This window comes from Molossus molossus, unplaced genomic scaffold, assembly GCF_014108415.1.
Source record: "Molossus molossus isolate mMolMol1 unplaced genomic scaffold, mMolMol1.p scaffold_m16_p_2, whole genome shotgun sequence".
Classification (NCBI taxonomy): domain Eukaryota; kingdom Metazoa; phylum Chordata; class Mammalia; order Chiroptera; family Molossidae; genus Molossus; species Molossus molossus.
The window spans coordinates 21,093,757-21,237,935 of record NW_023425355.1 but is presented as its reverse complement, the minus strand read 5'-3'; the positions used below and the strand labels follow the sequence as shown (position 1 = coordinate 21,237,935).

Below are 144,179 nucleotides of genomic sequence, written 5' to 3'. Positions count from 1 at the left end.
CTCTCTCTCTCTCTCTCTCTCTCTCTCTCTCTCTCTCTCTCTCTCTGTCTTTCTCTCTCTGTTTCTTCTTCTTCCAACAGTCCCTTCAGCATTTCTTGCAGTGCTGGTTTGGTGGTGGTAAATTTCTTTAGTTTTTTTTTTTTTTTTTTTCTTTTTTATCTGTGAAGCTCTCTATTTCTCCTTCAATTTTGAATGATAGCCTTGTTGGATAGAGTAGTCTTGGATTCAGACCCTTGCCTTGCATTACTTTGTACACTTCATGCCACTCCCTTCTGGCCTGCATTGTTTCTATTGAGAAATCATCTGACAGTCTAATGGTAGCTCCCTTGTAGGTAACTTTCTGTCTCTCTCTTGTCCTTTAAGATTCTTTCTTTGTCTTTAATGTTTGCCATTTTTATTATGATGTGTCTAGTTGTAGGTCTTCTAGGGTTCATCTTGCTTGGGACTCTCTGTGTTTCCTGGACTTGTGTGACTTTTTCCTTCCCCAGTTTAGGGAAGTTTTCTGTCATCATTTCTTCAAACAGGTTCTCCATTCCTTTCTCTGATTCTTCTCCTTCTGGTATCCCTATTATGCGAATGTTGTTATGTTTTGTATTGTCCCACAGCTTCCTTAAACTCTCTTCCTGCTTTTTATAATTTTTTTCCCCGTTTGCTGCTCTATTTGACTGTTTTTCTCTACCTTGCCTTCTAAGTCACTAATATGGTCTTCAGCTTCTTCTAATCTACTATTGAATCCTTCTAAAGTATTTTTCATAACAGCTATGCCATTCTTTATTTCCTCTTGATTTTTATGCACAGCTTCTACCTCTTTTTTTTTAAAGCTGAAGTAGTTCCCAGTGAGATCTTCATAATTCTTATTAAGTTGCTTGTAGTTCTCACCAAATTGTTTGAGCACTCTTAAAATCATTGCTTTGAATTCTTTATCTGACAGGTTGTTTTCTTCCATTTCCTGTAGTTCCTTTTCTAGTGATTCCTCTTTTTCTTTCCTTTGGGTGTTGATTCATTGTCTCCCCATTTTAGCCAGCTGGTAGCTCTACAGCCAGTGATGGATGTTTGGATGTGTAGGCAGCTCACTGTGTATCAAATAAGGCTACTGTGCCTCCCAGACTGTTTTGTTGCATGTCACCTCTTGCCTCCTGTGTATCCTGGAGGATTGACTACTGGGGGCTGGTATTGGTGTGTCCTGGTAAGTGCTGCTGCTGGATTGCATGGGCCCCTCTGAAGCTGTGTTCCCCACTTGTCACTGGTGCCACCTGTTGCACCTTGGATGGCTGGGTCACATAGGCCTGTCTGGGGCCCTGGCTCCACATCCAGCTCTTGTGGGCCGCTGTGTTGCACAGGCCCCAATGGAACCCCAGGTCCCACCGCTGGTGGCTGGGGAGTGCTGCTGCCCAGTGGGGCTTAGTTCCTGCTCAGTCTTTGCTGTAGTTTTTGAGGATGGTTCTCTGCTGCTGGTCTGTGCTTCTGTTGCCTGGGGATGGATGTCTGTTCTCCAGCCTCTGTTGCTGGGGGTATATATTGACTCTGATCGGGCTGCTACTGTGGGGGATGGTGCTGGGCTCCCGGCTGTTCGCGGCTTCCACAACCAGCACCTTGACAGCTTTGCTACTGTGCACTTGTCTGTGTTGACACAGGGTGTCCACTGGTCTGATGGTGCCAGGTTCACTGGTGGTCTCAGGTTTCTGGGCCCTAGCTGCTCCCACTGCCTCCTCCCAGGGAAGACCCAGAATCTTCCAAAATGGTGGGACCTCCCCGTGGTGCAGGGAGAAGCGCCCTGCAGGGCCACTTACTGCGGTAGCTGGCTGATCCTGTCCATAGCACAGGAACTTTCTGCTCCAAAGCTCTGCACTACTCGGGTTTGGTCATCCACCTTCACGTCCACTCACACTATCTCACACACTAGCTCACTCTCTCACACACTCACCCTCCCTCTGGTCCTGCCCGCTGCCATCTTTTGCCTCTTTTTTTTAATTTTTAAATTTATTTTTATTACAGATGTTTCTCCTTCCCCCCCCCCTTGACACCCTCCTATTGACTCCCCCCCCCAGTATTGTTGTCTATGTCCATTGGTTATGCTTATACACATAAGTTCTTTGTTTTATCTCTTCCCTTCCCCACATGCCCTCCTCTGAGGTTTGTCAGTCTGAGCCCTACTTCCATGTCTCTGGGTCTATTTTGTTCATCAACTTGTTTTGATAGTAGTAAAGATCAAGGTTACCACTTAAATCCCTCTTCCATAGTGTCTCTGGGTGCCTTAATTCAGCTCCCACCCATTTCCTGTAAGCCCTCAAAACTTATAATTTTTATAGGGCAGAAAAGTTTATTTGATCTTCTGGTTTATTATATATGTCATCTTTCCCTGTACCACCTATTAAAATTTGATCAAAAGATACAAACTTTCAGTTATAAAATAAATAAGAGATGCACAACATGAGGACTATAAGTAACACTGAAGAATGGTATATTTGAAAGTTGCTAGGAGAGTATATCCTAAAAGATTTTAACACAAGAAAAGGAAACGTTTTTTGTATCTGTATGATGTGATGAATATTACCCCAAATTATTTTGGTAATCATTTTGCAATATATGTAAATCAAGTCATTATACCATGCATCTTAAAGTTATACAGTGCTATATGTCAATTACATATCAATAAAACTGAAGAAAAATTCCAAAAATAAAATAAAATTTGCTATCTGTTGGTGATTTTGATTACTTGAACAATGTCAGTATCTTTCAGCAGACCACAAGAATCCATGATAACAGGAAACATGTCTGCTTTTATTTACCATTGCACATGTGGTATATGACACGGAGCTTTTTCTGCATTAGTAGTTCAATTGGTGTTTTTAAATAAATATACTTATAGCGATGTAAACTCCTTTTTAAAAATATTTATTTTTCTTATTGATTTTAGAGAGAGAGAGGGAGTGACAGGGATAGAAACATTGATGAGAGAACATCGATTGTCACCTCCTGCATGCCCCCCACTGGGGATCGGGCCCACAACCTGGGCATGTGCCCTGATTGAGAATCAAACCGGCGACCTCTTGGTGATACTCAACCACTGAGCCACACTGGCTGGACATAAACCCCTTTTTGAAAAGTGCGTCCTTTTAGCATTCATACTTCATAGAAATTACAACTGTAAGTTTTACCAATTCTACCTGTATCAGATTGACTTATTTTTGGAATCATATCAATCAAGTATCATAAAATAACGTTATCAAACTGGAAGTAACTTTAGATACAAACTAGTAGAGTGGTTTTCAAACTTTATGGACCTACCTCGGGAACTACTGGAAGGAGTTGTGAGGAACTCATATGCGAAATCTAATGGACTCACAAGTAACATAGTGAGAGACTCAGAGAGAGCAGGGTGACTGATGTTAGAGGTGGGGGCTGTGTGTGTGTGGGGGTGGAAGAATTAAGCAACACAGAAGATTAAAGGAGAGAAAACTCACGGATTGGACAACAGTATGTTGATGCCGGGGGAGGGATGTGGAGGGAAGTGGAGGAGAACATAGAGGGATCAATGGTGATGGACGGAGACTTGGCTTGGGGTGATGAACACACAATACAGTGCACAGATGATGTGTTGTGGAATTATGCCCCTGAAACCCATATAATTTTCTTAGCCACTGTCATCCCAATAAATTCAATAAGAACAAACAAACAAAAAACTCTGATAAAGCGGAGCTTTGGAGCTCCAGCCATGGAAACCAACAAGTCTTCTTTCATCTATTTTATATATTGGAATTTCATGTATTTTATTTATTTATTTATTTATTTATTTATTTATTTATTTATTTTTAATCCTCACCTGAGGATATTTTTTCATTTATCTTCAGATAGAGTGGGAGGGAGAGAAAAGAGAGAGAGAGAGAGCGAGAGCGCGAGAAACATCGATATGAGAGAGACACATTGATTGCTTGCCTCCTGCACAACCCTGACCAGGGCCAGGGACAGAACCACAACCGAGGCACGTGCCCTTGACCAGAATCAAACCTTCGACTCTTCGGTCTGAGGTCCGACACTCCACCTGCTGAGCCAAACTGGCCAGGGTGGAATTTCATGTACTATTAATTTAAAAAATAATTTTCTATTGTTAAAGTTTTTTTTAATGCTAATCTATTTCAACTCTCTTTGTGTTAATTATTATCATTTTTTTTATCCTCACCCGAGGACATTTTTCCATTTTTTGTTCAGATAGAGTGGGAGGGAGAAAGAGGAAGAGAGAGAAGGATCGATGTGAAAGGGACACATCGAGTGGCTGCCACCTGCACGACCCATCCAGGGCCGGGACAAACTGTAACCGAGGCACGCACCTCTAGCAGGAACTGAACCCGGGTCTCTCTGGACTGCAGGCTGATGCTCCAACCGCTGAGCCATACCGGCCAGGGCTCAACTCCCTTTATGTTAAATGTAAGAATACTGACTCTTAGTGAGGCAAAAGTACTTTAACAAGGAAACCTAACTAGTCAGTGCCAGAACTAGAACTAAAACAGATAATCAGACTCTCAGCTACTTCACCCAGCACTGAATTAATATTTCATTCTTAGGTCATTCTAATTTCAGTTCCCGAGTTAAGACAATAAGTTAGGCCCTGTCTGGTGTGGTTCAGGTGTTTGGGCATCATCCTGAGCACCAAAAGGTTGCTGGTTTGATTCCTAGTCAGGGCACATGCCCGGGTTGCAGTCTTGATCCCTTGAGGGGTGGGGAGTGGAGTGCAGGAGGCAGCCGATTGATGTTTCACTCTCACATCAATGTTTCTCTCTCTAAAAATCAATACAAATATTTTTAAGACAAAGATAAATTAGGTTGCGTGTCAACATACCTTGAATGAACTAATCATGGCTCCTCACATTTTCAACCAGCCAACAAGATCTACACATTTATGTGTTTGGGATGCATGCTAGTAAAGCAAAAGAAACTCTTTTGTCTCCAGCATATCTAGGTTGGTGTGAGTCTCACTTCTACCACTTAATAGGTGTATAATTTAAGCACAATAGTTGATTTTTTGGGCTTCATTTTACTCATCTGGAAAATGAGAATAAATATCATCTTCCAAATGGGGTTGCTTAGAGAATTAAATAAAACATACAGAAGTACCTAACAGTGTCTGGTATGGATTTGTTTTTCTATATATAAATATAAATATATCTATACTTATCAAATACATCTATACTTAAATATATCTATACTTATCAAATACATCTATACTTATAAATATGTCCATATTTATCAAACTTAAATATGTGTTTTTCTATATACAAGCAATTCAGATCCATTAATACATGCATATAAGTTCTTTGGTTTATCTCATCCTTCCCCCCCTGCTCCCCTCCTCTGAGGTTTGTCAGTCTGAACCGTACTCCTTTCTATGTCTCTGGGTCTATTTTCCTCATCAGTTCACCTTGTTCATTATATTCCACAAATAAGTGAGATCATGTGATACTTGTCTTTCTCTGATTGGCTTGATTCGCTTAGCAGAATACTCTCCAGGTTCCTCCATGTCATCTCAAAGGATAAGTGTAAAAATACGCAAGGAAGTCCATAAGGTAATTTTGGTTGTTAATGTTTCATGTGTCATAGTCAAGGCTTAGACTAATTACTATTTCTCATTTACAACACCCAGAATTATTTTAAGCTAACAAATAAATATTCTTTCTTTTTTGTTGTTGTTAATCCTCACCTGAAGATATTTTTCCCTTGATTTTTTTTTTTTTTTAGAGAGAGTGGAAAGGAAGGAGGGAGGGAGAGAGAGAGAGAGAGAGAGAGAACACGGTGTGAAAGAGACACATCAATTGGTTGCCTCCTGCAAGATCGGGGCAGGAATCAAACCCTCAACCCTTCAGTCCAGGGGCCGACACCCTAACCACAAAGCCAAACCGGCCAGGGCACATATAAATATTCTTCATAATACAAATACGACTAGACTTCTACTTTGTGTGTTTGATCATTAGACTACATGTCTTGCTAGTGTTGCCCACTATTCGGTTTTATTTTGGTGCTATAATTTTGTGTGAAAATAACTTAAAAATAAAGAAAACTTGAAGGGAAAGACTATTTTTTATAACCAGATTTTTTCAGCTTATTCTGAATCCTTGTTCTGCTTCTATTACTTCTGCTTGTGCAGCACAAATAATCCCAATTTTAAAATAAACTATGTATATAATACTTCTTACAGATTTTCTTAATTCTCCATTCTTATGCTCAACGATCAGCAGGTATTATGTATCATTTAATAACTAGCATATAATAAGCAACTGCCCAGTTTCCATGCTTAAAAACAGTTTGCAATTCTTACCCTCTGGTGTCATCTATTGGTTAGATGTTAAAATTACAGTTACTCTTTTATATGAATATTCTCAAAAGTACCTGCCTTTCATTTTTACTTTCCTATGGTAATACTATTTAATTATATTGTTTTAAATTAGGGCTTTTTAACTTACTTATTTTTTAATATTAATAAGCTGTCCAAATCTCTAACTTACTGATGATAATATTATTCATAAATTGTCTGTTGGAAGGAGAAATTGTATTAGAATTTTGAACTTACTGAAAACTGTCAGACATTACACAGACTTCTGATGTTGTAAAATATCATCCAAATAAAGCAATGTATCTTGTATTTGGTGGTTATATAAAAGTCCTTACTTTGAATTTCTGTAACAGTATCATTTCGTGTGTTAAAATATCTCTGATTTCTGCATCCCTCACTTTAAATCAAAAGAAACTACCTTAAGTCATAATGAGGCCAAAACTGATTTAAAAAAGAGACTCACCTATTACACATGTAAAAATTATTGATTACACATATTTCAATATGTTAATAGTTTTCCAGTACTGGAACAACTCATCAGAATAACAATTATTTGCTGAAATGCTTTTGAAGAGATTGAGTATGCATGGTAGATCTGTTTATCATACTATTTTATATTCTTTTTTAGGGATTCAAAGAAAAGCTACAGTTCATGGAAATGAAAAATTGTTGTTATAGATGATGTATTTCAGAAAAACCCAATTAGTTATCCTGAAATAAAATTCCATTTTATCCAGTATTTATAGTACACTGCTTTATACTTCTGTATTCAGTATTTAGAAACCTTAAGGCTTTCAAAATATATCAATGGTTCAACAGACGAATTCGTTAAATAGTAAGCTCTAGGTGAAAGTGAATTTAGATTCCTTAATCTTGTTCTCTTATATTATTCTACTGGTATTATATAATTTTGCAGCTGGTCTAAATAAAACTGAAAAATACAGTGGAGATTTTCCTTTGCACAAAATTTATTAGTCATTTTATTGTCATTCATTCCCTTTATTTCAGAGTCAATTATTGCTTATTCCATTTATTTCACTTGGTTGAAAGAGAACATGTCTTGTTATCAGGTCTAAGAAACTGGTTTTGTTACCACTGGTCACTCAACAAATTAATATATAAACAAGATTCTGTTAAACAACAGGTATCTTGTAAGGAAACAATCATTAAACGGTGGATAAGCTCACAAAGGGACTAGTTCTTATGCCTATTTCTATTCAAATACAGGGGTAACTCTTTCAATTCAACTCTCTTTACTTTTTTCTGTCCCTATTGGTTAGTGCTTTAGTTACTGTTCATTTAATATCTTACTCTAGAGTCCTATTTACGTGAGGTCTTTGATTACAGGTTTTCAAATGTAATTCTGACACTAGGTCAAATCCACAGGTTAAACTCACAGCCCTCCACAAAACTCCTCTCAACCAACCACAAGCTCCAGGGTTTCCTGAACTGCCAACTGACTACAAATTTGAGAGTTCCCACTCTTCTTCTAATTTTTTATTATTTATTTATTTATTTATTTTTACAAGAGAGCGGAGGACTTATTTATTTCGTTTTTTGAATTAATGTTTGAAGGTTTCCATTCAATATTATTCTGTTTTAGTTTCTTATGTACAGCGAAGTGGCTCGAAAGTCACGTACTTTACAGAGTGGTCCATCCACTGCGTCAGGAACCCACATGACCCCATATGTATTTAGCTCGATATTATTGACTATATTCCCTAGGCCGTAATTTACATCTTTGTGGCTATTCTGTAACTACCAGTAGGTACTGTTAATCCCTTCGCCTTTTTCACCCAGCCCTCCCAACTCCCCTTCCTTCTGACAGCTGTCAGTCTATTCTCGGTATCTGTGAGTCTGTTTCTATTTTGTTTATTTATTTGATAATTTGTTAGACTGAATCACAGAACTCAGGAAAGCACTGTAACTGGTACTGCAATCTTATTATAAAGAATAAAAATCAGGCCCGGCCGGTGAGTGTCCTTCCATGGACTGAGAGGCCCCGGTTGCGTTCCCAGTCAGGGCACATGCCAGGCTAGGGGGCGTGCAGGAGGTGACCAATCTGTTTCTCGTGTTGATGTTGCTATCTCTCCCTTCCCCCCTCTCAAAAATCAATAAAAACATACATTTTTTAAATAAAGGACAGCCATATATCAACTGTTACAGAACTAAAATAAGATGTAAAATTTCAAAAAACTGTTTAACTATTTTCTTAAAAAGAATTCCTCCACTGCCAGATGTCTTGAATAGCCTCCTGGTCAGCCAGTTCTTCACATAATTCATGAACTTGGCTTCCACTTTGGGAAGAGAACCACCCTTTTCTATACTGGCTTGCATTTTTTGCTTTAATGTCTTCTACAAATCTAGGTTCTTTTGGTGTTTTATGAGGTTTTTTTCCTGGTTTTTTTTTTTAAAGAATTCTTGACTTTTTGATCTTGGTGTTGATGGTTTTGAGTCTTTTTCATTCTGGTTTGACTTTTGGGCATTTTTGGCTGGAGGAGAAGGGAGAGAGAGACAGAAACATCATGTGAGAGAAACATCGATCAGCCGCCTCTTGCACTACCCCACCCCCCCATGCTGGGGATGGAGCCTGCAACCCAGGCATGTGCCTTGACTGGGAATTGAACTGGGACCTCTCAGCCCATGGAATGATGCTCAATCCACTGAGCCACACTAGCCAGGCTCCTACAGATTTTTTTACTGGAGCTTTTTCTTCAGTTTCCTCATCGTCAAAATCATCATCTTCAACAGCAAGTTTTACCTTTTTTCAGAGTAAACTTGTTACTATTCCAGGGGTAGAACACTTTCCAGATATACTTAGGAGTTTCCCATCCTCCTCTTCATCTTCTGACTCTGCATCTTCTTCCACAGCTCCTAAGTGCTGTCCACTAATCTCATGGAGCCATGCTTTAGCTGTAAGACCACGGGTGTTATTTCAAAGCTACTCAGGGAAACCATTGGCCTGGGTGACATTTTAAAAGTTGCCAGTGTTACTGTAATTGGACCACCTTCATAATTCATTGCCACTCCTTCAACAATGCTCAATTCATCCTTTGCACCAGCCCCCAAAATGAGCCGGTGGAGCTCAGTGGTTGAACGTCGACCCATGCACCAAGAAGTCACTGGTTAGATTCCTAGTTAGGGTACGTGCCCAGGTTGTGGGCCAACCCCCCTGGGGGGGACATGCAGGAGGCAGCCAATTGTTCTCTCTCATCGATGTTTCTCTCTCTCTCCCCCTTCATCTCTAAAAATCAATAAAGAAAAATAAAATAAAATAAAATAAAGTAAATGAAATCAGGGAGTGTGATACTTCCAACTTTGTACTTCTTTCTCCAGACTGCATTGGTTCTTTCGGGACTTTTGTAGTTCCATACATATTTTAGAAGTCTTTGTTCTAGTTCTGTTAAATATACCATTGTTATTTTGGTGGACATTGCATTGAATCTGCAGATTGCTTTGGGTAGCATAGACATTTTAACAATTTAATTCTTTCAATCCTTGAACATTGTATATCTCTCTATTCATTTGTGTTGTCTTCAATTTCTTTCCTCAGTGTCTTATAGTTTTCAGATTACAGATCTTTTATCTCCTTGGTTAAATTTATTCCTAGGTATTTTATTCTTTTTGATGAAGTTAGTTATAAATGAGATTGTTCTCTTAATTTCTCATTCTGATAGCTTATTATTATTATTATTATTATGGAAAAGCAACTGATATCTGTATATTAATTTTGTATCCTGCAATTTTACTGAATTCATTCATTAGATCTAATGGATTTTTATTTTTAATTTTTATTTTTTTGCATTTTTATCTTCAGATAGAGCGGGGGGGGGAGAGGGAGGGAGAGAGAGAGAGAAACATCAATGTGAGAGAGGCACATTGACTGGTGGTTGGGGCTGGGGACAAACTGCAACCGAGGTACGTGCCCCTAGTGGGAACCAAACCCGGGACTCTGGTCCGCAGGCCGGTGCTCTAACCACTGAGCAAACTGGCCAGGGCTCTAATGGATTTTTTAAAATGTATATGTTTTATTGATTTTTTAGAGAGTGAGGAAGGGAGAGAGAGATGGAAACATCGATGTGAGAGAGAAACATCCATTGGCTGCCTCCTGCAAACCCCCTACTGGGGTTGGAATCTACAATTTGGGCATGTGCCCTGCTCAGAACTCAAACCTGGACCTTTCAGTCCATGGGGTGACACTCAATCCACCGAGCTACACTGGCTGAGCAGTTCTCATAGATTTTTTTGTTAGGTTTTTCTTGTTTTCTATATATATGTTACCATGTTATCTGCAAATAGTGACAATTTTATTTGTTCCTTTCCAATTTGGATGCCTTTAAATTTTTTTATTGCATAATTGCTGTGTCTATAACTTCCCATACTCTGTTAAAAGTGACAAGAGTGGGCATCTTTGTCTTGTTCCTGATCTTAGAAGTAAAACTTACACTTTTTTCACTGTTAAGTGTGATATCAGCTATAGGTCTGTCATATATGGTCTTTATTATGTTAAGGTATGTTTTTTCTATACCTACTTTGTTGAGATTTTTTATAACAAATGAATGTTACATTTTGTCAAATTTTTTTCTCTGCGTCTATTTGAATAATTATATGATTTTTATTGCTTGTTTCATTAGTGAGGTATATCATGTTGAATGACTTGCAGATGTTGAATCATTCTTGCATCCCTGGAATAAATCTCACTTGATCATGGCATACAATTCTTTTACTGCATTATTACATTTTATTTGCTAATATATTTTTTATTTTTTTCTTTATTGATTTTAGAGAGAGAGGAAGTGAGAGGGAGAGAGAAAGAGAAACATTGATGAGAGAGAACATTGATTGGCCGCCTCCTGCATGCCCCCCACTGGGGATCGGTCCCACAACCTGGGCATGTACCCTGACTAGGGATTAAACCAGCGACCTCTTGTTGTATGGGTTAACATTCAACCACTGAGCCACACCAGCCAGGCTTATTTGCTAATATTTTATTGAGAATTATTGCATCTATATTTATCAGCATTATTGGCTTATAATTTTAAGGGGGCAGTGTCTTTGTCTGGTTTTGGTATCAGGGTAATGCTGGCCTAGTAAAATAGGTTTGGAAGCATTCCTTCCTTTTCAGTTTTTTCCCCCCAAATATTTGAGAATAGGTATTAGCTCTTCTTTAAATATTTGGTATAGTTTACATTTGAAGCCATCTGGTATAATCTTTTATACCTGATAACATGTTCTCATAAACTTCATTTCATGTGATTATTTCCAAAATCCTATGGGACATAAATATCTTTTAAAATTATATTAAACTGTATTATGATTGTCTTTGCTTGACACACAAGGCATTCAAGAAATAGTTATGGAATATGTTCATGATTAGCAAAGTAATGCTTATCCATGAGCTGCCCAAGGACAGAGTCAAACAGCTAAGAATTAGTGGAGCTAGGACTAGAAACCAGGTCTCCCTCAGCCAAACCAAGATTAAACCAAGCTTCTGCTTTTGCAACTTTCTTTGGATTTTTTCAGTTTTGTGTTATATCTGCTAGATTATATTGCAAGCAACAAAAAACAGCTCTGACTGATTTAGAAAAAAGAAAGTGAATAAAAGGATGGGGCTGTTCACAGAAGAGCTAAAATACCTTAACCAAAAACCAAGAAAGCATCAAGAATCTGGGCAGGAAAAAATAAAGGTATGCTCCTGGGATCCATTGTCAGGATGCTCAATGTGTACTTCAAAATGGGTCACACTTGGATGCCGCGGTCGCCATTCAGAGTCCCAGGAAAGAATCTGATGGGCATATGACTTAGCTGGGTCAACTCTTGGTCAGGGATGTTGCCTGGTCATGGGTCTCTTAATTGATATTCACAAAAGAAAGCATGGAACAAAGACAAATAATTTCTCAAATAAAATCAGTACCAAAAGAAGAGGAGGTGAGATATTACTAAGCAAAAAGGAGCAGATGGATAAGGGAACTATATTCTTCTAATTGAATATTGGGGTATTTGGTCTGAATATTTTCTAGAATAGTTAACAAAAAGGTGGAAAGGCAACTAAAGCCTTGTACAACATCGGGGGCTTTCATTCATGTATTCTGCACCATTCTCCTAGTGCCTGTGAATGGCGCTTGCTCAGATTGCACAGATCAAGAGCCAGCCTGGCCATCCCCCAAATCCAGGATGTAGAGTTGTGGCCTGTTAAGAGGTCATTCAGATTTCAATCTTAGGTGGCAGATCTTATGCTTAAGTACCATAGTAGATGTCAGCAGAGATGGGAATTGTATTTCCTGATGAATCCATATGGACATACTCTTGATGTATCTATCACGGAAAGGTCAGATACTAAACTCATTCATGCTAAACTGGCAGATTTTATAGGACATTCCCCTGACTGAACACTTTGTAGCCCTAAATAGCACAATCAATTGTTTTCCATAATGCAAATATTTCCATGTGTGTTTAGTGTTGATTAAGCTTTATGTAACTTCAATCTGAGGATTTAGTTGGGCAACCTATAACCTATGTCTTAAAAAAAAATTTATTGTAGTATGTTACACATACAATAGATGTACCCCCTTTACATGTATAGTTCTGTAAGTTTTGACAAAGGAATATGCTCATGTAATTACCACTACAAACAAGATATAAAACATTCTGTCATGCTCCCCCAATTTTTATTCCCATTGCAATCAACCTCCCTCATCAAAGTAAACAGTGATATAACTTTTATCACTTTAGATTAGTTTTACTACTTTTAAAAATTAATATTAAATAGAATCCTACTGTATGTTGACTTTTCTGTCTTACTTTTTTAACTCAACATAAGGTTTTTGAGATTCATCCATGTTGTTTTATGTATCAACAGTTTGTATTACCTAGAAGCTTCTTATTGTATAATTATACCCTACTTTGTTTATTCATTAACCTGTTGATGAAAATTTACACTGTTTTTGGTTTTAAACTACTACGAATAAAGCTGCTGTAAAATTTGTGTACCAGTGAGGAGAAAAAATATTTTTTATTGTCTATGCCTTTTTTTTCTTTTTTTTAATCCTCACTGGAGGACATTTTTGCATTCATCTTCAGATAGAGCAGGAGAGAGAGAAACATTGATGTGAGAGAGACACTTCAGGTGGCTGCCACCCACATGACCCCAACCGGGGCCGGGGACAAACTGCAACCAAGGTATATGCCCTTAGCAGGAACCGAACCCAGGTCTCTCTGGTCTGTGGGCTGATGCTCTAACAGCTGAGCCAAACCGGCCAGGGCTATTGTCTATGCCGTTGAATTCAAATTATTGTATTTTGCTGATATACAAGTAACTTTACTGTTCTATAAGCTGTTTTACTATTCTATAAACTGGCTCTGTGAGACTTGGTATACCCAATACTCTCAACTTCAAATAAGAGAATTGACATTATCCAACATGTTATGTAAATTATTAGCTCAAATTCTTCTTGCTTTATAAAACTTTCCCTAATCATGCTTCTCACAACTAATACATTTCTTCTTCGCTTTACAAAGTTCTTTATTTGTAGCACTGATATAATTAATACACATGAAAAATTACCTACAATTAAATTAATTACATGAACATATATTTTCCTTTACCAATTTATGAAATTTGAGTAGCTCATACTCCCAGTATGTAGCACAAAATCAGGAAAATAATACATGATCAAATAGAAAAACTTGTCAAAAAGATAGAAATCATATAAAAGAAAGAAATTCTGGAGCTTAAGAATCCAATCATTTAAATGAAAAATGCAATAGAGAGTATCAACATTAAAGTAGACCAATTAAAAGAATCAGTGAGATAGAAACTTTGAAATAACCAAATATGAAGAGAAAAAGACAAAATAATAAAAAAGTGTGAAGGAAACCTACATAATATATAGTACACTATTAAAAAACAAACAAAAAACCCACACCAATATCTGAAATGTTGGAGCTATAGAAGAAGAGCAAAAGAAGGGGGCAGAAATCTTACTTAAAGAAATAATGCCTGAGAACATCCCAAAGCTGGGGACAGATTTGGAAATCCAAGTTCATGTAGTTAATACATAAAATCCCATTATTTCAATCCAAAAATCTTCTTTAAGACACATTATAATGAAACTGCCAAAAAATGAAGACAGAGTCCTAAAGGCAGCAAGAAAAAATGAAGAGTGTAACTTACCAGGGAACCCCCATTAGGCTCAGTAGATTTTTCAGAAGAAACAGTATGGGTAAAGAGAGATTGAGATAATATATTCAAAATGCTAAAAGAAAAAAAAAAAAGCCAGCTGAAGATCATCTATCTGGAACAGTCATCCTTCAGAAATAAAGGAGAAATAATGAATTTACTAGACAAACAAAAGCTAAGGAAAATCATCAACACTGTATGAGCCTTACAAAAAAGGCAACCAACCGAATAGAAGATATTTTCAAGTAACCTCTGATAATGGGCAAATATCCAAAATATATAAAGGAATAATAAAAATCAGCAATAAAATAAACAATCCAATTAGAAAAGAGAAAGAGGTCCTGAAGACACACTTTTCCTCACCCGAGGATATTTTTCCGTTTTTTGTACAGATAGCGTGGGAGGGAGAGAGAGGAAGGGAGAGAGAGAGAGAAACATCGATGTGAAGGGACACATAGAGTGGCTGCCACCCGAACGACCAACCAGGGCCGGGGACAAACTGCAACCGAAGTACGTGCCCTTAGCGGGAACCGAACCCGGGTCTCTCCAGACCACAGGCCGACGCTCTACACACTGAGCCAAACTGGCCAGGGCAAGACACACTTTTCTCTAGAAGACATACAAATGGCCAACAGATACATAAACGGATGGGATGTTCAACTTGACTAGCTATAAGGGAAATGCAAATCAAAACCACAATGAGATATCACTTCACACCTTAGAATGGCTATTATCACCAGGATAAGGAATAACAAGTATTGGAGAGATTGTGGAGAAAAGGAAACCCTCACACACTGCTGGTGGAAATGTGAATTGGTACAGCCAGTATGAAAAACAGTATGGAGGTTTTTCCATAAATTAAGAATAGAACTGTCGTATGACCCAGCAATCCCTCTTCTTGGTATCTGCCTGAAAATTTTGAAAATATTTATTCATATAGATATATGTGCCCTATTTTCATTGCAGCACTATTCGCAGTGGCCAAGATATGGAAACAACCCATTTGTTCTTCGATGTATGATTGGCTAAAGATGTAGTACATATATACAATGGAATACTACTCAGGCATAAGAAAAGATGAAATGCTGCCATTTGCAACAACAAGCAATGGATCTTGAGAGGATCATGCTAAGCAAAATAAGTCAGAAAGAAAAGGGTAAAAACCACACGATTCAACTCATATGTGGGATATTAAATAGAAAATAATTAACAAACAAAACAAACTAAAATAAGAACTCATTGACACAGACAACAGTATGGTTGGTGGTTACTGGAGGGAAAGGAGAGTGAGGGGAGGTTGAAGAGGGTAAAGGGATCAAATGTATGTTGATGGTAGGAGACTAACTTTGGATGGCGGACACAAAATGCAATATACAGATGATGTATTATAGAATTGTACACTTGAAATGTATACAATCTTATTAACTAATATCACTCCAATACATTTAATTGAAAAATGCTGAAAGAAAGAATGCTAATTAGGAACATGAAAACATATAAAACTATACAGCACATTGATAAAGGCAAATTCAGAAAACTCTATATTGTAATATGATAACATGTTAACCACTTAACTATAGTATAAAGGTTTAAGGACAAGAGTTTCAAAAATATCTATAGCTACTAGAATTTACTAATGAATACACAATATAAAAAGATAAATTGTGACATCAAAAATAAGAGAGGGTAAAAAGGAGAGTTATTATTTATGCAGTAGAAGTTACTGGCATAAAACAGACCGTTACATCTATTTATAAGATGTTATGTATAAGTCTCATGCTAATCACAAAACAAAGCCATAGTTGACTCACAAAACATAAAGGACAAGGGAATCAGAATATACCACTACCACACACACACAAAATCATCAATCACAAAGAAATATAGCAAGAAAGTAAAAGAAAAACAAAAGAACTATAAAATAACCAGTCAACAATTAGTAACATTGAAGTAGTAAGTCTTTACATATCAATAAATACTTCAAATGTAAATGGATTGAATTTCTCTATCAAAAGTTAAAAAGTAGCTGGATGGAAAAAAAGCAACAACAACAAATAACAATTTCAGTCATGCACCACATAACATTTTAATCAACAACAGATTGTTTATGGTGCTCCCATAAGATTATAATGGAGCTCAGAAATTCCAATAACTGCCCTGGCCCCTTTGGCTCAGTGGTTAGACGGTCAGCCCGTGGACCAGAGAGTCCCAGGTTCAGTTCCCACTAAGGGCATGTACCTTGGTTGCAGTTTGTCCCTGGCCCCGGTTGGGACCATGTGGGTGGCAACCAGTCAGTGTGTCTCTCTCACATCGATGTTTCTCTCTCTCTCTTCCTCCCCCTCTCCCTCCCCCTCTATCTGAAAATAAATGGAAAAAAAAAAAAAAGTCCTCGGGTGAGGATAAAAACAAAGTTCCAATAACCAGGTGACACATTTGTGGTGATGTTGGTACAAACAAACCTATTGCATTTCCAGTTGAATAAAAGTATAAAATACACAGTTATGTACAATACAAAATATTTGATGATATTAATATAAATGACTATGTTACTGTTTTATGTGTTTACTATACTATACTTTTTGTCATTTTTGACTGTGCTCTTTCTACTTGTAAAAAAGTTTGCTGTAAAACAGTATGCTCTGGTATGCTGGTGGCAGCCTCATGCATCTTTTGTTTACTGCATTTCTTTTTTTTTTTTTATCCTCACTCCAGGACATTTTTTTTTTTCTTTTCTTTTCAGATAGAGCAGGAGGGAGAGGAGGAGGAAGAGAGAGAGAAACATCCATGTGAGAGAGACACATCGAGTAGTTGCCACCCACACGACCCCAACCGGGCCGGGGACAAACTACAACCGAGGTACATGCCCTTAGTGGGAACTGAACCCAGGACTCTCTGGTCCCCAGGCTGACGCTCTAACCGCTGAGCCAGACCAGCCAGGGCTGTTTACTGCATTTCTTGATGACATAATTTTCTCTTGTGTTTGATTTAATCTTGTGTTGTTTAGTCATCATGGCTCCTAAACATACAAAAGTCAATGCTTATGTTGCCAGTAAGTGGCACATCATGTGATCGACCTGCAAAGAAAAGAAAAAAGTGATTAAGGACTACAAAGATGGAAAATCCATCATGGTCACTGGTCGCCAGTTTGGCAGGTCCCATTCTAACGCAGCTACAGTCTTGAAGAACAAAGACAAAGTGACAGAAGCTGATAAAAGATCTGCTTTATTGAAGGCAATAAGACTAACAGAAATTTGAGAAGGGCCTGTATCAGGCTTGGAGAAACTTCCAATGACCTGGACTGAAGACCAGGCATTGAAGTGGTTCCTGCTCAGCACAATGGCGATCACAGCTAAAGCAAAATAGTTTTTTGTGTTCTTTTTTTTTTTTTTTTTTTTCATTTCTGCTAAGCTAAAAGAAAAGGTTGGACATGACTATGATGTTGAATTTACTGCTAGCTCTGAGTGGTTTCAATCATTTAAGTATCATCATTCATGACATAAAATGAAAGTGAGTGGTGAGTCTGTGAGTGCTGATGTGAAGGCAGCTGAAACATTTTTTTGAAACTCTAGATAAGCTGATTATAGTGGAAAATTACTTGCTAGAGCAAATATTCAATATGGATGAAACCTCCATATCCTGGAGATAGATGTCTGAAAGGATTTTCATCCATAAGGAAGACAAGTCAGTGACAGGTGTCAAGGCTTTTAAGCACAGGAGAGCAGCCTTGCCTAAGGGCAGTGTTACAGGCTATAAATTGAAATTCTTTGTGATTTGGCACAGTGAGAACCCTGGAGCCTTCAAGCATATCAATAAGCACACACTGCCATTGTAGAGCAGCAGCAATAACAAGTCATGGATGACCCAGTTCCTCTTCCAAGATACCCTCCTGAATCGCTATGCCAGGAGAATAACATATGTTTTAAGATTTTTCTTATCATCAGTAACATCCTCAGACATTTTCCTTTTATTGGTGATGTTCATCTCAATACCAACCTGTTGTTTCTTCCTCCAAACACCACCTCTTTGATCTGACCAATGGATCAAGGAGTTATAGCGGTTTTTAAGGACTATTACCCAAGGAGAAGACACCCATGCAACTCTAGAAGGATCGCAACATGTATGACTGAATCCAGCACCTTACTTGGACTAGTGGTGATTTCACCAAGAAGTGTATGAATGCTGATAACTCCTATTGCATAGTAAACTCTCCCCTTTACCCTCTCTTTTGTTTTTGATGTCACAATTTTTCTTTTTTTTATATTTTGTGTTCATTAATAAATTCTAGTACCTACAGATATTTTTGATACTCTTGTTCTTAAACCTTTACTCTATAATTAAGTACTTAACACATCATCATATTAAAATATAGCATTTTTCTGAATTTAACTGTATTTGCCTTTATTAAAATGTTTATAAAAATTTATTGGGTGATCTTTGCTGTGTTTTCTGTATCTAAACTGCTTTGATATGTAATGGTGTTTTTATTAGAAGACAATTGTGAAAATATTTTTCTATCAATTCTATTTGATTCTTTCTTATAGTTTTCATCTCTCTTTTGCAATTATCTATGTGATCTTCTCTATTAGATATTTTTACATATTTATCACAGTTATTATAAATTTCTTGTACAGTAGTTCAATATCTGTGCTATATGTCTAACTCTGATACTATGATACTTTGTTTTATCACAATGTGTTTTTTCTTACCTTTTTATATGATTTCCAAAATTTTTGTTGTCATTGAAAGTGTGATGTGTTATTCAGGACATAAATATTGAAGTAAATAATTTTTATGGTTTAAGATGAGCCTGCCTTCCTTCTACTAGGGCTTTAGTATTTGATTTTGTAAATCTAGTTAGTAGTTGGGCTGGGTATGAAATTAATTGTTGCTATAGTTGTCGTCAGTTCAGCAGAAGCCTCAAATTCCTTTTGTGATGGTTTGTGGTAAGAGTGTGGGTAAGCCCAACCAGTGTGACTCAATGGACTGAGCATCATCCCATGGACTGAGAGGTCCCAGTTCAGTTCCTAGTCATGGCACATGCCCGGGTTGCAGCCTTGATCCCCAGTAGCAGGCATGCAGAGGCAGCCAATTGATATTTCTCTCTCTCCTCGATGTTTCTATCTTTCTCCCCCTTCCTTTCTCTCTAAAAAATCAATAAAAAAACATATTAAAAAGGCTCTGGCCTGTTTGACTCAGCGGTTAGAGCATCGGCCCATGGGCCAGGTCCCACGTTCGGTTCCCACTGAGGGCACGTACCTCAGTTTTGGTTTGTCCCCCTTCCCCCCGTGGGGTACCACTCGATGTGTCTCTTTCACATCGATGTTTCTCTCTCTGTCTCCCTTCCTCTCTCCCTCCCACTCTATCTGAAGATAAATGCAACAATGTCCTCAGGTGAGGATAAAAAAACAACAACACAATATAAATAGTTTAAAAAAAATTTAAAAAAGAGAAGAGTGTGGGTAATATGTCAGTGGATTTTTCTCAGTGTCTGCTCCCACCTTGTTTTTGGTTCTCTCATTGATGTTTCTATCTCTCTCTCCATCTCCCTTTTCTCAAAAATCAATACAGAAAAATAAAAAAAATAAACAAACAAAAAACATCTTGAAAGCCTACAAAGAAAAACAGACAAAAAATATGACAGTGAAAATATGTGTCTAGCAATGACTAAAGACTAAAATACTATCTGATCCTTTACAGAAAAAGGATAAATTTTCTGTACAGAAAAATTTGTGTGTGTGTCTCACATGTGAAGTTTTACCCTTCACCTGAGGTTGAAATAAAGCAGCTCCAAATAAAATAGTGATCACAGAGTTGAAAATTTCATAGTATGCTAGTGCCATTTGAAAAAGACTACAGTGATACCTCGGTTCTCGAACATAATTCGTTCCAGGAGGACGGTCGAGAACCAAATTGTTCGAGAACCGAAGCAATGAAACCCAATAGGAAATAATGGAAACTGGATTAATTCGTTCCAAGCCCCAGAAAATGCCTATTTACTGGCCTAATTTGTATATGATATGTAGAAAAACATAAGTCTCAACAAGAAATAAAAGTGTACAGTATGTCTAAGGGTTAAATTCAGTGTAAAGCGTGACTCTCTCCACAAAGCGTGACTCTCTCTCTGCACTCACACTGATGCCGCGAGCAAGGCGCGCTGGGCCGAATGAACGCCATTCGGCTCAACTCGGCTCATCTCGGAAGTTCGAGTTCCAAATATTTGTTCGGATTCCAAGACAAAAGTTTCTCGAATCTCCTGGTCGAATACCGATTTGGTCGAAATCCGAGGCGTTCGAGAACCGAGGTATCACTGTATACAATTATAATTAAAAACCAATGAAAATAAAGACATCAGCAAGATGGGGAAAAAGGAGGTCCCTGACTTATATCCCCCCACAGCAACAATAATTTGGCAGCCATCCATGGACAAAAGTGCCTTTGTAGGAGCTTCAGGATCCAGGTAGAAAACTTTAAAACCCCAGTGATGTCCAAGAATGAAGAAGTCAGATTTCAGTCATATCAAAATAGAGCTGGGGCTATCATTCCAGAGGAACTACTTCCCATGTTTTGCTTCTTGAACATTTGGAATGTTTGAACTGGGCAAAATAACCTTTGGACCGGGTCAAACCATCATTGTATTTTAAACAACTGCAAAACTAACAGAAAAGCAGACATTTGGGGTACTGGACTGATAATTAAAGACAGTTTTTAGAATTAGCACTACCTTGCATAGCTAAAGAATAACTTAGTATATTTGCACATATAGAACTTCCTTCCTTGTATTCATGCAATGACTTTCTTGCCCTTTCTCATAACATCCCTTTGCCTTATAATCAGAACACTATTTGGGTTTTTGCCAAAATCAGTGCTTTCTGAATAGCTATTCTTTGTGATCTTAAATAAATACTTTGTTAAATTTCATTTTGGCTTATTATTTTTAGGTCAACAGGTATTTAAACATGGATTCTATTTTATTAACTTAAGATATTACATATATGAATATATATATTTTGTCTTGACAACTGAGAGTAGTAGGTTTTCTGAAATTAAGAAAACATAAGAAAACTATATTATAAATAGTAAATTTATTTATTCATGTCCAGTTTCTTCTAACAAAAATTTCTAGATGAATCATAAATAGTGGAAACCAATGATAGAAAATACTCGAATGCAAAGTGTAGACCATTTTTACATCATTTACAAGAAATAGAGGCATAAAAATTCTCATTATGAAGTGTCATTAAAATTTATTCCATTTATTAGTGGAATACATTATATCATCACTAGATCATGAAGATTTGTTTTGACAGTGGAACATAATATCAGAACAATGAAGACTGGATGGATGAAAAACAAGAAAAAATAAGCTATCTTTAAAGGTAACTTAAAGGTGTCAGACAGCATGGTTATTTCATAAGCCAATTTTTTAATCATCAGGCTTTTCATTAATTATTCTAAAATGTTTTTAATTAGAATAATCAACAAAATTTTAAATTAACATGATATGCAATAAAAATAATATCCTAATGAATTTTTCATAGCTATCTAAATCATTTCCACATGACATAATAATCAAAATACTTTAAATATTTTAAAAATAAAACATATATATGTTATATAACATATATATATATATATGTTTTTTGTGGTACATGCCCCTAGCGGGAACCAAACCTGGGACTCTCTGGTCCGCAGGCCAACACTCAACCACTGAGCCAAACTGGCCAGGGCTTAGATATATTTTTGTAAATATATTTTATTATTGCTTTCATATTCAATATTTTAAAAATCATGCATGCTTGCTTTTTGCCCATTATGAGATCTGTAACTAATTAATAACTTTGTGATTTTGTTCTGAATAAATGATATATCAAAAAAGCATTATTAAATTTAAGAGATATATAAATTATAAAATATAATAATAAAAATTTAGGAATATTCTACTAGATTCCAGATATTTTTAGGCATTTGGGCAGAGGGGTATATTAACAAAACATAAAAGCAATGAGTTTCCATAGATCAAAATCTTATACTGCTTTAAGCATTTTAAACATATTAACTTTTTTGAACCTCAACACATCTTAGTCAAGCTGGCTTTGGACTAGTTTCTTAACTTTCTGAGCCTCAATAGCTTTACCTACACAATATGTACAACATTAAATTATTTATTGATTGCAAGGATTTCCTTTAAAAAGTTCACATTCTTAACTCAACTTCCTGAAATCAGAATTTGCAATAAAGATTTTGATTTATTTTCTCACACTAAATTTGGGACATATTTTGACTATCAAACCTAGAACTCACAATTACATCATCTCAAACACATTTCTGTCTGAGAGGAAGAAGTACTGAGAAAGGAAATCTTTTCCTCATGGTCAGAGATGAGACATTTACATCAGGGCAAACTCTACATCGAAATAAATAAATACACACACACACACACACACACACACACACACACACACATATAATCTTCTTCAATTGGTGTAGTCAACATAAGCAGAATCTTTGACCAAATTTATTTTCTGTTTGTTAAAATATCCATCCTTTGGACCCTCCACAACTACCCTTATTTCTTCTGTTATCCAGATCCTACATAATTTTGTAAATCTTTCTTTCCCATATTTCTAAACATCTACAGCATTTGTCAGATCCTGTTTAGACTCTCTAAGTATGTGCTTAAAGAAAGAAGTTTTGCCACAAGGGATATCAATTTTTAATAAGATCTCTCTCTAACCTCTTCTTCTATCCTTCTTTCCTGTCTCCCTTTCTTCTTTCTCTTCACAGATATCAGACTTATGTATGATATACAGAAATAGGTTTCAGATTATTTAAATTTTACATGACCTGAAATCTATTTTCATGATGCTAAAAAATGAGAAGGATTATGTATGATTGGCTCAGAATACAGTAGAATCTCAGATATAATCAACTAAAGATTGAGTACTTCTTTAAATCACATAATGTGCAGAAAACAAATAGAAATTTACCCATAATATTGCTTCTGGTGTGTACTTCTAATTGCTATGAACATGCGTTTTTGAGAATTAGAAGCAGTAGTATTTTTGGTCTCTGTATAAAATACCACACTCAAATTATATATCTGTTTTCCTTTATATACGGGAACATGATAGGGGAGCTGAAGAGAAGAGAGTAAATTTCCACCATTTGCCACATTTAAAAAGGCAAAAATAGCCCTGGTCAGTTTGGCTCAACGGTTAGAGCTTCGGCCTGCGGACCAGAAAGTCCCAGGTTCGGTTCCCGCTAAGGGCATGTACCTTGGTTGCAGTTTGTCCCCGGCCCTGGTTGGGGTCGTGTGGATGGTAATCACTCTGTGTCTCTCTCACATCGATGTTTCTCTCTCCCACTTCCTCCTTCTCTCCCTCCCTCTCTATCTGAAGATGAATGCAAAAATGTCCTCAGGTGAGGGGGGGAAAAAAAGGCAAAAATAATAAGTTATTGGAACATTCCTTCTGAAAGTCTACATTTTGAAATTGTACTTTTCTTCCATTTGTTACTACAAAAATGAATTTAATTTTAATAATCTGAGATGTGGTGATTTTTTTTTTTTTATCCTCACCCGAGGACATTTTTTGTTGTTGTTGTTCAGATAGAGTGGGAGGGAGAGAGAGGAAGAGAGAGAGAGAGAAACATCGACGTGAAGGGACACATCGAGTGGCTGCCACCCGCACGACCAACCAGGGCCAGGGACAAACTGCAACCGAGGTACATGCCCTTAGCGGGAACCGAACCCGGGTCTCTCTGGACCGCAGGCCGACGCTCTAACCGCTGAGCAAAACCGGCCAGGGCGAGATGTGGTGATTTTTTAAAATGAAAAGTACATAACTAGATGTTGAAAAACCTGAGGTAAAGGGTGATTTGGCAGGATGATTAATAGACACTGTCAAGCAAATCTCTCAGCTATACTTTTTCCTACTGTGCTATTGTCTTGTGCCTCTATTATTTATGAGGTTATCATTTACTTGGTTTTAATTTGGATGCCAGGATTCTGACACATCATACTTATTGCTCCTCTATTTCTAATAAAATTCTATTATACTTTTTACATAAACAGAAAATTTATTGCATGGCTTATTACCAGGTTAGCACTTCAACTCTAGGCTGAATGTATACATAAAGTTTTAAAATAAGATGGGACAATCTTTACAAAATGAATTATTTTCTATTTATGATCTAGAGACTCATTTTTCTTAATTATTTTTTATGTTTTTTTTTCCATTACAGCTGCACTTTACATTTTCAGAGAACCAAAATTATTAACTGGCTTCTTTTAAAATGGATGTAAATTCTGAAAGATGACTTCCCTGTAATTATTTCTGTCACCTGGAAAAAGAGGTATGTTGTTCAGAATGTCACAAATCATTAAGAAAAATAGTGTATGCAGAGTCAATGCTACCAGGAGAAATGCGTCTTTTATGAATAACTCCTTGCAGATCTTGAGTAAATCTCATTGTTAAATTTTAAGGTCTAAATTGGCAGTAGCAGGCTTGCATGCCATGTGCAGAGGGCAAACACAAAGAAAAGCAAACTTTTTGAAATAATGACATATTGAATTGAAATTTAAATCTACTGAGATGTCATAATGCCAGCTGGGCAAATTTGACACAAATTGAATTTAAGGAGAGGGATAATGGGAAGAAGTATTTTGTAATTGTTGTCTTAGTTTTACTGTGTGTGTTTTTTTTTTTTAAATATATATATATATTTTATCTAGGTCAACAAAGTGAAAAGGGCAAAATGACACTTAAAAGGATGTGACACAAATCAATAAAGGATCATTTACTAGACTTCTTAGAGGTGTTCTATTTGTAAGTTATCTACATTCACATTATAGGTAGTTGACCAGATAGCTGTAGATTATATTTTAGGAAGTAATTTTTAAACTATTCTATCTGAAATGGAACTTTATGGGATGATAAAAAATGTTCTATACTTTGATTACAGTATGGTTAAATGATACATTTGTTAAAACATATAGAACTGCAGGCTTAAAATGGTGACTTTTACGTTATATAAATTATACTTCAGTAAAGCTGATGAAAATTTAAGAAAAGTAGAGAACTCATTGAATAAAATAACAAAACCAGTGACAATATTTTTTTAATACTGCCGTGTGCCAGGAACTACACTAGTTTTTTCAGTGATTTGTTCCTTTCAATTTTTAAAACAGTTCTGTTATTATTCCAAATTAGAAATGAGAACTATAGACTCAGAAACCAAATTTACTTTCTGAAGGTCATGCTGGTCTTTGTGAAGTCAGATTTTCAATGAAGATAATCTTCCTCCAGAGCTGTAGTCTTAATGACCACATTAAAATGTGTTTAATTTTAGGATAGGGCATTTAAAATGCTTATATAAATAAAAAAGAATACATGTAAAGGCTTAATATTAGAAAGATGTTGTTTCTTATAAATAATTTATAAATGTGAAACAATAGCAAGCAAAATCTCAAAGACATTTTTAGCACATGAAAAAATGACTTTATGCATTATTTGAAATAAATTTGTAAAAAGATAAAAAGTGTATTTAAGTAAACTGATATCTAAGTGTAAAAAATATGCAAAACACAGCATAGATTATGTGTATATTACTCTTTAAATCATTGCAAAATGAATGTATCCATATAACCACCACCAGAGTCAAGAAATAAAATATTGCTAGCACTCTAGAAGTAACTTTCATACCTTTTCCAGGCACTACCTATTTTCTCCTAAATAAAAGGATTATAATAAATTACAGAATAATAAAACCTACTAACAATGATCTCCTATATTTTAAAAAATGCTCTTTATTGTATAAAACTGATTTAATCTCTGTGTCAAAACCCATTTATTGAAAATCAACACCTACCACAGATTGAGTACAATGCTATAATCCCATTCTGCTTTAATAAATATAAACTCCTTAGGAAACTCAGTCAGTTTCTTCTTGGAGGACTTAAGAGCCTGCTTGTCTTCTATTGTTCTGTCTCCATCCTTCTGATACTTTCTCAGACTGTTTGTGGTTATGTTTCAGAGGGAGATAGATATGGCTTTTGTGACCCTCAGAGCATGGAAGGGGATTTGGATTCCTTGCACGTCTATGGATCCATTTGGATCCCACTGGTCTCCCTGTACTCTCAGTAGTTAGTCTGTGTTTCTCCTAGGATGGTGATTGTTGAAGTGACACTGGTCTATTTGCCTTCTCAGGAGTAATGTATTCATCTACTTGTAAAACTCATGTTCTTAGAAATTGGCCTTCTGATCTTGAAGTTCTAATCTATAGTTGTCTTTATTGCAATCCTAAGTTTCTGATAGGTCAAAAGTGTCTATCATCTGGCCGGTGTGGCTCAGTGGTTGAGCATCGACCCATGCACCAAGAGGTCGCTGGTTTGATTCCTGGTCAGGGCACATGACCAGGTTGTGGGCCCGATCCCCAGTGGGGGGCATGCAGGAGGCTGCCAATCCATGTTCACTCTCATTGATGTTTCTATCTCTCTCTTCCTCTCACTTCTTCTCTCTCTAAAAAATCAATGAAGAAAAAAATTAAAAATAAACAAACATGAAACCATACAAAAGTGCTCTATCAACTCCCAAATGCATCCTCACCGAGGAACACTGGAACACTTAGACCCCCATTGTTTAGGTCCCCAGGAATTGGGGATACTGCCTCAGGATTATCAAACTACCTGCCTACTTTATATGCCAATTTGATAACTTCAATATTGTCTTGAAACTATAGGCACCCTGTATACATTTTTTGGGACACCCTGTATGTATACACACACAGCATACACACATGCTTATGTATTCATAATAATCTGAGGAAACATTCATGATAATTACAGTCACATTTTTGTAACTGGCCCTTCGTCAGAGCTGTGTTTTTTTTTTTTAATTTTTTTCTTTATTGATTTTTAGAGAGAGAGGAAAGGAGAGGGAGAGACAGAGACAGAAACATCGATGAGAGAGAACATCGATTGGCTGCCTCCTCCATGGCCCTTACTGGGGATTTGGCCCACAACCTGGGCATGTACCCTGACTGGGAATCAAACCAGCGACCGCTTGGTGCATGGGTCGACGCTCAACCACTGAGCCACACTGGCCGGGAAGAGCTGGTATTTATAATTCTTTTCTTCTACTACCCATTCTGTTTCCTCTGCTGCGAGCAAGCACCTCCGATGGTTATGGTTCTTTACTTAGTGGGGTAATCCAAATCTTTATTCATGAGGGGTCTGCTTGGATTGTATGATGGTAGTTTTCCATTGACCTTAATCACAGGACATAGTAATACTAAGAGATGCCATAGGCATTGTCTGAATTTCAGACATACTCTTCTCTAATTTCATTCTAGAACAGTAGTACAATTTTCTCTTGATAGAATCAATTACTCCAGCCAGTGCAGTAATTTCCTTCTTTGTCTGTTGATTTAGAGGCATGAGATGCCCAAAGTGGCCAGAAAGCAGTTTTACCTTCCAGTTCTATGGAATGATTGTTGTATCTCCTAGTGGAAGCATTCCTCACTCTGGAACTAAGATCTCTTGACCAGCAAAGCATAAAGTCACTAGAACAGATGTAAAAAATTGGGGTCACTCTGGGTAATAAGTGTTACTCCTATTTCCATATTTTCCATGTTGGATTTGGGAATCCTCATTATGGGAGAAACCGAACTATATATTGGATGCTGATTTAGAGTATATGGAGCCCTCTAAAGAACCTTACCCAACTCTGCAAAGTATAAGCTCCCTAGCTGGAGCTGTAATTAAGTCTTATAAAGGCCAGTCCATCATTTTATCAAGCCAGATGCTTCAGGATGTTGAAGAACGTGGTAAGATCAGTGAATTCCATATGCATGGATGCATCACCACAATTCTTTTACTGTGATTTAAGTTCCTTGATCAGAAATAATGCTTCATGGAATACCATGTTGATGGATAAGGCAGTCTGTTAAGTCCATGGGCAGCAGTTTTGGCAGGATTGTATGTATGGAAGAGTGTCTATTTTAGTAAAGAAAATATGTTTCATTATGGAAATGTTTCAAAAGAATCAATCAGACACGAGGGAGTTGGCTAGTCACCCCAGAAAACTTTGCCATATTGGGTTTTCAGTTTTGGAACCTACTGTTGGCAGATTAGGCACACAACTATGGCTATAGCCAGCTTAGCTTTAGTGAATGGAAATCTATGTGGTTGAGCCCATATATAACGTCTATCTGTACCATCATGGACACTTATGGCATGAGCCTTTTGGAGAATGATAAGGGTGGTTGGTGAAAGAAACTGACCACAGAATGCGTCATTTTACCCACTTTAATTATTAAAACTTTCCTCTTCTGAGGTCATTCTTCAGTGAGCATTACATGGGATTCAAAAATATTTGTTTTTGCCAATTCAAAGAGGGCTATACATATAGCTTTTCCCAAAATTTCATTGTCATCAATTTTTCAATCATATTACTTCCAAGTCACTGGCCAACCTGCCAAACAATTTGCTACATGAATTAGTATATGATTACACATATGGCCATTAATTTTTTCCAAGCAAGATTAATAACTAGATTCACTGTTAGAATTTCTACACACTGGGAGGATTTCCCTTCACCACTGCCTGCGAGGGATGACCCAGAAAGGAGCTGTAGTCCTGAAGCTGTCCACTTTCAGTGGTGTCTACATAGTGTGAAGAACCGTCTGTAAACCAGGCCCAATTGTTATTTTCCTCTGTCAACTGATCATGGTGAACTCCACGGATGCAGAAAAAGAAGGAAGCGTAGCAAGAATATTGACCCTGGGAATTTGGGCCTCTTCATGTAACTCACTTGTGTGTTCAGGGTCTGCTTGAGCCTGATCATGTATGTATTCCTTCTACGTGATAATGAAGTATTGCTGTGCATGCTCAACTTTATGGCTCGATGGGTCAGATAATGCCTAGTTCATGATGAGCAGTTTAGGTGTATGGTAAGTTGGTGGTCCATGGTTAAGCATTCAATCTCTGCTAAGGCCTAGTAATAGGTTAAGAGATGTTTCTCCCAAGAGTGTAGTTATCTGCAGAGGATGACAGTGCTGTCCTCTTAACTTCTAAGGGCCTCTGTTGTAATTCACCTGTATGGGCCTGTCAAAGGCTCCGAGAAGCTTCCTTATCTGCCACTAACTATTTAAGCATGATGAGACCATTTACATAATGTTGTCTAAGTGGCAGAAAAACTTGCACAGCAGCCCAGACTTTTCTTGTTCTGGCTCCATTCAAAACTGGCAGCTTTTGGGGTCACTTCAAAAATGGGCTGGATTAATACTTCCCATTGAGGAATATGTTAGAATATGTTGTCTCCAAAAACCAAAGAGGCCCACTAGATATTGTGCCTCTTTTGATTGTAAAAGGGTCTAGATACTACAGCTTATCCAACACCTTAAAGCAATATCTTGATATACCACTGGACCCCTAGAAATATCACTGAAATAGAAAGTCTTGATTTTTAGTTAAACTTATTTTAATCCTCTGACATGGAAATTTTACCAGTAAGTCTAGAATAGTAACTACTTCTTGCCCACTAGGTTCCATCAGCATAATATCATCAATGTAACAGACCAGGGAGACATCTTGCCAACTAAATTATAACATCAGGCTTTTGAGTTGATATACTTCTTTGGTAGGACAGTAAAATTATATTGCTATTCTTGCCAGTTGAAACCAAAATGCTCTTTACTAATCGGTATTTTGGAAAAATTAATTGTCAGATCAATAGCTGCATATCAGGTACCAGGGAATGTGTTAATTTGCCTAAACAATGAAACCACATCTAGTATACCAGCTTCAATTGGAGTTACCACCTGGTTAAACTTACCACAACCCACTGTCATTCTCCAAGATCTGTCTTCTACACAGGTCAAATAGGCAAGCTGGATGGGAATGAGGTGGGAATGATCACAACTGCATCTGAGTCCTTGATGGTGAAACGAATCTCTATAGTAGTATTCATTTTGGTTTACTATTACTCTAGGTATAGGCAGTTCTGGTGGCTTCTCCTTGACCTTTCCCATCACATGGCCCTCACTCCACAGGTCAGAAAGACAATGTGGGTATTCTGTCAGCTGCTGAATATATCTATTTTAATGATGCATTCTGAAAAGTGGGGAAATAACCATAGGATTTATTTGGGACCCTGTTGGTCCCAATGAGATGGATCTGAGATAAAACTCCATTGATTACTAAACCTCTGTAAGCCCCTATTGTTACAGGTGGAGCATAATAACTTTTGGGGGCTCCTGGAATTAATTTCAGTTCAGAGCCACTGAGCAGTAGTCTCTGAAATGTCTGGTTATTTATTTTTCTAATGCAAATTTATCCTGGTAAAAAAACTAGAGATACTTTTGGGGAACACTAGAAGAAATATTACTAGTACACATTTTTACTGATATACCAGAGTCCTTTCTCAAAGGCACTGAGCCTCCTCTTCAACATATTATGGCTAAAGTTTGGGAATTAATTAAGATGTCATAATTCTGTTTTTATGATTCAGGTTATACTGTTGTCTACTTGAGTGAGAAATTTTTTCTTTATACAGAAAAAGTAGGGATTTAATAGGCTTCTTTTTTATTTCATGTCCAGGAACATTATATTCAACTAGGTTTGCACAGATCAGACTTTTCTGATTGCTGTTTTGACGTTGCTGTCCATTAAGGTAACCCCATTTGCCTTGCTTTTTGTGATTGAATGCCACCACTTGGCCCCTACCACTTCAGGATTCAATTATTCCCATTGTATTTAGGTATCACAATTCAGTGACTGCAGTTCCCACTGTAAATTCTGGCCAACAGGAAAGAGCAATCACAGAGTTCATCAAGGATTCTGAAGCTCCCTTCACAGATGTATTTCTCACAATATTTATAAAAAGTAGGTCTCCTGATTCTTCTGAGTGTGGGTGATTAGGTCTTAAATATTTTCAAGGATGTAGTGTAGAAGATTAAAATATCTGTGAAATGTCCAGAAATTCTGCAGATCCATATCATATTCACAAACATATCAACAATAAGAAGAGCTCATATTACTTTAGAAAAATCATGTATTTAATCCTGCTGATGTATAAATTCTTAGAGTGTTCGTCTCTCCAAACCTAGACGATTTACTTCTGAGCAATTTTCTTCTCCACTAAATTCAAGTGCTATATTCTTTTCATTGGTTCCACTGTTTTCCTTACTCCATTACCTGTTTTGCCTCTTTTTTCGTCTACTGCCTATTTTGACTCCATGTTCTTTATCATCTCTAGTGGCTGCACTGCTCCACTTGCTGTACTTCCTCTATGGTTCAACTGGTCCTATCACTTTCATAGCCTCTGCAGGTTCCTTCTTTTCCATTACTTTTGTCTTTACCATCTTATTTGCACCTTCCACTTTTCCACCTCTGCCTGAGAACAAGCTCCAATTATTGAATGAAAACAAGCAAACAAAAACAGATTTGAAATTCAAGAAATAAAACACAATTAAGACTTATCTAATGCATTTACCATGTCTAATTTTTCTCCTGAAAAATTAGGCAAGAAAATAAAATAAAGGCACCCAAACTTTTAAAGGAGTAAATTATCTCATATAGGTGACATGATCATATATGTAGAAAACCCTGAAGATTCCACATACAAAAATATCCAAAGACTATTAGAAGTAATAAATAAATTTCACTAAGTGGCAGGATATAATATCATACAATATCAACACTAAATATCAGTTGTGCTTTTACACACTAACTATAAATAATCAAAAAAGAACTTTAAGAAAAGAATTACACTTACAACAATACCAAAATGAGTAAGATACTTTGGGATACATTTAACCCAAGAGGCAAAAGATTTGACACTGAAAACGACAAATTGTTGTTGAAAGAAATTAAAGAAAACATTAGTGAATGAAAAGACATCCCGTGTTAATGGATCAGAATAATTAATATTATTAACCTGACAATAATTTCTGAACTGATCTAAAGATTCAATGCAATCCCTGTAAAAATCTCAACAATGTTTTTAGCAGAAACAGAAAAACCCATCTTAAAATTTATAGGGAAACTCAATGGACCCTGAATAGTCTAAATAATCTTAATAAAAAAGAATAAAGTTGAAAGACTCACACTCTCTGATTCCAAAACTTACTATAAAGCTACAATAATCAAAACAGCATGGTACTGACATAAAAAAAGAGAGAGCGTTCCAGTTCAAGATGGTGATGTAAGAAGATCCTGAATTTACTTCCTCTCATGGACACAACAAATCTACAGCTATATATGAAATAATTTCTTCTGGAAAAGAAGAAAAGCAAAAAAATATTGGCGAAAAAACACTTCACATTGAGCAAATGAGAGGGGAAACCACATCAAACAGGTAGAAAAGGCTGAGACAGAGTCTTCTAAAAATTCTACCCACAACATGAAAATGCACAATCAGGAGGGAACCCAAAACCCAAAGCTTCTCCTTGAGGAGTGAAGGGCTCTCACTGTACACTGGGCACCCCAACTATGAAGACTGGCATCTGAGAGATGACCCTTCAAAACATCTGGCTTTGGACACCAATGAAACTCATGCCCATAAGTCCCATGGTCTTGTGGTCAACTAAGAAGCAACACTTAAAGGGTTAATACACAGTCACCCACCCAAGGGCCCAGCACAAAAGCAGCATCTTGGAAGGGCTCTGATTTTATGTGAATAGCATTCATTTGTTAATTCTAGAACATTGGTCTAAGGGGCATGGGCCTGCTGGGATATGCACTAGGGACAGAGGCTGGTGGGTGCCATCTTCCTGCTTTATGTTTGCCTTGTTAATATCAGCAGGTCCCATTTTTTTTCTTTTTCTTATTCTTATTATCCCCTTTTTTCAGAGAGTGCCATCTTTGAACTCCTTTTCTGCCTTGCTCCAGCCAGTACGCACCATCTTTGCTCTCTCCCTCTGCTGTACCCCAAAGCACCAGTTTCTTCCAGAGCAGAGCTTTTATACATATCTAGTGCCCTGTTTTTTATGTCTGGTGACCTTGTTTTTATAGCTTCTTCCCAGAGGACACCTCTTGATCTTCTGGCTCTGGAAGCCATGGGGGCATGCGTCCTGGGTCCTGTTGAAATGTAACAATCAGAGAGCTAGTTGGGAGACTACCACTCACAGAGCACTGTACAGATAGCATACTGAAACTAACCCCTAAACTTTATGTGAATGTTGTCCATTTACTTATCTTGGAGCTTTAGCCTTAGAGACAGGCTTCGGGTTTGGCACACATCTAGAGTCTACAAGGTGCTCTCAGGGAATGTAGGCCAGAGGATTGTGATCTCTCACTGCCTCACTAATGCTCACTGTTATCTCCCAGAAAGAAGCTTATGCACTTACCTAAAGACTTGATTTTAGTGACTGCCACCTAGGGGACACCTATAGATCATTTAGCTTTGGTGGTAAGCAGGAATTATACATGTAGTCCCACTGGAATATATATATTCCAGTTCTGGCTTCCAATCAGCCTGAATCTAGGTGCTGACTGAGATCCTGTCCTTTGGGACATTGACTGATCTTGACAAGCCCTCAACTATTGGAAGCTATTAAAAATAAAATGGGCCGCCTGGCCAGTGTGGCTCAGTGGTTGAGCATGGAGCCATGCACCAAGAGGTCACTGGTTCAATTCCAAGTTAGGGCACTTGCCCAGGTTGTGGGCCCGATCCCCAGTAGAGGACATTCAGGAGGTAACCAATCAATGTTCTCTCTCATTGATGTTTCTATTTCTCCCTTCCTCTCTCTTTAAAATCATTAAATAAAAATAAATAAATACATAAAATGAGCTGTTTGCAAAATCACACAAGTTTGAAAGACAACCCAAAGCTAGAGAAAACTTGAACAATATGTTTAATCTACAAAAGGCCAATCTTTCAAAACTGGAGAAATAGCTGTTTTATCTCATGCATAGAAACCAACAGAGATTCAAGCAAAATGAGGAGACAGAAGAATATATTATAGGAGAAAAAAACAAGAAGAAGATAAAACCTTAGATATAAATAAAATTAAGATGAGTTATTTACCTGAAAAATAGTTTAAAGTGAAGGTTATAAAGAGCTCACCAAACTCAGAAGTTAAATGGATGGATACAGTGAGAACTTCAGCAAATAGATAGAAAATATTTTTAAAAATCAGACAGAAGTTACAGAAGTAAAGAATACAATAACTAAACTTAATACATCAGAAGGGTTAAAAACAGACTTAATGAAGGTGCAGAAAGAATTAGTGAACTTGAAGACAGGGAAGAGGAACTCACCTAATCAGAATAGCAAAAGAAAAAAAAGAGTAAAGATAACTTAAAGAACTTATGGGGCAACATCAAGCAGACCAGCATTTGCATTATAGCAGTGCCAAAAGGAGAAGAGTGAGAGAAGAGAGCAAACTTTATTTGAAGAAGTAATGGCTAAAAACTTCCCTAACCTGTGGAAGAATATACACATCCAGACCCAGGAAGCCCAGAATGTTTTAAAAAATGAACCCAAAGAGAGCCACACCAAGACACATTGCAATTAAAAGATCTCAAGTAATATGAAAGGAGAGGATCTTAAATACAACAAAAGAAAAACAAGTTCTTATGTACAAGAAAATTTTTTAGCAGAAAGTTTGCAAGCTGGAAGAAAATCATATAATATATTCAAAGTGCTAAAAGTAAACACTTCCAACCAAGTGTACTATACCAGCCTAATTATTCAGAATTGAAGAAATGATAATTTTCTGGACAAGCAAAAGCCAAAGGAGTTTATCACCATTAATTGGCCTTATAAGAAATGTTAAAGGGACTTTTTTAAACTGAAAAGAAAGTGGACTAATTAACAAGAAAACATGTGAAGGTATAAATCTCACTGCAAAAGGAAACAGTAGTAGATTAATCACTTATAAAACTAGTATGATGTTTACAAAACCAAAATAGTAAAAATAACTGCAGGTACATACATTATTTGATGGATAAACGTGATAAAAAAAGAAGTAAAATGTGATATCAAAAATATAAGATGTGGAGGGGGCATAAAAATGTAGAGTTCCCTGGCTAGTGTGGCTCAGTTGGTTGGAGCATCATTCTGTATACCAAGGGGTGGTGGTGGGTTCAATTCCCGGTCAGGGTACACGCTCAGGTTGTGGGTTTGATCCTTGGTTGGGTGTGTGCAGGAGGCAGCTGATTGATGTTTCTCTTCACAGTGATGTTTCTCTCTCTTTCTCTCTCTCTCTCTCTCTCTCTCTCTCTGTCTCCCTTCCTTTCTCTAAAATCAATTCAAAAATTGAAAATGTAGAGCTTTAGAAAGTGTTCAAACTTAAGTTGCTATGAACTTAAAATAGACAGTTATACATATCAGTTTTTATATGTAAGCCTTATGGTAACCACAAAGCAAAAATATGCATTAGATATAAAAAGAATCTAAGCATACTACTAAAGAAACTCATCAAATCACAAAGAAAGAGAGGAAAAGAAGGATAAAGAAACAGAGGAATTACAAAACTGCCAGAAAACAAATTTTAAAATGGCAATAAGTATATATCTGCCAATAATCGCTTTACATGTGAATTGACTAAAAAATCCAATCAGACAATAATGAGTGTCTGAACTGATAAAACAAGAAACAATACCCATCTATAGACTGCCTATAAGAGAGTAATGTCAGAAACAAGAGAGCATGCAGACTGAAAGGGAAGGGGTGAAAAAAGATATTCCATGCAATATGAAACCAAAAAAATCAAACAAGTGGTGGTGAGGGTGTGGAGAAAAGGGGACTCTAGTACACTGCTGGTGGGAATGCAGACTGGTGCAGCCACTATGGAAAACACTATGATGTTTCCTCAAAAAATTAAAAATTTATCTGCCATTTGGCCCAGTGATCCCACTTCTAGTAATACACCCTAAGAAGCCTGAAACACCAATCAGAAAGAGTATATGTACCTCCATGTTCATAGCAGCACTATTTACAATAGCTAAGATCTGGAAACAGCCCAAGTGTCCATCAATAGATGAATGGATAAAAAGCAGTGGTACATATACACAATAGAATACCATGCAGCTGTAAGAAAGAAATATCTCTTATCCTTTGAGACAACATGGAGGGACCTCAAGAGTATTATGCTAAGTGAAATAAGCCAATCAGAGAAAGAGAAATATTACATGATCCCACTTATTTTTCGGATATATAATGAACAGAAAAAGCTGATGGACAAAATAGACCCAGAGACATAGAAAGGAGTATGGTTCAGATTGACAAACCTCAGAGTAGGGAGACAGGGGGGATGGATAAGATGAACCAAAGAACTTATATGCATGTATGCCTAACCAATGGACATAGACAATGCTATGTGTGTGTGTGTGTGGGGGGGGGTTGGGATGGGGAGGAGGGTGTCTAAGGGGGAAAAGGAGAAACATTTGTAACAAAAATAAATTAATAAAAATTGGAAAAAAAATTGAATAAATAAAATGTCATTTGCAGAGCCCTGGCCAGTTTTGATCAGTGGTTAGAGCGTCGGCGTGTGGTCCAGAGAGACCTGGGTTCGGTTCCCACTAAGGGCACGTACCTCGGTTGCAGTTTGTCCCCGGCCCTGGTTGGTCGTGCGGGCGGCAGCCACTTGATGTGTCCCTTTCGTGTCGATGTTTCTCTCTCTCTCTCTCTTCCTCTCTCTCCCTCCCACTCTATCTGAACAAAAAAATGGAAAAATGTCCTCAGGTGAGGATAAAAAAATAACATAAAATAAATGTCATTTGCAGATAAAAAAAAAATAAACCAAAAAAGTCAAGGTAACTATACTTACATCAGACAAAATAGACTTTAATACAAAGACTGTAATAAGAGATAAAAAAGATGATCACATAATGATAAAAGGGTCAATCCCACAAGATGATATAACATTTACATTTATGTCCTTAATATAGGATCACCTAAATATTTAAGAAAAGTATTAAAAAATGTAAAAGAACAAGTGTACAGTATACAATAATAAAGAGACTTTAATACTCCAATAACATCAATGGGTAGATCATCCAGACAGATCAATAAGAAAAAAAAAATCAACCTTAAATGACACGCTAGACTACATGAACCTAATAGATATACATAGAAAGCAAAAGTAACAGAATACATATTCTTCTTCAGTGCATAAGGAACACTCTCCACGATAGATATGTTAACCATAACATAAGCATTATAAATTTAAAAAGATGCAAATCATATCAAGCATCTTCTCTGACCCAATGATATGAAACTAGAACTCAATTACCAAAGATAATTGGAAAATGCACAAATATGTTGATATTAAACAATGTGCTACTGAACAACCAATATGTCAAAGAAGAAATCAAGAGAAATAAAAAAAAAAAATGCTTTAAGATAAATGAAAATGGAAATACAACATACTAAATCTTGTGGAATGCAGCAAAAGCAGTTCTAAGGGGAAAATTCATACCAATAAATGCATGTATAAAAAAAAAGAAAAAATCTCAAATAAATAACCTAATGTTATACCTCAAAGAACTAAAAAATTGAAACAAATGAAGACCAAAATTAGTAGAAGAGTAAAGAAAGATCAGAGCAGAAGTAAATAAAATAGAGACTAAAGAGACAATAGAAAAGAACAATGAAACAAAGAATTGGTTCTTTGAAAGCATAAACAAATTGACAAACCTTTAGGTAGGCTCACCAGGAAAATAAAAAGAGGATTAAAATAAATAAAATCAGAAATGTAAGAGGAGATGTTACAGATGATATACCACAGTAATGTAATAGATTATAACGGTCTACTATGAACAATTATATATCAACAAATTATTCAATTAAAGTGGGCAAATGATTTGAACAAATATTTCCTAAAAGAAGATATACAAATGGCCAATAAGTAGATGAAAGGATGCTCAACATCACTAGGCATTGAGAAAATGGAAATGCAAATCACGAGTTACTAATTCACACACATTAAGATGGCTATTATAAAAACACATAAAATTATACATATTTTCAAGAATTCTTGTGGGGTTTCAGGTTGAAATGCAGAATGTGATAAAACACTCTAACTACATCATAAATTGTATGAAACATTCTCATGGAATTGGGAACAAAAACTGTGCTGACTTTAGTAACTTTGGAAACGAATTGGGTCTTTAAGGCTACAGGGAAAAGAAAGTACATATAGATGATAAATTTTAGTTGATAAAATTGTTTTCTACTGAGGTATAAGGTTAACAATTCTGATATTCCTCCCCTTGCGGATATGTAACCTCCCACTGCAACAGTAAGAAAACTAACTCCTAACTTCTGTCATCTATGTAATTGTTCAATTCCAATATAGATAACTTTTCCCCCTGTTATCCTGTTCAGGGATTGTCCCAGCTGCACAAAGCCTCATGCATAGCACCCTCTATCTCAGAGTCTGCTTCCAATAGAATCAAAACCGTCATAAATTTTCACCCCTGAAATGATCAGTCTTGTGAATTTAAAATAATTTCTTCTTATCTGTGTGCATCTCTTCCTACTATTACTTAAAAATGATTCTTCTTATTTCTGATTCAGGCTTCAGTATTGGCAAAATTATCCCATTAAACTCTGAGGTGCAAGCTATATACCTTGCCTGTTGCCACATTTTAAAATGGGATTTCTGCTGAAGCAAATCAAAACCAGTGGACATATTGATTATTGTGTATTTCTACACTCATTGTTAAAGAAAAAAAAAGTAAATAACCCTTGCTAAATCATGGCAAGAAAGATTTCATTCAAGGAGTAGAGGACTGTTGTGATGGGTAGTATAAGGATCACTGCGATGGAATTTTGCAGTGCAGGAGAGAGATGGGCTCAACTCTGAAGGAATACAGTGTGAACAAGTGGGCATTGTTTATTTTTTTTTATTTTTATCCTCACCCAAGAACATCTTTTTTTTTTTTTTTTTTGCATTTATCTTGAGATAGAACAGGAGGGAGAGAGGGAGGGAGAGAGGGAGAGAAACATCGATGTGAGAGGGACACATTGAGTAGTTGATACCCACATGACCCCAACTGGGGCCGGGGACAAACTGTAACGGAGGTACGTGCCCTTAGCGGAACCGAACCCGGGACTGTCTGGTCAGTGGGCCGATGCTCTAATAGCTAAGCCAAACCGGCCAGGGCGCAAGTGGGGATTTATAGTTACAGAGCAGGGTGGGGGGTCAGTGGATGGAAATTACTGAAAAGTACACCATAGGTAACAGAGTACTCTGGCTAAACTGACCTATAGGATGGTTGCTGAGGGCAGGCCAGGGTGATCCACAACACCAAGAAGACAGTGAAAGTTGAGGAATCCGATTAGATCTCAAGGGTGATCAGATATGAAGAATGGGGTATTATGATTACGGTGACTTATCAGGAGTTTTGATAAAATTGGGCAATGCAGAAAGGAACACAGAAGGCCAGATGCTAGACAAGTTGAAGAAGAGTTTAAGGGAGCTCGAGGAGAATTTGAACAATGACACAATCTTTGTCAATATCCAGCTGTAGGGATGGCAGTCGAACATTAGGAAGTATCCCAGTGGTTTAACTCAACTAAGAGGCCGACTGAAACTACTCTGCCCAGCAGCCTTCGTATCATCATGTGTGTTTCTACTGTGAGGACATTCTCTTGCTTGTATTAAAAAATGTATCAACATCATGTGCTTTTCACCTTAGATCACATCAGCTAAGTGTTGAGACTGATCTGATTAACCAACTACAAAGTAATGGGTCATTTTAAAATCAGGAATTCTACCTATTCTTTCACACATAACCTGGTTACATTGAAGATCTCAAGACCACCTTTCTTTTTATTATTTTGAAAAAATTTGCCACTAGTTCTATTACACATTACAGAAGCGGGTATCAGACAAAATGAATACAAAATAATGAAATTAATTGAAATATATCTTAATTATATTTCATTTCACTGAGTTTCTGCAACAGAAAGTCATCATTCACCTTTTATCTTTTAAGGTAAAGATTAGATATTGGATTAATCTAAAAACTTACAGAATCAAACAATAATAAACTATATTTTTTACATATATATATATATTTTTTTTAAATCCTCACCCGAGGATATTTTTTCATCTATCTTCAGATAGAGTGGGAGAGAAGGAAGGAGAAAGAGAGAGAGAAAAACATTGATGCAAGAGGGACACATCCATTGGCTGCCTCCTGCACGACCTCGACCAGGGCCGGGGACCAAACCACAACCGAGGTAGGTGTGCTTGACCAGAATCGAACTCGCAACTCTTTGCTTCATGGGCTGACGCTCTAACCGCTGAACCAAACCGGCCAGGGTGCCTTTTATTTTTTTTATTTATTTATTTTTTTCTTTATTGATTTGAGAGAGGAAGATGGGAGAGGGAGAGAGAGATGGAAACACCGATGAAAGAGAACATCAATTGGCCACCTCCTGCATGCCCCCCACTGGGGATCGGGCCCACACCCTGGGCATGTGCCCTGACTGGGAATCGAACCAGCGACCTCTTGGTGCATGGGTCGGCGCTCAACCACTGATCCACACTGGCCGGGCAAGACTGGGTCTAAATTTTGTAAGCAGGTATATATGGAGGGAGCATTCCAGGCAGAACAGTACACTAGCAAGGAGTCACAGGTAAGCGATGATTTTTAGGGAAACTACATGTAGTTTAATTTTGCTTGTGAGTAGAGTGTAAGTGATGGAGGAGAAGAAAACAAGGTTGGTTATGGTTTTGCTGGCAGAGAACAGAAGAGTTATATATATCATGCTAGGGAAATCTTGTCTTTGTTTAATTGGAAGTCTTGGAAGACATTAAAGCAATAAAGTTGCAACATCGAGTTTATCTCAGATAACTATAGCTTCAGGTTTCAAATTGTCACTTGACAGAATCTCAAGACAGTAGCAGAGATGGGCATAGGCACAAAGTTGGATGTTTAAGTAGAAAATACATAAGACCAGCAATTGTGGCTTTGCCTATGCCTTTCTTCAGCCAGGACCAAAACAAAATAAGATGGTATGAATTTTGAACACCAGGCATTTTAGTAGTCTTATCTGAATTAATCTGTTTATCACTAAATCTCTGGTCTTATCACTTTGTGTTCAAATTATTGTGGTCTACTTAATTACTAACTGACAGTGAATAGCTATGTTATATACCTTAGTAACTGATTACTTACACAGTCACTTACAAAATGGCTCACCAAATCGCCTCTAAAGTCCTGATCTAAATTTTGTAAATTTTCACCACATGGTATATCAATAACAGATACAGTATTTGTAGTTTGTTATATAGAAATAAGTCTTTGTTGAGTGTAGAATAAAATTATACATAATATTCTCACCCTAAACAAGTTTATAAGTTTTTAAAAATGGAGGGATTCATATTATTTTTTGTTGTTGTTGTTAATCTTCACTGGAAGATATTTTTCCATTGATTTTTAGATAGAGTGGAAGGGAGCGAGGCGGGGGGTGGGGGTGGGCATCAATGTGAAAGAGACACATCAACTGGTTGCCTCCTGCAAGACCCCAACCAGGGTTGGGGATCAAGCCTGCAACCCAAGTACGTGCCCTTGACTGGGAATCGAACCTGAGATCTTTTGGTCCCTGAGGCCAATGCTCTAACTGCTGAGCCAAACCGGTCAGGGCAGGTTTAATATTCTTGAAAGTATGCTTATGTGTATAAGCACAGTGCTCTCAATCTTAATCCACAAAAGGACAGTGGATGTATGGTGCTATATAACATTTTAGATTTGCTCCTATTTGAAATAATTTTCAAAACATTAATGTTTAATACAAATTTCATAAAGATATTATCCCAGAGAACAATAAAATTGGTCATTTTTTTTTCTTACGTTGCCTTCTATTTATAAAAGCTTTGCTTGAAAAACACTAGAATCTGTTATTGTAAGTTATATATATGTTTCTCTGATGCAATGTTATCTCACATTATCGTTATTACCTCCTAAGAATTTATGGGCACTTACTGTGGGAATAAATCAGTTCTAAGTATAATTAGCAAGCAAAAATACTTAAAAATCAATTGATGTTTCTCTCGCTTCTCTCTCTCCCTCTCCCTACCCCTCTTTCTTTTTTTTTCTTTTCCTCACCTGAGGACATTTTCCTATTTTTTGTTCTGGTAGAGTGGGGAGGGAGGGAGAGAGAGAGAGAGAGAGAGAGAGAGAGAGAGAGAGAGAGAGAGAAACATCGATGTGAAAGGGTGGCTGACACCCACATGAGCCAACAAGGGCTGGGGACAAACTGCAACCGAGGTACGTATGTGCCCTTAGCAGGCACCGAACCCCGGTCTCTCTGGACCGCAGGCCGATGCTCTACCGCTGAGCCAAACTGGCCAGGGCCCTACCTCCTTTCTAAAAGCAATAAAAACATATTTTAAAATACTTCAAAATCATTTTGGGTTGAAGGGAAATGATTTCAAAAACTAGTGCTCAATGTCTTCTGGTTAAGTGTCTCTGGTATTCAAATTAAACATACCACAGGTGGTTCTTTCTGAATGAAAAATTGTAAGAGTTATGCTATTCACTTAAAGATTCATGAAAATTTATGTGGAAAACATTTTATATTTAAAAGAAAATAAACCTGGCCAGTGTAGCTCAGTGGATTGAGTACTGTCCCATGGACTGAGAGGTCCTGGTTTGATTTCTGGTCAGAGCACATGCCCAAGTTGTGGGCTGATTCCCAGTAGGGGGCGTGCAGGAGGCAGCTGATCAATATTTCTCCCCCAATGATATTCTCTCTCTCCCATCAATGTTCTCTCTCTCTCCCTTCCTCTCTCTCTAAAAAAATCAATAAAGACATTAAAAAGAAAAGTTGCTAATGTGTTCAGAGAACTAATTACTTAACTTTATAAAAATAATGTCTATTTTCTTGATCACAAAACATTTAAGAAATACATAAAGCACTAAATGGAAAATTAATATTATCCATAAGATCACCACTTACAGACAACTTATATGTAATTGTCTACTTTTTTCCTATAGATATATGTTTTAAAAATCAGGTTATAGCCCTGGCCAGTTTGGCTCAGTGGTTAGAGCGTCGGCCTGCGGTCTGGAGAGACCCGGGTTCAGTTCCCGCTAAGGGCGCGTACCTCGGTTGCAGTTTGTCCCCGGCCCTGGTTGGTCGTGCGGGTGGCAGCCACTCAATGTGTCCCTTTCACATCGATGTTTCCCTCTCTCTCTCTTCCTCTCTCTCCCTCCCTCTCTGTCTGTACAAAAAATGGAAAAATGTCCTCGGATGAGGATAAAAAAAAAAATCAGGTTATAATACATACCATTTGTAAAAGTGTTTGCTTAATGTCACCTGTATATTTTCACATATATTTAATATTCTATCTCACTCTTCTGAATGCCTATATGGTAGTCCATTGCATGGTTGTAACCAATTTTAATCATTTTGCCTTGCATATTTAAATTTATTCTAAGTGGATTTAAAAATTAGTATTATAAATGACACTGCAATAAATATCCTTGAAGATAGATTCACGATGAATCCAATTTAATCAGTTCTTAAAGTTGGGCTGCTCAGCCAAGGAGGAGTATATGCCTTTAAAATACACACACACACACACACACACACACAGTAGCCAAATTTCCAAATTTCCAGGGAGGCTTTCAGACTTTACACTCTGTTCAGAAGATGAAAATATTTAATTTCTCATATCTTTTATATAGACAGGGTTTAGTATTCTCATTAATCTTTTTCAATCTCATATTTTAAAAATTTCAATAAATAACTTTTTTTGGTTACTTGTGAATTGGCCATTTTATATACCGATTTGCCATTTTTATTTATCTTTTTGTGAATTAAGAGTTAACATCTTTTGCCTGTCTTTCTGTTGGCATATTTATAAATTCTTTTTCATTCAAATGTTAAATTTAGAGTTTATTTTTGTGTATGACACATTAAAGAAATTTGTTTTTTCTCAAATTTCTGACTCATAAATTTTAATATTCATCTATGAGGTTTGCCTTAGTACAGGAGGAACAAAAGATGCCTTGTTCATAGGGCTATTTAAAAGACATAAAATATGAAAGGTAGGGTATACTGAAATGTCATTTAAGTGACTCTACAGTAAAACCCATATTTTCCACCATTTTAAAAATATTTTCCTAGAATATCTCATTAGCATTTTTATTTATTTATTTATTATCCTCACCCGAGGACATTTTTTTATTTTTTGATCACCTAGAGCGGGAGGGAGAGAGAGGAAGAGAGAGAAAAACATCGACGTAAAAGGAACACATCCAGTGGTTGCCACCCGCAAGACCCAACCAGGGCCGGGGACAAACTGCAACCGAGGTATATGCCCTTAGCAGGAACCGAACCCGGGTCTCTTTGGACTGCAGGCCGACGCTCTAACTGCTGAGCCAAACCGGCTAGGGTGGCACTTTTATTTTTTTTACCCTTACCCGAGGACATTTTTGCATTTATCTTCAGATAGAGCAGGAGGGAGAGAGGGGGGAAGAGAGAGAGAGAAACATCGATGTGAGAGAGACACATCGAGTGGTTGCCACCCGCATGACCCCAGCTGGGGCTGGGGACAAACTGCAACTGAGGTACGTGCCCTTAGAGGGAACTGAACCCGGGACTCTGGTCTGTGGGCCGATGCTCTAACCGCTGAGCCAAACTGGCCAGGGCCCATTAGTACTTTTAAATGATTGACATCAATTTACTTTGCAGTTGACTTAAACTTCTCTGGTTCAAGCAGGAATTTAAAATGTTTTCTGCCACAGAACTTTCTAATAAGGCTTTTGCTACTATTGCGCAATTAAGCTTAGAATTTGTTTTACTTTGTTCCTCTAAGAATCATCTTTATGGCTTCATTAAGAATTCTGTAATCATTCTGCCAAACCAACAAAAAGAAAGAGGAAGTTTTAATTTCAGAAGAGTTCCATTGAAATGTAGGCGTTTCATCTTAATGAAGTAACTGGCGTCTCTTTGATAATGTTTATTTACAAAAACGAACAAAAACTCCCAGTAACTTAAATGGTACGGAAATTTGTGAAAAAATTTTTACGTGTTTAGTACATTTCATGGTGTAGAGTAGGTTAGGTTTTTAGCAAGTATTGTTGAATTATTGGATAAGTGGAGTCGCTTTTATTTCCATATGGCTGATCCTCTAACTGTATACAGCACAGTCTTTCTGCAAAACCAGAAGGAGGAAGTTCATCAAGTAATAGTACTTCCTTTTGAGATAATACTAAAACAATGTTAAAAAAAAAAAATGAACAAACCAAAAAGACCCTAGAACCAAGGAGGCACTTCAACAGTTAATGGTGCTAAGAATAAGCTTAAAATGGATAAAAGACTTAAATGTAACTCATGAATCCATAAAAATCCTAGAAGAAAATGTAGGCAACAAAATTTCAGACATTATACGCAGCAGAAATTTCACTGATACATCACCTAAGGCAACAGAAACACAGGAGAAAATGAACACATGGGACTACATCCAACTCAAGAGCTTTTGCACAGCAAAAGAAACAACCACCAAAATGGAAAGGCAACTCATTCTGTGGGAGAGCATCATTGCCAATGATACATCAGATAAGGGGTTAATTTCCAATATATAGAGAGTGTTCATACAGTCCAACAAAAGGAAGACAAAGAACCCAATTAAAAAATAGGCAGAGGAACTAAATAGACACCTCTCCTAACAGGACATACAAATGGCTACGAGACATATGAAGAAATGCTCAACATCACTAATCATCAGAGAGATGCAAATTAAAACACAATGAGGTATCACCTCAAACCTGTCAGAATGGTCGCCATCAACAAATCCTCAAAGAACAAGTGTTGGCGAGGGTGTGAAGAAAAGGGGACTCTAGTACACTGCTGGTGGGAATGCAGACTGGTGCAGACACTGTGCAAAACAATATGGTGTTACCTCAAAAAATTAAAAATTGAACTTCCATTTGACCCAGTGATCCCTCTTCTAGGAATATACCCTAAGAAGCCTGAAACACCAATCAGAAAGAATATATGTACCCCCATGTTTGTAGCAGCACTATTTACAATAGCTAAGATCTGGAAACAGCCCAAATGTCAATCAGTAGAAGAATGGATTAAAAAGATGTGGTACATATACACAATGGAGTACTATGCAGCTGTAAGAAAGAAAGATCTTTTATCCTTTGAGATGGCATGGAGGGACTTGGAAAGTATCATCCTAAGCAAAACAAGCCAAACAGGGAAAGACAAGTATCATATGATCTCACTTATTTGTGGAATATAATGAACATAACAGTCTGAGGAATGGGGCAGACGTGGATGTGGGGTACAGACTGACAATCCCCAGAAGAGGGAGTGGTGGGGGAGAGATAAACCACAGAACTTATATGCATGTGTGCATGACCAATGGACGTGGACAACAAAGCTGGGGACAGGGTGGGGAGGGAGAGGGAGGGGGGAATCAATGGGGGAAAAAGGAGAAACATCTGTAAGAAAAATAAATTAATTAATTAAATAAAAAATAATAATAAAAAATAAAATAAAAAAAGCTTTGGTACATATACAAAATGGAGTGCTACGCAGCTGTAAAAATGAAAGATCCCTTATCCTTTGAGACGACATGGAGGGACCTGGAAATTATCGTCCTAAGCAAAATAAGCCAAACAGAGAAAAACAAGTATCATATGATCTCACTTATTTATGGAATATAATGAACATAACAGTCTAAGAAATGGGGTAGTCCCTGAGACATGGAAGTGGGGTACAGATTGACAATCCCCAGAAGAGGGAGTGGTGGGGGAGAGATAAACCACAGAACTTATATGCATGTATGCATGTACAAAGGTCATGGACAACAAAGCTGGGGACAGGGCTGGGAGGGAGGGGGAAAGGGGGATCAGTGGGGGGGAAAAAGGAGAAACATCTGTAACAAAAGTAAATTAATTAACTAAAAGAAAATATACAAAAAAAAAAAGAGTCAATGGTGCTGATATTTCCAATATACAGTTTGTATAAGACAGCAAGAATCATTCTCAGGGTTCTAATTAACAAATTAATGGCCTATGGCAGCGGTTCTCAACCTGTGGGTAGCGACCTCTTTGGGGATCAAACCACCCTTTCACAGGGGTCGCCTAAGACATAACAGTAGCAAAATTACAGTCATGAGGTAGCAATGAAAATAATTTTATGGTTGGGGTCACCACAACATGAAGAACTGTATTAAAGGGTCGTGGCATTAGCAAGGTTGAGAACTAATGGCTATGGTTTCTTCCCAAGGAATAGATTCTAAGATTATAAGACTATTGGAGGGTAAAAGTCATTATTTTAATCAACTAATTAATAAAAGAGTAATGGTGACTCTGTAAGACAGGTGACATTCTCTTTTCCAGTCAGCCACGTGTCCTATATGCTCAATGCTAAAATGCAGCTGCCTTGAAAGCTTAGAGGTGGGTCATGCCTCCACATAAAATCAACTGAATTCTCTTGGCCCGTGTGGCTCAGTGAATTGTGCATTGTTCCATGGACTGAGAGGTCCTGGTTCGATTCTCGATCAGGGCACATGCCCAGGTTGTGGGCCCAATCCCCAGTGGGGGGCACGCAGGAGGCAGCCAATCAATGTTCTCTCTCTAATATCAATAAAGAAAAAACTTTTTAAATTAAAAAAAATGAAAAAGCCCTGGCCAGCTTGGCTCAGCGGCTGGAGCTTCGGCCTGTGGACCAGAGAGTCCCCGGTTTGTTCCTGCTAGGGGAACGTACCAAAAAAAAAAAAAAAGAAAGAAAGAAAAAGCAAGATGCCATGAATTTTACAACTGATAGAAAATAGATGTCCTAACAATCTGAGGAAACTTGAAAGCTGGTCTTTATGCAGTTGAGTCTCTTATGAGAACCCTGCTCTGACTGACAGCTTGAACGCAGCCATGTGAGACCAACTGTAAGAAGATGGTCCAGCTAAGTCATATCTGAACTACCAGCTAGTACAAAAAGTGAGGAGAACCTCCGAGGGAAGGGAAAGGGGGAACTTATATACATATGTAAGTTCTTATATGCATATATATATTCTTTTATAAAATATTTATTTATTTATTATATTTAATTGATTTATTTTTGTTACAGATGTTTCTCCTTTTCCCCCCACTGATTCCCCCTCCCTCCACGCCCTGTCCCCAGCTTTGTTGTCCGTGTCCATTGGTCATGCACACATGCATATAAGTTCTGTGGTTTATCTCCCCCCCACACTCTCTTCTGGGGATTGTCAGCCTGTACCCCACATCTATGTCTCTGGGACTACTCCATTCCTCAGACTGTTATGTTCATTATATATATTCCACAAATAAGTGAGATCATATGATATTTGTCTTTCTCTGTTTGGCTTGTTTCGCTTAGGATGATACTTTGCAGGTCCCTACATATCATCTCAAAGGATAAGAGATCTTTCGTTCTTACAACTGCATAGTACTCCATTTAACTTCCATTTGACCCAGTGATCCATATACACAATGGAGTACCACAGCTTTTTTATCCATTTGTCTACTGCTGGGCATTTGAGCTGTTTCTAGAACTTAGTTATTGTAATACAAAGAACTTATATGCATATGTGCATAACCAATGGACACAGACAATAGTATGGTAGAAAAAATAGTCATGTAAATAAATGTGTATTATGTAAGCCTTTAAGTTTAAGGTAATTTGTTATGCAGCATAGAAAATTAATGCTGTGAGTCTGGTTCTTATAAGCAAACATATATTAAAAAATGCAGAAGACCTTGCCAAAATATAGAACACTTTTATTTATTTATTTATTTATTTTTTATCCTCACCCGAGAACATTGTTTGCATTTATCTTCAGACAGAGCAGGAGAGAGAGAGGGAGGAATAGAGAGAGAGAAACATGGATGTGAGAGAGACACATCGAGTGGCTGCCACCCATATGATCCCAACCGGGGCCAGGGACAAACTGCAACCGAGGTACGTGCCCTTAGCGGGAACTGAACCCAGGACTCTCTGGTCCACTGGCTGATGCTCTAACCTCTGAGCCAAACCTACCAGGGTAAAATATAGAACATTTTAAAGAATAAAGGTATTGTAGCTGAGGACACTTTCTAAAAGGAATAGTGCTCCTATGACAAATTATTATTTTTCTGCTTGATATCCTACATTTTTCACTTGACAGAAGTCCTTGATTGTCTTGTAGAAGAGCAGGAAAATAATATTTTAGCACCTTTGTGAAGAATAATTTAAACTCCTGAAACTTAATTTCTAATAAATGTTATCTTTCAGAGATCATTATACCCCCACAGAATATTTGAAATGATTCTTCTTAACACTTTAATAAAAACTTTATTGAATTCTTCCAAAAATCACACAGCATTCTAAATTACAAAGCTTATATATATTGTTAAATTATAAATTTTAATTAAAATATAAATTATGTATAATTATATATGATAAGTATATAATATGAAGTGTAAAACTCATCTGTATTTTCAAGACTACATGGAAGTGAGTTTTTAGGATTTCCAAGTCTGATGATTCACACATTAAAAAACAAATACTCTGCAGAATAAAAACAATGAGTTGACTCACAATACCTTCAATTTTTTGTTGTTAAAAGTATTACAGATATCCCCCTTTTTTCCCCATTAACCCCCTCCTTCCCATTCCTCCCTCCCTCCTGCCTTCCCCAGCCTAATGTCCCTGTAGATTGGTTGTGCATATATACATATAAGTTCTTTGGTTTATTTCTTTCTTCCCCTCCCACTCCCCATCCCTCTGAGGTTTGTCAGTCTGTTCCCTGCTTCCATGATTCTGAAGACTGACAATTGACTTTGAAAAGCACAGCAAACATTCAATTACATGTTGTTAAAATTAAGAGATACTTTCAGAGGCAAAATATAAGCCACATAGAAAATACACTCTTAGTAGTTGACTTATTTTTATTCACAAAAGGTGTTATGTGGCTTAATTATCTACCTTCTCCACCTAATATTCATGACACTGTAAATATTTTAAAAATCATATATAATTTTGAAAGGGAAAAAATCTCTCATAGTTAAAAACATGGGGTATGGTGTTTAGAGACAATTGCTAAGGAGAGCTTCCTTAAATATAGTCAATATCATCAAAATGGCTATATCAATAAAATACATAAATTAGGTGTTTCAACTTTACATCTTCACATTTTTTTTTCTTTATTGATTTTAGAGAGAGAGGAAGGGAGAGGGAGAGAGAGATAGAAACATTGATGAGAGAGAACATCGATCGGCCGCCTCCTGCATGCCCCCCACTGGGGATCGGGCCCACAACCTGGGCATGTGCCCTGACTGGGAATCAAACCGGCAGCCTCTTGGTGCATGGGTCGATGCTCAACCACTGAGCCACACTGGCCAGGGTAAGTGTTTCAACTTTAAACTTATAGTTTACCAAGTTGTTCGTAATTTTATCTCACTTAATCTTTTAGAATCTTATGAAGTATTTTCTGGTATTATCCCCAATCCATACATGAGGAAATTAACTGAGAGTGATCACATGATGTTCCTGAAGTTTCAGTGCAGTAAAACAGTACAATGATTTAGCAATTTGGTAAATATAACTTTGTAAGCAAGTTTGAAAAATTTGTATTCTTCTCTGTACTTAATTCCCTCCAGTGTTTGGAAACTATTAATGAATGAGTATTAGTGTTTTCATGACAATACAGTTATTTATATAAATTCAGTAAGAATCTGTTATCTTTATAACAGGACACAATTGTAAACTGGTTTTATTCCCAAGGCTTTGACTGCAATGTCATGTTTGAGACAGACATGCATAAAATCGGAGATGACCAGACAGCCTAAGGAACTAGATTGCCTTTGAAGTCAATGAAAGTCCCTTGGAAAAACAGCCTGGTACTTTGTTTAGATGCTTCGCAGGCAGCTTTCTGGGAGAAAAACAAAAGTTGCTTCCTAGGAAACGCTAAAGAAAAACCTACACACATTTGGGATACCTTGAGAGGACACAAATTCATCCACATCTACAGGATCTCTTAAATATATGGCTGCAACTCTCCAAACTAATATTTTATTTCTCTCCCATCACTTAACTCGGAATTATTGAGACCTAAAATGGTTTTTCTTTGATCCTTGAAATTACACGCTATAGATAGATGACATCATATAAACCAGAGAAATTGCCACAACAGCTCATGATTAAACAATCTGAGTGACGGATGCTGTGCGAGCCACGCAAAATTTATCTGAGCACCTGATGGCACCATCAGAGACGTTTCAAACTGTAAAAGATGCTGCCGGCCTCACATCTGGAAATTTTGACTGAGAGCTTTATAGATTCCAAAACTGGTTTATAGTTTGTTCCGATCATTAACCTTTGTTTTGTTTTGTTTGTTTTCATGGACACACCTCTTACTAAATACCAGATTGCTTACTTACACAATCTAGGCCTCACTTTGGGAGCCCTTTAGCATTATTGCCTCCTAAAATAAGACTCATGACTTTAACTGAACTGACCTATTCTCAGGACCAAATGATTGGATCAATAAAAAATGGAGCAATCTACCAACTTGGCTTCTGGAATGTGCAACTTTTATTTAAACTTTCAGTGACAAAACTAAAGGGGACTGGTTTGGGGATATTGATTTTCAAGCTAGTTATTAAGAAACAAAAGGCTCAGAAAGAAACATTGACCATCCCTCCCTTTTCTTCCTAAGAGATTCAGAGGGAAAACCCTGCTTCAGGAAAGGAATCTTACCGTAATCACCTAAGCATTAGACAAGAAGACTCCAAAGCAGAGTCTGTTTACTGGATTACTTCCACATCTTATTGTTTCTGGGTTTCCTAGCAAAAATGTACCTGCCGTGTATGTTCTGCTCTTTCTAAACTACCTGTAAATTTCCTGTTTCCTTTGAAATCTCAGACCCCATCCCACTTTTCTCCTTTGTCCAAAGTGACATATGTACTCAATTGTTCCTCATTGTCTTTGGAATTTTCCTGCTGATATGAATTGCCAATGAGCATGTATTAAAATGTGATTTGATTTCGTAACTTTGTTTCTGTTCATTTGATTATTAGCCCAGCTAGAGACACGTAGAAGTTGGGAGGAACGGTATTTTTTTTAACCTCCACAGGAGGTTCTGGGATCGAGGGACGGAACAGGGGGTCTTTACAGACACATTTCTGTTCTTGTAAAGACTTGATTTGTAGAAAAAGCTTTTAATTTCTCAAAGACTTGGGTTGCAACTTGATTGATAGCCAGAGACTGACACACCCATCCAACAAAATCATTTTCCACTTGCTTATTTATATCAAGGAGAGAATCTTCAATTAAGACGGAAAACAAAAGACTCTTTTGTTCTAGATTTAGAGCTGAGGGTCTTTGGAATGTTTCAGTAAATCCTTCCACAACTGCTTCAGAATGGCTTTCTTCCCTTCTGGGTGCATAGTTTCATTTTAGCTTGCAATGTGGGTAACTTTCAAACAGCTTGTCATGTTTCCACAGGGATGCACAAGACATATTCCTGGCAGGATTAAACAACCTTCATGGATGCAAAAGGTATACCCAAGTGGGTGCAAAAGCAACTACCAATTTCAAGATCCAGAGCCATTCCCAAAGATAATGAAAAGAAATCAAGTCTTAGAACATTCCTTTTGAGAGATGGAAATAGTTGATAGGACGCTAGCTGCAAATGGATTGCAACTCACACTTCTGTTCATCCATATCTACCCACAAATGGGGTGCAACCCACATGTTTGTCCAGTCATAATTTTGGGGTCTCCAACCTGGTGATTGCTAAGTCACATTCTCATCACACAAAATGAAACAGACGAGACGACTACGACTGTCTCTGGGAAAGAAAAAAAATTAGAACTAATGGGTACCAAAAAGCAAATTCATGAGTCATAGTTCAAAGCTCTAATTCTACCAAATATTTTTTTTTCCCTGTCAATCTGAATTTGGAAAGGAAATGACAAGATGAAATTTGATCTTCCCAATCAGGCACCACAGAGAGAGATCTAAATAACTGACTTTGGTAAGAATTCTCACCCTTTGCTGGCTTCTGCCAGTTTTCCCAAGATCTTGTCTGTAGGCTCTGGAGTGAGTGGGCTGTTCCAGCAGGTCTCATGCTGATCACCAGAAACTATAGAAGAGGAAAAAGAATTTTTTCTCTACCATTTACAGTAATTGCTTGCCTGAGACCCCTTTTCCTCTAAGGTACCCTGGAAATAGCTAAGCTTATCTAAGTTGAAAATCTTCCACTGTGGCCACTGTAATTCAAAATTATCTAAGGATGATCTGCTTGTTCAGCCTTAAAAGAAAAATTTTTCACCTGAGGCCTCACACTGGACCTGGTCCAGTTTAAGTCAGACCCAGTCAAATTCAAGACCTAGTCTAGTTTCTTTTTTTTTATCCTCACCCGAGGATATTTTTCCATTTTTTGTAAAGATAGAGTGGGAGGGAGAGAGAGGAAGGGAGAGAGAGAGAGAAACATCGACGTGAAGGGACACATTGAGTAGCTGCCACCCGCACGACCAACCGGGGCCGGGGACAAACTGCAACTTAAGTACGTGCCCTTAGCGGGAACCGAACCCGGGACTCTCCGGACCGCTCCGGACCGCAGGCGGACGCTCTAACCGCTGAGCCAAACTGGCCAGGGCAAGACCTAGTCTAGTTTCTAAGTTAGAGCCAGTCCAGCTCTGGCTAGATCTGGACCCAGTTTGGAAGAAGAAATTCTCAAGTAATGTTTGACAACTCATCACACAAAAGGTACAGAGCTAGGATCCAAAGGGATTTACTCATGACACCCAAAAGCAGCTAGAAAGCAGTCAGCTGAAGGGGCTCAGCAGTTACCTTTCTTTGGTTGCTCATTGCTCCTGGGGCTAAAAAGTCTGAACCAGTGGGAGATCACATCCACAACGCAAGGCCAATGTAGAGCAAAACGATTTTATTGTGTGTGCCTGGGAGCAGGCGGGCTGAGCCCGAAAAAGGGGTCAGCCTCAAATAACAGTTGGGGTGTAGGTTATATACTCTGCTTCTAGCTTCCGGCAGTTCCTGCTGACGTACTCTGCCTGGCCCGTTGTCCACTTTGCAGTTGGACTGGTCTGGTATCTCGTCCTGCATCTGCTGGGTGATTTACTGTCTTGTGGATAATCCGATAATCTGAGCCAAGGTCATGCAAGCAACACATTTTTCAGTTTCTGCCTTTTGCAAGCTTTTACTGCTACCTTTTGAAACGTTACTAACCCTTTCAGGGGTGATAGGTACCTTGTCCTCCAGGTTTCTTTTCTTATCAAAAGTCCCTCTTCTCACCAGAACTATTAAAAGAGAAATGGAAGCATATTAAACATTGTACGAGTTTATTGGAGTAAAAATAAATTTGAATTGAGAAGCATCAAACTGGAAATTGTTAGATGTGCTCCCCCAACAGGAGCTTGGGCAGAGGCCTTTATAGAAAAGAAGGTAGGAGCAGAGTAAGAAAATTATTGTTTGGTTATATTATACTAGTTTGAAATCTCAATGGATTTTTGTGATTTGTTGCCTGTAAGTTTTCATTTGTTAAACCTTGAGCCATTCATTTATAGACTTAGATTTTGATTTGCTTATGGAGGCTGCCATGGTGGTAGGGCCACCTGAGTTTCAAGTCCTCCCTGTTTAACAATTAAATTTTTTTTTTTTATCCTCACCAGAGGACATTTTTCCATTTTTTTGTTCAGATAGAGCGGGAGGGAGAGAGAGGAAGAGAGAGAGAGAGAAACATCAATGTGAAGGGACACATCGAGTGGCTGCCACCCGCACGACCAACCAGGGCCGGGGACAAACTGCAACCGAGGTACGTGCCCTTAGCGGGAACCGAACCCGGGTCTCTCTGGACCGCAGGCCGATGCTCCAACCGCTGAGCCAAATCGGCCAGGGCTAAAATTATTTTCTTGATTGATTTTTTTTTTTTTTTTTTTACAGAGAGAGAGATAGAAACATCGATGAGAGAGAACATCGATTGGCCGCCTCCTGCATGCCCCGCACTGGGGATCAGGCCCACAACCTGGGCATGTGCCCTGACTGGGAATCGAGCCAGCGACCTCTTGATGCATGGGTCGATGCTCAACCAGTGAACCACACCAGCTGGGCTGTTTAACTATTTTAAAGACATACCTCATTTTATTGTGCTTTACTTCATTTACTTCATACTGCAGGGTCTAAAAAAATAATGCTTTTTCTCTCACCTTCTAAACTCTTCTGGCTAGGCTAATAATCACATTAACGGAGACAGAGTAACAGGAGAAAACCGAAATTTTAAAGTGTGCATACAGAGAATTCACTTAAGCATGAACATTCCAAAGACAGTGAGGCAAAGCTGGACACATATGAAATTTTGGACAAAGGATAAAGGAAGGGAACAGGGTCTTAGATTTCAAGAGTGTAAAGAGCACACAGGGCAGATACATTTTTGCTAAGCAACACAGAACACAATGGGACTCAGAGGAAGGGGGATCTAGTCATCAGGCTTGTAGACCTATCGGATGCTACTGCTAACTTGATTATGTTACAGTTTCCTGAAGCAGGTATTTCCATCTGAATCTCTTAGGGGGAACAGAAGGGAAGGTCAAAGTTTTTTTCTGAGTCATTTTTTTTTTCTTTATTGCTTTATACAGAGAGAAGCAGGGAGAGGGAGAGAGATAGAAACATCGATGAGAGAGAACATCGACTGGCCGCCTCCTGCATGCCCCCCGCTGAGGATCAGGCCCACAACCTGGGCATGTGCCCTGACCGGGAATCGAACTGGTGACCTCTTGGTGCATGAGTCGATGCTCAACCACTGAGCCACACTGGCCGGACGTGAGTCCTTTTTTTAAAATAACCAGTGTAAAATCCGCATCCCCAAAGGCAGCTTCAGGTTGGTAAAAACTTCGGTCCCCTGCAGCACATATTGCATTTTATAGAAATTAAAGGTAAGCCCCTCCCCAAGAAAAGAAATTACAGCTTGCTGTGGGATCAAAGATGGTTTGCATTTTTTAGCAATAAAGTATTTTTTAGATTTACCTTTATTTTTGAACGGATTACAGATGTCCTTCCTTTCCCTCCCCATTGAGTCTCTCCTCCCCACTCCTGCCCCCCTTTACCGAACTGCTGTGTGTCCATTGGTTCTGCATATATGCATATAGGCAATAAAGCATTTCTTAATTAAGGTGTGTACACTGTTTTTTTTAGACATAATGCGATTTCACACTTAATAGACTGCAGTCTAGTGTACACATAAGTTTTATATGCACTGGGAAACCAAAAAATTAACTTGATTATGGTATTTGCTCTACAGCAGTGGTTTGGAACCAATCCTGAAATATTTCTGAGGTTTACCATGAATACAAACACACACACACACACACACACACACACACACAGGAATATATATATTCCTGTGTGTTTATGCATATATATGTGTGTGTACTGTTCAAATATATATGCTAAATAGAGTTTTATATTAAAGGTAAATGAGTTTTTGTTTCTACCAGGAAAATCATTTTTACAATAGCTTTTTTAAAACTTGGAAATGAAAAGAATGATATGATTCAAATGGCCATTAGATGGAGCTGTTTCTCCTTAGAAATCATTACACAGACACATATTTTATTTGGCTGATCAGAAAAATAAGAATAGCTTAAATAATGCCATAAAGTAGTAATAGATTTTTGAAACATTAATTCTGAGTACAGCGAAAAGAGAAAATAATAAAAACTCACTTCAAACGTGCTTAAGTTCTCACTAGACTCTAAGGAAACAATCTAAATTGAAACCAACTCACAGTGCTGTTTGGTACATGACAAGTCAGTTTCAGAGTCATATTATTTTGAAGGTTTTATTGAGAAAACAAAGTGTTTATAAGAGTGCCATAGTTACCATTGGAAAGTTAATAAAGTTATCTGTTCTAATTTTTAGTTTGAAAGAGCGTTCGCCAGAAAATGCCCTAATTTTAAAGAGACAAAAACACATTCTTGAGTGATCAAATTTTAAAGGCATAAGCATACATTTGGGACATAACACAATCTCTGGCAAACTGATTATTAGATGAAGCAGACAAAATTGTAACTAAATGAGGGAGAAAAGTGTTAGAAAAAAAATCGGTGCCAATTATGAGCACTTATCTAAAGGTTTAAGGTTGATTATATATTAATTATCTCGAGGCTCTTGAAACGATTGACATTCTGGAAGAGGCTACATTAGAAACAATACTGTGAATATATTCTTAGTTTGATTTCCTATTGTACAAGGGCAGAAAGAAGCACTTAAATTGCAGCTTTGTGCTTGAGATTTTTTTTTCTGAGAAGAATCAAAGTGTTTTGCAAGTAAAGCCTGAAAAAATTCCTAAAAATATTCAATCTTTTTCTTTCTGCAATATATAAAATCAGCACGCATGCCTGTGCATATATAGAGAGAGCTATTGAATATTTTTGCACAATGCGACCTGAGTGTTGTTTTAGAAAAAAACTCTTGTAGATTGATTGGAATGAGGAAAAACTATGAAAAGCAAGAGCACTTAAGACACTGTTCTGTAGTCTAAATGAGAGATCATGAATGTCTGATTTAGCGAATAATAGTGAGTAAGAATAAAACAGAAGAGATAAGAGGCATTATTGAGGTAAAAATTGTTATTAATATACGGAGCTGGTAGGAGATCATCTGCAAGTAGAATTTGTATTGACATAAGATAAGTCATTTATTATTGTTTGAGATGAGTAATGCATCCAAGAAAAATACATTACAGAAAAATAAATTTTAAGGAAAATGGATTCATATTAATAATCTAAAGGACTGAAAGCAAACAAAATAGACAGTGTTATATTGTGCTGTTTATTATGGGTTTCTATCACAACTGAATAAAGCTAGAACCAATCAAAGTGGTTCTGAGGTATTCACAGTTCAAGCCCAAACAAGAAGCATTTGAATGTAACTTGAAAAAGATTTCCTATTTAAAGAAGCCTAGGTACTTTAACTAAAAGGAAATTCACAAAGTTCAGGTAATATCTTACAATTTCTATATTTATCATATCTCTTCAGCAAACCGTCCCTTTAGATATGCTCACGTGTGGGATGGTGAAATCACTTGATTCTAATGGATTTTGAACTTTATATGCTAATAATTTCTCAGTTTCAATGTTCTTTTTGCTTTCTCTTTCCAAATCTGCTTTAAATATAAAAATAAAAGATAAAATAATAAAGATCCATCATTGTTGATTCTTTCAGCCCCGAATAAATTTAATTATTGACAGCTCAATCAAAATATATTTATATGGTGATTATCTTATATTACCAAACAATACTTCATGATAAAAGAATCACCTTTATTTTAAACAATACCAAGTCATTTGTTCTGTTGAATTTATATTTTAAAATATACACATTTTATAAACTGAAGATTTCTTCATACTAATTTTAGTCTCTCGTCATATAATATAAATTATCCAGATAATGGGAAAAATAAAAACCAGTGATCTGTATATAATATCTACATCTTGCCAGCTGTGCAAATTTAGTGTGATGTTGTGAGAGTATGAAGGTGTAATTACAGTCATGTAAAAGTATGTGCACAAATCATCCTGCTTCTCTGGGAGATTTCTCAACATAGATACAGAAATGCAGCATATAACCAATGAGAAATGAGGTACATTTTCATTCTTATCTAGGGTAATCTCCAGTACCACCCTTCATCCAAAGAGTGCAGTTTAGGTTTTTTTCAAATCCTCACCCGAGGACATTTTTGCATTTATCTTCAGATAGAGCCGGAGGGAGCGAGGGGGGGAGAGAGAGAGAGAGAGAAATATCGATGTGAGAGACACATTGACTGGCTGCCACCCAAACGACCCCAACTGGGCCGGGGACAAACTGCAACCGAGGTACGTGCCCTTAGTGGGAATCGAACATGGGACTCTCTGGTCCACAGGCCGACGCTCTAACCGCTGAGCCAAACCAGCCAGGGCATAGGTTTAAGATTGCAGTAAGAAGTTTATTCTATGTACTTAAAGTGTAAATCTAAAGCTTGGATTCTTGCAATCTTCTGGTGAGACATATTATGTAGGAACACAGAAAACAAAGGTGAACATGCTTAGGCATATGGGGGGGTTAGAGAGAGAGAGAGGGAGAGAGGGGGGAGAGAGAGGAGGGGAGAGAGAGAGAGAGAGAGACAGAGAGAGAGAGAGAGAAGTAGATTGATTGATTACAAATCCTGCCTGAGTTTGTTTGAATACAATGCCTCTGCCCATTTGTAAACACATTCCAATAATGATGCAATCAGATGTGTGTTCTTTTTCTTTTAAGGATAAACAGAAACTTTCCTTTTCCTCTCAACAAACATCTGCAAAAATACACTTAGAGCATCTGGGTTTTTAACTGAATATTAGCAACTTTCATCCAGATGTTTTAGTAGTTTCAAAAGAAAGGCAGAAAAGCTAAAAGCTATATCAGCAGCTTCAGAATAACATAAGTCTGTGGGGATGGAAGAGAAGAAGGGACCAGTTATAACAGAGCCTGCGTTTTGGGAAAAGAAATGTCAAGCAATTACTGACTAGTGAAAATAATTCAATTTCACTTATAAATAAATTTCAAAGAAATAGAGATTATACATGTCAAGAAAGCCCAACTTTCATTAGTTAGTAATTTCAGCTAAAACATAATTGAGGTTATGTGAAGAAAACTCTCAAAAATTTTTAAGTTAGCATAGTAATACTGATTTCGGAAAGTTGTTGGGTTCCGTAATTTTTACTGTAGTAAAACTGTTTATTTTCTTTCATTTTGGTTGAGACAAATAAAAGTTGTAAGTTATGGGAGCATATACAGTTGTCCTAGGTGGTAGATTATTCATCACTTTAATACTCATGATGGCAAGGAAACATGATTCTTTCTTTCTATGTGAATTGAGTAGATTTGTTACCATTGCAGGAAATAATTTGCATTTCAATAAAAAAGGACCTGCCCTTTGATACTGAGATCCAAGATGAAAATTTGAAACATGGACATATATATAAATTGTCCATATTTCTTTCATGTAGTCTCTAGCCCTAACTTTTCATGAATTTAATTTAACCTTCAAAACTAAGGGTTTTACCACAACCTGAAGACCTTTTTCTTTTATTTTTATTACATAAAATAAATGCATTGCCTTTCAAGAAGTAACCGATACAGTTCCAGGGTTTTATCTGATTTAATCCATCTGCTTAAAATTGCCAATTTTTAATTAGTTGCAATTTATAACCCAACATACACACAATACCCATTGTTCTCAACCACGTGAGGACATTATTAATAATAGGACACTGTCTAAGTAAATTATGATACATTTATGTAAAGGAATAATATCCAGCTAATAAGTAAGCTACTAGAAAGTATAATTCTCCGAGAAGTCATTAAGTAATGAAAAATATAGCCTGTTATAATAAAAAGTATATAAGGACTTGCAGGAAAAATACTAAAAAATGATACATGTTCACATTTTACCAGTGAATTTCTTTGAGTCACAGAATTTGAGTGTTTGTTGTATTTTCTTCCTTATAAATATAGACATTTTCTAATCTTTCTATTTTTAATTTTTTCCCTTTTATTAATTTTCATTTTATTTTAGAGAGAGAGAAAGTGAGAGAGAGAGAGAAACATCGATGAGAGAGAACATCGATTGGCTGCCTCCTGCATGCCCCCCACTGGGGATCGGGCCTACAACCTGGGCATGTGCCCTGACCGGGAATCGAACCAGTGATCTCTTGGTGCCTGGGTCGACACTCAACCACTGAGCCACACCAGGTGACTAATCTTTCTATATTAAATACACCGTTTTTTCTGTAATTAAAAAACAGATACTTGATTAGAAACCTTCTAGTGTATCTTTAACAATATATATTTCAAGAGGAGCTGGTCCAAAGCAGTAGAAATATATGACTGGGTAAAATGCCTCTATATGTGATTTCTATTTGAAAAGAGAAAATTGACATTTGAATAGGACTTTTAATCTGTTTACATCTCTTGTCATTGCTTAGAAAAGAGAGACATTCTTATTTTAGAAAAAATGACCAAAGCAGTCCAGTAACATTATATTTTCCTATTTTTGGTAAACTTTGTATATGATCCTACATATGTTAATACCTACAGAGTGCTGCTTTCACCCAAATTTGAGTAAATTAAAAAAAAAAAATTCTTTTCTTTATTGATTTTGGAGAGAGAGGAAGGGAGAGGGAGAGAGAGAGAGATAGAAACATTGATGAGAGAGAACATGGATTGGCCACGTCCTGCATGCCCCCCACTGGGGATCGGGCCCACACCCTGGGCCTGTGCCCTGACCGGGAATCGAACCAGCAACCTCTTGGTGCATGGGTCAACGCTCAACCACTGAGCCACACCAGACGGGTGAGTAAATATTTTAAACAACTAATACAATGGAGGGCTGAAAGCCTCTCCCCACCTCAGATAGCAGCAAACATCCTATATGATGGGCAATAAATATCCAAGATCTTTTTTGAAAGTTTTATTAATAATATACATTTTGTATGAGAGACGTGATTGGTACAGGGTTCATATTTTAATCAAGGATCAAAATCATGTTAATTTGCAGGACTTTTTTCTTTAAATTTACAATAAGGAGTCATTTTGGAAGCTACATTTTAAACTTTGGAATCAAATTGTTTCTTATTTGGAAGGATAATGTATATACAATGGTAGGTTAAATAATCAAACTGTTCTAATTTGGCAACAGACAGAAAGAAAAACCCGGATATTTGGCTGAATAAAAATTTTAATAGTGTGAAAATTTATAGTTTATTGAATTTCTTGATTCATTCTGAGAGTGGCATAATGGTACTGTTTACCAATTAATCTCACAAAGTCTAATTGTATCAGATCATCTGCTGAGTTCGAAGATAAATGTGGTAAGCTGCAAATAAGCTCTATGTAGGCAAAATTAGCCTCACTAATAGTGAACTACTAATGAAATATACTTTAAGAATTAAACATTTCACATACACACACATTTTCAATAAACAAAGAAAATTATCTTTTCACCCAACATTTTCAGTCTGCTGTTTCAAACAAAAAGGGTTTAATTGGAAATCTCTCTAAAATGTAAATGAGTGTCCGGCCAGTGCAGCTCAGTGCATTGAACGTCGTCCCATGGACTGAGAGGCCTTGGTTCGATTCCTGGTCAGGGCACATGCCTGGGTTGCTGGATGAATCCCTGTAGGGGGCGTACAGGAGGCAGCCGATCCATGTTTCTCTCTCATTGATGTTTCTATCTTTCTCTCTCCCTTCAAAGATCAATACAAACATATTTTTTAAAAAATAAAATAAAATAAAAACAACTGGTGTTAGGTGTTTTCCTGACACAGATGGAAGGGCTTCAACTGCCTGAAGTGTAATAGTAGTACCTTCAAAAGGGGCAACCGTTGCCAAATTAGCAGACTATCAAAATACTAGTGCAGCTACTACCATTACTACTGTTACCAGTGAGAAGACGAGACCTCAGCTCCTGTCAACTTGCAGGAAAGATTTCAATCAAGAGACAGCAAAGTAAGAAAAAAATTTATTAGCTGCAGCAAGAACACACTTAAGGACAGTGAATCAAGGAGGGACATAGAAGAAGCAACAGGAGAGCCCAAACTGGGCTGCTTTGGCTCACTGGGAAGTCAGAGAAAAGGGGGCCTAGGACACAGGTTCAGGGGCTTAGCTTGGGACAAGCTGCTGCTGCTCATTGCTCCCCTGGTTGCAAGTCTTGTTGGGACCCTTAGAGGAAAGAAAGGGGAAGGGAATGGTGCTGGCATGCTCCCCTGTGCGAGAGCACACACTGAGTCCTTCATCCTGAGCATATTCCTCTCTCTCTTGCAGGTGGGAATCTTAGGGGAGGTCTCAGAGGAGGGTCTCAATAGAATATTCATCAGCTTTCCAGGTGTGTGGTTTCAGGGACGTAGTCTCCACTGATTGGTCAGCGCCAGGGCAGGCGGTCATTATCCAATGCAGCTGGTGCTGAGGCAGCCACTGAGTCACTTGTCTGGTTTTGTTGCTTTTCTGGGCCTCGAGCTGAAATACAACTGAGGCCTAGATGTTATCTTCAGAGAGGAAAATATCAGGGCGTCTAAACCGCATGATTAAAGATATAAAAAGTCAGAGAACATTGATTGGCTGCCTCCTGCATGCCCCCCACTGGGGATCAGGCCCACAACCTGGGCATGTGCCCTGACCGGGAATTGAACCGGTGACCTGTTGATGCAGGGGCAACACTCAACCACTGAGCCACACCGGCCAGGCAAGAGAAAGCATTTTAAAATGTCAACAAACTTAGGAAAACACATAGTGTGGTAACCAATAGTCAACAGAACCGGTTTTCCATCTGTTCAAAAGTTTAAAAAAACTCAGTGGTGTTGGGGAAATATAATTAAAAACAAAATCCCTTCCCCACAGTTGTATTATTTAGTAAACCTTGAACCAGGACATGATGTGAAGCACAGGCAATCCCAAACAAATTGCAAAGATGGAAATGAATCTCATCCTCTTAGATAGCCCAGAAGATACAACCTATTACATATGTATTTTCAAGATAGACAACAGCTAGTCCTCATATAAAAGGACTTGACACATTTTGGCACATACAGCTCGTTTGAACTTTATCATGGTAACTGGGGAGAACCCCTGTCCTGGAATTATCCAGAAGAGAAACAAACTTCTCATTGCAAATTGGACTAAGGGGCCCACTAAAAAAGTGTTCTTACTCTCTCACAAGAACTGGGAGATAGGTGTTCTAGCCCCCTTGATGTTTGCATTTCAAAATGTTAACTCCCAGATCTTTGAGAAAACGGTCCTGTGTTGAGACACTGGCACGAAGCTTATTTAATAATTATAAAGTTTTACATACATTTGAAAAGGAGACAGACACAATCTCTGAAACAAAAGGGGTGGGGGCTGAATAAAGTCTTTTATTTTCAACAGAGAGAATGAAACCACTTAGTTTTAATTGGTTTCTGATTTAAGAATGGAGACACTTCTTTAAGCCAACTCATCAGTGTCTATCCCTGTCTTCTGCTAGTCAATCAGGGATAGCCTCGTTCTGATAAACATCTCTTGGGATGGCAACCAATCAATCACAGTTTCACCTGAGTATGCAAATTCCTGCAAATGATAACAATAACCTTCCTGATTGCTCATCAATTATTGTATTCGATGCTTTTTAAAAGCCCTATACAATATTAGCTGTTTTCTCTGCTTGGAGAGATGTGATGAGCATCTCTCTCCATTACTGCCATCAACAATAAATTTAGCTTTGTTTTGTTTTCAGATACTGAGTGATCATCTCATCATTCTTTGACATATGGTATAGAAAACAGAGATGATGAGAAATCATTTGAGCTTAGATTTTTTTTTTTTTTTCAAAGTTACTGAACTGAATCGATAGCTCCAAAAAGAGCAATACATATGGTGGAACCAGACAGAGTTTTAAGAATTAATGGAGAAAGACAAATGCCATATAATTTCACTTATCTGTGGAATCTAAAGAACAAAATTAACAAAATAGAAACAGACTCATAGATACAGAAAACAGACTGGTGGATGACAGAGGGGAGGGAGTTGGGGGGATGGGTGAAGAAGGTGAAGACGTACAAATTGGTAGTCATGAAATAGTCACAGGGATGTGAATGATAGCAGAGGAAATATAGTCAATAATATTGTAATAACTACATCTGGGGTTAGGTAGGCACTTGAAATATGGGGGGGATCACTTTGTAAAGTATATGATTGTCTAACTACTATGCTAGGCACCTGAGACTCATACAGAATAATTTTTTTTTTTTTTTTTTGTGGTACGTGCCCCTAGCAGGAACCGAACCTGGGACTCTCTGGTCTGCAGGCCAACGTTCAACCACTGAGCCAAACTGGCCAGGGCCATACAGAATAATATTAAATGTAAACTGTAATTGAAGTTTTTTTGTTTGTTTGTTTTTAAAGAACTAATGGAAACCATACAAAAAATAAATAAATAAAACACCAGTGGCCATATTTCTATTATTCTTGGAAAATAACTTTGGAGAGAAAAAAAAAAATGTGGTTTTAGTTGTCAGTATGTGTCAAGTATTTCTGTCAGATGCTTCACATTTTATCCTTCTTTAGCTTTATCTTGTCTGAGGTCCCTTGAGTAGTCAATAACTGAATCAAGATCATACACCAAGTTAGTCCGAGTCTTAGTCCTATCATTAAATTCCTTTAACACTAACATGAAAAGGACATAATGGTATTTATTTGACCTTAAACTTGAAATTGAAATTTATCAATCTTGTGATATAACTGTCAAAAAAGAAAATGATGATTTATATTAGGATTAACTAAGTAAAATGCTAAGAAAGAGGAAATCAACACATTTTTGAAAATGGTTTTAGTTGTTGGGTCTTTTCAAAATTCCGAAGTCCTAGATATAATAAACAGTCCCGTACCAGGACATATACAAAATTCCTTTCTGATAAGTACACATGCTCTATCTACATAAGATTTCATTTCATTGAGTTCACTAGTGATTTTCATTTCTTGAAGTTTTGTTGATACAAAATTACATTAAAAAAAGTAATTCTAGAAATTAATATTTTTCCTTTAGAATTTTAAAAAAGCTTTAACCTATCATTATGTGCATTGACAAAAGATTTGTTACTTATTTGCTTTTTATTTATTTATCACTCTTACTTCCTTTGTTGAGGAGGGGAAATTCCCCCTTCCCTTCTTGGTTCTTCTTTTTTTTAATTTTTTTTTCCTTTATTGATTTTAGAAAGAGAGGAAATGAAAGGGAGAGAGGCATAGAAACATTAATGACTGTCTCTATTATACAAAAGAACATGTTCAGGAATATAAATTTATTTCAGTATAAATGATCAATATGTAGTATAAAATGCTCTATTACAGTCTTAAAAACATTATTTTCTTTATTGATTTTAGAGAGAGAGAAAGGGAGAGAGAGAGAGAAACATGGATGAGAGAGAACATCGATTGGCCGCCTCCTGCACGCCCCCCACTGGGGATCGGGCCCACAACCTGGGCATGTGCCCTGACCGGGAATCAAACCAGGACCTCTTAGTGCATGGGTCGTGCTCAACCACTGAGCCACAGAGGCCGGACTCCCCTATTGGTTCTTATGGCTGGTCAAATAGTTAAAATTACATGAGACAGATTAATAAGAGAACATCAAGTTTTAATATGTACACATGGAGAATTTACATAAGCATGAAATTTCCAAAGACAGTAAGGTAAAATGAGGTATATATGTCATTCTGGACTAAGGAGAAGGTGGTAGGGATCTGAGACTTCAAGGGGAAGTAAGGCAATTACAGGGAGATGAAAAGCATTAATATTTAGTTAATGAATATTTGCTGGGACTTCTAGAGACACTGGGTCACAGAGAGGACTTTGATCAAATGGGCTTTGATAATGTCCTTTTTGTCTACCGCAATTAGTTTATTTTATACTACTGCTATCTATGGCGATAGTTCTTCCTGGAACAGGCCTTTCATCTTGGATTCTTTTTGGCAGTTTGTGGAAAGGTCAAAGCTTCTTCTTCAGTCTTTTTTTTTTAAGATAATCTTCCTGCCAGAGAGACACATTTTTGGGGTGGCAAATGTTGCTTCCCTACAGTCCCACCTCTGAAACTTCTCCAAGAAATTTCACAGTCCAGAAGCTGATTTGGCAGATTGTTCCATATCATTAAACCAGTGTCTTAGTCCTGAAAATAGGTCAGTTGAGTTGAACTCACTTCTGAAGGTCATGGTATCTGCGAGCCCCCAGTAGGCCTATGGTGTAGGCAATCAGTTATATAAAAACAAACAAACAGAGGTTAATGATTGGAGCAGACCATCAACCCAGTCTGAATCTGGAGCACAGCCTGTCAAGAGAAGATATTTCTAGATGTAGGGATTGAAGAATCTTTTGTAGTTTCAAATATTTCTGATGGTGTCATTTGGTGTTCACATAAATTTTCTGAGTGGCCTACACAACAGTAAGCATGAAGAAAATTGATAAACGTAAGCTATTGTGATGATTTTTCTGTTTTTTTTTTTTTCTTTCTTGATTTTAGAGAGAGAGGAAGGGAGAGGGGGAGAGAGATAGAAACATTGATGAGAGAGAACATCAACTGGCCGCCTCCTGCATGCCCCCCACTGGGGATCGGGCCCACAACCTGGGCATGTGCCCTGACTGGGAGTCACACCTGCGATCTCTTGGTGCATGGGTTGATGCTCAACCATTGAGCTATGCCAGCGGGTAATTTTTCTTAAGTTTATGTCAAATTATCTAGTTTCAGTTTGCTGGGCTTCAGTAAAAGGGCAGCTTTAGTTTTTAATGATTCCTAGTCACAAATGGGAGAAAATTTGAAATTAGTTTGGAGATTTGTAGCTAAATAGTTGAGAAAATAAGAAGTTAAGAACCAGTCCAGGGCCTGGACGGTGTGGCTCAGTGGTTGAGCGTCGACCCATGCACCAAGAGGTCACTGGTTCGATTCCCGGTCAGGGCATATGCCCAGGTTGTTGGCCCTATCTCCAGTGGGAGGAGGCGGCCAATCGATGTTTTCCCTCATCAATGTTTCTATCTCTTTCTCTCTCCCTCTCTAAAATCAATAAAGAAAAAAAAAAGAGATCCAGTCCAGGTTATAGGCAAATAAAAAACACCTTAAAAGACAATGAACTGCACTAGTTTATAATATCTACAAAGGTAAATTATAGTTCTGTTGAAACATAATTCACTTTCTAAAATCATCTTCATTTTTACCCAAGACAACTAAATTAAGACTGCATTGTTTGCAAAACAAATCTAGACTCAACAAACTTGTTTTGTTTTTTGTTTGTTTTTTCATTATTTATGTAAACTAAGCAAGAATAGCAATTGATCACACAGGCTATTTTAAGTCTGCTTTGCTGGAACTTTTCTTTTTTAAAGGTTTTTTTTTTGTTGTTGTTGTTTATTTTATGCTGTACTTGGTATTGTTGTTTATTTTCTCTGGTGTATTTATTTTTTTTTTGTACATGCCCCTAGCGGGAACTGAACCTGGGACTCTCTGGTCTGCAGGCCGACGTTCCAACCGCTGAGCCAAACCGGCCAGGGCTTGCTGGAACTTTTCATTAGGAATCTCCAGATTGAACTTTTAGAAGCCTCTCGAGGCTAAGAAGCCAAACCAAATATTTGCCCTTTAGATTTGGGTTAATTTCTGTCTTCATGAGGTTTCCAAGGTATTTTAAGGTTCCTGCACTGCAGTAAATGATATTTCTTACTTCCCTGGTAAGGCTTTTGGAGACCCTGTAAGCAATGTGCCAGGTCGATTTTTCCAAGAGAGCTTTATTGGCTTTTATAAACTCTTTTTTTAAAATCCTTGCTCGAGGAGATTTTTCTCTTTATATTCAGAAAGAGTGGGAGGGAGAGAGAGGAAGAGAAATGGGGAGAGAGAGAGAGAAACATCGACGTGAGAGGGACACATGGACTGTTTGCCTTCCACATGACTCCAACCAGTGCTGGGGACAAACTCTAACCCAGGTACATGCCCTTGGCTGGAATCAAGCCCACGACTCATTGGTCCTCAGGCCGATGCTCTACTGCTGAGCCAAACTGTCCAGGGCAAAAGAAAGTTTACTAATATTTTTTATTTTATTTTTTATTTATCCTCACCCAAGGACATTTTTGCTTTTATCTTCAGATAGAGAGGGAGGGAGAGAGGGAGGAAAAGAGAGAGAGAAACATCAATGTTAGAGAGAGAGAGACATCAACTGGCTGCCACCCACACAACCCCAACCAGGGCCAGGGATATACCACAACCAAGGTACATGTACCTAGCAGGAACCGAACCCAGGTCTTTCTGGTCCTGGGGCCGACGCTCTAACCGCTGAGCCAAACTGGCCACGGCGCTTCACTGGCTTCTATAAAGTCCATCTCAGTTCCTTAAAGCTCCGTGGTCATATCTGAATTTATGCATTTCTCTCTCAAACATGATATTGGTGTCAATGCTTTTGTAATATAACAAATGTTTCTAACTGTGTCCTGCTACAAGGAGAACAGATTCTTTTCTTTTTTTTTTTTTTATCCTCACCTGAGGACATTTTTCCATTTTCTGTTCAGATAGAGTGGGAAGGAGAGAGAGGATGAGAGAGAGAGAGAGAAACATCCATGTGAAAGGGACACATCGAGTGGCTGCCTCCCGCAGGGCCCAACCAGGGCGGGGGACAAACTGCAACCGAGATATGTGCCCTTAGCGGGAACCGAACCCGGGTCTCTCAGGACCGCAGGCCGACGCTCTAACCGCTGAGCCAAACTGGCCAGGATGGAGAACAGATTCTTAGTGAACTTATGCAAATAATTATATTGCCATGAAAATAAACATACCCATTAAGTTTCCAAAATCAGGAGAGATCAAGTAGGGAGAAAAAGTAATTATTTCATTTATTTACAAAGGTATAATTTATTCGATTGCTGTAAGTTATGGGTAGCCTAAAAGAAAGAAAAGATTAAGGAACCAGTAATATTTCAAATAAAGTCATAAAAATTATAATCATCCTCATCAGTTAATTTAGACCCATGTAATTGACTCTTGTTGATTTGGTCTTTTGTTAGCAATTTTATAAATCCAATATATTCAGAGTTCTGTAAGTTCTTATCCGTTTCAGTCTTATGATCTTAAAGTTATTGGAAACCTGTATTTTAGAGTACTTTATGAGTCTTTGAAGATGAAGCACATTTGCAAAAGCATTAGAGTAAAGCAATCACTGTTTAGAAATGGCAAAAGACTTAAAAAGTGACAAAAAAAAAACCCCTTAAAGATCTAATGATAGTTCATTACAATGCAATCCACAAAGAAATTTGGTCATTTTTGTGAAATATAACATTTTTAAATAACAAATTATGATTGAAACATTTTACCAGGACACAATCAGATTTTTAGAAATTTCATATAATTTTTTTGCTTAATCCTTACCCAAGGATATTTTTCCATTGATTTTTAGATAGAATGAGAAGGAGGGAGGGAGAGAAAAAGAAACATCGATGTGAGAGAGACACATCAATTGGCTGCCTCCTGCATGTGCCCTGACTGGGGCCAGGGATCAAACCTGCAACCCACGTATGTGCCCTTGACCGGGAATCAAACCCACGACCCTTCAGTCCAGGGGCCAATGCTCTAACCACTTAGCAAACCTGCCAGAGCAGGAATTTCATATAATTTTAAAACACATAACTTATATCTACATAAATATAATCTAGAAGGTTTAGCATCACTTATTTGATAATTCATCCCATGTAATTTAAAATATCTAATAAGCCTAATTAATTTACCATCTCATTTTTATAGGGAAAGAGAAAAAAATCCTTTGAAATGATTCAAGACCATCTGGAAAATTTTAAAATTAGTTGAGATCAAAAAGACTTAGACTTACTTTGATTATGGATAAGTTTATCAAAAATATCAGAAGGTTTTAAGACGATAAAATAAGATGACAGGTCACTGTAAAACAACACTTAGTTATCCATTTAATCATGGTGACAATTTGACTCTGTAGGCAAAGAAAGAAAGTTAGTTATAAGTACAACAGCTTCTTTAAATATTAAATCTTGATGAAGACAGTGGGAAGAACAGTTGGTAAGGCACAAACTTTGCTGTCTAGAAAGATTAGGGTTGATCAACACAAACTTTCTTTCCAAGATTTCTCTTTCACTAACCATCTACTTCTTATGTCCATTTAGTTTGCCCTTCGTTTCTCATGCCAGATAGACACATTTTGGGGTGACAAATTTTGCTTCTCTATTCCTTCCATGTGCCAAACTGTTCAGTAATAATTGCATACTACACCATCTGTTTGTTTGTAATATGGCCAGTTTCTTTTCATAAGCCTTTTATATTTAAACGGATCAGATGGCAATGCCTTTAGTATTTTTTTAATATTTTATTTTATTTTTTATCCTCACCTGAGGATATTTTTGCATTTATTTTCAGATAGAGCGGGAGGGAGAGAGAGAGGAAGAGATAGAGAGAGGAAGAGATAGAGAGAAACATCGATGTGAGAGAGACACATTGAGTGGTTGCCACCCACACAACCCCAACCAGGGCTGGGGACAAACTGCACCCAGGTACAGGCCCTTAGCAGGAACCGAACCCAGGGCTCTCTGATCCGCGGCCGACGCTCTAACCGCTGAGCAAAACCGGCCAGGGTGGCAACACCTTTACTATTTTCATAGGTACTCATGTGAAATTAAGAAACATATTCCAGTGGGGGGAAAAATACTTTGAATAAGAGTTTCTCATGAAAACTATGTGGTTCTAAGTATGGGATCAGGAATTTTGAGAAACAGTATTTTTTTTATGATATCATGCACTAATTATAGAATTTTAAGTTCAATCTCATTTTCTACTTATCATGCTCCCAGTTGTTATACATTGAAGCTAACTTGGCAGTTTTGACAACTGGAATTATTACTTTCTCGAGTGTCAATGTGATGAGATACCATCTAGCTGAGAGGGAATATTCATTCATCCATTCAAAAATATAGTTAAGCCCTGGCTGATATGACTCTGTTGGTTGAGCATCGTCCCGTGTACCAAAGGGTCACTGGTTTGATTCCTGGTCAGGGTACATGCCTGGGTTGCAGACTCCATCCTCAGTAGGGGGCGTGCAGGAGGCAGCTGATGGATGTTTTTCACATCGATGTTTCTCTCTCCCCCTCTCCTTATGATCCTGATCAAGGAAAAGAGAGATCAAAATGTAAGAGTAAACAATGACAAAGTGTCTACAACATATTTACCAGGAAAAATAAAAACAATGGCAAAAAGTATCACATGCTACTATATATAAATAAAGTCCAGAATCTAGAGAAAACAATATTTCTTAGCAAAATATACATTTCCAAAATTCAGCCAAGATGTGAAATATTTCTCCATTTTATATTTAAAGAATTTGTCCACAACTTTATTGATATATATTTATCATTAAATTGTAGGTGTACAATATGGTAATTTAATATATATGTATATTGCAAGATGATTAGTACAATAGGTTACATCATACATCCATTTTTGTATGTATGGTGAGAAAATTTAAGACTTACTTTTTAAGCAATTTTCAAGCATTCATTGCAGAGTGTAAAACATTTATTTAGACATATTACCATAAAATAAAATTCAAAATGATTTTAATATCTGCCACTGGAAAATACATCAAGATCAGATAGGTTATTTATATAGTGTTACCTAATCTTTAAAAATAAACTAATTTCAATGTTACTTAAAATGTTCTGGCTAAAAAAAAAATAAAATAAAACAGAAGTTTCTTTAACTCACTTTATGAAGTCATAATACCATTAACATCAAAACATTAAATGGCCCTGGCTGGTTTGGTTCAGCTGTTGGAGCACCAGCCTATGGAACAGCAAGTCCCAGGTTCGGTTCCAGCTAGGGGCATGTACCAAAAAACAAACAAAAAAAAACACATTAAGATGGATGCCCTGGCTGAGCAGTGGTTAGAGCACCGGCCTACAGACCAAAGAGTCACAGGTTCGATTCCTGGTCAAGGGCACATGCCTTGGTTGTGGGCTCCCTGGCTCTGGTTGAGGTCATGCAGGAGGCAACCGATTGATGTGTCTCTCTCGCATTGATATTTGTCTCTTTCTGTCTCCCTCCTTCCCTTCCACTCTATCTAAAAATCAATGGAAAAATATCCTCGGGTGAGGATCAACCAAAAAACAACAACAAAAAAACATTACAATGGATTAAAATCCTTAAGTACATCTTATTGTTGATTGTAGATGGAAACTATATATATTAGTAGCAAATAAAATCTAGTAGTATGTTTTTAAAACTTTTCATTATTATTTTTTCAATTACAGTTTATATTGAATATTATTTGGTATTAGTTTCGGATGTACAGCATAGTGTTTAAACAATCAGACACTTTACAATGCGTTCCCCCTGATATTTCTGAAACCCACCTGGCACCATACAGTTATTACAATCTGGAACAATTCACTTAGATCAAATAGGCCTCTCTTGCCTTCTCCTGGTTGTACAAGTGATGTTCCATATCATAACATGTTACCAAATGAATCTCTGTATAAACTTTTGAATATTGGGAAACTAGTGTTTGAAAAAATGGAGTAGCCATTCCTGATAACATCTGTAATAAAATAACAGGTGGAACTTTTTAATGATAACACTCACACTGGCGTAGAGATGGAAAAGCTTGTCAGGATCATTTAACGGTGTGCTGAAGCTGTAGGGGATAAGTCATTTTCCATAAATCTTAGATGAAGTAAAGACCCAAATATTATTTTTAAAAATCTTTTCTTTTTTTATTAATTAATTTTTGTTACAGATGTTTCTTTTTCCCCCAATGATTCCCCCCTCACCCTCCCTCCCTGCCCTGTCCCCAGCTTTGTTGTCCATGTCCATTATTCATTCATACATGCATATAAGTTCTGTGGTTTATCTCTGCCCCACAACCCCCTCTTCTGGGGATTGTCAATCTGTACCCCACTTCCACGTCTCTGGGACTACCCCATTCCTCAGACTGTTATGTTCATTATGTTCCACAAATAAGTGAGATCATATGATACTTGTCTTTCTCTGTTTGGCTTGTTTCACTTAGGATACTTTCCAGGTCCCTTCATGTAGTCTCAAAGGATAAGAGATCTCTCTTTCTTACAGCTGCATAGTACTCCATTGTATATATATATACCACTGCTTTTTTATCCTTTCGTCTACTGATGGACACTTGGGCTGTTTCCAGGTCTTAGCTATTGCAAATAGTGCTGCTATGAACATTGGGGTACATATATTCTTTCTGATTGGTGTTTCAGGCTTCTTAGGGTATAGTCCTAGAAGTGGGATCACTGGGTCAAATGGAAGTTCAATTTTTAATTTTTTGAGGTGACACCATATTGTTTTCCATAGTGGCTGCACCAGTCTGCATTCCCACCAGCAGTGTACTAGAGTCCCCTTTTCTCCACACCCTCGCCAACACTTGTTGTTTGGTTCTTTGTCTTCCTTTTGTAGAGTTGTATGAGCACACTATATGTATTGGAAATTAACCCCTTATCTGATATATCATTGGCAATTATGCTCTCCCATACAGTGGGTAGCCTTTCCATTTTGATGATTGTATCTTTCGCTGTGCAGAAGTGTTTGAGTTTGATGTAGTCCCATGTGTTCATTTTCTCCTTTGTTTCTATTGCCATAGGTGATGTATCAGTGAAAATTCTGCTGCGTATGATGTCTAAAATTTTGTTGCCTACAGTTTCTTCCAGGATTTTTATGGATTCATGAGTCACATTTAAGTCTTTTATCCATTTTGAGTTTATTTTTGTGTAGGGTGTAAGTTGATGGTCTAGTTTCATTTTTCTGCATGTAGCTATCCAATTTTCCCAGCACCATTTACTAAAGAGGCTGTCCTTACTCCACTGTATGTTCTTGCCACCTTTTTCAAATATTAAGTGAGCATATTGCCTTGGGTTCATTTCTGGGTTCTCTGTTCTGTTCCACTGGTCTATATGCCTGTTCTTGTGCCAGTACCAGGCTGTTTTCATTACAGTGGCTTTAATAAAATCACACGTGTACAAGCTGGGAGAGATGGTAGAGAAGTTTCTTTTTTTTAATTAATTAATTTATTTTTGTTACAGAAGTTTCTCCTTTTTCTCCCCAGACACCCTCCTCCCTATCCTGCCCCTGCCTCTCGAGCATTGCTGTCTATGTCCAGTGGTTACACATACATGCATGTAAGTTCTTTGGTTTATCGGAAGCAATACTAGAATTCAGAAGCTTCATAAACTACATATTTAAGTATATTAAATATGTTAAATATGTTAAGTATATTAAATATGTTAAGTATATTAAAGGTTAAAGCAGTTGTGTAGCAAATGTTATAATGAGAAAACTTTAGATTTGGAAGAATATAAATGTAACGCAGATGACAAATATTTAATACCTGTCAAAAAGCGAGTCTTAGAGGTCTACTAGAAAAAAACTTCATTTTATAGAAAAATCCACAAATTATATAAATTAAGATATTGTAGATGAAAACATCTAAATGGCTAGAAGCACACATGAAAAGATGCCTAAACTGACTAATGGGAAAGTCAAGTTAAAGTAACAATAATCTCTCTCTCTCTTTGTTTCACTAGCAAAAATTGAAAGAGATTGATAACCTATTACAGCCAGACATGTTGATTAATATTTAATCTTATAAATTGCTGGTAGTAATATAAAGTGCTACAGCCATTCTTGAGAACCATCTAAAAACATGTATTAAATTTAAAAGCATGCACTTTTGTAAACAACAATGCCAGTTTTTGGAAACCAACAAATAAAAATAAAGTCAATAGACTGTATGGAGATCACATCTATCTATCTATCTATCATCTATCTATCTATCTATCTATCTATCTATCTATCTATATTCATATATGGCAGCATTATTCATGGTGGAAAAAAAATCAGAAACAAAGCAAATGTTCAATAATAGAGGGGTAACTGAGTATATTATATTCATATGGTACAACATAATACAGTTATTAAAAATAGTAATTTAGAATTCCTCTTAGACTGGGTTTGATGTAAATTAATAAACTAATGAAGGAGAACTATAGTAGGAAAGAGCCAGCAAAAATGAAAATAAAGCAATCAAATAAAATGTAGACTGATTTAAAAGAAAAAATATATATACTATAACTTTATCTTGTGTTTTATAAAATATATATGATTAAATATCATCAAAATATTTAAAAGAACATTATATCATTTTTTTTGTAGTTTACCCAATTGTCACCAATTTAGCAGCTTAAAAGAACATACATTTATTAGCTCAGTTTCCATTGTTCAGGATTTCTGGCATGGTTTAGCTGAGTCCTCTGATGAGGGTCTCACAAGGCTGAAATCAAGGTGATATTGAGATTGTATTCATTTCTGATGTTTCCTCTCCCAAACTCTTTCAGAATTTTTTAAATTCCCAGTTTGGCACACATTTTATTTGGCTTGTTGCTCCTCACCTTTGGGTTTTGGGTACTAATGTGTTCATACCATCCAATGGGTACCAAAGAATGTAGACCGAATGAATTATCTTACATTTTGACACATTTGCTCACATTTTGAAGGTTTACAAACAATTTAAAAAATTTTCCAATGCCTTTTTGGTTATTATGTATTGAATGTACGTGGTTTGAGGTTTGGGGAAAATGATGACACTGTACAAATAAAGTAGGTTATTTGGTGCATGTGTGTCACCCTCACTGAGCTCAAAACAGCAGGAGACTTTTTCAATTCAGTCTGATAAAACAGACATATATTCTGTAATGTAGCCACTGGAGTGACTATCTCATTACCTTAGCCGTTTCCTTTGTTTTAGATATTTTAATATTTTTTCTTTATTGTTTTTATTACAAACTCTTATTAAGTTAGGACACTGATATTTTGGATTGGTTATTACAGCTGTAATTGCCCTAACTAATATAAAAATTGGAATATTCAAGTGGTGTGTTTATATAACAAAACTTTAAATTGTGTATATTGGCCTAGTGCTCAGGCAGTGGGAAATGAGAAAATGTATATCTGAGGCTGGAAACATGGAAATAATATTATGCCATGGCAGAGCATTTGGTAAAAATGTCACCTGGCTTAACATTGAAGGGTTATGAGGTGCCTAATGAACTTATAGCTCTAGGCTAGGAGTTTGAAAGACTCAGAACATTAGCCTCTTACTTATTATTAGAACATTACATATTACTGGCTGCATTTAACAATGTATTATGAGAAGAAGATTATCTTGGAAATGAATAGAATGCTTTGCAAGCAGGAACGAAATAATGTGTAAGAAATCCAGAAATTTGGGGGATTTGCAAAAATAGGAAATACAACTGAGAGATAGGATTTGAAAAAGCATTTAAAACTAAGAATGTCTGAGTAGAGAGCTCCAAGGATCTGTCTCTCCAGTAAAGCAATTATTAATTTGGCAAAAACTATCAGAGTCAACTTTTTGAGACTCTGGAATCTAATCATTGATCTTGATTAAAAAAGAAATTACAGCACCCAGTGGAGTGCTTTATAAAGAAAAAAGCTACTAAATTTCAGTAAGTGCTTGTAATACATTTTTTGTTTACTCAACTACTATCCCCCAATCCCCAGGTCAGAGGCAATCAGGGGGATGGCAACTCATACGTCGGGTGTAGCTTGCTGATGCCAGAGAAGAATTATTGAACTTGTTCTAAAAGAATTGTAGTTATGCATTTCTGCCTGTGCTGTACCTCCTTGAAGAATCAGTTAATTGGCTTGCCGTTATTTGATATCTCTCCAATTTTTTTCATGGCTGCAGAAGCTTTCTGGGAAGCATATGTTGAAAGTGTTTAAAGACATATACTAGCAGAAGCTCACTGGGCAAGGGCCAGCAGATGGGGCAAGCAACAGACAAAACAACAACAACAAAAAAGCCTAGGATGAAAGAGTCTTGGGAAGAAGATATGTGGGAAATAAGGGATTTCAAAAGCTCTAGTGTATACTGGAAAATGCAGAAGACCACACATATGCTGAGGGCTAGAGTATTCTCAGGAAAGACTTGAGAAGAACCTAAGCTTTTATTCTGGCTAATTGTTAGGGTTCACATAAACAGGAATTAAAAGCTAAAGTAGAATTTTAAAGTCCTAGATAAAAATAGTAGGAGCAACCCACTCAGAGCCGATATACAAAGACAAGAAAAATGTACTTTTGTTTTGTTTTGTTTGCTGTTTTTTGAAATTTTCTTACAGGCTCCAGGAGTTTAGGGCAATCTCTGTCAGATTGTTAGCTGATCACGAAGCTAACAGAAGAAAGAATTCAGTGATCATACATGAAAAAGTACACAATATTTACAAAACTAGTTTAGAAAAGTCACTAAATAATCAATTTTTCTAACAAAAAAGAGTATAAGAAATCTCAGGGAAGGGGGAGAATTTGTGTTGTGATTAAGAATTCCACATTTTAATGCCTCACTTTGACATTAATTGGCTATCTGACCTTGAGTAAATCCTCTTCATTGAGTCTCAGTGTTCTTATCCATAAAATACATTAAACAAAGCCTCAAACAATTATGCTCTCTGTGAGGTATGCAAAGAAACAAGAAAGTACACCCAATTTACAGGAAAATGAAAAAAAAATTAATAATAAAACTGTCTTGGAGAAAATAAAGACAAAATATATTAAACAAAGACTTTAAACACTGTCTTAAATATGCTCAAGTAGTTAAAAGAAATCTTTACTGAAGAACTAAAGGAAACCAGGACAGTTGGGTCTCACCAATTAGATAATAAAAATAAAGAGAAAGAAATTATTAAAATAAACCACATAGAAATTCCAGAACTAAACAGTACAATAGCTGAAATAAAAAATTTACTAGGGGAGCTTAAAAACAGATTAGAGTTGGCAGAACTGGCAGAAGAATCAATAAACTTGAGGATAGGTCAATTAAAATTATCCACTCTTGAAATAGACAGGTGTATCTAAATTAAGATTGAGTCCTAAATTTGGTATTTCACGCTAGTATGAAAGTAAGGGAAACTCTAGTTATCAGGCAAAAAAAGCCTGTGGGATATTATCAAACATACTAATATACACACTATGAGAGTCCCCAAAACAGAGGTGGTAAAGAAAGGGACAGAAAAAATATTTGAAGAATTAATGTCCAGAAATTCTCCAAATATAACATGTAAGACATGACTGCATATCCAGGATTTCAACCAACTTTAAGTAGGACAAACTCAAAAAGATCCAGAGTGAAACACACTATAATCATATAGTCCAAAGCCAAAGACCAAGAGAGTCTTGAAAGCTGCAAGTGATAAGGGACTCATCATATATGATTCACAAACAAGCTTAATAGCCAATTTTTTATTAGAAGCCAAGAAAACAGAGGAAGTTAGTCCAGCCGGTGTGGCTCAGTGGTTGAGCATCAACCCATGCATCAAGAGGTCGCTGGTTTGATTCCCGGCCAGGACACATGCCCAGATTGTGGGCCCGACCCCCAGTGGGGGGCACGCGTGAGGTGGCCAATCAATATTCTCTCATCGATGTTTCTCTTTCTCTCTCCCTTTCACTTCCTCTCTCTCTAAAATCAATAAAGGAAAAAATAAAATAAAATAAAAAAAGAAAACAGAGGAAGTTAGATGATATATTTTAAATGTCCTCATACTGAAATGACAATACACTACACAGTAACTCAAAACTATATGAAGAAATAAAAACCTCCTAACATGTATGGATCTTGAAAGCATAATGCTGAGTAAAATAAGTCAGATGAAAAAGTACAAGAATCATATGATTTCACTCATATAAAGAAGAGATATAAAGAAGAAAGCAACAAACAAACAAAACAAACTCATAGACACAGACAACAGTATGGTGGTTACCAGAGAGGCAATAACTGGAATGACATCCCATGTTTATGAATCAGATAACAATACTGTTGAGTAATATTCCCCAAAGAAATTTAAAGATTCAATACAATCCTTAAAATAGTCATTTTCCCCCCCAGAAATTCTAAAATCTGATCCTCAAATTCATACGAAACTGCAAGGTGCCCCCACATAGCAAAATAATATTTGTAAAGAAAAAGTGAGAGAATTCACATTTCTTTATTTCAATACATACTACAAAGCTACACTAATCCAACATTGTGAGTAAAAATCTATATATAGGCCAGTATAGTGAAGTGTCTGGAAATATATACAAACATCTATGGCCAATCAATTTTTGACAATGATGCCAGACCATGCAATGGAAAAGAACATCCTCTTCAACAAATGATGCTGGGAATAACTGAATAACCACATGCAAAATAACAAAGCTGGCTCCCTAGCACATTATGTATATAAAAATTATCTCAAAATCAGTCAAAAAACTAAATTTATGAGCTAAAACTTTTAAAAGTTTTAGGAAAAAACATACTGTTAAATCTTTATGACCTCAGATTTGGCAATGGATTCTTAGATTTGACACCAAAAGTATAAGCAACAAAAGAAAACATAGATGTATTGGACTTAATAAAATTAAAAATTTTTGTGCAGCAAAGGACATCATCAAGGATGCATATAGAGAATGGGAGAAAAATATTTATAAATTATCTATCAGATAAAGGATAATATCCAGAATATAGAATCAATTCTTACAACTCAACAACAACAACAAAAAAAAAGAAAAGAAAAGAAAAAAGAGAGAGACAAAACCTAAGCTAATTAAATATAGGCAATGACTTAAATAGCTATTTCTTCAAAGAATGTATGTTAAAGGCCAACATGTACATGAAAATATATTCAATATTACTGGAGTTTTAAAAATGCAAATCGAAGCACAATGAGACAGCACTTGATGATCACTAGGATATCTTTAAGAAAGAAAACATAAACTAAATGGAGTGGAGAAATTAGAAGCCTTGCACATTGCTGGCGTGAAAAAAAAAATGGTGTAGCCACTGTGGAAATATTTTGGCAGGTCCTTAAACAGTTAAATCACCTAATTACCATATGACCCAATAATTTCACTACTATATACATATCTAAGAAAAAGAAAAATAATTGAATTCCAAAATGGTGGCAGAGTGAATGGAAGCTACACAGACCATCTCCCAGGACCAATCTGGAATTACAAGTAAAATAAAGACAAATCTTTGGGAAAAATCAACAGAAAAGCAACTAGAGAGGACCCATATAACCAGGGACAGGATAAAAGGAAACTGAATCAAGCCTGGTAGGTCTGCAGAGGTGTGAGAGGGCAGGCTGGGAGCCCACAGACAGCAGATGTTTTAGCTATTAGCAGCTCCTTTGGGGTTAAAATCCCAAACCGGCTACACAGCGCAGAGAGCCAGGACAGAAAACTAAATTAGCTACAGCCACTCACCTTGGGCTCCTGCAGAGGGAGTACAGACTGGACTGGAACTGTGTGGATAGACTTGAGATTTGGAGGGCACTGGGAGTTTTGTGCTGAATCACTCCCTCTCAGAACAGTTGCCATCTTAGTCAAAGAGCTGCTTCCCAGAGACCTGGAGAGAAGCCACAGTCCCTCCCTCAGAAATTCAACTCCACCCAGCTGGGCCAGAAGAATGCAAATTGAGGCTCAGTAACAGCCAACATCTGCTCCACCCTCTGGAAATCCTCTTAACTTGAACACCTGAGGGAGTTTTTCATTCAGTTGAGTGCTACAACCCAAGGCTTATCAAGTAACTGAGACTAATAGCCTCCAGGCAAAAAGCTAAAGAATGAATGAACCTTTCCTGGGTTTGAAAATCTACCCAGGAAAGTAAGACTTGACGGTGGTGTTTAACATAGCCCCCTCCCCCACATGCATCCAAACCCAGTAGAGGGAGCCACAAACAGCAGAACAGCAGAACACACAGGGAAAATTTGGCAGGCTCCAAAACACACCAAGGTAGCCAAAATAGTGAAACAAAGAAACAAATCTCAAATGAAAGAACAAGAGAGCTCTATTGAAGATGAGATAAATGAAATGCAGTTAAGTAAGTTATCAGAGATAGAGTACAAAGCGATGATACTGAGAAAGCTCAACAGCGTGAGTAAGGAGCACAGCACCATTAGTAAAGATATAGAACCATTGAAAACCAACCAAGTGGAAATGAAGAATGACATAGCAGAAATGAAGAACACATTGGAAGGAATAACCAGCAGAGTAGAGGAAGCTGAGGACCAGATCAGTGAATTAGAAGACAGGGTAGAAAAAAATCACCAAATCAGAAAAACAAAAGGAAAAAACAATTAAAAAACAGCAAGACAGAACAGCGGAAGAAGATGGCAGCGGGCAGGACCAGAGGGAGGGTGAGTGTGTGAGAGAGTGAGTGAGTATGTGAGAGAGTATAAGTGGACATGAAGGTGGACGACCAAACCCGAGCAGTGCAGAGCCACAGAGCAGAAAGTTCCTGTGCGGTGGATGGGAGCAGCCGGCTACCACTGTAAGTGGTCCTTCAGGGAGGTCCCACCATTTTGGAAGGTCCTGGGTCTTCCCTGGGAGGAAGCAGTGGGAGCAGATAGGGCCCGGCAACCTGAGCCCACCAGCACACCTGGCACCATCGAACCAGTGGACACTCTGTGTCAACACAGACCAATGCACAGTAGTAGAGCTCTGAAGGTGTTGGTTGCATAAGGAACAGACGGCTGGGAGACCAGCACCATCCCCCATAGTAGCAGCCTGATCAGAGTTGAGATATACCCCCAGGAACAGAGGCTGGGGAGCAGACATCCATCCCCAGACAACAGAAGCACAGACAAGCAGCTGAGACCCATCCCCAAAAACTACAGCAAAAGCTGAGGAGGAGTTGACCCCCACAGGGCAGCAGCACTCCCCAGCCACCAGTGGCAGTACCTGGGGCTCCTCAGAGGCCTGTGCAGTCCAGCAGTTAATAAGAGCAGTGGGAAGCCTGAGCTCCAGAGAGACTGGTGCAATCCAGCTGTGTGCCAGCAGAAACTGAAAGATGCAGGGGCACCAGAGAGGCCCCTGTGACCCAGCAGGGACTGTGTCATCCAGTTACCCGCAGGACCTGTGGGGTGCTGAAACACCAGAGAGGTCTGTGCGATCTAGTTACCCATGGGGCCTGTGGGGTGCTGAAGCACCAGAGAGGCTTGTGTGACCCAGCAGCCCATAACATAGGCCTAGAGCCAGGTCCCCAAAGGGAGTGTGTGATCCAGTTACCCTCGGGAACTGCAGGGTGCAGGGGCACCAAAAAGGCCTGTGCGACCCAGCTGTGCACAAGATAGGCTTAGAGGATGTGTAAAATGAAGGCAGAGTGAATAGAAGCTACACAGACAATCTCCCAGGGCCAAATGGAAATTACAACTAAAATAAAGACAAGCCTCAAAAAAAAAGCAACAGAAAAGCAGCAGGACAGGACCATATAACTAGGGACACTGGTAGGATCTGCAGAGGTGTGAGAGGGTGGGGGACTGGGAGCCCAAGGACAGCAGCAGTCTTAGCTGTGAGCAGCACCCTTAGGGAATAAAGACCACGCCCACTCCACAGCACAGAGAGCCTGGACAGAGCACTAAAAGAGTTACAGCCACTCACCTGGGGGCTATAACAGAGGGAGGGCATACTGGGCTGGAACTCTGTGGGGACAACCGGTATTTGGAGGGCACTCAGAGTTTTTGCTGAGTTGTGGCCACAAAGGACGGTGGCCAGTGTTCTCCTTCTCAGAGCTGTGGTGAAAAGCAGCAGCCCCCCTCCCCCTCGAAGATTCAGCCTTTCCCACGTGAAGCAAAGAAATGCAAATTGAGGCTCATTAACAACCAGCATCTATCCCACACTCTGGAAATCTTACTCAGAACACCAGGGCTACATTCCACTGCACTGAGACACTGAGACTACTAGCCACCAGGAAAAAGCTAGAGGATAATTGAACCTTTCCCGGGCTTGCAAATCTACCCAGGAAAGTAAGACTTGAGAGTGGTGTTTAACGTGGGCCCATCCAGGACCATCCAAACCCAGTAGAGAGAGCCACAAACAGCAGAACACCAACACCCACAGGGAATATTTGGCAGGCTCCAAAACCCACTGAGATAGCCAAAGTGGTGAAACAAAGAAACAAATCCCAAATGAAGGAACAAGAGAACTCTATCAAAGATGAGATCAATGAAATGCAGCTAAGCAAATGATCAGAGGTAGAGTTCAGAGCCATGATCTTGAGTAAGCTCAACAGCATGAGTAAGGACATCAGCACTAAGAGTAAAGATATACAAACATTGAAAACGAACCAAGTGGAAATGAAGAATGACATAGCAGAAATAAAGAACACATTGGAAGGACACATTGGAAGGACTAACTAGCAGAGTAGAGGAAGCTGAGGAACAGATTAGTGAATTAGAAGACAGGGTAGAAAAAAAATCAAACAATCAGAAAACCAAAAGGAAAAAAAACAATTAAAAAACAGGAAGACAGCTTAAGAGAACTGTGGGACAACTGGAAACGTAATAACATTCACATAATAGGAGTCCCTGAAGAGGAAGAAAATGGGCAAGGGTTAGAGAATATATTTGAAGAAATAGTGACAGGAAACTTTCCTAACTTGGTGAAGGAAGAAGGCATTCAAGTTCAAGACGCACAGAGAGCCCTAAGTAAGAAGAACCCAAACAGGCCCACACCAAGACACATAGTAATTAAATTGCCAAAAATCAATGACAAAAAGAGAATCCTAAAGGCAGCAAGAGATAAGCAACAGGTTATCTACAATGGAAATTTCATAAGGCTCTCAGCTGACTTCACAACAGAAACACTACAGGCCAGAAGGGAGTGGCATGAAGTAATCAAGGTCATGAAAAACAACGATCTGAATCCAAGACTACTCTATCCAGCAAGGCTATTATTCAAAATAGAAGGTCAAATAAAGAGCTTTCCAGACAAAATAAGGCTAAGGGAATATATTAACACCAAACCAGCATTGCAAGATATGCTAAAAGGACTTCTGTAATTAGTAGAAGAAATAGGAAGCAAAATAGAACCACACTAAACAAAAATGGCAATAAATAAGTACATATCAATTATCACCTTAAATGTGAATGGCTTGAATGCTCTGATAAAAAGACACAGAGTAGCTGACTGGATAAGAAAGTATGACTCACATATATGTTGTTTACAAGAGACCCACCACACAACAAATGACTCACATAGGTTGAAAGGGAAGGGACAGAAAAAAATCTTTTAAGCAAGTGGAAAGCAAAAAAAAGCTGCGGTAGCAATAAAGTAGATTTCAAAATGAAGGCCATAACTACAGACAAAGAAGGCCACTACATAATATTGAAAGAATCTATTCAACAGGAAGATATAACCTTGGTAAACATATATGCACCCAATATAGGAGCACCAACACATATTAAAAATCTTTTTGAGGACTTCAAAGGAGAAATCAACAGCAATACGATCATAGCAGAGGACTTCAATACCTTGCTGACATCACTGGATAGATCTAGACGAACAATTAACAAGGAAACACAGACTCTAAATGAAGCGCTAGATCAAATGGATTTAATAGATATCTACAGAGAATATTATTTGAAAACTGAAGAATTCACATTCTTCTCAAGTGCATATGGCACATTCTCAAAGATAGACCACATATTAGGGCAAAAACTAAGTCTCTACAATTTCAAGAAGATTGAAATCATATCAAGCATCTTCTCGGATCACAATGGATGAAACTAGAAATCAATTGCTATAAGAACATGCAAAGACATTTAAAAACATGGAGGCTAAATAGCATGTTAGTGAAAAATGAATAGGTTACCATGGAGATCAAGGAAGAAATTAAAAACTTCCGGAAAACCAATGAAAATGAACACACAGCAACACAAAATCTATGGGATGCAGGGAAAGCATTTCTGAGAGGGAAGTTCATATCACCACAGGCCTACTTCAAGAAACAAGAAAAATTTCTAATAGACTATCTAACCTCACAACTTAAAGAACTAGAAAGCAAACAAAAAGAAAACCCCAGAGCAAGCAGAAGGAAGGAAATAGTAAAGATCAGAGCAGAAATAAATGACATAGAGTCCAAAAAAACAATTCAAAGGATCAATGAAACAAAGAGCTGATTCTTTGAAAAGATAAACAGGATTAATAGACCCTTAGCCAGACTCACCAAGAAACAAAGAGAGAGAACCCAAATACACAAAATCAGAAATGAAAGAGGAGAGATAATAACTGACACCACAAAAATACAAAGGATCCTTTACAAATATTATGAACAATAATACAGCAACAAATTTGACAATCTAAGCGAAATGTACAAATTTCTAGGAACACGTAGTCTCCCAAAACTAAACCTGGAAGATAGAAAACTTGAACAGACTAATAACAACAAAAGAAACTGAACATGTAATCAAGATTCTCCCAGCAAACAAAAGACTAGGCCTGGACAGCCTCATGGGGGAATTTTACCGAACATTCAAAGAAGAACTAACACCCATTCTCCTTGAACTATTTCAAAAAATTCAAGAAGAAGGAAGACTTCCAAACTCGTTTTATGAGGCCAGCATAGTTCTAATTTCAAAATCAGAAAAAGGCACTACAAAGAAAGAAAAGTACAGGCCAAAATCCCTGATGAACATAGATGCCAAAATCCTAAACAAAATACTAGCAAATCGAATTTAGCAATACATCAAAAAAATTATTCGCCATGACCAAGTGGGATTCATCACAGGGATGCAAGGCTGGTACAATATTTGCAAATCAATAAATGTGATACACCACATAAACAAAATGAAAGATAAAAATCATATGATCATATCAATAGGCTCTGAAAAAGCTTTTGACAAAATCCAGCACCTACTTCTGATAAAAACATTCAGAAATCTGGGCATAGAGGGATCATATCTCGAAATAATAAAGGCCATATTTGAAAGACCTACAGCCAACATCATACTCAATGTGCAAAAACTAAAAGCATTTCCCTTAAGAACAGGAACAAGGCAAGGATGCCCACTTTCACCACTCTTATTTAACATAGTACTGGAAGTCTTAGCCACAGCAATCAGACAGGAAGAAAAAGTAAAAGGGATCCAAATTTGAAAGAAGGAAGTGAAACTGTCACTATTTGCAGATGACATGATACTTACTATATGTAGAAAACCCCAAAGATTCCATCAAAAATTTTTAGACTTAATAAATGAATTTGGCAAAGTAGCAATATACAGAAATAATGTCAAGATATCGATGGCATTCTTATACACCAATGATGAACTCACAGAAATAGAAACTAAAAACACAATCTCATTTACCATCATGGCAAAAAAATTAAGATACCTAGGAATAAACTGAACCAAGGAAATAAAGGACCTATTCCCAGCAAACGGCAGGTCATTGAAAAAAGAAATAGAGGAAGCTATAAAAAGTGGAACCACATACCTTGTTCATGGATTGGAAGAATTAACATCATTAAAATGTCCATACTACACAAAGCAATCTATAGATTCAATGCAATCCCCATCAAAGTACCAATGATTTATTTGACAGAACTAGAACAAATACTTCAAAAGTTCATATGGAACCAAAAAAAACCCTGAATAGCCACAGCGATCTTGAAAAAGAAGAACAACATAGGTGGGACCACAATATTGGATATCAGGTTATACTACAAAGCAACTGTAATCAAAACATCCTGGTACTGGCAGAAGAACAGGCAGATAGATCAATGGAACAGAAATAGAACCCGGACCTTGACCCAAGACATTATACTCAATTAATTATTCGACAAAGGTGGCAAGAGTATAAACTGGAGTCAAGACAGCATTTTTAATAAATGGCATTGGGAAAATTGGACAGCTACATGCAAAAAAATGAAATTAGACCATCAACTTACACCATACACAAGAATAAACTCATAATGGATAAAAGACTTAAATGTGACCCCTGAATCCATAAAAATCCTAGAAGAAAATGTAGGCAACAAAATTTCAAACATCACTCGCAGCAGAATTTTCAATGATACAACACCTAAGGCAAAAGAAACAAAGGGAAAAATGAACACTTGGGCCTACATCAAACTAAAAAGCTTCTGCACAGCAAAAGAAACAACCATCAAAATGGAAAGGGAACCCACTATATGCAAGAGCATAATCGCCATTGCCACATCAGATAAGGGGATAACTTCCAAAATATATAGAGTACTCATACAACTCAACAAAAGGAAGATAAAGAACCCAAATAAAATATGGGCAGAAGACCTACACAGACACCTCTCCAAACAGGACATAGAGATGGCTAAGAGACATACGAATAAATGCTCAATGTCACTAATCATCAGAGAGATGCAAATTAAAACAACAATGAGGTATCACCTCACACCTGCCAAAATGGCCGCCATCAACAAATCATCAAACAACAAGTGCTGGTGTGGATGTGGAGAAAAGGGGACTCTAGTACACTGCTGGTGGGAATGCAGACTGGTGCAGCCACTATGGAAAACAATAGGGTGTTTCCTTAAAAAATTCTAAAATTGATCTGCCTTTTAAGCCAGTGAGCCCACTTCTAGTGAGAAGGCAAGCTGGATATAAACAATCCCTTTATCTCCCAGTGCAAAGACCTCTGCTCCTGGCTCTTGTGAGAAGGCAAGCCAGGTGCAGCCCATTAGGAGATGCAGTGATCCCACCCTTGGCTTTTGTAATTCCCGTACATCCTCCAACCGCCTAAACTACAGTGGAACTGGAAGGCCCCCAAATGCCTGGAGACTTATCATGTCTAAAAGGAGGTGGGAACCTGGGCACAGGGCTCAACCTTGGTGGTGAGTCTGCTGAGACAGCACCGGTGTGCATTAAACAGTCCTTTTCTAATCCTCTGAGTGTGTTCTAGTCTATCTCTTCCCGCCGACCGAATTTCTGCCACAATAGGAATATATCCTAAGAAGCCTGAAACAGAAAGAATATACATCAGAAAGAATATACATAACCCTATGTTCATAGCAGCACTATTTACAATAGCTAAGATCTGGAAACAGCCCAAGTGTCCATCAATAGATAAGTGGATAAAAAAGCTGTGGTACATATACACAATGGAGTACTATGCAGTTGTAAGAAAGAAGGATCTCTTATCCTTTGAGACAACATGGAGGGGCCTGAAAAGTATTATGCTAAGCGAAATAAGCCAATCAGAGAAAGACAAATACCACATGATCTCACTTATTTGTGGAATATAATGAATAAAACAAGCTGATGAACACAATAGACCCAGGGACATAGAAAGAAATATGGTACAGACTGACAAACCTCAGAAGAGGGGGGCAAGGGGGGATAGATGAGAGAAACCACAGAACTTATATGCATGCATGGGGAGCCAATAGACATAGACAACAATGCTGGGGGTGTGGGGGGCACTATGGGGAGGAAGGTGACTAGGGAGGAAAAAGGAGAAACATCTGTAACAAAAATAAATTAATAAAAGTTGAAAAATGTGAAAAAATAAATAAGATTAATGTAATATTGAAAATAAATAAATAGATAAATAAATCATTCTTTATCTAAAAAAAGAAAAAGAAAAAAAAGATAAATGTTCACACAGAAATCTGTACACAAATCTTTTTAGCAGCGTTATTCATAATAGCCAAAACATGGAAACAACCCCATATCCATCAATGGATGTATGGATAAACAAATTGTCGTAAATAAATACAACAGAATATTAATCAGCCATTAGAAAGAAAGTGGTGTTGATAAATACTATAACTGGGATGAATGTCAAAATCATTATGCTAACTGAAATAAATTAAACATGAAAGGTCACGTATTTTATGATTCCTTTATATGATATATATCCAGAATAGGCAAATCCATAGAGACAGAGAGCAGAATAGAGATTAATAGGATTCAAAAGAGGACGCAGTGTGGAGTGATCATGTAAGGGATACAGGCTGTTTTTATGGCATGATGGAAATCTTTGGAGACAGGAGAAATCTAATAGTTGCACAATATTATGAACACACTAAGTACTACTGAATTGTGCACAAAATACCACTGAATTGCACATTTTGAAATGGTCAAATATATGTTATTTTAATTTCACCTCAAATGATGAGAAAGAAACAAAATAGCATATGCATAATACTTTAAATGGATAAAGGAAAATTATATTGTGAATAAATTGGTAACTCTTCCAGTTAAAAAACACAAATTTACAGACTGTGCAAAAAATTGCAACTGCATTTTGTTTACAAAAGTAATAATTAAAGCATAAAGAATATAAAAGTAAAATAGAAGAAAAATATATGTCACATAAATATTAACATAAGATTGATTATGAAATTATCTTAATTATGTATAACAGATTTTAAAACAAAAATATTACTGGAAAATGAAGGTCCTTCATCAAGATCGAAGTTTCACTTAAACAAGAGAAAACAAACTTTAATTTGTGTTCAGATATAAACATGGCTTCAAAGAGTATACTTGATAGTATTAGGAAGATCAATAAGCAAATCCACTATCACAACAGAATAAAGCACACCAATAAAAAATATAGAAGATTTGTACCAAATATGCAAAACTCTCCAATTAAAAAAGGCAACTTTATTGGAATATTATATACAAACAATTTGTGAATGTTTTGACATTAAGAAATAGACCATTAAAGAACATTGAATTAGAGAAGATATAAAATTGAGGCTTTGAAAACGTTTTGAACTGAACAAGAGTGAAAATGTTATGTGTCAAAACCTATAGGAATTCTACTTCTAGCTTGGAAAACTACAAAGTTAAAATTAGCATTATTCCCACCCTTAAAAAAGGGGCGGGGTTCGGAATAAACTGCAAATGAATGCCTGCTTTTCAACCTTAGAAAGAACTGAGCTTGCAGGACAATCAACCTGGTATCTGAAGAGGCATGTCTCCAGAGAATAAGAGGCTCTAAGCACTCTGTTAGCTGAGGCAGAAGCTCCCAATGTAATAAAAGCCAGTGAGCTACTGTAAAAGTGTGAAGCCCCTTTTCTCTAGACATGGGGGGTTTGCAGTCTCTTTTCCTCCAGGAATTCCATCACACACTCAAAGAAGGGCAAGATCCCAGAAAAGCTTTCCCTGTGGTGGTGACTGAGAGAAAAGAACAGCAGTAACTGCAGAAAAGCCACCCAGACCTAACCCTCTACTTTCCTTGACTCCTGTCCTAGGGTTACTGTAACAAACTGAGGGGTTTAAAGCAACAGAAAAGTATTCTTTTTAATTCAGGAGGCCAGTGACATCAGAGCCACACTCCCTGGGATGAATCTAGAAGTCAATTTTTTCTTTCCTCTTCCACTTTATGGTGAGTCTTGGCAATCCTTGCCCTGTGGCAGCGTAACTCCCATCTCTGCCCCTGTCATCATATGGCCTTTCTTTTTATTTATTTATTTATTTATTTTAATCCTCATCCGAGGACATTTTTCCATTTTTTGCACAGAGTGGGAGGGAGAGAGAGGAAGAGAGAGAGAGAGAGAGAGAGAAACATCGATGTGAAAGGACACATCGAGTGGCTGCCACCCGCACGACCAACCAGAGCCGGGGACAAACTGCAACCGAGGTACATGCCCTTAGCGGGAACCGAACCCGGGCCTCTCCGGACCGCAGGCCGACGCTCTAACCGCTGAGCCAAACCGGCCAGGGCCATATGGCCTTTCTATCTGTGTGGTTGTGTGTCTTTTCGTTTCTTTAAGGATGATAGTGATTGGATTTAGGACTCACTGTAACAAGTATGACCTCATCTTAACCAATTACATTTGCAAAAGCCCTATTTCCAAATAGGATCACATTCTAAAATTCTGGGTGAACATTAATTGTTTTTACTTTATTGATTTTAGAGAGAAAGGAAGGGAGAGTAAGAGAGAGATAGAGACATCGATGAGAGAGAACATCGACTGGCTGCCTCCTGCATGCCCCCCACTGGGGATCAGACCCACAGCCTGGGCATGTGCCCTGACTGGGAATCGAACCGGTGACCTCTTGGTGCATGGGTTGATGCCCAACCACTGGGCCAGGCAAGGTGGACATTAATTTGGAAGAGATATAATACAGCACACTGCACTTTTCTAAGACGAACGCTCTAATCTTCAGGGAAAGGGCACCAACTGTAGCCTGAGGTCACTGGTGGAAACCTACTGCAGTTGGAGGGTGCAAATGTAGCAAACATCTGCACTCTGAACAGGGAGATGTTCCTTCAGTCCCATAAGGAACAAAAGCCTTAATCTGCAGGGGGCATAGCAAAATAAGTAGCAACGAGATAAACAAAACTTTATCCTGAAGACAGTGGTGGAAATACACTGCTCCGACTGGAGTGTATCCAAAAAAAGTGCCATATCTGGAAATAAGAAGCAGTAACTGCTACACCCAACATTTCTTCCGGAGGAGGGGTGAGGACATATCGTGACCTCACTTGAAAGATGCAGGTATGCAGCATCTGCTTACGACATAAGCTTAATAAGAACTATATAGAATGCCTTCCTGATCCCCCCAACCCCTTCATTCCCCACTAACAACATCAATATGCTCACACATGTTGAGAACAATTTTATTTAAGAACAACTGGGAAATTTGCAAGACACAGATTCTTCTGGGGAGAAGTGTAAAGAGAGAACCCAAAGCTAAGCAGGGAGTAAACTTCAGACCTAACTCAACCCTTGATTAATGATCCATGAGAGATAAAAGAGTGTTTATTTGCAAGAGTAAGAATATTTAACTCAGAATTTACTGCCCTATACAATGTGCCTGACATTCCATAAACACAAGGCATACAAAAGGCAAGAACAGTCTGAAGAGACAAAGCTGTGTGTGTGTGTGTGTGTGTGTGTGTGTGTGTGTGTGTGTGTGAGTGAGAGAGAGAGAGAGAGAGAGAGAGTTGGCTTATGCAATTATGGGGGCTGGCTAGCGAAATCTAAAATCTGAAGAGCAGGCTGTTGGGAAAGCAAAGATTGGAAACTCTTGAGCAAGAATGGAAGCTACCATCCAAAGGCAGAATTGCTTCTTAGGGAAATCTGTTCTGCTTTAAGACCTTTCAGATAATTATATTAGATTGTCTGATTATCAAAGATAATCTCTGTTATTGACTGTAGATGCTAACCACATCCCCCAAAGTGCCTTACCAGCAACACCTGGGATAGTGTTTGATCGAATAACTGGGGAGAAAATGTCCAAAGTCAATTATAAAGTTGTACTTCCATTTAACATGTTACAACTATCATGTGTACAGCCGGAAATATGCTAACGCCTCCCCCAGAAGAGGATGGAAAGCCCTTGGATAATGTTCACACTTCTCCTTGATATCTTGTAACTTAAACACTGTGATTTAAAGTTAAGTATTACTAATACGTTGTATATTGGATGGTAAAAGAACAAGAAAGAAAAAAATCGAAAGTGATATACAAACATATTTATAGCCAAATAAGGACTAAATCCTCATGATAATTCCAAATCTCATTTATGAAATTGATGTGGTTGTAGCTGCTATTTCTAACTACCTTCTTCCAAAATTCATTCTGCTTTCCTTCAGTAAGACTCTCAGCTGGTGATGGTTCTTTGTTTTATGGGATAATTCAAATCTTTATTCCTGAAACCCCTGATCCACTAGTGATCTTCTCTTTTTTGGATTGTTGTAGATTTCCACTAACTTTAATGCCAAGTCATGGTAGCCTAAGAGACATCCTAAATGGTCCCTTATATTCTTTTTTTTTTTTTTTTTTTTGTGGTATGTGCCCCTAGTGGGAACCGAACCCAGGACTCTCTGGTCTGCAGGCCTATGCTCAACCGCTGAGCCAAACTGGCCAGGGCTACACATACTCTTCCTTTCTTCTTGCATAGCAGCCTGTGTAGTACTACTTTCCCTTGGTAATCGGAATTATTCTCTCCATTAACTATGCAGGCTCTCTTCTTGACTTGTTGATTCAGAAGCTTGAGAAAATCAAAGTGACCAGTGGAAAGTCTTAACTTCCAGTTCAGTGAATTCATTGAATTCAATGACTCCCAGAGGAAACAGTCTTCCTTTTGGAGGTAAGATTTCTAGACTAACAGAGCATTAAGCTGTGGGGACTGGAACATTTTTTTTTCTTTTTTTTTTTTTTTTGCCACTGGATCACTAGAGGTAATAATAAGTAGAACCATCCCCATTCCATACTTTAAATCTTGGATCAAGGAATCCTAGCTATGGAAGAAACAGTACAATCTATTGGATGCTGATTTAGGGCATAGGCATTATACTGGAGAACATTGCTCCAGCCCTGCAAGGTGTTGGTGCCAAGCTTGTGCTGAAACTGTTTAAAAACGGCATTTTACTGCTCTATCTAGTCAGCTGGTGCAAGATGATGGGGAACACGGTGAGACCATGTATTTCTATGAACATGGGTTCATTGACACACTATTTGCTGTGAAGAAAGTTTGGGTGTCAGAAGCAACACTGTGTGGAGCAGAACGATGGGAAATTAGACATTCGATAATCCCCAATCAATTGGGCAGAAGCGTCTGTGCAGAGAAAGTAAATATCTCTCTCCAGTAAGTGTATGTTCCACTAAAAACAAAGCACTGTCCCTTCCATGGTGGAAGCAGCTCCATATAATCAATCTGCCACTAGTTAGCTGGCTGATTACCCCAGGCAACAATGTCATGTTGAGTACTCAGTGTTGGTCTCTGGTATTGGCAGATCAGGCACTTAGCAGTAGTTGTAACCATCCCAGTCTTAGTGGATGTAAATTTACCTTTCTGAGCTGATGCAAAACCTCCATCCCTGCCATTTTAGCTCTTTATTCATCAGCCCATTAGGCAATGACAGGAGAGACTTTTGTTCAATAAAAGAGCAATCCTGTCCACTTGACTATTAAAACAGTTCTCTGCCGAGGCCACCATTGATGAAAATTCATGTGGGACATGATAGCTTTATGTTGTCTACCCATTCAGAGAGGTCTATGCACATATTTTTCCCACAGACCTCCTTGCCACCAATTTTTTAAGCATGTTTCTTCCAAGTCCCTGACTAGCCAACCAAAGCATTGGCCACATACAGTGAATTGGTATAGATTCTTCTTACAAACAAAAGGAGCAACCAGGTGCATTGCTGTCATTTTTACCTCTGGGAGGGCTTCACTTCACCGTTATCTTTTAGAGATGCTCCAAAAAGGTGCTGTAAGGCTGCAGCTGTCCACTGTTTGTAAATGGCTCTGACGTTTTCATCCTCAATGACTACTCACAGAGTCATAGCTAAATGTTGGGTGAGAGAAGGTCATATACTAAAATTATGAATTGTTGACATTTGGGGCACTTCCTTATGTAACTTGTGCTTTTTGGGTCTGCTTAAGATCTAGCTCATATATACCAGTTTATGTGCTAATAATATACCAGTTTAAGTGGTGCTGTGTATATCCAATATAAAGGTTTTGGTGAGTCGCACAATACCCGGCTCATGATGATGAGTTCAAGTTGCATGTTAACTTGATGGGACATGATTAAGATACTCAGTCTCTACTAAGGATTAGCACAAACACTAAAGCTGTTTCTCAAAATAATATAGTTATCTGAAGAAGATGGCGGAGCATTTGCTACAGAGTCCTAGGGATCTGAGCTTTGATTCATCTACAGGAGCTTGTCAAATGCATCCAACAGCATCTCTGTTTTCCAAAGATACTTCAAGCACTATTGCCTCTTCTACATGATACTATGTCCTAACTGGCAGAGCATCATGCACAGTAACTTGGATCTGCACCTTTAAGAGGTTATTAGGTCATGAGGGTGAAGTCCTCATGCATAGAATATGTGCCTTTATAATAGAGACCACAAGAGCTATCCAGACCCCTTCTACCATGTAAGGACACAGCAAAAAGGTGGCCATCTATGAACCAGAAAAAAGTCCCTCACTGGACAAAGAATCTGCTGATGTCTTTATCTTAAATTTTCCAGCTTCCAGAACTTTGAGAAGTAAATGTTTGCTGTTTAAGCCAACTAGTCTATGGTAATTTGTTATTGCAGCCCAAATAGACTAATACAGATGCTATTGTAAGTTGAATTATTTGTTAGGCTATCATTATTTTATAGAAATAAAAGTTACTTTTGCATGTTTATTTTGTGTCCTGCAACTTCACTTAATTCATTTGCTAGTTCTAGCAGGTGTTTTGTGCGATCATTAGGATTATATATGCATTAGACTTTTTTTCTTATTTTTGCATAGTTTCCTTGGCTAGTACACACAACACTATTTTGAATAGAAAGGCGAAAGTAGGCATTCTTGCCTTGTTTCTTATCTTAGATGAAAGGAAAGCTTTTATTTTTTCACTATTGAAAAATATTAGCTATGGGTTTTTTCATATATAGACTTTATTACGTTGAAGTAGTTTTATTCTATTCCTAGTTTGTTTTCTATAAAGAAAGGGTAAGAGATTCTTCTTTTATGCATCATTCGAGGGGACTTTTTTTCTTTCATTCTGTTATTATTATGTATTTTGTTGATTGATTTCTGTATGTTAAACAGTATTTGCATTCCAGGAATAAATCCAACTTGTCATGTGATACAATTTTTATTTTTACTGTATTATTTTTATTACCTGGATATAATTAATCATATTAAAATTAGATCTTTTTACACTTCTTCTGTTTACTTTTCTTGCAGTTTTATTGAGAGATGATGACATATATCACTGTACAAGTTTAATGCACACAGCATGATGGTGTAAGTTACTTATATTGTGAAATGATTATCACAATTGGCTCAGCTAAAATCCATCATCTCATATAGATACAATAAAAAAGAGAAGGAAAGAAAAATATTTCATCCTTATGATGAGAACTCTTACAATTAACTCGCTTAACAAATGTTCGGTATAAAATACAGCAGTGTTAACTATAGTCATCATGTTCTACATTACTGCCCTAGTACTCATTTATCTTATAATTGGAAATTTGTACTTTTTGACCACCTTTTTTCAATCCCCCCTTCCCCGACCCTATGTCTCTGGTAATCACATCTCACTGTTTTTTGTTTTTTGTTTTTCTACGAGTTTTTTTTATTTCTATTCTTTTAGATTCCACATATGAGTTAGATTATATAGTATTTGTCTCACTCTATGTGATATATCACTCAGAATAATGCCTTCAAGGTCTTTCCCTTTTGTCACAAATGGTAAGAATTTTTTTTTTCATTTATACATGAGTAATATTCATGCATATAGTCACCCAACTTTTTTATCCTTTCATCCATTGATAGACACTTAGGTTGTTTCCATGTATTGGCTATGGTAAATAATGCTGCTGTGAACATAGGAATTTAGATATCTTTCTGAGTTAGTGTTTCCAATTCCTTTGGATATATTCCCAGAAGTGCAATTGATGGATCATATGGTAGTTCTATTTTTAAGGTTTTGAGGATCCCCATACTGTTTTCCATCGTGGCAGTACAAGTTTAAAATCCTACCAATAGTGAACAAGACCCTTTTCTTCACATCTTTGCCAGCATTTGTCATCTTGACTCCATTTGATGACAGGCTTTCTAACAAGCCTGAGGTGAACTCTCATTGTGGTTTTAATTTACATTTCCCTAATGACTAATGATGGTGAGCATCTTTTCATATACCTGTTGACCTTCCATATATCTTCTTTAAAAAAAAAATGTCTGTTTGTGCCAGCTGGTGTGGCTCAGTGGATTGAGCATCATCCCATGGACTGAGAGGTCCTGGTTGGATTCCCAATCAGGGCACATGCCTGGGTTGCAGGTTTGATCCTCAGTAGGAGGCGTGCAGGAGGCAGCCGATCAATGTTTCTCTCTCTCCCTTCCTTTCTCTCTCTAAAACAAACAAACAAACAAACAAACAAACAAACAAAAACAATTAAAAAATGTCTTTGATTCCTTTGACAATTTTTAAATTGAGTTATTTGTGTCCTTTTTTCCCTCTATTGAGTTGTATGAGTTCTTTACACAGGGTGGGGCAGAAATAGGTCTACAGCCCTGGCCGGTTTGGCTCAGCGGTTGGAGCGTCGGCCTGGGGTCCCCAGAGACCCGGGTTCGGTTCCCGCTAGGAGCACGTACCTCGGTTGCAGTTTGTCCCCGGCCCTGGTTGGTCGTGCGGGTGGCAGCCATTCGATGTGTCCCTTTCACATCGATGTTTCTCTCTCTCTTCCTCTCTCCCCCTCCCACTCTACCTGAACAAAAAATAGAAAAATGTCCTCAGGTGAGGATAAAAAAAAAAAAAAAAAAAAGAAATAGGTCTACAGTTGTGAATATATGAAATGTATTCTGGTATTATTATTTATTAATTATTTTCTTACTTCCCATACAAACAACTGTATATATTTTTATAATAACCCCTTATCAGACATATGGCTAGCATTTTTTTCCAATTTATAGGTTGTCTTTTCACTTCCTTGATGTGGGTTTCTTTGTTGTTGTTTTTTTTGTTTTTCTGTACAGAAGCTTTTCAGTTTATTGTGATGTATTGCTATTAGTGTATTTTTTATTATGTTGCTTGTGTTTGGGGCATCATACTCAAAATATCATTACCAACACCCATGTCAAGCAGCTTTATTTCTTATGTTTTCTTCTTAGAGTTTCATGATTTCAGGTCTTACTTTTAAGTCTTTTATCCATTTCAAGTTAATTTTTGTCAGTGGTGTAAGACCGAGGTCCGGTTTTATTTTTTACATATGAATATTCAATGATCCTAGCACAATTTATTGAAAAGTGTCTCTTTTCTCTAATAAATATTCTTGGCTCCCTTGTCAAGTATTAATTAAGCACATATGCTTGAGTTTATTTTGGGCTCTTGATTCTGCTTTATTTGTTGTGTTTTTTTTTTGTGTTTTTTTTATGTCAGTCCCATACTCTATTCATTATTATAGCTTTACAGTATAGCTTGAAATCAGGGAGTGTGATGCTTCCTGCTTTGTTCTGTTTTCTCAGGATTTCTTTGCCTATTCAGGGTCTTTTGTGGTTTCATACAAACTTTAGGGTTTTTTTGTTGTTGTTGTATTTCTGTGAAAAATGCCACTGGAATTTTGATAGGGGTTGGATAGAATCTGCAGATTTCTTTGAGAAGTAAGAACATTTTTTTTGAAAGTGACATACAATAGTCCCCTGTTATCCATGGAAAATATAAGCTCCCAGGGCTCCCGGTGAATGCCTAAAGGCATGGATAGTAGTGAACCTATATATACCATGTTTTTCCTTATACATACCTATATATACCATGTTTTACCTATGATAAAGTTTAATTTATAAATTAAGTACAGTAAGCTAGAATTTATAGTGGTGTTATCTCTCTCACTCCTGGTACTGGTAAATTATATCTTCTGTATTTTTTCTCTGATCATTTTTGATCAAGTTTATTTATATTTTTGAAATGCTGCTTTTATTTAATTAATTTTTAATATTTTTTTTTGTTCTCTATTTTATTGGTTTTTACACTGATACTAATTTTTTTCTACTACTTATTTTGCATTTAGTTTGGTGCCTTCTTTCTAGTATAAGGTCAAACCTTCACATATTTATAGTTTAAAAAATTTCAAATTAGTGGTATAGACATTTAACATTGATCACAGTGAGCATGTGTCCAACTTACTCGGGTTTTTCACTTTACCTCACAGAAGCCCACAAAATTCTGTCTGAATTCCTTTATTTAAAAAAAAAAAATCTTGATTTTAGAGAGAGGAAAAGAGAGAGGGAGAGGGAGATAGAAACATTGATGAGAGAGAACATTGATTGGCTGCCTCCTACATGCCCCCCACTGGGGATTTGGCCCACAACCTGGGCATGTACCTAACTGGGAATCAAACCGGTGACCTCTTGGTGCATGGGTTGACGTTCAACCACTGAGCTACACCTGCTGGGCTGTCTGAATTTCTTTGTTCACTTTACTGTGTGCAGTAGTTCAGAACCAATTAGACCAGTCTGATAATCCAAACTAGGCAGGGCATTTTTTGTCACTTCCTGGATTTTGTATGGAATTCTTTTACTTATTCTTCATATTTGAGATATATATATTAGTACAACTACATGATTAATTTTTACTGAGAAAAATTTAGTTGATAGTTTTTCATAATAATTATTATTTTTATTGATTTTTTTAGACGGAGAGGAAGGGAGAGAGATAGAAACATCAATGTAAGAGAGAAACATCAATTGGCTGCCTCCTGCATGCCCCCCATTGAGGATTGAGCCCACAACCCGGGACCTCTCACTCCATGGCATGATGCTCAGTCCATTGAGTCACACCGGTTGGGCTCATGATTATTTTTGAAAAATGGCATTTGTGCCATTGAATATGAAAAGTTATATCAATATATTGTTAATCAGGAAAATATTTTTACTTTGGGCCTTAGCAAAAACAATATATCTTTTAATAAGGTTGCTTGAATAAATGTGTATATGATTTCTGAAGGCTAAATGTTTTTATTTTATTAGTATGTAAATTGCACCAAACTTCTCTGAATTATGCCTCCATCCCTTTCATTTCCACTTCCATATTGCTAGGCACTCACATTCCGCATCTTGCTGTTTCTGTTTGGCACCTTCCTCACTGCAATAAAGAAAAAGTATTTGCTATATTTTAAGTACAACTGTGAACACAACCTATTCCAAGGGAGATGTGAAATCTTATTTGCAAATTCCATTGGCATACTGCCTAACTGTTTTCACTGTTATCATTTTTGGAACACTTTTCATTATCAAACCTGTTCTGTCAGGTGTCAAACGTTAATTTATGGATAATCCAGAGAACAGCTAGCTTTATTTCGGAACCCAATCTGATGCTCTTTGTCGATCTAATGCCCCACTCTTCTGTTAGTTCTGAGAGCTCAAAGGGGTGAAACAAAATGCTTTATATTTTCCCCCTCAGCTGCTGAATCAGGCAGGGAGACTTTTCTCTTGAAGTTTCAGTTGCCATCTGGGTTCAATGGTTTGGTTTGTTCTGAATCTGATTATTGTATATTTTGTGTATGTGTATACTCAACTTTCTGTTCACCTGGTACCATATGTTCATGCAAATCATTTCTTTTTCTTGCTTTTTGACTTTCATCAACATGTTCAATGTGCCTACTCCCTGAAGAGTACAACAGCGCTGTGATAAGAATTTCTTCCTATGAATATGAAAATATTATTAAGAAATTTTAATTAGATAAACATTCAGTGTTGTATGTAAGCTAAATATGCTCAAAATAAAAATAAATCCTTTCTTGTGAGGAATTAGAATACTCTTGATATGAATGAACAGTTTCCTTCTCTGCTACTTTATGTTTTCTGGCTATGAAGCCTATAGTACCATCATTGCTATGTGTTGAATTGTCACTTCTAGCTATCACACATAAAAAGTAAAATCATCACTTCACCTCAATTAAATCTAAACCACTAAGAATCTGAAAATATATGTCATGAAGCTGACTATTAAACATAATTTTTATTGCAATGGTAAATGGGATTTTTTTTTTTTAGTTCTCTTTCTGAGTGTTCATTATTGATGTATAAAAATGCCATTGATTCCTGGATGTTAATTTTGTATCCTGCTACTTTGCCAAATTCATTTATTAAATATAATAGTTTTTTTCATAGAGTTTTTAGGATTTTTCATGTATAATAGCATGTCATCTATGAATAAAGACAGTTTTACTTCCTCCTTTCTAATTTGAATGCCTTTTATTTTTTCTTCTTGTCTGATCACTGTGGCAAAGATTTCCAGTACTATGTTGAATAAGAGTGGTGAAATTGGGCATCCTTGTCTTGTTCCTGTTCTTAAGGGAAATGCTTTTAGTTTTTGTCCATTGAGTATGATGCTGGCTGTAGGTTTGTCATATATGCCCTTTATTATCCTTCTATTCCCACTTTGCTGAGAGTTTTTATCATAAATGGGTGCTGGATTTTTCAAATGCTTTTTTAGCATCTATTGATATATATGATCATATACTTTTTTTTAAATTCTCACCCGAGGACATTTTTCCATTTTTTTGTTCAGATAGAGTGGGAGGGAGAGAGAGGAAGAGAGAGAGAGAGAGAGAAACATCGACATGAAAGGGACATATCGAGTGGCTGCCACCCGCACGACCAACCAGGGCCGGGGACAAACTGCAACCGAGGTACGTGCCCTTAGCGGGAACCGAACCCGGGTCTCTCTGGACCACAGGCTGACTCTCTAACAGCTGAGCCAAACCGGCCAGGGCTGATCATATAATTTTTGTCTTTCATTTTGTTTTATGTGGTATATAACATTTATTGATTTACAAACATTGTATCAGCTTTGCATCCCTGGGATAAATCCCACTTGGTTGTGGTGAATAATGTTTTTAATATATTGCTGGATCTGATTTGCTAATATTTTGATGAGGATTTTGATGTCTATGTTCATCAAGGATATTGGCTTGTAATTTTCTTTCTTTGTAGTGTCTTTATCTGGTTTTGGAATTAGGATTATGCTGGCTTCATAAAAAGAGCTTGGCCCATCGGGTGTGGCTCCCTGGTTGAAGGTAACCCATGCACCAAGAGGTTGCCGGTTTGATTCCTTGTCAGGGCACATGCCCAAGTTGTGGGCAAAATCCCCAGTGGGGGCATGCAGGAGGTGGCCAATCAATGTTTCTATCTCTCCCCCTCTCCTTTCTTCTCTCTCTAAAATCAATAAAGAAAAATTTTTTTTTTAAATAGCTTGGAAGTCTTCCTTCCTCTTGAATGTTTTGAAATAGTCTAAGGAGAATAAGTGTTAGTTCTTCTTTGAATGTTTATTAAAAGTCCCCTGTGAGTCTGGCCTAAGGGGCTCAGCGGTTGAGCATCAACCTATACACCAAGAGGTCGCTGGTTCGATTCCCGGTCAGGACACATGCCCAAGTTTTGGGCCCTATCCCCAGTGGGGGGCATGCAGGAGGTGGCCAATCGATGTCCTCTCTCATTGATGTTTCTATCTCTCTCTCCCTCTCATTTTCTCTCTCTCTAAAATCAATCAAGGGAAAAAAAAATTTTTTAAGAAAATCCCCTGTGAAACAATTCGATTAAAAAATGGGCAGAGGACCCGAATAGACACTTTTGCAAAGAGGACATGCAAATGGCCAAGAGACATATGAAAAAATGCTCAATGTCACTAATCATCAGAGAGATGAAAATTAAAATGACTATGAGATATCACCTCACACCTGCCAGAATGGTTGCCATCAACAAATTCTTAAACAACAAGTGCTGGTGAGGGTGTGGAGAAAATGGGATGCTCGTACACTTCTGGTGGGAATGCAGACTGGTGCGGCCAATATGGAAAACAATATGGTGTTTCCTCAAAAAATTAAAAATGGAATTGCCATTTGACCCAGTGATCCCTCTTCTCAGCATACATCCTAAGAAGCCTGAAACACCATTCAGAAGGACTATATGCATCCCTATGTTCATAACAGCACGATTTACAATAACTAAGATATGGAAACAGCCAAAATATCCATCAGTTGAGGAGTGGCTGAAAAAGCTGTGGTACATATACACGATGGAACACTATGCAGCTGTAAGAAAGAAAGATATCTTACTTTTTGAGATGACATGGAAGGACCTAGAGCATATTAAGCTAAGCAAATTAAACCAGTCAGAGAAAGACAAATATCACATGATCTCACTTATTTGTGTAATATAATGAACAAAATAGATCCAGAGACATGGAAGTAGGCACAGACTGTGAAACCTCAGAGGGAAGTGGGGTAGAAGGTGGGCAGGAAGAGATAAACCAAAGAACTTATATGTATGTATACATAACCAATGGACACAGATGACAGTGTGGTGAAGGTTCGGGGGTGGGGGAAGGAGCGTGGAGTAGGATGTTAATGGGGGGAGAAATGAGGGACCTCTGTAATTCTTTCAACAATAAAGATACGTTTTTAAAAGCATAATTTTTAAATATTTCTTGTGAAATTTGCTATTATTAGAGCTCTATTTCTAGTATTTTCTGTCACTTTTATAAACCTTTTATTTTTTAGAGAAAATTTTTTCTTACGCATTTTTTCCTCCAATTTAATGGAAATATATATATATTTATAATATATATACACACATATAACTTTGCTCTGTCAATTGTGGCTGAAGAGAAAAATAAAACCAAATATTGAAAGATAAGATTAAGTTGTCATATGTTGAATTATGAGTTCCTTTCATTTTGAAGAGGAAGTTGATGTAGGTTAAAAGTGAAATAATTATATTTCTTATATCACTCTGATTTAAAATTTTCTAATTGTCATAAAGTTATTACAGGATTTGTTTTTATTCTATTTCAAGATTTTCTTTTTAAAAAATCAGCTATCAGGTTTGTATGTATTTTTCTTTTTCTGTAACTTCAGCATTATGAATCGGAGACTAAGGGAATCAATCAGATATCGCCAGAAAGATCATGTATCATCCATTAATTTTTATGTGCTCAAGTGCATTCAAAGAATGCATTATGGTGTATTTTGAAGAAGAACAGTATTCTGAATAAATGGTCAGAGCTGAAGTGTGTTGTCCCCAGTGTGTATTGTATTGAAGAATGTATCATACAGCAGTGAGAAAGAAAATTGTGGACGATAAAAAATCCTAAGGTAAATATTAGTGTAATATGTGAGATGTCATAAGACAGTACCTTGAAAACTTGATGAAACTCAAAAATAAAATATGGATTGGGACATTATGAAGAAAGTACATATTTGTGGTAAAATTTAAAGTATAACCTATGGGCCACTTTCTTTTATATATAGTATTGAAACCAAGCTGTGGTGTTCGGGTCCAGGTTCCTTGTCTTGAAAAACTGAAGAATGAGTTCACGAACAAAGAAGCAAGTGAAAGAAAAGTTTTATTTGAAAAATAGACAAACTCCCCATAGCGGGGAGAGGATCCAAATGGGTTACCGGTGGGGCTCTTGTTGTCTAGGGGTAGATGTATACTATGCTAGCTTCTGATTGGTCCTTTCAAGGAAGTCTGCCTTAGAAACATCCATACATTTTAAAGCTTGTGTTTGCCACCTGACTGGGTTTAGCCCTAGGTCATCTAGCTCCAAATTAATATTACCCTTCTGGAAAATGCATATGTGAGCATCACTGATTTTAAAAAGCTAGCCCTATCAGGTGAATCACCTCCCAAAAATTTGCATCTCCATACTTTATACCTTCTATTACCAAAACAATACAAATTCTTTCCAACTTAATTATAATTTTTTACTCTTAGAAACCAAAAAGTAAGCAACCAGAAGCCTTAGATTGATATTTTTATAAACACATTTCATTACCTTTAGAAACACAGGCTCCTTTATTGGCAAATATGTTCTCTCTTTCAATAAACATACTTGTAATAAAGTATAAGACATTCATTAACAGCTCTAAATTTATTTTTTAAATTATTTGTATTAATTTATTTTTGTTTCAGATGTTTCTCCTTTTCCCCCCAATTACACCCTCCTTCCCATCCCCCCCCACCCTGTCCCCAGCTTTGTTGTCCATGTCCATTGGTTCCACAAACATGCATATAAGTTCTGTGGTTTATCCCCTCCCACCCCGAGGCTTGTCAATCTGTACCCTACCTCTATGTCTCTGGGTCTATTTTGTTCATCAGTTTGTTTTGTTCATTATATTCCACAAATAAGTGAGATCATGTGATATTTGTCTTTCTATCCTTGGCTTGTTTCACTTAGGAAAATATTCTCCAGGTCCCTCCATGTTGTCTCAAAGGATAAGAGATCTTTCTTTCTTACAGCTGCATAGTACTCCATTGTGTATATGTACCACTGCTTTGTTATCCATTTGTCTACTGATAGACCCTTGGGCTGTCTCTAGATTTTAGCTATTGTAAATAGTGCTGCTATGAATATGGGGGTACATATATTCTTTCTGATTAGTGTTTCAGGCTTCTTAGGGTATATTCCTAGAAGTGGGATCACTGGGTCAAATGGCAGTTCAATTTTTAATTTTTTGAAGTAACACCATATTGTTTTCCATAGTGGCTGGTGGGAATGCAGATGGTACAGCCTCTAAATCTATTTTATAGCTTCTCTGTAATAAAAAACCAAAAGTAGGTGACCTTACAACTTGTCTATCAATCAAAGTTTTAGTATTTTATATTATTCAAAATATGTAGATATTCATTAACTTTTATCAAATTTTACTAATTTAGAAAGAACAGTTGAAATAAGTTAAATTGATCTACTCAGATGGCTACCTTTTTCTCTTTGATAAGAATCACTTCCCCAAAATTTGCATTTTAAAAAGATGGTCCAGATAAGAGTCCTTAAAGAAGACCAGTTATTTACATCTCAAAATGTCCTACAAGGATTTTGGTTTCATAAACCAATTACCTATAAGCCTTTTTGAGATGAATGGGGGGGCGGGGGGAGAGGGTTGGAGGAAGGTAAAAGGATTTGGTAGGCTTTGAATAGTTTCTGGAGCCACACCTCTGGCCCTGTAAAGACTTCCTTTATAAAACAAGGACAGCTGTTTTTAATACCTCAATAATTGGGTTGCCACCCAAATATTGGTAAAGGACTGACAAATACATTCTGTCCGATGGCCTGGGGGACTGGCGCCAGGCAAAGTGCTCGACCATTGTCACCTTGCTCAGCCTTGTCTCCCACCCTGAACAGCCTGCCTCGAGCCTATAGATTAACTCCCATCTTATCTATTCATATTCCATAGGCTCCATGCATAACCCCCGCAGGGCCAAACCCTAAGGGACAAATTCCAGATACAACAGGCAGATATAAAAGACACAAGCCCCTACATTGAGCGCGGCTTCTAGGACTCGACCCCCAGAGTCTGTGAACCCGCCCAGAGTGTACCCAATAAAGCCTGATCCCTGTTTATTCAGCTGATTGGCTCTCCAGTCTCTTCTCTGTTTTATTCGGCGGCGCCCCCCGATTCCTTACACATTCAACCATTTTAGAATGTTTCTTTTCATCTGGATATATTTTTCTAGTTTATAGATAGCACATAACTTTGGGTCATTTCTGAGATCTTGGGTATGTAGATTCTCCATCCACTTCCTTTGGGAATGGCAAAAAAGGTCTCACTGCAATATAGTATTTGAATTAATGATGCCATTGGCTGGCTATACCTCTCCATCACCCAATTTATACTGGAACCAGGCTGTGTTACAAAACAAGATCAGTCTTTTTTTCTGGAGGGGGGACTCAGGGTCAAATTTTTCCCAGTTGACAAGTATGTACCCCAAAAACGTTCTCTACAGGCACTGTGGGCTGGTTCCCAATATTCAAAGGGACAGATATGTAGAGTGAGAGTTAGAGGCATCTTTGCAAGTCTCCAGGCTGTTTGGGGCTGTTCGAGTAGGGCAGGTACCCTGTGAAGTTATTTCTGAGGTTCTTATGGAGGTTAGAAATGAAGAAAAGATGGTTCATGTGGATGGAAAGGGGCCACATACTAACCTGACAAGCTCAGGGGAGGCTTCCATGGTGTCCCTACAAACTCAGAGATCTAAAGTATTCACATAGGATGGACTAAATCTAAAACTCTTTAATTAAAAGTAGCTCATGGTGGGTAGTCATGTCCTAGGCTAGAGTAGTTCCTGACAAAATCAATCTTTACCTTAATTGAACTAACTATTGTCTTTTTGCATCTACGATAACATACTTTTGAAATGTCAAGGTAACTTCTCATTTTCCAGACCCCTTCAGACACAACCAATGCACCAGGGTGGAGACCACAAATCCTCTTATTGTTATTGTTATCATGTTGTTGACTGTTAACTATTATGTACCTATGTAAAAGAAGTATGTGTCCATTATTTTATTTTTTATACAGTTCTAGAGGTTTTCCCCTTTGCTTTCTCCTGCCTCCCTAAACTATCACCAGTGGATTTCATGTAACCCATTTATGCCTCCTCTTTTGATTGTAATGTATAAAATGAGGTGAAAAATTGCCATTTTCTGGAGCATTTTCTCAATTCATTGAGATTTTGCTTCGTGGAAATTATTGTCAGTTTGGTTCAAATAAACTCATAAAATTTCCCTACAGGTTTGAATGTTTCTAATGTTGACATTAACAAATGTCCAGCTACTCTCAAGATTAGTTTCCTCTTGTAGAGATTCCTTTAAAACTATTCAAGCTCTTCCTAGAAACTTCTAGTGTCCAGTCAAGATAAGCTTCCTATTCATTCAGTTTAATTTTAGAGCCAGCTTTTCTAATTTTGCATGCAAAAATTCAGTTTAGGCATCAAAAGGATTTCATTTTGGCCATTTTAAGTTGATATTACTTCCAGTTAAATCTTACCACTTAAAATAATTTTTTTTCTTTATTAATTTTTAGAGAGAGAAATGGAGAGGGAGAGAGAGAGAGAAACATCAATGAGAGAGAACATCAACTGGCTGCTTCCTACATGCCCCCCACTGGGGATCAGGCCTGGGTGGACGCTCAATCCTGAGCCACACCGGCCAGGCTCTTTCCACTTTTGTAAGTACTTGTAAGTAATGGCTTCCTATTAATTGTATATCTGCAGGAGTAATAATGGGGGCTGGAGTCTGGGAGTTTCTGGCTTTGGAGGCATGGTTTTCCATGTTAATTCTAGTTTTATTTTGAGATCTGCAGAGTCTGAACAAATTTCTAGTGAGTCAAAGTATGCTGCTAGTAAGTTGAGTATCAAAGGGCCGTTACCTCCTGAGTCATCTCTTACCCTCTTATGTGTCTTGGTTTCTCTCCCCAGATGTCTAATACAACCGTGAAGACCTGAAGTACTAGGTAACCAACCTTTATGTGTGTGTCCATGGATGAGTCTATTTAATTGGAGTTGAGATGGAATTCCATTAAATCTGTATATTGCTTTGGGTAGTATGGCCATTTTAATTATGTTGATTCTTCCAAAACATGAACATGGAATATCTTTCTATTTCTTTGTATCTTTTTTAATCTCCTTTAATAATCTTTGTAGTTTTTAGTGTACAGGTCTTTCACATCCTGTGTTAAGTTTATTATTAGGTATTTTATTATATTTGTAAGCAGTACTTCTTTTAAGAAAAAAAAATGCTTATTTTTTACCTGCTTTTCAGTCCTTTAGGTTGGATATAAAATATTCCCAGAAAATTGATATTTATTATTACTGGAGTATAAGAAGATACAATGTGAGTACATGTATAACACAGAGGAAAAAATGAACTAAAATGGTTATATTTTCTGCACAATTGTAATAAAATGAAAAAAAAAAAAAAGAAAGAAAAAAAAGATTATGAATGTGAGCACCAGGTTAAAGGAGAACACCTGAAACCTACATGATTTTATTAACCAATGTCATCCAATAAATTCAATTAAAAATTAAAAAATAATAATCACTAGTAAAAGCTGAAATTCAAAAGATTTATAAATTACATTGAGAAACTGCATGTAAAATTATAAGCCACTTTTGTAATACTTCCTCATGCCCATAATGTTAGTCCATTTGTTACTGAAAAGGTATTCAAAATTGTCATCATTATGTGAAGGAAAAAAATGAATTTGTTCATGAATATAAATGTACTGTGCTGTCTTAAATTGTACTTTCTCCTACCAGCATCTGTAGGTTTTCCCTTGTTGAAAGTCACTCAAAATCAATATAATCCAAAGTAGGGTTTTTTTTGTTTTTTTTTTAACCAGTGAAATTTAACCTTCAGAAACTTCTTCAAGAGTAGAAGTATTTTAGAACATTCATAACTTTACCATTGACTTCTTTTTTTTCAATTACTCCTTTACTTTGTAATCCTTTGTATTAGTTGCCTGAGGATTTGACTTAGAAAAGATGATAGGCAGCTATAAAACTCAGAGGAATGTAATATCATTTCCATCTTAGGGTATTCTGATAACCCCATCACACAAATATGGCCCATAGCTACATACATTTTAGCATCTATAAACACAAGTGATGTTGTACTTTTCACATTGGTTTTGTTTCAATTTGCAAGAAAGGACTAACCATAGCAGCTGCAAAAAGTGGTCACACATAATGTGATCTTTAAGCAAATGTTTATTCATGAAGTATCCATTTCTCTGCCAGTGCTCTCCAGCTGAATGGTTGCTCAGCATGTACTATAATAATCACCACATGGTGCACTAGCAAGCACTGAGCAACCAGCAATAAGGCATCTGCCATGCATTAAAAACAAATATCAAATGTAATTCTCTAAAAAAGTATATAGATTTTTATATAGACTAGAGGTGATTTGACTATTTGCACCGTTTATGAGACATTTTTCTTAAAACAGATATATATATATGTATATATACAATATAACCATAAAATAATGGGTGTGTGTGTATATATATATGTGCACACACACACACACACACACACACACACACAGATCCTCCATAAAATGTCAAGGTTCGTTGTCTTCTAAATAAGGAGATTTCAATTATTTTGACTGGAACCCACAGCAAGGAATAGAGTTCAGACTATGAACCATAAAATACATAATGTGTGTGTTTCTTTATATATCTAACTGGAGTAAAGTTTCATGAAACTTGAAAGTGAACTCTAGTATTTTTATCCTATTCTATTCCATTCAAGTTTATTTAAAACAAGCCTCTCTGGTTGTAACCACTAAATTGATCTTGTAGAAAAATTTCATGACTCTATTTGAAAATCACTCCTCTAAAATTATGCCACAATATCAAATATTAATATTTGTATTTATTTCCAACTAAATGAAATTATTAAAGTAACACTTTAGAATTGTTCATAGAAACTGTGCTAAATTTTTAAAAAAATATGTTCTTCTGTGTTAGTATTACTTTTTGTAAATATCTGTAGAAGGTTTGATCTAAATAACACTTGTTCAGCTCCTGAATACCAAGGTATACATTTTAAAACATTTAAATATTGACAAATATAGAAAGAAAACATTTTTATTCATCACTCCTATTACTACTCTGACAATTGCATACTCTTTGAATTTGAAAAGTAATATAGATTTTTATTAATATAGTTTTCTTCTGTATAATCACACGAATATAACATGTTCTACAACATTATTTTAAAGTTTATTTTTGTAGACTACCACCTGAATGCTTATTCTCAGTTATTTCCATCAAATCAAGTAAGACTGAAATAGGATATTAGCCCAGCCAATTTATTGTAGTTCCATTTTCTTCCCATTTGTATATTCACTAGGTCATATCTAAGGAACTAACTGAAAATAATTTTGTCTTCTAGGAAAGTCTAATTTGGAAGAAATTCGCAGAGAGAACCAGTCTAATCTGAAGGTCCTCAAACACGAAGATTATCAAACAAAAACAAAGAGACACCAAATGCTTTGTCCAAGAGTTTTCATACAAAAGTTCAAAGCAGAGGAGCACTCGGTGAATCTAACGCACAGGAATGAAGCCAATACCTCCCGATTACCAATACAGTTCCTGCACTGATCATTTTTATTTAGAGTTTATTGAAGTTTCGCTATTATAAATATTACTGTGCTGCATATACCTTTGCTCTAACCTGTGAAGATTAGGAGTTTTTATACACGAGAAATTGTTCCAAAGGACAACATCTTTAAAATTCTGGATAAATTACAAAAACTCATGGACATGGACAACAACGTGGAGATTCCAGGAGGGAGTGGGGGTGGGAGGAGATGGAAGAGGGTAAAAGGGGGATAAATGGTGATAGACAGAGACTTGACTTGGGTGGTGAACACACAATACAGTGTACAGATGATGTGTTGTAGAATTGTGCACTTGAAACCTGCATCATTTTGTTAATCAGTGTCATCCCAATAAATTCAGTAGTATAAATTTAATTTAAAAGAGTGAGAAAATAGATTCTATCTCTTGATGGGACGAGACAGGAAGCCACATTAAAAAAAATTATGCTAGAGAGTAATACCAATATATAGTTCTGCATCAGTGCATGATATTGTCTGCTTCACCACCTCATTGCCAAGATAAACATTGTCATGCAATTTAAATTAAAAATTCACACATAGCCCAGCTGGTGTGGCTCAGTGGATTGGCCCATGGGCTGAGAGGTCCCGGTTCGATTCCCGGTCAGGGCTCATGCCCAGGTTGTGGGCTTGATCCCCAGTAGGGGGTGTGCAGGAAGCAGTTGATTGATGTTACTCTCTCACATTGATGTTTCTCTCTCTCTCTCCCTACCTCTTTCTCTCTAAAAAAAACAAGCAAAACATAGTTTAAAAAATAAAAATAAAAATTCACACTTATACCTTATAGAAATAATTAATACAAAAGTGTGCATAATAAAAAGCAATAATACTGTCTCTTTCCCCCTCACCACTAGTTCCATTTCTAAGGAAAAAAGAGCCACCTTGAATCGCTTCTGATTTTAGCTTTTCTGGTGCATTATTCCATAACAAAAAAAAATGTGTTGATATCAATATTACCTAGTTAATCATTTTAAACATTATCCATTTGATTCCTGTTGTGATGGGTGAGGATTTAGATAACATATCTCTACATTTCTTCAAAATCTCCCTACTCAAGAAAATTAAATCACTAACATTATTTCATGTATTGTAGCCTTTATAGCTTTATATAATATATTTATGTATCTATTTCTAGACTCTCTATTTTGTAAGATTAAGTTTGTTATCAACCCTACTCGTTCCCTTTTCCTGCCTACTCACTAGTTTCTGTCTTCTGTATATTTACTTTCACAAACCCCTAATAATGGCAAAAATATATTGAGTTATATTTTGTGCTGAAATTGTGACTATCAGTGAAACTGAGCCCCAAATGCATTAAATATCTCTCATTCTCAGTTTAAAGCCCTGCTAGAGACGAATCATCTGCAAATACAGTTTAGGACCAGTTCATCCCTATAGGGCTCACAGAGATTCCCATAAAATCCTCCATTCTCCAGTTACCAACTTCCCCACCTCTAGCCCTAATGGAGAAGAGAAAAGGAGTGTCTTCATTTTTTAAGTCCCATGAGGTGGCAATGCAAGCGATCCATGTATAAAGATTGGAACTGCTTACAGGAAATGTCCTTTAGCATCTTATAACACATTTGAAAGTTTGTTGAAATTCAGAACTCCCAGGCTTAATGAGAATAAAATATAATGCCACTAACAGATTAAAATAAATCGCCAGTTTTTTGTTTTTGTTTTTTTTTATCCTCACCCGAGGACATTTTTCCATTTTTTGTTCAGGTAGAGTCGGGGGGAGAGAGAGGAACAGAGAGAGAGAGAGAAACATCGATGTGAAAGGGACACATCGAGTGGCTGCGACCCGCACAACCGACCAGGACCGGGGACAAACTGCAACCGAGGTACGTGCCCTTAGCGGGAACCGAACCCGGGTCTCTCAGGACCGCAGGCCGACGCTCTAATCGCTGAGCCAAACCGGCCAGGGCAAATTGCCAGTTTTGAGAAGAATATTTTGTGAGCCTAGGATTATGGCACTTGTCTTTTCAGTTCCCCTTCTCTGCTTTGGAGAAAAGAAAGCTGCTTCACATGTGCCCTCTGAAATTTATAGATTTGCTTAAATATAAAACCAGGTGAGCCCTGGCAGGTTCGACTCAGCAGTTAGAGTGTCGGCCTGTGGACAAAAGACTTGAGGGTTAGATTCTGGTCAAGGGCATGTACTTCAGTTGCGGTCCAGTCCCTGGCCTTGGTGAGGGTCGTGCAGGAGGCAACTAGTCTCTCACATCAATGTTTCTCTCTCTCTCCCTCCCACTCTGTCTGAAAATAAATGGAAAAATATTCTCGGGTGAGGATTAAATAAAAAAGATATAAAAATACCAGATGACAATTTATTTACCTGAAAGGTCTCTCAGTGGGAGGTCTTCTTGAATATGGCATCTCAGCTGGACTTAAAGAAAACATAGCACAGTTTATGAAAAGATAGGTTGACCCCCACTTTTTCCCAGTCCCTTGAGACCCCCAGAGTTTGCAAAAGAGAACCCAGAGGTTTCTATTGCATGCCAGGGATAGAAACACATCTTTCGCCTTTCTCTAGTTTGAGCTGAATCAGTCTGATGTTAGGGCCTCTGTTGATAGGGTGGCATCTCATAGTTAGTGATAATCATTGTCCAGGCAAATGCTCTGCTTCACCTTTACCACCTACTGCTTTGTGGGGAACAACAACACAAAAAGAAGTATTTTCTTTCTTTAGCCCAAGGTGGCCGCCCTGCTGACCTTACTATTGATAGTATGTTAAGAGGCATTAGGAGGGTAGGAAGAATCTGAGAAGGAGTGCCTATATAAAGCACAAATCGCCTCTCTGCCATTACAAGTCACTTTGAAGATTATACCTGACCAGTTTGTCTAGATTTTTCTACTAGTAACAGAAAAAAAAATCATTTGAGGCAAGTTTGAGAACAAAGCTTGAAAATGAGCAGAATTGAAATGTTAGTAGAAAAAAAAAGAATATTTAAGCAGTTTAATGTGAATGTAATGTTATGGAATCTAGCCAAGATTTTATTAAGATACCTGATACCCAAGAGGATTGTGAGGTTTGATATGGTATAATTGGAGACTGCTCAGGAATAGTCAGTGGAAAAAACAACTCCATTTTGAATTGATGCCTCAAAAATTTGAACAAATTGAGGCTCCTCAGAACCTTGTTTACATTTATATTGTAATTTGTAACAGAATAATCCCAAGAAATAGAAATTAACGGTTCACGTAATCATAGAAAACTTCTGTTTTCATGGACATATAGTTTGTCATGTTTATTTTTTCTCTTCTACACTTTTTTTTGCAGTAATGTGTACTGGAATTTCTAATTGTTCATATATTTTGGGATTTTGCTCTAATGTCTCAAGCATATTTATCTGTAGCGATACATTGCTCTAATGTCTCAAGCATATTATCTTTTCTGTGAGATTTTTTTCATAAATAGCCCTTCTGGGACTCTGTCTTCCTCCTAGATGCCAAATTAATTGAATCTAAGCCTGTAGTGCTTTCCTGGATTAGATCTCATGGTTTTTAGATTCTTATATTCTTGTCTCTTGTTTTACTCCCTGCTGTAGAAACATCCTCAAGTCTCTTTTGAATAAGTTTGTAAGAGATGTCCTATTGTCCAGAATGAAGGGGAGCATGGGAGCCACCTTTCTCTAGCGGAGGCTGCTAAGAGAATGCCGACTCTCTTGGCCTGCCAGGGGTCGTCACAAGGCAATGAACTACAAGCAGACACTGCTTGGAGTGAGGGGGAGCATCGCAAGGGAGCAAATGCTCTAGATCTCTGGATGCAGCCCAATTTATCTGCAAAGTGGTTCCCTAGGTTACATGGTGTTTTAGGTCATTAAGTCCTTGAGATTGCATCTCTGCTGACCTTACAGCCAAGCCCAGCATACTTTCCATTTCTTGCTGTTCACAGAGATACATAGGAGATACATAACAAATACATTCACCCTTGATCGTATTGCCCATTGGCGCTCTCAGGGTGACTTTCCAAACCCAATTCATGCAGACCTTATCTATTCACACATATGCTTTACACTCAGAGTGGCAGTTCCAACTCTTTATCATGTATACCTTATCTATTCACATGCATACTTAGATCCTTGGCTGGCCAGGCTGTGAGAATGCATACCTCAAGGTTAAATTTTGTTCATCCACCAAACGTCCAACCATACAGAGAAGGAGAAGGAGTGCCCCCTACCGCCAGCCTTGTGTGTCTGGCTTAGCAGCTGTGTTAAGTTGCTTTTACAGAATCAACTGGTCTCCAAGAAATCACTGTGATTTACACTCAGCATGGTGTCATCCGTTTAATTGGGGCTTCCATTTATTGCGGGACCTATGAATATTTGTTACTTTTTCACTAGATTAACTATTCCTGATGGAGGAGTACATATCATTGGAGGGGAAATTGGGGAGACTTTTATTATTTTTGCAACAGATGAAGATGCAAGATGTACAAGACATGGAGATTTAAGGCCAAGAAAGACATAGCCATTGAAGGCAGATAATCCTTACTTGTGTCTATGAGGTTTGCCTTACTTAGTAAATGAAAATGATGTACGTGTCTTTTTTTCTTTTTCTTTTTTGATTTGTATGTGGATGGAGTCATTTTCTTAAAATATCAGGAAGACCAAAAAATAATGGTGATGCCATAGTAAAATTTGCTTCATATATTGTTTCAGGAGGTCTTAAATGTTGTAGAAGTTTTATGAGTTTCAGGTTTTTGGAAGTAATGCAAAGCTCAGAACAACAGTGGATTGAGTTTAGTGGTAGTGCAATTAAGGAGGATGACATTCCTATGAGAACTAAAGAATATTCTCCACCGAGAAGAATAACTGAGACATTTTAGAAAATGATCTCATTCAAAATCTCCCAGGAGAACACGTTCTCGTTCTCCTCTTGGATTTTATGTTCACTTAAAAAAAATCTGTCCCTATGTATTAACAAGAGATTTAAGAGATTTCTTTAGAAATACTGATCTGACTAATGAACTGATTAGGTTTTAATTTAAAAATGAAAGAAGAACAAGATACATCTTTGTGATGGTCAAGACTGTAGGGAGGAGGGTGTCTGGTGGGGAAAAGGAGAAACATCTGTAACAAAAATAAATTAATTAATAAAAAAAATAAAGAAAGAAAAACTATAACACTACTCTGGGTTTACATAAGACTGTTTTACAATATCGACCACTTTTTGTTGATTCAGTTTCTAGAAAACAAAAGCTGAAGTTCGCTGAATGTTATGAAAAGAAAGGAACAGCATGAATAAAGAGAAACTTAGACATGTTTTAGAAAAATAAGCTCAAGAAGGCTACTCTGACCAGAAACTGTGCATATATTTTTCATTGGATGTTATAAACATTAACAGGCAGAAGTTCTTTTCAGATTTTTCTCTTGCTGAGGATGACATTTAGTTGCTTTATGATGACAAAGGAGTTGGTCTGGGAGAAGCATTGGTGAAATTCAAATCAGAAGAACAGGCCATGCAAGCTGAACATTTAAATTGTCAAAGATTCTTGGGGACAGAGGTGTTGTTAATGTTGTAACCCAGGAGAATCAATCTCACTCAGACACAAAGTAATTTTGAATATTAGGAGCTTTATTACCTGCGCAGGGACTGCAGCCAACCTACACAGAGGAGAACTGCAGCCCCGAGCTCAGGGGGAGGGTTGCTTATATAGGACAGGGGTTACTCAAGAGTTTAGCAGAGCAAGCAAGCTACGTGTACAGAAGCAGATATCAGCAGTTAGTAGCTGCACAAGTTGTTTGTATTTCTTAACATTTACTAGGTCCCAGCCTTGAATGTCTCATTGCCTCATCTGGCATCTCCTGATTAGTTAAGCTCGTGGTCAATACCCTTGTGGTCATGGCTGATGCATACTTTCCTCTTTAAGAGTTTTTGTAAGAACAACTCAGGTTCAAGGAACCCAGGAGAGGTTCCTTCTTCTAGTGGATGGAGAATTACTGGGTTATAATAGTTAAGACTACAAACCCTAGCCAGGTAGCTCAATTGGTTAGAACCTCATCCCAGTGCTCCGAGGTTGAGGGTTCTCTCCTTAGTCAGGGCACATATAGGAATCAACTAATGAATGCATAAATAAGTGGAACATCAAATCAATGTTTCTCTCTCTCCTTCCTTTCCTCTCTCTCTCAAAAAAGAAAAGAAAGAAATCAATCAAAAAAAATTCAAAAGGCATATCTGAACACAAATGCAGGAATTTTGTGTAAATTTTTTCTTACTGTACAGCAAGAGAATTCAAGACCATTCACAGTCATGTGCTAGAGATGACCCTTCCCATTCCTTTGACTCTAATGGATGCACCAGTAAACACAGCGGGTTTTTCTGAAAATTTAGGCATCTGCAAGGAAACTTGAGGAGGCTGGATAATTTCAAGCATCCTCAGGGGGATTTCCAACAGCCTGATGTGTGTCCCCCAGAAGACTTTCCCCAGAAGACTCCAGGCGCCACTAAGAGGGACATTTCTGGAGGCCACCTGAGGAGGATTTTCTGTACCCCTCCCCCGAAAAGGACTTCAGGAACCCTAGGAAGGAGGATTGGAGGTGGCCTCCTGAGGAGGATTTCAGGATTTTAAACGATCCTCTGAGAAAAACTAGAGGTGCCCCCCGAACAGGAGGACTGGAGGTGACCTCCCAAGGGAGAGTTCAGACAGCTACATGAGGAAAATTGGAGGGGGCCCCCTGAGGAGGATTGGAGATGACCCGCTGAGGATGACTTAAGGTGGCTTCTCTGGGCAGGGCGGGGGTGGGGACGGAAGTGATAACCTAAGAAAGACTACAGGCAACCTGCCAGCAGGACCTCCGGCATTCGCCTGTGAAGGGTTTCAGGTGTTCTCCTGAGGATGAAAAGGTCTGAGCCGGCGGGAGATCACATCCACAACGCAAGGCCAATGTAGAGCAAAACAATTTTATTACATGCACCTGGGTGTACGCAGGCTGAGCCCCAAAAGGGGTCAGCCCGAATAACAGTTGGGGTGTACGTTATACACTCTACTTCTAGCTTCTGGCAGTTTCTACTGACATACTCTGCCTGGCCCATTGTCCACTTCGCCCTTGGACTGGTCTGGTATCACATCCTGCACCTGCTGGGTGATTCATTGTCTTGCAGATAATCCAATAATCCTTATTCAACAGAAGGCTGAGCAAAGGTCATGCAAGCAACGCATTTTTCAGTTTCCACCTTTTGCAAGCTTCTACCTTTACCCTTTGAAACATTACTAACCCTTCCAAGGATGACTTCAGATGGCTCCTCTGGGGGGAATGGAGGTGACAATCTAAGGAAGACTTTAGGCAACCTGGCAGCAGGACTTCAGGTGGCTCCCAGAGGAGGACCTCCAGCGTTCTCCCATGGAGGATTTCAGGTGTTCTGAGCAGGACTTCAGGTGACCACCCAAGAGCATGTCAGACATCCCCTACAGGAAGGTTTCAGGCACCCTCTGGATGAAGACTTTAGGAAACTTCCTGAAGAGGATTTCAGAAGCCCCCAAGAGGAAGATTTTAAATGCCCTTGTCATGAGGACTTGAGGCGGCTGCAGGAGGAAGACCTCAGGGAAGCTCTGGAGGAGGACTCTAGACTTCCTGCCGATTTTAGACCTCCCAGTGAGGTGTTCAGGAGCCCATGGGACGACTTTAGAGGTCACCACCCTTTTGTGAGTGTCAGTCACTCAGAAGGTCACAAGTTTGATTTTAGAAAGCTTAATGTGGGAAGTTTTCCTGAGGGGAGATTTATGCCTGATCCAAAATAAAATTGTAGTTCAGGTGGAATGAAACCTATTAAGATAGTGAATTTTCATTTAAAGCTAATGTTAATGAAATTCTAGACTTTTACCATGGATGTAGAATCATACCTAATTAGGTTTTGATACAGTATGATGAGCAAGGATTACCTACAGGGGAGGCCATTGTTGCTATGATACACTATAATGAAGCTATGGCTACTATTAAAGATCTATTTATTTATATTTTTATCTAAATGCTAGACCAGTTGGCCTGCACGTATTTAGATTAATTTTGCTCTAGAAAGCATTTCTAAATTCAGAATTACCTCCCCACAGTACTGATGCAGTAAAATGCATTTATTTTTTTTTAACTGCTATTTTTTCATTAGCTAATGAAAAAGAAACATGCTAAATTTGACCTGTAAATAGAACAAATTTAAGTCGTAGAATGTGAGTGTAGTTTTCTTTTTCTTGCAAATTGCTGTTTACTTTTTCTATTTTTTTTTTTTTTTTTTTTTTATAATGGGGGAGCAGACTAATGCTCTAAATGCATTAATTTTTGTTGATGTCATGGGTAAACCTTAAGATCTCTATAAAGTAGAGCTGTATTTGGGGAAGATACATTTTATATTCACTTTAGTTTGCATTCTGCAGTCTCTATCTTTTACTCAAAATGTGTAAGGAAATGGGTCATAACTGACTGTACAGGTTTAGCATTCTCATTGCTGCCTAAAGAATTATTGACCTCTTTCTTCTCCAAGATATCATTGTGTCAAGTTTTCCATTAATTATAAATACTTCAAAATGAACATACTGTGAACTTGAAATTTACTTATATAAAAAGCTTTAGGAGATTCTTAGTTTCCATGTTCATAACTTGAAAAGTTTTATAAGACTAAAAGAATTGCAACTAAAAAAAGTTTGTAAGATGTAACTGCACTGAGTTTTGACATAGCTTCATTCTATTCTTCTAATTGATATTTTCAGTGTAGTATTGTAAAATGAAAAACAGTTTTCCCTCAGGTTTTTATTATTATTATTTTTATTTTTTGTTAACCCTCACCAGTGGATATTTTTCAATTGATTTTTAAAGAAAGAGTGGAAGGGAGGGAAGCAGAGAGGTGGAGAGAGAGACAGACACATCCATTTGTTGCCTCCTGCACGTGCCCCTACTGGGCTGGGGATTGAACCTGCAACCCAAGTACATGTCCTTGACTGGAAATCGAACCCACGACCCTTTGATGCATGGGCTGTAACCACTGGGCAACACCAGCCAGGGTACTTTTCTCTCAGATTTTTAAAGGAATTTCTCCACTCCCTTCTAACGTCCTGTGTTTCTTATGGGAAGTAAAAAATTAGGTTCCTATGGAGGTGAATTTCTCTCTCTCTCCCCCTCCCTCTTTTACTCCTTTCTTCCTTCCTCCCTTCCTTCCTTCCCTCCCTTCATTCACATCTCTCTTCCTCTTTCCTCTGAAATTTTACAATGATATATCTAAACTATGTATATTGTTTATGGAGGAGGGAGTGAAGGGAATTTAGAGAAAAAATATTCAAGAATTGAACTGTTGGAAAAAGGAACATGCATTTTAAACTATTAATGGGGGGGGGAGGGAGGAACATCTATAATACTTTCAACAATAAAGATAAAAAATAAAAATAAACTCCTTTATTAAACAGGCTAACCTTGATGGGGTAAAAGTATGAAACAGGATCATTCCTCTCACCAGTGCTTACAAACACAGGCTCATCTCTCTTGCTTGTTGATGGCAAATTGGGAAAGCCACACAGTATTTTTAAGTTGCTTTAAGATAATAACTGTCGCCCTGGCCAGTTTGGCTCAGCGGTTAGAGTGTCGGCCTGCGGTCCAGAGAGACCCGGGTTTGGTTCCCGCTAAGGGCACGTACCTCGGTTGCAGTTTGTCCCCGGCCCTGGTTGGGTCATGTGGGTGGCAGCCACTCGATGTGTCCCTTTCACGTCGAAGTTTCTCTCTCTCTCTCCCCTTCCCGCTCTATCTGAACAAAAAAAAATGGAAAAATGTCCTCAGGTGAGGATTAAAAAAAAAAAAAAAGATAATAACTGTCTAAATTTTGAGTTTTAAAGAAAATGTAGTGTAATATAAAAGCAAAACTTCTGTTTTTCATATGTCATACTTTACCCCCCTCAAATCTCTCTCACTTGATGCTCAGGGTCTAACAAGTAGTATGGAGGGAAATGTTCCGTTCTTCCGTTCATTTTCATCTCCCTTCTTTGTCACTACTTCATCTGCGTAGGCACTGAGAATGGTGAGTGGTGCCAACCAGTGGTCATTGGCACCAGCTCAACAACAATAGAAGTCCCCAATTTAAGGTGCTATGAGGTAGCCCTAAGGCCAGGTGGCCTGAGGCCAGGACCCTCTCCTGATAGACAGCTCTGCTCTGCTCCTGGCTGGTCTGGTCTGCTCTGCTCCAGCAGACATCTTGGGTTTTTCAGCTCATCCATGGAAATGCAGTTTGTAGCCTTCAGTGGAAAGGGAAAATGAGCTTTTCAAGCCAGAGGGGAACTGGCTTATATAGACAGAAGTCCCCACCCCTGATCTCTGATTGGTATGTCCTCATGCAAATGAGGATGCCAAATCATTGCAGTTTGATTGGTTCTATAGGCCCTGTCTTGACTGGTCAGAATAGAGCCACTCTGGTTGTTCAAGAGCTGCACAGCTCTAGTTCTGATTGGATGGGGATAGCCTCATTCCTATTGGTTGAAATAGGATTCCAGGAACTCCTTTATAAGGGCTGGCCCAGATATCAAAAACACAGTACAGGCAGGCAGTTCAGTGGAAAGGCAGGCAGTGCAGAGCCAGCTTCCCCGTAAAGTACAGCTTGTGTGAGAGGCCCCTGTGCAGAAATGGATGCTAGGCTTTAGTTTTTTAAAAATTTGAGCCCAGTCTGGCTGGTGTGGCTCAGTAGTTGAGCATTGACCCATGCACCAAGAGGTTGTTGGTTAGATTCCCGGTCAGAACACATGCCCAGGTTGTGGGCCCGATCCCCAGTGTGGGGCATGCAGGAGGCGGCTAGTTGATGTTCTGTCTTATCGATGTTTCTATCTCTCTCTCTCTCTCACTTCCTCTCTCTCTAAAATCAATAAAAGAAAAAAATAGAAATTTTTAAAAAAGTATTTAAAAATTTGAGCCCATTTAGCCACCAGGAGCCCTTCATAGTAAGTGTCTTCTTTCTCAGGGTATACAGTGGTAAGGAGCAAATACCTTTTGATTTAGCTGGTCCCGTTTGCAGTTTTCTCCTGCCTACCAGGTGCTTTTTCATGTTTTATGTACCCAAATGTGCACTCTCCTTTTCTTGGGGTTCCTTTGTGGGTTCTATGGAGGCATCTTTGCCAGAGCACTCTATATTACACAATCCTTTGGTGCAGAAGATGGAAGATTTGATAGACTCCCTCACCCTGTTTGAATCTCATAATATCTACCACAGTACAAGCATGATAGCAGGTACCATAAACATAGATCAAACAAACTTTTCTTAATTTTTTGTCAGATATAAAAGGGCCATATTTGGAACTATGTTACCTCTCAATGATCTTGTCTTTTGTAATAAAATAACATAAGTTAGATCTCAACATTCTATAATAATTTGATAACATTTTTAACATTCTATTTTACACCGATTAATGGTTAGAACTTCTTCTAAATATATGATAGCCATCGGCCAATATAAAATTAGAGCTCAGACACTTCAATCACAAACCAGTATTTAGGTGTTGCTACTTCTGCTGAAATAGTTAAATGTATAAACACATACAAGTTAACTATGAAACTTCTTGGAGTATGTAGAAAGTATCAACTGTTTCACAAAAGTAAGTATGTTTAGATAAATTAAGGAGTCATTAATCAGGAGTAAGAAATCAAGCGAAAGGGTATAGAATAAGGATCATAAACTGTAGCCTGAAGACCAAATACAGCACACTACCTTTTTGTTGTTGTTGTTAATAATGTTTAATTGTAAGAGAACTAAATCCATGCATTTGCTTGTTGCCTTTGGCTGCTTTTGTGCTAAAATGCCAGAGTTAAGTGGTTATGATAGAGACTTGATAGTCCAGAAGGCATAAAATATTTACTATATGAGCTTTTACAGAAAAACTTTACTGCATCCTAATTTAGAAGAATAGGTCATTGTTTTACTTCCTAGGATATATGCCTTGCTGGACAGAAATGTTTAGATATATCAGAATGCAATCGAAGGTCAGGGTTGCTACCGATCCTATGGCTGACCACAGGAAGAGGGCATTGTATTATCAGAATCGATTCTTGCTCTGACATTTTTGAAGTAAGTCCTCATTTACATAAAAGTATCCTTACACTAATTCTGAAGGTTAAGTCCTTGATGGTGTTAATGTCAATGCTAAAAATGTACCTGAAACAATGACACTTCTACTATTATTAAGTATGCTATTAATTATTTGCATGCCAAGAAATCCCAGATCAATGGAAAGGCTGATCAATTCTATTGACATAACATGACAAATAATGAAGTGTTATGGAAGTTTGCAGTAGAATAAATCATTAAAGTGGTACACCTGACAACTGAGAGATTAAAAGAGCAGCGTGCTACTTCATATTCTGATTCCCAGGTGTATATAAGGATATTTTCCTTCAACCTTCATAGTAGTTTAGTTATATGTTTACCTTCCCTGCGTTCACAGCTGTGATTTGAAGTTAAAATTAGATAAGTTAATTAAAGCGAATATTTGATACCAGCTGTTTTTTAGTCAGGTGATGTTTTCGTTGGATTCATCAGAGCCCCAAACATTGTCAATTCTCTCTACTCTGCCTAATTACGTACTACAGGAAGAAGTTCTGGGAACCTTGTTCTCGTTTGTTAGAAAATAGCAGAAAACTGAGCGAGGCTTGTTTCAATTCAACCTCAAGCCAGATGCATATCAATCACCTGCTTTTGGCATATTATTTTTCTTTAGAAACGCACACAGCTGGAGTTTGATTATTCTCTCTGTTTGTGGTTGCAATTGCAAGGATGGTGCTAGGTACACTTTCATCCAGTCAAAACAACAACATGAATGACTATAAATCTGATTTAATGTGAAACAAACATGTTCAGAAGTATATTTCTTTCCATCTTATTTGTTTGCATGGATTTGGAGAGTGGGATCTAATTCTTACAGGCAAAGGCTACTTGTTTATTATAATTTCCTTTCATCGTGGCAAAAATGAACATTTTGAAACTGAGTTCTAAATTCATAAGGGTACAGGGTACTAAAATGATTTGAAGGCTGAGATACTCTTGTTTATTCTTTTATGTGTTGATTTATGTTATCATAGCTTTTGAGTCTGTTAAGTCTGAATAAATTGATAGATACATAGAGCTGGGCACACACGCACACTCACACACACGTACTTGTCAGACTAAGATAGTACACCATGAAAATGATGCACATTTAGTAGCTTAGATCATTGATTCATTCAGCAATTTCTTTTTTTTTTTTTGTCCTCACCCGAGGACATTTTTCCATTTTTTGTTCAGATAGAGTGGGAGGGAGAGAGAGGAAGAGACAGAGAGAGAGAAACATCGACATGAAAGGGACACATCAAGTGGCTGCCATCTGCACAACCAACCAGGGCCGGGGACAAACTGCAACCGAGGTACGTGCCCTTAGCGGGAACCGAACTCGGGTCTCTCTGGTCCGCAGGCCGACGCTCTAACCGCTGAGCCCAACCGGCCATGGCTCATTCAGCAATTTCTAATGATTGCATATCAGAAAACATATCAGACAGCTCAGCTCTACCACTCAACAGCTGTGTGAAATGAACTGAGTAATTTAATCTCTTGAATCCTTGATTTCCTTATCCATAAAACTGGAAAAAATAATAAAACTTAATTAAAGATTTTTTTTGTAGGAACTGCAATGAGATAACATGACATATTCTGGGTAAGGCATATATTTAAATGTATAATTATAATGCAAAAATATTACTTCTTAATTATATTGATATGGTATTAATATTTGGGTCCTGCCACCTTTATAGATGGCCTTGGTGACCATCTGGACAGCTCTCTCAACAACCTTGCTTCATAGTTTTTTTATCTCTTCAATTTTACTCCACTTCAAACTCTCATACTCCTGACCCCAGCTCAGATATCTTTACATTTAAAATCATTCTATTTTAAAAATATGAAATACAGATATTCAAGCTTCTGATAACAAATTCATTTTTTTATAGGTCTCCCATTATCTTGCTTCTGTTAGACATTTCTTTTCTATTTATTGCATTGGTATTGCCTTTGACATTGCAGTTGGCCTCCAGTGAACATATTATCTCATTCATTACTTTGAGGAGCAAAATTTGTTAAAAAGCAGACTTGTACCAAAGGCAGAACGATCTGTGTTGAAGATAGTGGAAGTGGTCCACCCTGGGTGCACACAATAATAAAATTTACCAAAAGTTGGTTTCTTTTTTATTATCACCATGCACCCAGTAATTCTAAAACATGTCAGAAACTAAGTACTCTTCCATGAACAATTTTTTGTTGATCTATTTTCTAAATGATTGTGGCAGTTGATGCTGACTTTTGATAATAAACATGTAAGTGCTGCTCCAAAAAATAAATCCCTCTATAGGCAGATCCCCAATATCAAAATATGACTATATTAAGAACTTCAAGAAAGCAAGAGTAAAAACCAGAAGAGGTTTAGGCTCGTTGGTATTTTAAATTAAAGTTGAGATTCATTTGTAGATTTCGTGAGTCCCTTTATTTTTCTGGGGCAAAATGTCCCAGCATCCTTTGAGAAACTTGTCTTTAAGCTGGACCTGATGATTTCCAATCTCTCTGTCATATAAAAGAGGTGTTATATCAACCAGGTATTTCTATTTTTATTTGATATATTGTCAGATACTCCACTGGTAAAGAGTTTAATGAGTGCATAGCAGAAGATAAATCAGTTCAGCTGTACCACTCACTAGCTGTGTGCTACTTACTACTTTTTTATTCCTCTCCATTCATTTATTATTGGATCTACATCAATTATTTTTGTACTTCTACAGCTCTGCTGAATCAGAATATTTCAGTTATCAATAAATGGTCCCTTAGTTGATAAATTTTATGGATATATTTTTAGACTTCATTTTAACTGACTGATATTTTCTGTTATTGGCAGAAGTGGAGTTCTTGGGGTGCCATGAGGAGAAGAATTTCCTGAAGCCCACATGGGAAGATTGGGTTTCCTGGAAAAATTTATTGATGATTTAAATTAAGGGGTTCCTCTCCAAGGTCCTATCTCTGTCTGGTTTGCCATGGAAAAAGTCCAATGTCTTCACTAGGGCCATAATTAAGGGCACTGCCTAGAATTTCTGTTCCATATTAAAGTATAGTCCAGTCTACAACACTGTGGTGATTGTAGGGGAGAGGGGTGTTTGTGGAGGTGGGAGAGGGTATAGGGGGGCATAAATGGTGATAGAAAAAATAAAATAAAGAGAAATAGAAAATAAAAACCAAAAGATTATAGTCCAGTCCAGTATCCTGAGTGTCCACATGACTGTAGAGGGAAAACAGGCAAGCAGAGGTGAGTGCGGGTCATGGAACAAGAGAAAGCAAGAGTGAACAAAAGCAAGAACAAGAGAGAGAACTGTTTGGGAATTTTAGCCAGGAACTTCTTCAAACTAACCAATTATCTCTCCAAGATTTTGTGTGCTACTTCTTGGGTCCACCCCCTAGCCAATCCATTGCTCCCCAGGTTAGACTGACAGGCAAGCACCTTCCCTATGTCACCCCAACTTCACTGTGCATGCACCTGTCTCCTCCTTCTGCCCCCAACAATCCATTGCTGAATGGTGAAAGGGAGGGGTGTTAATCCCCTTGGAGGAACAAGGCTGTGTGAAGCTAGCTTCCTGGTGAAGCTTCCCAGGTGATCAATGTCTAACTCTCCTTCGTTTTCTTTCCTTTATTAATATTAACTAGCTAGTTATGACAATAACAATCTATGAGGAGGCCAAGTCAATGCCAGGTTTTAAGGCTTTTCAGTACAGAATAACAGCCTTGCTTGGGGGCAGTGTTATAGTTTGGATATTGAAACCCTTTGCAATTTGAGCAGTGAGATTCCCCAGGGCCTTCAAGCAGCTCAATAAGCGCACACCGCCAGCATAGTACAGGAGCAACAAAAAGTCATGGATGACCCACTGTTTGGAGAGTAATATACCTTTCAAGATTTTGCTTATTGTTGGTAATATTCTTGGATATCCTCCTTTTACTGGTGATGTTCATCCCAATATCAAAGTGGTGTTTCTTTCTCAAAACACCACCTCTTTGACCCACCAATGGATTATGCACTTATAGCAGTTTATAAGGCCTATTTCTCAAGGAGAACCTTTGCCCAGGCTATTGCTGCAGCTGAGGAAGACACTGAGAACACACTGATGCAACTCCGGAAGGATACCAACATTTATGATTGCATCAAAAACCTTGTTTCAGCTTGGAATGATGTCACCAAGGAGTGTATGAATGGCATATGGAAGAAGACACTTAAGAGGTTCATCCATGACTTCAAAAATTTGCCAAGGATGAGGAGGTAGACAAAATCATCAAAGTTTTAGTTGAGAGGGAGGAAGGGAGGAAGGGAGGGAGGAAGGGAAGGAGGGAGGGAGGGAGGGAGGGAGGGAAAGAAAGAAGAAAGAATGAAAGAAAGAAAGAAAGAAAGAAAGAAAGAAAGAAAGAAAGAAAGAAAGAAAGAAAGAGAAAGAAAGAGAAAGAAAGAAGAAAGAAAGAAGGAAGGAAGGAAGGAAGGAAGGAAGGAAGGAAGGAAGGAAGGAAAGAAAGAAAGAAAGAAAGAAAGAAAGAAAGAAAGAAAGAAAGAAAGAAAGAAAGAAAGAAAGAAAGAAAGAAAGAAAGAAAGAAATCAAGCAAACCACCTAGCTACTCAAGATGAGTCTCAGGCAGTTCCTTCAGGAGGCCTTCCAGAAGGCATTGTTATCATAGAAAATGACAGTTGTGTGTGTATTACTGACCTTGAAGACTTTCCAGTAGGACAAATGTGAAGGAGGAGTAAATGACATTGATGTTTCAGGCCCTGTATAGGCTTAGGCTAATGTATGTGTTTGTGTCTTTGTTTTTAACAAAAAGTTGAAAAAGTAAATAGAAAAGATTTTGAAAATAGAGAAAAGCTTATAGAACAAGGATACAAGGAAGGAAAATATTTTTCTACAGCTCTACCATGTGTTTGTGTTTAAGCTGAGTGTCATTTAAAAAGTGTTGAAAAGGTCAAAATAATTAAAATGTCTAAAGAGTAAAAATGTTACAGTAAGCTATGTTAGTTGATTATTGAAGAAAAACATAGCTTTAAAAATGTACTTAGCTTAAGTATACATTGTTTATAAAGTCCACAGTAATATATAGTAATGTTTCAAATCTTCGCTCTTTGACTCACTTGAGAAATGTGTAGTCTTGCAAGCTCGAGTCATAATAAGTGCCCTCATACAAGTGTACCATTTAAAAATAATCTTTCATACTGTATTTTTACTGTACTTTTTCTATATTTATTTATGTGTAGATTACAAATACTTACCATTATATTATAATTACTTACAGTTTTCAGTACAGTAACATGCTATACAGGTTTGTAGCTTAGGAGCAATAGGCTATACAATATCACCTAGGTGTGTAGTAAGTTATACCATCTAGGTTTGTATAAGTGTACTCATTGATGTCCAGCTTGGTGACAAAATTGCCTAACAATGCATTTTTCAGAACATATCCCTGTCATTAAGTGACACATGACTGTATAGATAAAAGTACGGAGACACAAATTGGCAAGTACAGCTATTGACTATACTGACCCTGACTACGATGGTCCAGTCCAAGCACTACCCATAAAATTATAAAGATTATTTGCTCCATCCCCCAGGATATTTGAATTGCCTTCCTATTATAAAGATAACACTTTAGACAGCCCCAAGGCCATAGTTACACCAGTACATTCTCTGTGGCTGCCATATTCCCATTTTGCCTGTAACTCTCATTTGACCCAAGAGCTTCAAGTTCTCATTTATTTTTATCATCCAGAGGCATGGGGGGTGAGCTTTAACATTTTGTGGATTATTTAGGATTTTCTATGTACATGATGATGCCATCTGCAAATGGAGCTAATTATGGTAATTCATTTCCAATATGAATGTTCTTTTAAAATTTATTTTACTTAACTGCTCTGGCTACATCTAGTATGAAGTTAATAAAAGTAGCAAGAATACACGTCCTTATCCCATTCATTATATTAGAGTGAAAGCAATCAGTCTTTTACCATTAATTACGATAACAGCTGTGTGTTTTTCTATAGACAGCTTTTAGAAGGTTAAAGAAGTTTTCTTATATTCTTCATTTGTTGAGTGTTTTTACATCATGAAAGAATGTTGGGTTTGGTCAAAAGATGTCTATTGAGAGGATCATGGGATTTTCATCCTTTATATTATTCATATTATTATGTCTTTTGATTTTTACATGATTTAACCAACATCGCATTTTTGGGATTAATTCAACTTTATCATGGTCTGCAATTGTGTTTTATATTTTGCTCGAATGTGTTTGCTAGTGTTTAGTTGAGAATATCTGCATCCGTGTTATAAGGATTATTGGTCTGTAGTTTTCTTGTCACGTGTGTGTCTGGTTTTTGGTATCAGGCTAGTACTGGCATTATAGTATGAGTTGAAAGTTTTACCTTCACTTCTGTGCTTTGGAAGGGATTTTTAAGAAATCATGTTAATTCTTCCTTAAATGCCCTAATAGTTCATTTGTCTGGTATTAGTATAGCCAATAAACACCTCATTTCGTTATTGTTTTCATCCTTTTTGCTTTTAGTCTATGTATATCCTTTTCATTTCTATGTGATATGTTCTATGTGCGTGTTTGGGGCACATGTTCAGTGATCAGGCAGGCAGTTTTCACAGCGTATCAAGATTACATAGACATGAATGCTCAGGGCTTTCCTCATCATGTAGCCAGACCTTCTCTTGCACTAGCACTATGCCTGTGCATGGCCTCCAGATCCTCAGGAATGTGTTAGAACTTTACAAAGCCCCATGTAGACATTGCATTTTCCAGGTTTTCCTTTCATGCTTTGGGCAACTTGTTATTTTCCCTAAGTGTTATCACCATCTCAGGCAGCTCTGATATTCTATAAATATCTTTGTTTTCAATGAACTCCTCCAGGAAACAGATTGTTCTCAGAGAATGAAGTCTGAGTCAGGCGCAATAAGGTCTAGTCCTGGTAACAGACAGACAGGTGAAATAATGAAAATGGTCTGTAAGAATGTTGCTTTTGAAGAGCTCCAAACCTCTTTTGCTACCTCTAATGGCTGATATGCTGCTGGTGTTCACTGTTAATTTTCCAGGATACTATGGAGGTGTCCAAAGAGGGAACGCAATAAGGCAGGCTAAAAGAACACAGAGCTTGCTGTACTGAGATTCAGCCACTTTTCTTGGTTAAAAGCTCCTTGGATTGTTAGAAGCCTTTAGTTAACTCCCAGAGTCATGAAAACATAATTTTAAGTTTCTTTTTACCCCCAGGGTTCTAGCTGCTTTTATGAAGAGTGCATTTCATTGTTCTTTACTTAACTGTTTATAATTGGAGAATGCTTTTGCTCCTATTATGAAGAACATTTCTCTGTTCCTGAAATAACTATGCAGTTGAAATATAAACTATATTCATGGGCATGCAGTATTGTTACCCCCATACAACTTTTTTGTTGTTGTGAATTTACCTGAGGAAGTTTTTGGTTTTTTTATTGACTTTTAGAGAGAGGGAAAGGGAGAGATAGAGAGAGACATCACTGTGAGAAAGACATGTCGACTGGTTGCCTCCTGCAGTGCCCCAACCAGGGCCAGGGATTGAACCTGCAACCCAGGCACAAGCCCTTGACAGAGAATCAAACCCACAACCCTTTGTATCAGGCCAAAGCTTTAATCACTGAGCAACACTGTCCAGCACCCTCCATGCATTCTTATTGCTAACTCTACCCTATGATTCCTTTCTCTACTTGAGAACTTTATTAAATGTAAATAAAAGATATATTCTCCCATTTACTATGTCATCATTGACCAGGGTTCCTAATTCCTAGTTCTATTGTTACAGTCTCTCTTTTCTTTTATATACTTATTCTTAAATTAGACAGTCTCCTCCAAATTATTATACACAAGTTCATGTTTTTTTCATTTGTAAACAATTTTTTAAAATATGTTTTTATTAATTTTTTTTGAGAGAGAGACACATTGATTGGCTGCCTTCCTCACGCCCCCTACTGGGGATCGAGCTTGCAACCCAGGCATGTGCCCTGACTGGGAATCAAACTGGTACCTCTCAGGCCATGGGACGATGCTCAATCCACTGAGCCACACCAGCCAGACCATTTGTAAACAATTTTAATAAAATTTCCAACTTACATGAAAGTTGCAAGAATAGTACAAATAATTGTTATGAGCTCTTTATCAAGATTTGTGATTTTAAAATACATTTTGTCCCATTTTCTTTATTATTCCTCTCATTTTTTTTTTTTTTTTTACACTGTGATAGTTAATTTTATTTGTTTAGAGACTCATACTGCAAACATTAAACCCAGCATGGGTTTTGATTCTGTGAGCCCAGATTCACATATTTAGGAAGAGAGAAGCAAATTGTGACCCATGTACATGGGTAGGAACTAAAGGCTCATAGTTAATCACACTGTAGTTTCTGAATCTCTACAGCCTGGGAGCCTGAAGTCACAAGTCTTTGAGGTCCTTCTGGATGTTCCACTGGGTATCTGCGCTCTTCTTGAGTTGAGCAACCTCATCATCCTTCAGTTTCTGGTTGATAACACTGGTTAATCCCCGAGCGTTCAAGATACATGGACGGCTCAGGAAGACTTCATTCTCAATGCCATACATCCCCATCACCATCGTTGACACTGGATGAATCCTGGATAGATTTTTCAACATGGATTCAGTGAGATCAGCCACACTTAATCCAATAGCCCAGTTGGTGTATCCTTTTAGCTTGATGACTTCATAGGCACTTTCAACCACCATCTTGTGCACTGCCTTCCAGTTCTCACTGTCATTGTCCGTCCCCATTTCTGGATTCAGTTCCTGCAGAGAAACGCAGCCACATTCACGCCACTCCCCACGGCCACACTTGAGTCACCATGTTCTCCCAAAATCCATCCATGGCAGGTGCTGGGATGAATGCCAAGTTTTTCAGACATAAAATAGCAGAATCCAGATTACATCCACTTCCAATCACACGGTGCTTGGGTAATCCACTTAGTTTCCGGGTAACATACGTGAGAATATCCACTGGGTTAGAAACCACAATTATGATGCAATTAGGACTGTACTTGATGATCTGAGGAATGAGGAATTTGAAGACATTAACATTCCTCTGCAACAGGTTGAGACGACTTTCCCCCTCTTGCTGGTGAACTCCTGCAGTTACCACCACAATCTTAGAGTTGGCGGTCACCAAGTAATCTTTATCGGCCACAATTTTAGGTGTCTGAAGAAATAAGCTCCCATGCTGCAGATCCATCATTTCTCCTTTGAGTTTATCTTCCAAAACATCCACAAGAGCCAGCTCATCAGCCAGAGACTTTCCCAGAATGCTGATGGCACACTCCATGCCAACTTGTCCAACACCCACGACAGTAATCTTGTTGTTTGGGATTCCTGCCTTTTCTTCTGCAACTGGTGCAATCAGTTTCTCCTTAAGAGTTGCCATTGTGCACAGTGGAGAGAAGGCTTTCCTGAGTGTAGTAAGAGTGACGCCAAGAAGACAATGTCTGCTGTGTGCTTCTGCTCCGGCGCGGGATCTGCAAGGAGTCCTCTCATCTCTTTCTCTCGCTCTCTTAAAATTATTTGAGACGCCTGGATGGTGTGGCTCAGTGGTTGAGTATTGGCCCATACATCAAGAGGTCGCTGGTTCAATTCCACATGCCCAGGTTGTGGGCCCGATCCCCATTGGGGGGCATGCAGGAGGTGGCCAAGTGATGTGCTCTCATTGATGTTTTTATCTCTCTTTTCTTCTCCCTTCTCTCTCTAAAATCAATGTAAGAAAAAAATTTAAAAATAAAATCATTTGAGATTACGTTATTATCATCATGCTTCCTTACCCCTAGGTAAATCAGCATGTATGTCTTAAGAAAAAGAACATTCATCTGGCTGGTGTGGCTCAGTGGTTGAACATTGACCCATGTACCCAGTGGTCACTGGTTTGATTCCCAGTCAGGGCACATACCCGGGTTGGGGGCCCAATCCCCAGTGGGGGGGGGCATGCAGGAGGCGGTCAATCAGTGTTCTCTCTCATCAATGTCTCTATCTCTCTCTCATTCTCACTTCCTCTCTCTCTAAAAATCGATGAAGAAAAATACATTTTTTTTAAAGAAAAAGAACATAGGTAAATACAGTAAAATTATAAAATTAAGATCATTTAATATTAACATAATACTATTACCCAATATCTCATATTAAAATGTATCAAGATTTGCAACAACTTTTTATATCTATATTTTCCTCCAGTCCAATATCTAATCCAAAATCCCACGTCATATTTGTGTGATGGCTGCCTCATACTCTATAACCTGAAATAGTTCCTCAGCCTTTCTTAGTGTTTCTTGACATCAAAATTAAATACATAGGCTAGCCATTTTGGTAGAATATTCCTCAATTTGAGGTTGTCTTATATGTTTTGTTATAGGACTCAGATAATTACTTTAGGGCAAGATTAACCCAGAAGTGAGGTGTTCTCTTCGGTGCATTTTATCAAGATGTTAAGTTTGATCACCTAGCTAACCTGTCCTGTGAGAGGCTACTGTAGCTTTCTTTATAAGTAATTAGTAATATTTGGGAGGTACTTAGAGAATATGTAAATATCTTTGCCACATGAATATCTGCACCCACTAGTTTTAACATTTAATTATAATTTCCTAACTCTGCATTTCTTCTATAATTATTAGTTGGCATTCAAATGTAAGGAAGAGCTTTGCTTTGTCCACATATATTTATTTATTCATTCATTTATATCAGTATGAACTCATGGATTTTACAATATTCAAATGATTATAATACATTATTATAATGATTTAACTTATCTTATGTTGCCTTAGTTTTGTCCAGTGAATTCATTCAAGAGCCCTAGCTGGTTTGGCTCAGCGGTTAGAGTGTTGGCTTGTGGTTCGGAGAGACCCGGGTTCAGTTTCTGCTAAGGGCATGTACCTTGCTTGCAGTTTGTCCCTGGCCCTGGTTGGGTCATGTGGGTGGCAGCCAGTTGATGTGTCCCTTTCATGTCGATGTTTCTCTCTCTCTGTCTCTTCCTCTCTCTCCCTCCCACTCTATCTGAACAAAAAATGGAAAAATGTCCTCAGGTGAGGATAAAAAAAGGATGTATTCTAGTTTTCACTCTTCCAATATATGTTACTTTCTTCTCTAAGAGAAAGAAAAGGTGACTTTCAACTGTACACCATAATTAGTATCCCTTGATATAAGCAATTTTATTACAAATGGCAGTGTCTTAGGCACATAAACGATTAAATGGTAGAAAAATCTGTGTTTCTCTTTAGTTTTATGGTTTTCCAATTTTGTTCCATGTGTTTAGCTTATATATTTTTCTCTTGTTATATATTTTCAAAAAGCTTACATTTTAATTTGTAATCTAAAAATATTTTCAGTGTGTGTCTAGATGTAGATCCCACCCTCTGTAGCATGGAACCTGTCCATCTGCATACAAATTATTGTTTCAGTTTAAGAGAAAAAAAATCTTCAATTTATGTTGATTAGTTATTTTCAATTGTTATGATTTGTTGTTCAGTAATAGCCAAAATTCTTAAACTGAATATCCACTTTCTGATCTTCATATAAATTGCTCACTCTTTTTTTTTTTTTTTTTTTCATTTCTTTGAAGCTTAAGGACTTTAATCTTACCTTCATTGCTTACTGTTCCTGTTTCACAGAGAACATGTTTTCCAACAAATTATTGGTAATGCCAATCAGATTTATTTTTATTCACTTTCCCTCTGTGTATGAAATAATTTCTAGAGGTTATGTTTTCTGAGCCTTCGGGAGTAGGGCTTATTTTCCTAGATCTACAATACATTTCAAATAGTCCTTGTAAGACTTTTTTAGCTTTATTAAAGCATCCTGAAGGGTAAGAGAGATGTAAGCACAATATTTGCCATTAAGACAGAAAATGTGGTTTGGATCAGCCCCAGTAATGTCTTACAATTTCAACAGAAATGGAAAATCACTATCTTCACATGATATAACCCTGTTCATTGAGAAAGAGCATTCATTTACATGTTTTCATTGCACATACTTCCCCCCTCCACATATTAATGCTTAACACCTTGAGTAACTCATTTAAAAATATACACAGCCATTCTTTAATATTGACTGTATCACTTTTTCCTCCCAAAAAACACATGGAGAAGGTTGATGGACCTAGATCATATCACAATTTTTACTATGTCATAATTATTTATTCACTGCAACTATGTAAACATTACAGAGTATTCTAAGCCTATGGACTACCTGGAAAAACTTAATCACCATCACACCCTACACTTGGTCCAACTTAATAGTTCCTGCACACCAACCCACAAATTTTTGATTTACCTGTTTGACTGCATTTTCTACTTTGAAATATATTCCTATTATCTACCTAGCTTCAAATCTTTTCTGGAGGTAGAGGAGGGATGCTTACATTGCCTAACTGGAAATAAAATATAAAGACTGAGGGTGCCTGGCTGGTGTGGCTCAGTGGTTGAGTGTCGACCCATGCACCAAGAGGTCACCGGTTCGATTCCCCGTCAGGGCACATGCCCAGGTTGTGGGCCCGATCCCCAGTGGGGGGCGTGCAGGAGGCGACCAATCAATATTCTCTCATCTGTTTTTATCTCTCTCATCCTCTCTCTCTAAAATCAATAATTTTTTTTTTTAAAGTTTGAGAGCAAGTAAACACTCTGTCACTTTCACAAAAACAATACCTACGCTAAATGGAGTTGGCTGTTCAGATTTTTTGGATAAAAAAACCGCACTACTGTACCTATCTCGCTGGCAAGATTGTTCTATATTTTGCTTCCTATAGAATGTAATTCAGCTCTGTTTCTCTTGTTATAAGTTTACATTGCTTTTCAGTTCTTCCAGTAGATATTATAGTAGGCCTATTTGGGGGAAAATATGATTTATTTTTAATCAATTTTTGTGTCTTAATAAATATTAGAAGGAAGCTGAGAAAAGGGCGTGCAAGAAATCATTATGCCTGGCTGGTATGGCTGAGTGGTTGAGTGTCGACCCATGCACCAAGCGGTCGCCAGTTCGATTCCCAGTCAGGGCACATGCCCAGGTTGTGGGCCAAATCCCCGGTGTGGGGCATGCAGGAGGTGGCCAATCAATGTTTTCTCTCATCACTGTTTGCATCTCTCTCTCTCTTATTCTGTCTCTAAAAATCAATAAAGAAAAAATTTTTAAAAAGAAGAAATCATGATGAAAACCCTAGAAAAATCATGACTAGGTTATTGGGTAGAATATCATATTTTCTTTGTTTTTCCTTTTTTTTAAATAAAAATTATAGCATTTAGAAAATTTTTACTAGGAGTTTTCATGGAACTCTAAATGCTTTTCATGTTTTTGAATGTGCCCCAAGATGCTAAGCTATTTTTTCATTTTCTGAATCCAGTCATGCATTTGTGATATTTTCTTCAATTCAAATAGAAATAAATTCATCTTAACATGTTAAAAGAAAAGGATTGCAGGACATGAATCTTACAGAGAGAAGTGTCTGTGGAAAGTTTCTTACTTTGACCTGAAAGTTTACTTCCCTGATATAAACCTCTTTCTAAAAACATAACTTTTCTCTTCAGTTAGTCACATCCTTACTGAACACTTAAGCTATGCTGAGAATCATTCTACATACTGTCATGGAATAGAAAATTAAATATAGAATACTTATTAGTCAAGTATCCTATAATCTTGTTGATACTTGCTTTAATTATTTCACCCCATATGAAGAATGTGATTTTATTGAATATATCAGATTAACTGAATTTCATTTGTTCAATTAATTTAATAGTTCCTTACCGAAAAGTCATTATGATAAGACTTCAAAAGACAATATGGTAGGAATTCAAAGAAGAATGGATTTCTTCTGACTTGGTTCGGGAGCTCACATACTAATGAAGGAGACAGAAACAAACACCAATTATGGTATTATAATGAACATGAACGAAAATCTATGAGAGTAGGGAAAAACTGATTGATTTCCTCTCCTATACTCCCCATTTTTCTTACTCAGTGAGTATCCCCAGTGTACAAGTGCCTGCCATATAGAAAGCACTCAGTAAGTGTTTGTTGAATAAATAAATGAATGAGATTGGAAGAGTTTTCAAAGAAAGCTTCAGGGAATATGTAATATTTGGGTAAGTCAAGATATGGAAAGATACTTCCAGGGGACAAGGGATGGAAAAATTTTCCAGGCAGAAAGAAAAACATGAGTGAAATTACAGAGACAAAAATTAATGATTTGTGGGAGTAGCAGCAGCTAGTCAATTGTAACAAAATAATGTCATGCACATTTAGCCTTGATTCTGGAAAAGTCCCTTAGGGCCAGATTGTGAATGACAATTGATGAAAAGGAAAATTGGACTTGATTCTATAGATAATCAGAAATCACTAATGATTTTCAAGCCAATAGAAGGAGACCCTGTCTTAGTTATTTGTAATAATAAGAGAGAAAAGTGAAGAGTCTGACTCAAACGTTCAGAAATAGTTTTAAAGTATTGTAAAAATAAAGATAAAAAAAAAAGGTCTTCATACATTTTAACAAAAATTATCCAGAGACTAAGATGTGTTGCTTTTCACATAGGTAATTTTTTCGTAAAACTGGCATTTTAGACAAACCGCCTATTAACCAACTGCACATGTGTTGCTGTGTTTATTCATCTCATAAAATTTTGTCCTGTGTCAATTCAGTATCAGAGTATTTTTATGGGAGATATGGGGAGTGTGGACAGGCATCGTATTTTAACAACTACAGTACAAATGGGCTATTACAAACTTAGTAGAATTAGAACCCTTTTACAATTGCTCTGGGTTTAAACACTGCTTCTTTATGAGTGTATGAGGACATATGGCCAAGGATATTTGTCATTAACTTACCTTAAAAAAGTCACTCAGTTCCAGTGGGTGTTGCTCAGTGGTTGAGCGTCAACCCATGCACCAAGAGGTCACTGGATCGATTTCCTGTCAGGGCACATGCCCAGGTTGTGGGCCCGATCCCCAGTGGGAGGGCATGCAGGAGGCAGTCAGTCGATGTTCTCTCTCATCGATATTTCTCTCTCTCTCTCTCTCTCTCTTTTCCTCTCTCTAAAATCAATAAAGAAAAACAATTTTTAATCACCAAGTATCACCCATTATCTGATGCCTATTATATTTGCTGCCTATCTATTGGTTAGTATATGACATTATAAGTTGTATTTTCCAATTTGGAGGCTCCTGAGCCATTTTATTAGCAGTAGCAACTTGAATATTTTCCATGAGCATAGGAATCGTTTCTAATAAATGGTTTCTGAAAGTTTTCCAATAATCAGTAGATGGTATAAACACAAAAAACAAAAAGAAACTAAATTAGAAATAAAGGGTGTGAAAATGGCCTAGCCGTGCTTCTGCCTCCACTACTATCATTGTAGGTGTAAAATATTCAGATTTCAATTTTCACATCAGCTGAGGAAACGCACATGGTCTGCACTGCCTTTTGCGACAGCTGCTTTACAATATTGTTTGCAAAGAATCTATCACAGCCTTGGCCGGTTTGGCTCAGCAGTTAGAGCATCGGCCTGTGGACCAGAGAGACCCGGGTTTGGTTCCTGCTAGGGGCGTGTACCTCAACTGCAGTTTGTCCCCGGCCCCTGTTGGGGTCGTGTGGGTGGCAGCCACTCGATGTGTCCCTCTCACATCGATGGTTTTCTCTCTCCCTCTCTCCCTCCCATTCTATCTGAAGATAAATGCAAAAATGTCCTCGGGTAAGGATAAAACTAAAAAAAAAAAAGAATCTATTACAATAGAACATGCCCTTATAACCTGTCCACGTGCACTTTTCAATATCATCTCTGTTGTAGTCCAAAAAGTTGTTATGTTTCCTCAGTATAAGAGTCGATAGGGCCATGATCATGTAGAATTAAGTATGTCAACTTGAAAGGTAAACCATGTAGGTGACAGAAAAATATGATTATATTGACTTGAAGACATTTCATTTGGTTCATGAATTTATATTAAATTTTGTAATCTTGCAAAAAGCTCCAAGGTACTTCCTATCTGGGAAAAAAAAAAAGCCAGCCGCTAGTTAGGGCTAAGGTAATTGTACCAATATTTAAAATGTGCACAGCTCAGTATTTCAGTCACTGATGTGATCATTTATGAGTAACCTATTACAATTTGTTAGCGCAGAAGTGACCTTTTTCTTGTAAGCAAAGGGCACATTTTACAGCTTTCTGAACATGTCTTATCTACTTAGAAGGTTTTAGAGAAAAGTTAGATGAGGTGACATTTCGTTTTATTCTAGTTCATTGCCATTAACCTCCTGCTGCTGACTTTTAGATAGTTGTATATGGCCCTTAATCAAGGAGAAAAAAAAAAAAACTGTATGCTAATAAAACATGTTCAAAGATTAAGATAATGACAAAAAATGGAAAAGATGAATAACTTCTGTTAGGGATCTAGTGCAACTCTTAAAGATCCGTAAGAAAGATACAAAGAGCCAAGGGGACGATTCTTGAGAAGGTTTGCAGCAAACTGGTCTTGACTGAAACCGCGTCACTCCGACGACTGGAATCGCCTGTGAGCAGCGATAACTTACAAGCTCCATTTCCACATACTTAAATTTACATGAACAGTAGAAAGATCACAGAATAGGAAATGCTTCTGATTTTGAGTTTCTTCCCAATGTTGCGATTTCATTCAGAATGCAATTCCACTCCCAACTATGCCAGGCCATTTAGTATACGCAGTGCCTGGCTTTGCACCCTGTGGATCAATTCAGCTATGAAGTTAACAAAGTATGGAAGCTTTCTATGAGCATATATTCAACCGTGCACTTTGCTATACTTTTCTCTGCAGTGCGCTTAATGGATTTGGACATAAAATCTACGGCGTTTCACAGGCTGTTTGGTATGTACGGGAAATCACAGTTCAGAATGAGGTTTTCATTTCAGTTAATTTAATGTTTGGAGTCTGTCAGAGATACTGAGAGATGGGTAGTTATACTATGTGCGCAACAAAAGAATCAGATCTTCCCTCCTCCTTCCCTATGGTTATCTTTCCTTGAATGTGTTCATTAAACTGATAAATGATTTCCAACAGAGAACATTAGAAATGCTCCAGACGTTGGAGAACAAAAGGAAAAGGAGAATCATTTAAATTAAAGTTAAGAATTTCATACAGAACCTTCTTGTCCAAACACTACCCTGGTCTTGATAATTATTAGTTTGATATTGTAATTTTCTTCTTGCTGCTGGTTATGATTACATCTCATATTTAAAATAAAAAATATTCCAAACCCCTGTACTAATTACAAACAGCAAAGAAGTAGAAATAAGCTAAACCCAAGTGTTGTGACAAAAATCCACTTTCATTGGTATTAATGTTTAAAGTGATGCTTTGCATTTTTTAATAACTTGGAAAAAATTCTCTAAAAAATAGCTTTTTGTACATAAATAATTTCTCCCTTATGATTTGAGTGCTGTATTACAATAAGTTTTGTCAAATTTCCTGTGCTTTAATTTATCTAATTAATTTTCCATTTCCAATTCCATCATTGGATAAAGTTAAACTCTTATTCTTTTGTCCAAAAAACATCTGCTTTTCATTTGGCTTTCCTTTATTTTAACATAATTTTATCTATTTTCATTTTTAGAATGATAGGTGAATTTTATTAAATATATGCAAATTATGAATTTTATCAAAGAAGTATTACCGTTTTAAATGACGATCTCTGATTTGATTATGAATCCATTCAAGTTTATAAATGCAACTTTTGTGTGTGGAAGGAAAAAATAAGTTCAAACTATGGTAAATTATCATTTCTCCCCTTTAGCATATATGATCAGTACTTACTGTATTTAAATCACTTCTTAAGCTTGTTTTCTCAGAAATAAAAATGAGAAACTGTAAGAATCCTATATTAAACATTAAATCCCATTAAGCCATATCTCTTCCATTCATGTTACATTGGGAGAGTGTTTAAATACTTTCAGATCAGAAAATTAGCATTCATTATCTTCATGTTACAATAGGACAATGTAGATTTATGGAAACACTAGTCTTACATGTCTGTGGTCAGAGTGGTCCTTTTTATGAAATATGACTCATAATCTAGAAGTTGATATTATGCATAATCTGTACTAAGGAATTAGCTAAGACAGATGTAAATCACACTGAATTTAAAAAGAATACCATATCTCAGTGATTGTAAATAGTGCTGCTATGAACATGGGGGTACATATATTCTTTCTGATTGGTGTTTCTGGCTTCTTAGGGTATATTCCTAGGAGTGGGATCACTGGGTCAAATGGCAGTTCCATTTTTAACTTTTTGAGGTAACACATAGTGTTTTCCATAGTGGCTGCACCAGTCTGCATTCCCACCAGCAGTGTACTAGAGTCCCCTTTTCTCCCCACCCTCACCAACACTTGTTGTTTGATGATTTGTTGATGGCAGCCATTCTGACAGGTGTGAGGTGATACCTCATTGTTATTTTAACAGCCTAAGTGTCCATCAATAGATGAGTGGATAAAAAAGCTGTGGTACATTTACACAATGGAATACTATGCAGCTGTAAAAAAAAGAAGGATCTCTTACTCTTTGTAACAGCATGGATGGACCTGGAGATAATTATGCTAAGTGAAATAAGCCAGACAGAAAGACATACACCATATGGTCTCATTTATATGTGAAATCTAATGATCAGAATAAACCGACAGACAACATAGAACCACAAGCATAGATACATGGAGCAGACTGACAGAGTTCAGAGGGGAGGGAGAGGGGGTACTGGAGGAAAGAAGGTGAAAAAAATAGCCAAAGAACATATATGCATAGCACATGGACACAGACAACGGTGTGGTGATGGTCAGAGAGAGGGTGTGTAAAGGGGGAGAAAGGGGGGTACATCTGTAATAATGTCAACAATGAAAGAAGACATATTTAAAATAATTTTATATGTTATATAAAATATATAAAAACACTATAAAGGTGGCAGATGGTTAAAAATGGCCATCTCTTGGAGTTAAGGTAAGGCAACATTTGTTTAAAAAATACATGTTGTTTTAGAATAAATATTAACAGATATAAATTTGTTTAGAATACATATAAATTTGAGACAGCGTGGAGGGACCTGGAGAGTATTATGCTAAGTGAAATAAGCCAGTCACAGAAAGGCAAGTATCACATGATCTCATTTATATGTAGAATTGAATGAACAAAATAAACTGAAAAACAAAATAGATCCAGAGACATGGAAGCAGGGAACAGGCTGAAGAATCTCAGAGGGAAGAGGGGAGAGGGAGCGGAAAGGGATAAACCAAAGAACTGATATACATATATGCATAACCAATAGATACAACCAATAGTGTGGTGAAGGCAGGGGTGGGGGTGGGATGAGTGGGGTCAATGGGGGACAAAAGGGATAATATGTTATACTTTCAACAATGAGGATAAATTTCTTTTTTTTTTATCCTCACCTGAGGACATTTTTCCATTTTTTCTTCAGATAGAGTGGGAGGAAGAGAAAGAGAGAGAGAAACATCGATGTGAAAGGGACACATCAACTGGTTGCCACCTGTATGACCCAACCAGGGCCGGGGACAAACTGCAACTGATGTATGTGCCCTTAGCGGGAACCAAACCTAGGTCTCTCTGGACTGGAGGCTGAAGCTCTAATCGCTGAACCAAACTGGCCAGGGCAGGATGATTTTTTTTTAAATATGTTTTTATTGTCCAGCTGGTGTGGCTTAGCAGTTGGGCATTGAGCCATGCACCAAGAGGTCGCCAGTTCGATTCCCGGTCAGGACACATGCCCAGGTTGTGGGCCCAATCCCCAGTGGGGGGCATGCAGGAGGCTGCCAATCGATGTCCTCTCTCACTGATGTTTCTCTTTCTCTCTCCCTCTCCCTTCCTCTCTCTCTAAAAATCAATAAAGAAAAAAAAAATTTAAAGACCAGGTTAAAAAATGCTTAAAAATTACCCAATCGTCTATTGAAGGACAGGTCTGTTGTTTCTATGTCTTGGTCATTGTAAATAATGCTGCAATGCCCTGGCCGGTTTGGCTCAGCGGTTAGAGCGTCGGCCTGCGGTCCTGAGAGGCCCCGGTTCGGTTCCCGCTAAGGGCACGTACCTCGGTTGCAGTTTGTCCCCGGCCCTGGTCGGTTGTGCGGGTGGCAGCCACTCGATGTGTTCCTTTCACATCGATGTTTCTCTCTCTCTCTCTGTTCCTCTCTCTCCCTCCCACTCTACCTGAACAAAACATGGAAAAATGTCCTCGGGTGAGGATAAAAAAAAAAATAATAATAATAATGCTGCAATGACCACAGAGGTGTATGTATCTTTGCAAAAAAATTGTTTTCCAATGTTTTGGGTAGATACCCAGAAGAGGGGTTGCTGGTTCATAAGGTAACTCTATTTTTAATTTTTGAAAAATCTCCGTACTGTTATCTGTAGTGGCTGTACCAGTTTACATTCCCACCAGCAGTGAATGAGGGATCCTTTTTCTCTACAACCTAGATGTGGTACCTATAGAAAATGGAATACTAACCACTCAGCCATAAGAAAAGATGAAATACTGCCATTTGCAACAACATGGATGGGCCTTGAGAATATCATGCTAATTGAAATATGTCAGAAAAAGCTAAGAACCATATGATTTCACTCATATGTGGGATATAAACTGAAACTCATACACAGACGAGAGTATGGTGGTTACCAGAGGGAAGGGGGTGGGAGGTAGTAAAGGGGGAAGGGGGCCAAATGTATGGTGATGGAAGATGATTTGACTCTGGGTAGTGGACACACAATGCAGTATACTGATCGTGTATCATAGAAATGTACATTTGATTCTATACAATCTTATTCATCAATGTAACCCTAATACGTTTAATAAAAATTAATTAAAAATTAATAAAACAACTCTCAATAACTTCACATTTTTAAAAGTTTGTGGTGAGCAGAATGACTCCCAGGTCTACTAAGTC

The 144,179-nt window shown here is 37.5% G+C and overlaps 4 pseudogenes; 1 reads left to right on the top strand and 3 right to left on the bottom strand.

Annotated features, from left to right (window-relative positions):
- LOC118636125 overlaps positions 1 to 2,773 on the bottom strand; it is a 5,538-nt pseudogene extending 2,765 nt beyond the window's left edge.
- Positions 2,774 to 8,478: 5,705 nt separating this feature from the next.
- Positions 8,479 to 9,388, bottom strand: LOC118636331 (annotated as a pseudogene).
- Positions 9,389 to 39,822: 30,434 nt separating this feature from the next.
- On the top strand, positions 39,823 to 119,184 carry LOC118636123 (annotated as a pseudogene).
- Positions 119,185 to 131,673: 12,489 nt separating this feature from the next.
- Positions 131,674 to 132,667, bottom strand: LOC118636157 (annotated as a pseudogene).
- Positions 132,668 to 144,179: the final 11,512 nt, after the last annotated feature.